We start from the raw sequence: 144,179 nt of genomic DNA, 5'->3' as shown, positions 1-144,179 counted from the left end.
CAGCATAAAGAATCGAAGGGGCCATTTTATTGGTTTCATCATGATATAAGTACGTAATTTAAATTTAGAAGCTATTGTTTCCGATATCTCAGGCTTTACGTTTACAAACAATGTGCTTAATCGATTTTGAAGATTTTTGAAACTAGTAGAAACAATAGCTTATTGTGAAATAATACGACTAACTCCACAAATTCGGACAGAGAATGTTTCTCGCATTTACATTGTATTCTAATCTCATTTCTAAACTTAACTAAAGTAAAGTAAAGTTAAGTAAATCTTTATTTCAGTACATATATGATGTTGATCAAACATACTAAATAATTACCGTCAAGTTTAAAGGCACAATACTTAAACATAACCCGCACCCCAAGTACCTTAGAGTTACTCTTACTTACAAGTGTCACCTACAAAAAGGTATCGGCTAAACTGCAGACCAGGAAAAGTCTAGTGCAAAAATTAACAGGAACAACTTGGGGACAGGAGGCAGGCTCCTGTCCTCGAACCACAGCGCTGGCCCTTGTTTACTCGACGGCCGAGTACTGCGCTCCAGAGTACTATTAGTTATTCTGTGGCCCCAGTCTGGATGAACAGTGTTCATACTTCATACCTCAACCGTCGACACGCAGCTAAACCAGGTTATTACCGATTTTTTTTTTTGGCAGATGTTCATATCCCAAATATATAAAAGCCAACTATTACTCGAAATTATTAGTTGCCAAAGAATATTAAAACCATAATAAAACATGACAAATAAAAATTGGCAAATTTTGCAAATTGATTCATAAGGCATAGATTACTTATTGTCATATGAAGCCTTTTAAACTTTTCATCACAGATTCGATTTATTTCTCGATTGCAATTCAACGCTTCGATAAACGCCCAAACAAAATTTCAATAAGAAATCGTATTACTTCAAAAGTCTCTTTATTTTGTTGCCTCAAGCGCTACTATAACCGAAACGTCATTCTTTTACACAAACATTTACTTTTAAATTAAATTTGCATTTTTAAAACGAGTTGCGTTGTGACTGCTCATATTATAATGGCTCCCACATAAAGAAGAATATTTAAAGTGCTACATTCTACTATTTCCTTTGAGTCGGCCGATAAGCTGTGTAATTCTCTCCGGACCGGAGCTTTGCCTTTCACCTGCAATCGTAATTAAAAATGCACTTTGTAACGGAATAAAAAATATATACCAATGTAATAAGGATTAGGAATGTTTTGTACGGTTTATTGAAATTTCACGTTCTGCTGTATTTGCAACACAATCTCTATGTCCATGAAGAGGATTGCGCAGCGAAAATTTTTCTTTGAGGATTTACACTTCCCCCAAAAATTGCAGAAAATGAAAAAGGTGTTAAAGGGGCCGGCTCGACCGAAAAACGATTGTAAGAATTGTATCCATTATTTGAGCTAATTATATCTCACACATTTTCACTCACGTTTCCGAATCTTCAGACAGTTGTATATTTGAAGAATATTTCAATCTAAATAATTTATGGTCTGTCAAACACTAAAACATATTTTGAAACCACTACAGAAAATACCAAGCTTGTAGTCAAATTCTCCAATCCCCCCGGTATACTAAAAAGATTGTATCGCCACGGCCCCTGTGTATCTTTTATAGTCCATAAATAAATTGCGAATCGCCTTCTTAATTAGGTTCAAGAAACCAGTTCCGAGTCCATTTTAAATTTGGCTCTCTTAAAAGGCGTTTAGTCGCATCAAGACAGTCGAGGCATTAGTGATTCCTTTTATATTGCATGAATTTTATCTTCTATTTCATTAACTTTAATGTGACGCAGATATTATTTATTTATTTATTATAAACTGAAACAGTTAACTTTGTACTGAAATATTATGTTTAACCTGTTCTACTTATTTATCGAATGATGATTTTGAATGCAGAACATTTTCCTCGCGTTAATCGTAATCAAGAGCATAATAATGGTATATATATGGTCTGTTGATTACATCAAATATCGCAACCAGGATCTTTAATACCTATTTATTATACTTATTTTCCTTGAGGTGATTAATACATACTAGAAATTAGTAGTATATGCCACAAAAAACATGGTCTGTGATAAGTACAGAGAGTCTCAAGATTAAGCACACAGTGTTTTCTTTCTTCTAATATTTCATTCTCACCTATCCACAGTATCAGTTGATAAATTAATTTTCAAACCAGATCCGAAATGATATGTTAGTTATTCAAAGTTCAAGACAATTTATTATTTTATCTCACTCAATCAATCATCACCTGTAGAATTCCTTCTAACATTTGAACTATTCCGTATCGCATCGCAACGTTACAACTTTCCGTACTCATAAATATTGGTGAACTAAAATGGTGGGTGTTAATAATTATACTAATCTAAATGCTCAAGAAGGCGGCCGTAAAAATACCTCTATGTTTGTTTATTAGCGGTTTCACGGTAGCTCATATTGCTATCGGTCGATGATATCTATTGATGAATATGGGCGTACGTAAGGACTTTTGCCTAGTCAGTTAGGATAACTCACTTAATTATAAACTTAAGAGTTGCAAGGCAAATTGAAGAAGACATTAATGAGTTTACAAGGTTACGTTAACTTGGAGTGATGGCTGTTTTGGAATAATGCTGTTTGTCAAAATTTGTGAATTCTACTTAATGTCGACGGGAAATTCAGTAATTCAATTACGTTTAATTATTGCCTTAATAATAAAAGTTATATACGTCTATGTAAATACCTACCTTAAAAGGTTTCCTTTCGCTGATTGGTCATAAGGATGGGGAATGTAGGTAAGTGTAAAAATAAAAAGACCGTGATCCCCTAAGTGCTCCGTGAAAAAAGTTTGGTACGGAGCACTAATAATCAAATAAAGACCAGGTATAGGTACCTAGATAATTTTCTTTATCGCAATGACAGCTTGACCGGTGCCTGTCGATCTTTGCCCAAAGACATCAATATCGGGTAATTACTTAATGACAAAAATGTACCTACAGGTGTTAAAATGGAGCATGGCACAATTGTTTACCGATTATAATTAATCGATTAGAGAAGATGCGATCTGTCTTAACTATGTTTGTTTGCCTCAAATGTGGTAAGCTCAACTACTTAAGTTGGACCAAATATCTATATTTTACTGTTATATCACGATGCACCTATATGAGAGTTCAACGAACAGAGCTTTCTATATCAACTTCGGCATCCTGTCGTCTCAGCTTTTTACCGTCTACTTTTTTGTTGACAGGCGACAATATGCGGCGCGTGACAGCTCGCGGGTGCCCTGCGCCTATCTCTACAAAACACCTACCATTCATGGCAAAAACTTCCATGACACAACCAAAAAACAACTTTATCATCTGAACTTAAGTCTTCATTTTGACCGTTGAATTCAAATGAATCATGAATGATAAGCAAGACTGTAATAGTTCGTGAGTTTTAGGATTTTAAACTTTAAGTTGAAATTGTAAGTTAGATTTTTGCTTGTAAGGTGTGTTAAAGGATTTGTTTTGGTGTAACGAAATAATCGGGCGCCCGCGTTCGTAATAAAACGACACAAAGAAACGGTCAATATGTCTCGTGCCACGATTTCTGTCCGACCCAGGAACGCTTGTTTTTTACCTTAGTACTTTAAGGTTTTTTCGTCGTCAATATCACGAAATAAAATTACAAAAACTTATAATGTACTTTCAGATAAGTAAAGTTGGTGTATAAAAGCTGGTGGACTATATGAAGTAAGATGAAATGATAAAAACACGTATTAAAATTACTTACTTTAATAAATATAAAAGCAAGAAAATATAAAGCCCAATATCGATCGGTGACAAGGGCAGACTGACAATAATCACATATCAGTAGGTACTTACCTATAAACGTTTGACATTTATGTACAAAAGAGGTCGCATATATACCTACCAGCCAGTTGCCAAAATATGTGTGTATTACTATCCAAAAAGTGTTTTGAAAGTAACATACTACATTAGCTACTGAAGATTCGTCTACGTAAAACAGGTACTCGTTCACGGTTTCCAAAGAGCAAGTTATTAGGTAGATATAACCTATACCTATAGTGCCATTACTAATTGAATTAGCTACCTTCGCAATCTTCATCATAAGGAGTACAAACAACATATTTTGCTTTCTACTTAGGTAAAGTTACGTGTTATTGTGCTATTTCTAAAGCTCCGAATAAACAAAATTATTGTATTTATTAAGTGGTGAACGGTGTTGGTCACACATACTGTAAATAGTGTTAAAACTACTATATTTAAGTTTCCCTTGTTGTATTGTTTGTTTACCTAAATATATTTTTAAAAAAAAACTACGCAGTTAAGTACCCAAGTAGGTCAAATACCTATATATTTCTAGTTAGGTTACTAAAACTAACAACAATATTGAATAAAGCTTCCAAACAGGGCCGAACTTAGGGGAGGGCAACCGGGGCTACTGCCCCGGGCCTCCTCAAAAGAGGGACCCCCACAATAGAGACTTCGGAAAAATAATATGGGCCAGGGGGCCTCCACTCCTTTGTTGCCCCGGGGCCTCCAGATCTCTAAATCCGGCCCTGCTTCCAAAATAAACTTCAGAATTGATGACAGCAAGTACTCTTTGGTTTCCCGGAAGCTGCCCGGAGCCATTGTAGTAACGTCGGCGGATCGCTAGATGACATATTTACCTATACGGTTAGAACTAGGGCGGTATCTAATCGCCTTCGAACCTCTAATTTTCGTTCTTGATTGATGAAAACACCTTTGGCAAATGCTTTCGCTGATGTTCGTCTTGCGACGATCCAAGAATTTCACCTCTAACGTCGCAATATACCTAGTACAGTATAGGTACTAAAAGCTCTTTTTAAAATAAATAGGGTAGCTACCTACTTAACTACTAAAAGGCGTATCATAAACTAACTCGATAAAATACTTAAAGAATGGCTCAAACATTTCATAAGCTAAATAAAATAACAGCATTTGCCTTATTGTTAGTTAAAGGGCGTCGAAAACCCTTCATTTGAAGGGCAATTCTCTTATCTTTTATTGTTACTGGCGCCGCTGTTCCTTTTATTCAAACAAACGAATTTAATCGAATCCGTATTTATTTCAGTAGCAAATGGAATAATGTAATTAAAAAAAGGATTGACCCGCCTCGCCTGTGTCCAGCTATTGTGTTGTTTAAGTTTTCCTTATATTAGTTGCCTACGAAGCAGGAGGTCCCGGGTTCGAATCCTCGTAAGGGCATTTATTTGTGTGTTTATCACAAATATTTGTTCCTGAGTTATGTATGTTAAGTATTTATATATACCTATGTATTATAAATCGTCATCTAGTGTCCACAACACAAGCCTTATTGAGCTTAATGTGGGACTAGGTCGATCTGAGTAAAATTGTCCCATAAAAAAAACTGCAGCTAAGCTTCATTTTATTGCGAAAGGGGATGACGTCACGTGACCGCTTCTCCTTACTGAGTTGCTGACATACCCATAGTCTGTTTTTTTATTCCGTAGACTAAAATGACATTTCATGTGTTGCTAGTTTTTACGTCTTATAAATAATATAGATATAAGACGTAAAAAACTAACAACACATGAAATGTCATTTTAGTCTACGGAATAAAAAACAGACTATAGTTCTCAGAATTATAAACCTGCTAAAATATATCTCTATCTTACTACTCTGTAGAACTATAAAATAAGGAATAATTTCGCGCAGTCTTCAGTAAAAATTACAAGAAATATTAATCTTATTGTTTCATAAGTTATATAATATTTAGGTACTTATATTTCAGGAGCGTTACACTTCTTACAATTCTCATTAAGGACTAAAATCAGCACAAAATGAATACTATTCGTATCAAATTCCCAATAACTTGTCGTTTCGTTACAAGATGTACCTACCTATAATGAAATCATTAAGCATTAAGATTGCTGAAGCGTTTGAATACTTTGAATCTTAAATCACATTGCGATTAGAGTTATTGATATGAGTAAGTGTACAAGTACATGGTTAATATTGAAACGAAACGCACCCGTTTGACCCATTCTAGTGACTCATCGCATTGGAACTAAACTTGTTTAGTTAATATACCATTTCCAATACTAAATAGAGTATTAAATTGTAGATACGAATGTTCTAATGAGTTTAAACTGCAGCCAATCGCATAAAACATCTAATCGTCAGTCAATAATTAAGGTTCTACGTGGGAACAGACACCGGTAGCGACTAATCAACATTTTTCCGTCAATAATTGACTAACTGTCAAAGAGTTAGCGCAACAAAAAACACTATAAGTACCTAGGTATGACAGGACCTATAAATACTGAGCGGCGTCCTATTTGGTGCTGAAAATTTAATACTTTGTTAGTTTTTGTTTTATGTGTAATGTTTAACGCCAAATAAATATTTATTTTCTATTTTTTATTTCCATTTTTTATATCTATTAGCCTAGCTTTACATACTCGTAGTTTATATGTTATTTAAAGCTACAAGGGAAAATTTCTTGAACAAGAGAGATGCAAATACTGCAGATCTTTCTATACACATCCATTTTAAGTCATCCTCACCTGCTCGTGGTAACACCCTCCTAAACAACGAACGAACGAGGCTCTGGCGAGGGCGACCCACCAACCCGCACTGAACCAACGTGGTGGGCTTACGGTCCACACCTCTCCCCCCCCCCCCGCCCGCCCCCAATAAATTAATCAAATCAATGATACGATTCAAGGAGTATTTTAAGTGCCATCGGATATTTTCTTTCTTTTCAAACAGTACAGGTATATACCTACTGGTACACTGATTGCGTTTGTCGCTAAATTAAACCTTCTGTAGGTACCTACCATTAAAAACAAAATGTTCTTAGTAAATAATCTTACAGTTTACTCACAATATTGCAATAAGCTCCATAAATATTGTCAAGTGGGTGGTACAGTTGAGCCGAATATTTCTAAAACGGTTTAAGACACCACTAACTCTATACAACTAAAGTTGTATTTCAAACGATCGATTCAATTCCTTGATTACCTTTACCGGCGGGAACTATTTTAATGATCCAGTTCAAATTTATATCTCGATTACGCTTGGTAAATTAGTACGGCTTGGGGCTACAAATTGTAGCAGTAGCGAACACGCGTATCGATACACTTCAATTTGTTTTATCTTTTTGACCAGTAACAATAAGTTATGGTTAGATTTATATATAATTGTTATGTTATATATGTATTATTATTTTAAACTTTATTGCACAATATAACAAATAAAGTACAAATGGCGGACTTAATGCCTAAAGGCATTCTCTACCAGTCAACCACCAGGCTAAACAGAAACAGTGATAGGTGCAGGCATTGAACAAAAAAAGCAGAATAGGTAACTTAAAACAAAAAATATAGCGATAAATAATACACACTACCGAAAATAAACTTACATATACATACTATACATACTATAATTAAATAAACTTACATATATATTACTTTATTTTATGTACCCAGTGCAAATAATACTATGCGTACTGTATGTATGTATGTATGTAAACACTTTATTGCACATAAGACAGGTTAAAATATAAATTAGAAATTGTTATGTTCTCGTAAATGTTAGCTGGAATATAAGACGAATAGCAGTGAGGACAGTCAAAATTATTAACTGACATATATTTATATTGACATAAGCACTAAATGTATTCCAAATAGTTATGCGGCCTGAGGTCTACACTACCTACAGAACTACACTTTCTCGTATTTCCGTTCCAAGGATATCACATTTTTATTTTTTATTAAACCCTGGTGAAATATAGAATTGCAAGGCACTTAACAAAATAGTTTAAATAGGTCGTATCAACTTTGAATTCGAGGTGATGATTCCTTTTATGTCTTCAATACATATGTATTAAACACCAGGCAAGTATTTCAAGTATTTATTAGCTACGAAAATGACACACTAGCACACTACATATTAGTAAACAAAGTTCCAACTAAGTTCAATGGAAAATGATATAATCATGTATTTACAATGGTAAACGATATAGAGCTGACTGTTAATAGGATCCCATCATCACCAACTTTTGAATCATGGTCATTTCAAGATCATTCGAACCACATCAATTTCAACATCTGTCATTTCAGCATGTATCTGTTCAACAACTGCTGGTTCCTTCTGGCAGGTAACAAGGCCTTCAAAATAATGTATTTCGTCTGTCAAAGATCAACACAAATCGCGTCCTTATTTGGATCATATTAATATAAGCCTACTGACAGTTGCCCGAATGTTTACTTACGTGAGTAGTTGTAAGTCAAACCAGAGTAACGTGACCTCGAGATCCGTCACGAAAATGCGGTTTCGGGGAGCGAACTAATACTAGCTCTTTAGCTTTCAACTCGCTAAGCAATCGGAATATCTTCCCAATTCTCATCGCGTTTCATGCTGACCAGACTGCAGCTAAACACTTGTTTGAGAAAACCAGTACAAGTGAACTCTGATTACGCCTAGTCCTAAAAGGTCTTAAAGTTACTGTTATACTAGCTCCTAAGCCTGTGCTTGCTAAGAATATAGGACCAGATATGGATATCGAACGGGTAGCCATTACCCGTAATAAACTGCTCTGGTTTTATAATACACTTTCTATCGGAGCTTAATTAGCTGGTCGGTTGGGTAATAAATAACGCAGTAATCGGACCGACTAACCGCTGGCTATCTGCCCTAACATGTAGTGTGTGTGTTGCATAGGAAGAACTGAAGATGCACATTGCGTAGACCAGTTAAGACGAAAGTGTAGGACCCGCGCGAAATCGCCTTTTCATACAAACGTAGTTATTATTATGTTAGGAGCATTTAAAAAAATTGTATTTTACAGTAATCAAAAAATCGAAAACAGTCAAACGTAGAGGAAAGTCAAACGTAGAGGCATAGTCAAATTATGTAAAAATATTTTCCATAATGTCAATATCCAGAGAGAAAAATGGGACTACATTTGTATGGAGAAACGGCCGTCCCCTTTCCTCTTAAATCAAGTTTATTATACATATACTTATGTATTATATTTTATACCAGTTTATTCTAAAAAACATGACAGAGCTATGGCACCTGTTATTTTAGTTCAGTTTACATTTTATGTAATGCCATTGTCTTTATGTAATTAGTTTAAATGTGTTTTTAATTTTAAAGACCTATATATGAGTAAAACATATTGCTAGATCATTTGAATCCTATAAAATTATAGCATTATTATTGACTTAAATATTTTGTCATTTCGTATGAACCCTTAGTTTGCAAGACATGATGCAAATAAGAACACAATTTACTACATTCTATATCAAATTACTATTTAATATGACTGGCAAGGAAATGCAGAATATTTTGATATTAAATTCACCGCTTTATTAATTCTTGCATATCAATATAATTCGTATGAAGCCAAATTGTGAAAGAACTTTCGAAACTTTCATATGCGAAAGAATATTTAGAAAACTATTCCACTCTTTACAAAAACATTGTAATTTTCAGTCACAACCCACGATAACTAATAGAAATAGTTTGACAATTAAATATAGAAGAGCGGTACGGACTGGAATCAACAAATAGAAGAGCTTGTTAATATAAAAATAATAAAAAAATACGAAAGATATATGTAATTGTATTTAAAGCATGGTAGATATTATTTTATTTCCATTTATTATGATCGATCGCCCTTTTTGGAAATTAACAGAATTTTAGTTTTTTATTAAAACCAACATGTATCAACATTCTTTTTTTATAAAAATACTTAAGGGGCTACCCGAGGTTTCATCGATTTTTGAAAAGTTTTGAATCGTATCTCCTACTTTTGCACTACATATAGAATTATATGTCAAACGGCTATCGGTTCTTCAATCTTTTATCTTCATTTTTGTCTACCGGATTTTGAAAGAAATTAATACTTTTTTTATGATTTTTTTAAACATTGTCCAAAAAAACACTTTTTTCGTATCTCGATTGCTGTGAAACATATAAGAAGTCAACGAAGTAAGAAGTATGGTTTGTCAAACAGTAGAACGAAGTAATAGGGGATATTACTGCAATGTTCTGCCACCAGAGTGCAGCACTAGCCTTCTTAGTAACCATAGTAGCCATAGAGTAACTTATACATACTGTACCTTTAACAGGTTTTTGACAAGTTTTCAAAGATAATAAAATTCGACATTGATGCATCAAGGCGGTTTGTTTACAGAGGACCTACTTACCGGGAAACGCGAGTCCGAAATTTCGCTTTTAGCCTCTTTATCGCGTGAATATGCAAGTGACAGAGATGTTAGATAGCGAAATTTCGATTTTCTTGTTTCGTGATAGACCCTCAGATTGTAGTAGTGGCGCCCCCTACGCAGAGTTTCGCGTAATATTCCCTATTGGCGGTAGGCCCTCTGCTGTACTCATCCTTATTATGTAGCGAAGACAACAGCATGCGTATCGTAGATAATACAGTAATTATACAGATGCATCTATCCTTGTCTTGGCCCGGTTTAATTAAAATAGCCATCAATTACGGGATCGGGTTAATTAACCCTATATTGGCTCGCGGGCTCGAGTGCCAAGAGAACGAGAAGGAAATTGTATGCACGTGACAAGAAAACTTTGTTATTTAAAGTACGTAAGAAAATTAAGTACCTTACTTAGGACCTAAAGAAAGAAAGCAAGCGGTTACTGCAAATTAACTATGTTTTGTGTTTCTTGGAAAATGATAATTAGATTGCCGAATTTACCACTGATTTTGTATCACTTCAGTATAAAAGAGAATTTACTTATTTAAAAAAATCATAAAACAAACAATGTGTCAAATACGGCAATAACGTACGTATACTAAGGATTTATGCCTCGATTTAAGATAGATACGCAATTCTTTAAAATCATAAATAAAACCTCAAAACATGCGGCAACTACACGTAATGGAATTTCAACAATATATCATGTGACTGCATTGCGTCAAACGGAACAAACGTATCAGGTTACCCAAGTTTAAAACTTTAAACCTTCCCCCTCAAGCTTAAGAGCTACCTATGCTATTGTTAGATTTTCTCAAATTCTCTTTTGTCATCACGTAGAAAACAGCTACAGAATATACAATGTGGACAACTTGGCACACAAAAAGCCAACAAAAAATAACATTTATTGCCTGACACCAAACCAATACCTCTGGAGATTGCCTGGCCACTGTCTACACCCTACACCACACACAACAAATTCAAGTAGACAAACAGTTCCAGTTTCGAAACAAAGTTCTGTTCTAGTCATTTATTTGAAAGCAAATCGACCAACTTGTTCAGCAGTTTTGAAGTTATCCGTTAATGTACTACGCGCATCTTCAGTTATTTCAGTAAACAAGTTACTACTGTCAGTTAACAGAGAGAACAAGAAATTTAATTAACTATTGGCTGACCTGTAAATCAAACACAATTTTTGTTCCACTTACGAGTTCAATTCTCTCAATAATAAATCAGATACGTCACTGAATTCGAGCGTTCGGAAACAAAAGAATGCTCGCAAACGGTGAAAAACGACTTATTGGTAATAAAGGCCACCTGCCGGGCGATCTCAGTGTTAAAATATATTACGAAGAGCTCGGCAGGAGCTTGTCTCATCGGCTTAACGTGAAGCTGCTTATGATGTATCTTTTACTGCCATGTCGTTTTGAAAAATGAGCTCTCCTTCATTAAAGCAGTGCAGTTTAACTTCGCCGGTTTGTATTATGTGCAGTTTAAACGAGTAATTGTTTAAGGGCGTAGTGTTTTATAATATGTTTTAATGCTTATTTGGGCACAAAAAGTACATGTTTTTTACAACTAGTGTCTTATACATAATTCATAAACCAGAACAGTTGCCACCACTTAATAGCTCATTAAAGAAAAACAAAATACGGGATAACTAAACTTAAAAATTAACAACAAGGGTCGAATTAGGACAGGAGCTTAATTAATGAAGATAAAATTATTTTTATACCTGTTATTTTTGCACAGCTGCGAGCGCGGGCGGGCGATTATCTTATTGTTCCTACATATTATTATGTATATGGTTAAGGTCCAGGCATTGAGAATCCTAGTCACCTTAAGGCACCGCAGCTGGCGGTTTAACATCTTCAATTAATTTTTGCGAGAATTGTTTTAAATGTGAAACGCACGGTTTAGTGGTCATAAAAGTACGCACCGATCACCAATGACGAGGCACGTAGAACATAATCCATGTTTTACGTGCCAGTGCGCATATGCTCTATGAGCGGGTAGTGTCTGATTGGGTGCGCGAGCGCGAGGTAGTTTAATTCTAAGGAAAACCAACGTAATGAGATGTGACTGTGCGTTGGAAGATCTTTCGCCTTCTGGCCTAAATCAGAATTTAGGTACTAACCATGGGTGTTTTACGCCAAAACGCCAGTGCTGGGCAACAGAAAGCGGTAAGCAATCTGATATCATTGGTGGGCTTCATGGAGCTGGGGTGGTTAAAATATCGCTATCCCGTTTTCACGCAAAATAAGCACAACGAATGTCGACTTGCAGAAAATGCCCAGAAAAGCTAACTAAGCAGGTGTAAGTGTAAGCTGCTCACTTGAGCGTTAGAAAATCCGCCATATTGTGGCTTAGATCGGTATTTATAACTTGACATGATAAAATTTTAAAATCCTTTACTACATATATTATTATAACCTCTATGGAACACCGTGATCCACATGGGTCTGCAACATAGTTACAGGGAGCGCTCTTGCACAGGTTCACTCGAACGATAAACTAACCTGCGATTGATTTGATGGTACCATGAAGGACATGAGATCAATTTACGACATGGTTTATTACATCTTTACATAGGTACTTCCAACTGATACCTGAATATCATTCACCTTTATTTAGCTATAATTCACATTCTTCTGTATTCAGTTTGGTGTTTTTAGGGTTCTGTACCCAAAGGGTAAAAACGGGACCCTATTACTAAGAGTAGACTCCGCTGTCCGTCTGTCTGTCACCAGGCTGTATCTCATGAACTGTGATAGCTAGATAGTTGAAGTTTTCAGAGATGATGTATTTCTGTTGCCGCTATAACACCAAATACTAAAAAAGTATGGAACTCTCGGTGGGCGAGTCCGACTCGCACTTGTCCGGTTTTTTTTATATTTAAATTATATTATCAGTCAAGTGGATATAAAGGCGCTAAAGTACCTACTAAAGGCTTAAGCATTTAGAAAATACTTGAGGCCTCGTTGCTGCAAAATAAAGGTGCATCTACATCTACACTGACAGTTAACTTTTGCGAACCAACGTTCAGCAACAGTGTGCAAAAGTAAGTTAGGTACTAGGTAAGTAACCTAATGTTGCAGAGTTGCTCAACGTTGCTCCACAACGGTTTAGGTGCACCTTGAGATTAAAAGTATCAAAACACATGGGATATATCTACATCTACGGGACCAGATAAAAATTAGGATCGGAGGCATCCCAGGCCGGTAAGGGATATCTTCACGCCACACCGACTAAATAGTTAATTAAAAATTAACTATTATTTTGGTGTGAATCTCATTTTAAATGTTATTCTAAATTTAGTTCCACCCATGCTCAAACTTTAAAGGAAAAGCAGGATTATAGAAAAAATATAGTAAATCTGTCTATATAAGTATCTAATAAATCTATATAAAATCTATTGGTTCGCCTTTTAGAAATGTATGTACTAAGTTAGATTAATAGGAGTTTAAGCACTGCTTCAATTTCAACAATTGCAAATCCTCGCAGCCCCGAGCTTGCAATTTCGAACAAGTTCACGCGACAGCGGTTAGTCCAATTGTCCAGTAGTTTAGTTCGTGCCAGAGACAAATAACTAATAAAAACTGTCAACTAATAAGTACTTACTGTGTGTGGCATTTATTTGTGAGGTAAGTATTGTATGCATTATCTCAGATGATTTTTTCGGCCTCCGGGATTTGTTTCTGAACTCTGGAAGTTTTCTTTGAATTGAAGTACCCACAAAACAAAGCTTAAAGAGTTTGTCGAGGGACTCGGTCGATTTGTACACAGATCTAGAATCTTACAATAGCGTTTAATGTTCATTACCAGTAATTTTTATTACTATTTATAGGTAAAAGCCTCGATTTTCATTGTTATAGGAAATGGCAAAATTTGGCAGTAAAAGTTTAGGTAGGTATATATATAACTCAATACTCAAAAATATATAATATTCAAATTTAAACTGTTGTGAGTCAGTTTAACTCACGTAATTTTAGTTTTCATGTATGGAAAATTACGTGAGTTTGCGTTGTTTTGGCTTAAATATATACCTAATATTTTCAGTTGTATACTGTTACCCTGCATACCATAGCAGTATAATTTTATTACCAAATTACCAGTTCAATATAGTCGAGAAAATTGACGAGCTAAATTTTAAAAAGAAGTATACTTTCAGAGTAATTGAGAGGTAAAAACCATATCTTCCGTCGCAATTTACGCGCAGTTCTAATTTTCTGGCTTCACGCCCCATCTTCATTTACAAGAATGACGACAGCGACGTTGTATGTAGGTAGATATACAGTCTTTAAATTTTACTGGTCGCAGGTACATTGTACGGTAGTTTAGTCTATAAGTAATAACGTGCCTTGTTTGCTCGCGGGTGTTTTACGAGCTGAAGCCGCAGGGCTGCATTTTGAGGGTTGCGATGTATGTCGTTTTTTCGTTAACATATTATTGTTAAGTAAGTTATTTGGAAACAGCTCAACAACGGGAGTCATGGAAATCTAAGGGAGAGGCCTTTGCCCAGCAGTGGGATACTACAGGTTATAAAAAAAAAAAAAGTTATTTGAATAATATTTATAAATGAACCGGTCGAGGGGTTTAAGTGTGCGTGCTTTGGAGGTATTTACATATTACATTATGATAGGATGAAACAACGTCCCCAAAGTATCTGCCACCCCTGAAGTACTAAGTGACTAGAGACATATTTCTACAGTTCGTGTTCAACATTATTAATAAATGTATAAATGTAGAACAAAATAGGTATAAACCTAACATTCTCTAATCTCTAATGTGTAGATACTTTTAACAAGTTGTTTGATCCATTACTATTGATGTTGTTTGTACAATATCACTTTACACAATACATCCTTTTCTCTTATCGGCTTATAAAGTAAACCAGTATTGCAATAAAGTAAGGATGATGGTTTTATACCGGAAAATGCTCTTCCAGGCCAGCAATTTCACGCCCATAAATATTACGAGTTTAATAGAAAACGTCGCGGCCTCATAAAGTGTACCGACTCCACAAATAAGCGTATGCCATCATCTCTACACGCAGTTTATATTTCAATGAATAATTTTATAAATTATTAAGTTAAATGTTTGTTTTGCTTCTTCAAATTTTATAACATTTCATAATTCGTCTTCTTGCATTAAAGTCGAAAACGGATAGTGTATTTATTATAATTGTCTCCATAGGACGGTAATGTATAAGCAGTTCAATAACTTTTAAATTACTTTGGAGACTTTAATCCCGCAATTTGCCTTGAGTAGCATACATAAATGGTTAAATGAAATATCAAGTTAAATGCTTGCAGTAAAATCCAGCTGTTAATGTTGGTGATGTAAGCCGCTTTTATTTTAGAGTTTCGAGTTATTCGTTTGCTATGAAAAGGTCGAAACTGTAAAATATTTTGTGACAATCTAGAGGAACAGAATGTATAAATAACTATAGACTTTAGAAATACTTTAGGACGATTTATTTTAAATAGTTATATGAAACATGCCCATTTTATCTTCCCTTTAGTATACCTAATTCTAATTATAAAAAATCGATGATATTGTTAGGAAGAATCCACAGTAAACGATAGGCAAACACTTTGCTAAAACCTGACTTAACTAACACAAACACAAAAGATCAGATCAGGAAGATCAGCGCTGGAAGTCGCCAGCAGCATGCTGAGATGGGGCCATTTCGTGACACTTTATTTTCACTATTGTCTTTAAATGTATGTCTATTGTCTGTGTGTTTACGAATAAAAAATATTCTATTCTATTCTATTCTAAAAGCAAGTAGACAAATAAGAAATGAAACGATTAACAAATTATTAAGTCTATTACGTAACCTCCATAAAAATTATTAAGCGGACAGGCCAAATTGATGGTCGTTTAATTCATCATGCTACATACCGAGTGTCATAGGCGTTTTAAAGTTGTTAGGCCTAAGGCAGCAATTAAAACCAATGCTTACACATTTTAAAAGTGTAACGAAACATTATCGCCTAAGGCGCCGGTGCAGTCAAGTCCCGTGGTTTTATTGTTATTAATAAATATATATAGTTACATTTTTCGTCATACCTACAACGGAACGATTTTCCGGGTGATATCGATTATGACTCTTTGGACGCAAGATGATTGACGCTGGTGTGGAGTTTATAACAACTTTTAAGATGAGTTGATCTACCTCCGAAGATCGGGCAAGGACCTAAGATCACGACCACTTTGTCAAGAGGTAGGTACCGACTGAGAAATAGTTATTTATTTTACAAGGGGGCAAAGTTGTTGTTTAACCTTTCGTGCTAATATTGATACCCGAGCAAGCGAAAGATTCGAAAAATTTAATCTTGAGCGTTGCGACCGAGTGAAACACAAAATTTTGCACAACACCAACATAAGGAAAATACTAACTGTAAAATATCAAACAAAATCAAAGCAAATCGATTCAAAATTAATGTTATTAAATATTTATCATTCATAATCTTCATTTAAAAGTCAATTCTACCAGCAAACAACTCAAGCTTTGCCGATGATTACTTTGCCTCACATGTATGCAAAATGCAACTTTCTTATCAGTTATTGAACAATCAAGAGAGCCTTTATCAGCTGGTATGGTGAAATAGTTATTTACAGTACATTTGGTGCTACTTTACCGCACTAGTGCGATAATTAGCACATTACGAAACTATGTCGAAAATTTAAAGGGCCATATGTACTGTAAAACGTTGTACGATACATGTGCGAATAGGTAATTCGCAACTCATGTCGACTTAAAACACTCGCAACTCGTGTCGATTTAAAACACTCCCTGCGGTCGTGTTTTAATTTATCACCACTCGTTGCGAATTTCCTATTTATCGCACTTGTATCATAATGTACTATTACAACGTCGACACGAGTTGCGAATTACCTATTCGCACGTGTATCGTACAACGTTTTACAGTACATATGGCCCTTTAAACTTTCGACATATGCACGAAAAGTGCTCTTTACGCACTAGTGCGAGAAAGTAGCACCATATTAACTGTAAAATATGTTATAAAACGTAGGTGTAGGTATTTTAATTGCATTAGGTACATGATTTGTTACTGTTTATTTTTAGAAATAATTTTTTAAACATTTTGTTATGCCTCACGTACGGCTCTACGCTACATTTAGATTCTTTTTTTTTCTTTTTGAATTGATAAATCTCCAAACTGATACTATTATCCCTATCAATCTGAAAAAACCCATGGGAAAAGAAAACTTAGCGCTTGCTTACTCGTAGCATAAACATCTGCTAATGGATCTAATTGCTCCCTTATCTGATCTGATACGTCCACTACAAACGAGAAAGTGGAAGCAACAACATTTCAACTGTTATTACCTATCCGAAAGCTTTCACCGCTGGTACAGCCGACTGGTTCGCATTGCCGATCTGATACGACAAGCAATTTATACTTTGTTGTACTGACAGATTGACCGCTTATCGATCAATACATATATTGGCGGGGGGTGTGCACTACGACTTACGACACACTATTAGAAACCGCCTGGTATCATATGATATACGGTACGATATTTTATATTCTACGTGAACAAAGTCGCGGTTAAAAGCTAATATATTAGTAATGGTATATGTTTGGTAAGTAATCTCAGAAACCAGTCAATGTAACTTATCGTATCGTTATCTTACCCCAGTATATCCAACAACCTGCTAGGCTTAAACCTTATGTGTCATAAAACAGGGCTCAAATTTGTATATATTTAATGGTTTGTAAACTTGACCGTAGGTACCGCTAGTTGCAATAGCCCAGCTATCGAGATGCAAGTAGATCTAGGAGAGTTGTGGTTGTCATTAGTGCTCCACCGGGACCGCAGTTGTGGGCACGCGACGTCGATATCCTACTTTGAAAGCAATACGTTTCTGGAAGCACATTATCATTTTAGACCGTACAACCACGGTTGCGGAATATTTTGTTTACTTAAAAGTTTTGTTAACGAGGAGACAACTCTTCAAGTTTGTTTGGCATAATACCTATTACGGTGTATTTTACATAAGTGGTATCCAGAGTAAAATGACGATACCAAGCGCAAAACATTCGCTAGGTTTAGACATGACTTTACGAGTCTCGAGATATTTTTCTCGTTTACCAAGAATTCAGCTCACCAGCTCGACAGCGATTCACACCAAATGACTGAAGTCAGGGCGCATCTTTTAAGAGACACTGGGAATTTTAACTTTCTATATAGTAAATTTAAGGCTCATTGCGCCACGTGCCCGCAACTGTTCGCGATCATTGGTACTGCCATTTAAATATACAATGTATTTTTTTTATATAAGGTTCAAATTTGATTGACTTAAGTTAAATACATCCTGACTCCAGCCGGTTGATCTGCATCGTACATAATAGAAATACATGGCTTAGACAGAGAACACTGACATCGCGTGCGCAATGCAGTTCCCTGTGGAATCACTAATGATGGCCACAACTCTCGCGGATCTAGTTGCTCTACAATCTTGATAGTTGGACTCTTGCCTTTGCTTACGAAACGCGGTGCTTCAGTCAAACCAGGATACACATGCTACGCTGAATTTATTAGAATTGTAGGATTAGAATTTAGGTAAGTAAAGAAGCAGTAGTCGTTAACCTGTTATTAGATTAGTATTTATGTGAAAAGATTAACTATTTTGATGAAATTACCTTCACAAATGGCACCCGTTTAAGTATAGCAGATTAAACAGGATTTAACAACATGTAATCCTGCCACAAAGTTGCCTGTAATAACAATTATCATATATACAGCCCAGTAAAAAGCTACCTCTATAGCACAATAAAGGGGTTCATTCACATAAACACAACTAAATGCAGGTGTGGTTATAAAACTTTACCATGTCATCCTGAAAAGACCTGACTATCCTGAACCAGGACAGATTATACGCCGTTTTGAATCAGGATTGCGTGCGATGCGAGCATGCGGCGGTCGTCACATTCTGCGGTGGGTGCATTCGCGATACGGACCGCAAAGCAGTGGCTGAAGTTGTGTACTCTGCTGAACTCTGCCTTTGATCTTTGTACGCGAATGTATGTAGATATAATAGGTCAATGCAGTTGGAATCAATGATATGATAAATGTATGTAATGGCTGAATGGCGGCATTTATTTGCGGAACTAAATAGCTAAAATATTTCTATAAAACTTAAAAACTATATAAATCTAAAAATAAATTAAAACTTATCTTAGAAAATTATAACTCAAGATGCGTTGGGATCCTGGGATAAGATTAAAAGGGTTTTTCATGCGGGGTAAAATGAAAAGTCGCCCGTAATGCTTCGGCATATGGACGATTTGTCTAGTTACCTAAAAAAACTTTGAATTAAGTGATGGTTTTGAATGATAAAAATTTTATAGTGCTATATTCGGTACCTGTGATACCTACTTTTGCACATTGTTCCATACAAACCTTCTCGACTGCTGCGTTTTCGTTTTTTACCACATAGTAATTACTCATTCGTTTTTTGTGAACAAGATTAATATCAATACTATTTGTGACTTAATAAAACTAAATTTGCATAATGACTGTTTGAAACAAATAAATAGCTTGGGAAGTATTATTTTTTTCGTTATGGCATGTTATGTAAGATATTGTTGTATGTATGACTCGTCATACCTTTTTAGTATTTTCCAAATGTTGTGATGCAATTGCAGATTGAATTATTATCTATTATAATTTAAATTTGTAATGTAAATACAACAACAACACCAGGCTAACCACAAATTTAAATATTTAATCATTTAATTTTGAAATACGCGCAAAAATTTCATTTACAATTGAACGACGCACCGTTGCATATTGGTGGCGTACAACCGATCGCTAACTGTCAATACGTCAATAAATGTCGGGAATCACCGACCGATTGATTTCATTTGCCTCGCAATTGATGACTGGCTGCCATTCGTCATTGGAATCATTAAATTACAGTTTCAAGCCGTTCAGCTTTACACAAAATATGTGTTCACATATTCTGTAAAGGGCCAATATATAGCAGCTCGTTTCTGATTTTAATTTATTGTTCTGGAACTGGTATGGTTTTGATCTGTCAGCTGTCAACGGTGACAGAATCGGGCGCTAGAGATGCGTATTCACATCATGCACGCACGCGCTGTTTGTGACGTATAGATATTTCTATACGTTACAACCAACCGCAACCGCAATCATGTGTTAATGTTATGAAGTGCCTCTAATAGTACTACATTACGATACAAGTGCGAAAAATTTGATATTAGAAACGAGTGGCGATAAATTAAAACCCGACCAAAGGGAGTGTTTTATATCGACACGAGTTGCGAATAACCTATTCGCACATGTATCGTACAACGTTTTACATTACATATGGCCCTTTAAATTTTCGACATAGTTGCGTAATGTGCTAATTATCCAACTAGTGCCGTAAAGTAGATATGTACTGTAATAGTACATTTCGATGCTAGTGCGGAAAGTATGTCATTACTCCACGAGTACCGAGATATCTTGCCACGAGCCATAGGCGAGTGGCAACACTCGGGACGAGTAAAGAATGACATATCCGCACGTGTATCGAACGACGTTTTTTAATACAGTTGCGAAAAAATAAGAAAAGCAACAAGTATTAAGGAATGGAATTCGAAACTTTTTATATTATTAATTCTGTGACATCATTGACATTGACATTATGAAGAGGTGTTTTTCTAGCTTTTATTCGACTAGAATAGATTTTGTTAATATTATTAAACCCACTTCAATGAAAGTTTTTTTTTAAATGCACGTTCTATAAGACAGAAACAATTGTAAATATTAAAACATTGTACTATTATTACCTAAATATCGTTATTTACGGTTATTTGTGTATCGTATATTTATAAAAACAATATCGAATGTTGCCTTTGGAAACTTAAAACATTCTTGCAGTAAGAAAATACGCCTCTTCTTCTTTCCGTTTCATTCAGACAACTTATTAAGAACGGTTTTTCAACATTAAAATATAAACGTGTTATACTTATAATGATGAAGAGGTAAGTAATAAAATATCAAATATGCATATTTTTCGTTTTCTTACATTAACAGTAGGTTTTTATGTTGATTACGACGTTTAAAGGAAACTAATATAAACACTGATCAATAAGTAGTCATGAATTGGAACAAGTATAAATTTAAAAAAATTGGAAAAGTAAAAAGCACTAGTTCGCGAAAACCAACTTTCCGCACGCTAAACAGCCACGAAAAGTAGCACTTTTTGAGCAACTGTATTAAAAAGATGTTTTATGAATCAAAAGCACGGAACTTGACGACTTTATGCTAGTAATTTTTAACTGCCCCGTAAATTCTCCTTTCTAAAAATGATACTGGTTGACGACGCCTTGAACCTGTCATTTGGGAGAATTTCGTTTATTTAATACGTACAGTAGTAGTATAACTAATTTCGTAATTACTTTGCTTTATCCAAAATGTCATCAAGGGACAAATTCAGTAGCTATTTTCTGATCATTTGACATTATTAAGCATTAAATTTATAACTCTGATCTCATTGACTTAAACTTTACAAGGTAACTCCCATTCATTCATGAACATTTCCAGTAAATTCAACGTTTTACACAAATTAGCAAAATCGTGTAATTTAACCCTTCAATTTATCTAATACAGTGTACATACAGTGTAATACAGTAAGAACATAACAAATTGCACTCATCTTTCACCGAGGTCGTTAGTCTCACCGACCATTATAATGTAAACCTCTTCATTGCTTGCTTTAAATATGCGTGGTTGCATGTCAAAAGGTCATGTTAGGGTGGTCGGTCTGTCACAACGGAGTAAAAATACAAAATGTCCCGACTGACGCCTTGTAGCCTCGGATTACGGAGTAATGATGTGAAGTGTGTACAGGTCAAAGACAAAGCACGGTGTGCACTATATACATTTTGCGTGATACGAGTATAAAACGTAAACCAGCGATAAAATGGGGAGGGCCCAATAGTGCACCCAAGCCTAAATATGTCTAGCAATTTTTGGGGTTTCAGTTTTTATCCAAAATAGGCTTTCACCGGAATGCCAAGAAGTTATAGGTACTTTAAGAGTATAAATAAAATATAAGAGTATAAAGTACTATATCGGGAGTCGTGGAAGACAAGGGGAGAGGCCTTTGCCCAGCAGTGGGACACCATAATGGGCTAGTAAAAAAAAAATATATATATATATATATATCAACGTTATGTTACGGTTAATTCGTTATTCGTTATTTCGTGGTAAACTTTAACTCTTACCTATTTTATTTATGATTTTTTATCGTTTTAGTTATACTTTTGTATGTCATTTTAGTTTTAAGTTTATCACGAAAAAAACATTGGATTCTGATTCTGATAATAAAATTATAACATTTTTACTCAAATAACAATTTGATATTTAGCACACTCCAACAAGGAGATTTCTAAAGGGATGTTTATACAATCATATGTTTGCCGCATCGATTGCAATCATTGATGCTAGGTCCACCACTATGTACTTCGCACATAGCAATACAAAGACATCTTGAACGTGGCACAAACTCCCGAAGCATCATTTTTGCCACCGTTAAGCATTTAGCGTCAACATTTTTCAGAATAGAGAAATCTTTTTCGCTTAATCATTTTTATCGTGCACCGAGTTGCTAGGACTTTTGGAGTATTCTTTTGAATTTGAGAAAGGAAAATGTTGGATCTAGTTCGCGTTAATTATCTTTCGTGTGAAAGGTTTCATGGAGCTTAGAGCTGTCTAGACCTAAGCCCTTCTTCGCAAGATTACGACTGAGAGATTACAAAATAATGGATAAGTACAAATTGGTTTTCTAAATAAGATATTATAATATATTATATTTAAATATTTTCAAAGAAAATAAGAATATTACTCGTACCAACATTTTAACTTTTTACCTATAACTATTTGTTTAACATTTTTTCGAAAATAAAATATTCACTATCGTTAATCAGATGCCAACTGAAATACATAATAGGATAGGATAGCCTGAGGAAAATCCTGAAAAGTAAACGGTTTCAGAATTATGACTAATTATAATATGACAATCATTACATTATGGCTTTCAATAATTATGTTTGACATAATAAAAATTCATTGATATTTACTAACATTAACTTTTATTCTTCTAAATACGTAACTAGTTATTCGTTAATATACGATAAGTACGCAAATAACCTTTCATGTTTCTATTAAGTACTTACTAACTTATGCCTGCAACTTCGCTCGTATATTGAATTACCAATTTTGCCAGCTAACTATCCGTCGTTTACCGCGAATTTATCCATTGCAACTGTGACACTACGTCACTAGCGACATCTACTGCACTTCAGCTAGCCAGAGTTGATCATCGTTGATTTTTTCATTGTGATTGACATCTGCATATACATACAACTTATGTATAAGAATAAAAGTTACTTTTAAAAGACATTACTAGGTACCTAAATAGCTGCTCTATGCAGAACCGCTGCCTGCCTGTGCCTGCGAACAAATGGAGCAGTTATCTCGAGCCATTATAACGAGAAGTGGGCGACCGAGGGTAAACTACTTACCGGAATTTACCCCAGCTACGCCAGGGACAACTCGAATACAAGTTTTTGTCAAAATTATATTTAGAACTAAGCTCTTCTGTTTGGCCCTATGGTTGATTGGTAGAAAATGCCACTTGGCATTAAGTCCTATTAAGTTTAAAATTATTAAAAAATAAATAAATGAAAGACAGCTGTCACCGTTTTATTGCTAAAATTATAAATTAAGTGATGTTTCACATCCCTCTCCAATAATAAATAACTACTTATATTTTTGAAGGAAAGATTCCGCGAAACGCTGAAATAAATATTCTTGCCTTCAGATACGGTGTAACATGAGGAAACCGAAAGTCACACAGTCCACAAGTTTACAACTGTTGTTTAGTGAGTTTAAGTTTACATTTACTTTTTACATTTAAAAAAATCGAAAAAAAAAACAGCGAATTTGACCTAAACTCTTATTAAAATTTTCCTTCTTTTGGCCTCAGAAAAGTGTGTTAAAAATATTTCGGGTTGTTCGTGAACACCTTGTAGACTGTGAAGAAAGTGCAAATGTAGAAACGGTCAATTTTGTTTGCTAGAAATGTGACCTATAAAACTATAAGTACTAAAATTAAACTACTAAAGCTAAATCTACGGAACTTTTGGACCCGGGTATGTCCTTAAACTGCGTCCGGACCCGGATATGTCCTTAAACTACGTCCAAAAGAGAGGTATGGGCACTGTGAATGACATCTCGCTTTGTGTGGTAGAGCACAGGACAGCGGATGTCATTCCAGATCTAGAGCAGAGCCCAACTGGGGAAGTAACTCCACCTTACAGAAAACCGCAGCCAAATAACACTAGACCCTACTCATAGTGTTGTGTTCCTGCCGGTAAGTAAGATTGCCAGAGCTCAACGAGGGAGAGGAGTGTTAGGGTCGGCAACGCGCGTGTAATATCTCCGGTGTTGCAGGCGTCCATAGGCTACGGTAACTGCTTACCATCAGGCGGGCCGTATGCTTGATTTCCACCGACGTGGTATAAAAAAAAAAACTAGTTAATCCCATTTGAGACGTGCCTCGCCTGCCTCTTGTGGAGCATCAGTCTCTGCAAATCCCGACATCGTTTATTTGTGCACGGGGATTTGCGTGTGTCAATTTAAAGTTATATTTTTTTAATATTGTGTTTATAGTATCGATTCATAGGTAGATATAAAGGAATTCTACGCTATTGCTAAATTTCATATTTGCTTTTGTTTCACGACTGGCACTAAATAATTACTTACATATGTAATATAAAACAGATAATCAAATGAAAACGAGACAATATAATATGTATGTACATTAATATTAATATATGTATAAGAGATATCTATATACATTTATATATTGACATGCATGCTTTTAAAATTTGTATGCCGTAAGGCGCCACATAGTGAAACTGACTGATCTGCTGTAACATCCTAATTTTGTTCAATCACACACAAACACAGGTTGACCTTGTTCCATATAAAAGCAAAACTTATCTATGTTATTACAATGTTCCAATATCTGCGCGATATTTTAATTTATATGTCGCCTTTTAGTCTAAAATTATAGTTAGTTTTAGTTCTTTTGTTTGTTTCAGAAAAAGCGCCCGACTCTATCTACGGTGCTTCTATTTGGAACTCGTGCATATCAGACTAAGTAATGAAATTAACTGGATACTGGAAAAACTTTGTTAGAAGCCATGCAGTAATTATTTTTAGCCTAATGACTAAAATTTAGAAGTGAACTAGGTACATGAAGCAGAAGTGACCAAGGCCTTCAGTGCCCGAGACTGGACTGGAATCGAACCAATGTCCTCGTCACTCGGTCACCTGTGTCTATCCCACAAAACTTTACAAGCGTACAATTTGACAAAATATATGTGACATATATTTGAGTTTACAATTTGTATAGATAGAATTTACGATTTTTACTAATTCACAACGACGGGACTTAATCGCGTAAAATAAGTTTTAAATTTACCTCCAACGTTTCGAGGACGGCGTTGTCCCCGTGGCCTCGGAGTAGACTGGCTAAAGTTGACATCAACATCCTCTAAGCGCGCGAGTGTCTCGAAAAACTTATTTTACGCGATTAAGTCCCGTCGTTGTGAATAATAATATGAAGTGTTTCTACTATATAGTCCATCGACCAAATACCGCAATGTATTCACTATTGCATGCAATTTCTTGAACAGTCTATTTAAATGGGGCCTAATACATATTAAAATATTGTCATGCAATAATTTAATCTGTTTCATACTTAATAACATGAAGCAATATGCGCTAAACGCAATAAAAACTTTTCGATACACCGCTCAACCACAGGCTCAGTAAGTAGCTGGTTTAATAGATTCGATTTCTAACTTCATACTCGTACGAGTGCCGTAGAGTAGAGCTGAATTAACATGCAAACACTGTTGCTGGAAACAATGCATGTTTGATTTGTAGAGACTGTACAGAGCAGACGATAATGCAACCAAAGCTGTTCCTTTCGACTGTATTTGGCTTTGTTTGTTGTAGCGTTGTAGCCAGTCATTTCGAAAGCGAGACTCCTTAATTTTATTATACTTATTTATAGCCCTCATTAGAAACGAGCAGTTTTTTTCGGATGCCAATGAAATTGCTTCTAGAGAAAAAAATATTTGGAATTTAGTTATAATTTTAATAGAAATTTTGTGAATGGAACAATAATAAAGAGGTAACTAACAAGTTACCTCTTTATTATTGTTTCCCAAGAAGCGGCAGTCTAGCAGTGCTTTTTATGCTTTATATTTATATTTTCCAATGTGACTGCTATTACATTATTATTTGTTTTAGGTGTACCTACGAATGATCCCGATCTTCTTCTATATTTTGGCTGACGATATAAAAAATTCTCTTCTTGTCCATGTCCGTGAGCTACTAAGTGAGGACTTGAGGAGGGGACGAACAGATAATATTTTTATAGACTACGCTGGTGCCACATCACAGAGTAGAGATACAGCTGGTGTCCTTACACAAGTAACTTTTCTATTTCTATACAGCTAGTATAGCGACGTGGGCACTTTAGTTGGGGCACAGTCAGCTGCAGAGATAATTGACCCCCAAAAAATTTCTATGCATGGGTGTTCAGTTAAATCTGCAGCTGACTGTACATTTACAGCTCTTCTTAAAGTTACCCAAAAAATGAACACTAAAAGCTCTTGTACTATGAAAACCAACAAGTATTCCTTGCGGTTCCAAAAGCTGGCAATTTCTACTGCGAGGCTCTCAATTTAAAAAGTTTGCCGACCCCTGCCCTAATCCATGACACGTTGTCTTTCCCCACACAATTAGAGCAGTCGCGAACCACTTGAGTAAAATAACCCTGGCTCAACGTAGTTAGATGGTTTTGCGATTCCATATCTAACTGTGGCTTATGTGAGCACCACAGTTGAATTAACATGCTAACACTGGGAGAAACAATGCATGTCGGATTTGAGGAGGGCAGATGAAATACGATTACTTGAACCTCTAGTATGTAGAGTCAGCAGCATTAGCAGCTAAGCCAGAAAATTTGAAGGAAACAAAATATATAGCGCGCCGCGTGAAACTTGCGACGGAACAAATATGGCCATCCCACGGGTTTTACTTCCATAACTGAAAATATAAGTACCTACTTTTGTTTAAAATTTTGGTCGTCACGTCCCTCGGTTATGTTATCAGCTATTTTACACTAAAATTATACACAATTGAAATTAAATGAAAATGGGACGTTTTCATGTTTTTTTATCGAACCAACTTTAACCTATATTTTGGTTAGATTCAGCCCGTGCAAATGTATCCTAGCCGTTTAGTGTAATTGTTACATAGGCATTTGCCTATGTAACAATTGAATAAACTACAATTTTTCGTTAGCCTCCCTTTTAAATTCCTCTAATTCTTATTCCTTTTGCTTCCTCGTCCAAGCAGATTAAGCCCAAGTAAAAGAAACTCAAATAGTAACGAAAATAAAAAATAGCAGCTAGCTCAAAGCAGATGGTCTACAACATAAGTAGAGCGAGCGGGCAGCGACTGAGCCGCGTAGATAATACGTTTGCGCCTGTCTTCATATCACGAGATTGCAGGCTCGGCACCGCGGGCCCCGGGCAGCCTCGCACAGACTTTAGACATAGACTAGACACATCTAACACAATTAATTCAACATAATGTCTGCAATCGTGAATAGTATGGTTGTGCTTGTCTACATAATACAAGATTTCAGGCTCGTCATACCCCCAGCCTCGAACAACCCTCGTTTCTAAAAGATCTCCCTCTTACTAATAATTTTAAATTACCCATACTTATCTACCAAATTTTCTTGCCCTGAAGCTATATGGTTCGATGGTCCAGGATCTTGACAAGGGTTATTCTGTATAGATGGAATCATATCAATTTAACTAATGCACTTACCTGTTTACTCAAAGAGTCTCAAGAATACAATGCCATTGAGTGGTAAACCACAAATTAGGATAACTACCTCGTAGTAAAAGCAGATTATAACCGCCTTGAAATATTAGTATAGATTAACAACTCTATTTTTTAACAATAGGCTATAAAATACACTAACTAAATAATGGCTAACATAACTTTATTTGCATTTTACAACCGTCGACACCCAAAACGAATGCACTCTGTAGAAACCCATTTTTTACAACATGTTTTTATACCATTTTAACCCCACAAATTTAATTCAACAAGGAAAAAGGTTAAAAATTAAATATACATGCAATGCACTTCTAACTTATTTTGTAAGTAACTAGTTGGCGGCTACGAGAAAAAAAGCAGATAATAGTATTGTAATAATACAATGCCATTGTTAGTACAGGTAAGTGCATTAGCTCAGTTGTTATGATTCGATCTATATATACCTGCACCGACTGAGTTTAGCAAATGTAAAATTCATGCCTAAATCTCCTGCCTAAATCCACTCGGTGAAAACTGTATTTTTGTTTTACGATTGTAAACATTTGTTATTTTTAAGTGATCTACACACAGCCCATTCTCGATTCATCCATCAGCCTTAAAATGCCGGTATATCAAGCCGTTTGATTGAAGCCGTTATGTGGGCATTAATAAAACGCTTGACACTTTTATGTATGTGCAGTACGTCCACTCTGTGAGAGTTAGTACAATTAGAAACGATGATCACTTTACTTTTAACTTATTATTTACAATGGATACGCAACATAAATAACAGGTTTGTATATTTTGACACACCACCCAAAGTGTGAGCAGCTTTTGTATATAATGTACCTATGCATGGAATCAGCCCAGTAAAATGTTTTTTTTTTTCGTTTATCTATAAAACTATTTAGCAGAATACAATAAGTAGTCACCTGAGACACTTTCGCACTTAATTACGTACTTGTTAGGACGTGACAGGCTGACAGGCATGGTGACAGGCTATAAAAATGCGACCGTGCTACCGTCACCGACAACAACAAACGTCTACTTAATAGTTTTTGAAAAGAAGCCTGTGATATGCAACAATACAAACATTGGAAAACTATAAGGGTTCTGTTTTTACCACTTTGGTTATATGTAGAAACCTAAATCCTTGCCCCATTATGAGAAGTGTAACAATACCCTGTACATCTACAAACATATATCTATTTTGCAAATACATATAAATATGGTCGCGTCTCTTTCTCTAACACTGAAAATGCTCTCTGCAATCCACAACACGTAAACAAAGAAGGCCAATTTTACTTGTTTATTAGTACCTAACACTCCTATATCAAGTGCACCTTCTACATCAGTTTCCTTCATCATCTTACGCAGATGTTCTAATTCTACCCCGTCATTCACTCGAAGGCCTCGAAGCGTAATAATGGACGCCTTTGGGAGTCTAGTGTTGTGTAGTTAAATGCAGAATGAAATTAGTTTAATCTCGGCTGTTTCGCTATGCCGTACAGCAGCAGAACAGAATTACCAGTTTAGGGTGTAAGCTCACAGCTGTGTGTGCCTTAGATAGTTCTATGTTTACCTTCAAAATAGTTTCTGGTTGACGGATAACTTTATGTAAAATGTCTCAGTGTTTAAGTGGAATCGGGACGGAACAAGTAGTACACGTACAAGTAGAGGTAGCTACACGATAGACGATAAGAGTGTAACCATCATTGAGCGTCATCGGGGTTTTAATTCGGCGCGAAATTATAAAATCTCAAGTCTCAACCTATTTATCAAAACACATTTCCTTTTGCATATCTTTGAAAATGTATCCTAATAACCAAGGGTATAAAGTTGTATTTAAAAAATTCAAACGACTACCATATATGTAAAAATGTTACAGTAATTATGGAATGATAAGGTAGTCCTGTAGCACAAGCACTCCGCTGATGAAATCCGTCTGAAATCTAGTAAAATATAATACGTTATCTGCAGTGCGGTGCAGGAAATGCATTAAATTTTTTTAATTATAGCTCATGACATGGTGGCCAATTTTATCCATATATTGGAATGTTATTAGGGAGTTGCCAATAAACCAGATGTTTCATAAAGGGAAATAGTAAATTGTTGTTCTACCAATATTAATATTGGCCAGCAACTCAAATCGGATATTAAATAAATCATCCAGCTATTTCATTAATAAGCCGCTTTGACGTTATGTAGTGAAACATAAATTTTGCTACCGATAGGGTAAATTATTAGAGGTTTGCATATTTATATACGCTGTGTACGTACACAGCGTACAAAACGAAACATTCTGCTACCAATATTTGCATAGCAATAAAATTCAAAAATCCTAAATCCCAATAAGTACAGCATCTAACAGTCCACGCCCGTCTGACGTAACAAGGTAAACAAAATAACAGTCCCATTTACCCGAAGGGCAGTTTCCTGTGGGAGGGATCCCTCTACTCCTGCAGCACTAAACAATATCGTAAATAAAATTGAAAAAATATTCGGATGTGAACCTTGTTATATTAGAACAAGGTTCAAAATATAATGAGTTTTCAAATGTAGATACGACAGATGGGAGAGCTCCACTCGGCACGCGAGCATTATGACGTCACAATACTACATTTTGTTTTGCTCGCCCGCCTCGTGCCTTTCTATTGTACGGGGGGAAGTCAGGGGTGCAATTCTCACGGCTATTTATATCAATTGTTGTTGTCATTGAGAATAGTTTATTGCAATTGAAATGGGTTTTTGATGTAAAGCTGTTTTGATTTGAAAGCTTTTACAATTTGTGTTAAAGAGCCCCTTAGGTTATCTATCTAACAGACATACGTGCTATATTGTGCTTTGTGCTACTGTCTCGTCTTGCTTTAGATTAGCCCTGGCACTAGGTACCTAAGATTGTTTCTCTTTTCATTGTATTTAGTTTACGTAAATACATTGCATACCTATAAGCGGATATGACGAATATGATGATCATAAAATATCAGCCATGCACTCCTCAACCATCATCGTCGCCCTTCATCGGTTTTCTGAGATCTTAACCAGATTTGTCCATGTTGTATTGTAAGCCTATACAAGTACAACACTAAGTTTAAAATAATGTGCATACATGAACGTATAACGCATCACAGTAGTTACACCCGGTTTGATTAATCAAACATTTCATCACCGCCGTGCCAATTCCGACAGAACGAGATTCACAAAAATATTGATACCAACTCCATTACCAATAGCGAATGTACTGTCAGGAGCAAAAGCTTTATTTTTCTGAAAGCAGCGTTAGATGATCGTTGAAAGTAATATTGCAATGGGAACAAGAAATGTCAATTATCCAGGATATCGACATTGAAACTGCCATTTCCTACAGCAATATTGCGCGGCAATGCTGTCGCAATTATGTCAATTCATCATCTAGAACCGGAGACGGCATATTGTGTCAATTTAACTTAAGCTGTGTCCGCACCGATAAATTCTATGTTCACGTCTTTCATATTGCGCCAGCAAACCATTACAAGAACTGGATCCTGGCTCCTGAATCCAAATACTGCAAGAGTCTACAAACAAGAGCAGTTCATAGTCCACTGCGAGTCGTAGGGCGTTCTCGCTACACCTGCCCAAACACAGTGTTCTAGAAGTCCTTAATATTCTTCGTGGTCTTTTTAATAGGTAGGTTTAGGATAGGTAGGCTAACCTTTCGTGCATCGAACCCTGCTCGAAAAAAAAATATTTTTATCACACTCGCTCAGTAAATGTGGAATTGCACGCAGGCTTAGCGGGAACTATAGAAAAAGCGTTTTCCCTAGGGAGTTATGAAGTTTCAAATATTATAATTAAATTAACAGTTTTTTGGCTTTATAGGTACTTCATTTTTGTATCGGAAGTGTGATGAAAAACATTGTGTGTAACTCGGGGTGTAATAATATTGCAAACTCGACTGTATAAATCGCTCCGGCAAGCCATCGCGATTTAACTATACTCTCGTTTGCAATATTTAACTTACGCCCCATGTTGCACAATGTACTATTTTGTAACCCATGCCAATTTTGAAGTTATAAAATATAAGAATATTTACGGGTTGTGTTTGTTCGTAAAGCTTTCCACGTACGCCTCACTGCTGTAATTTAAGTTAGGTACACGTTGTAGCTGAGCATTCTTCTGCATATTTTCTCTGCAGCGGACTGTATCTGCATTGGTATCATTCCAGCCCGTCACAAACGCGATGTCTGTTCGATTAATTAAATTCGTAATAACGATCGGCTTTTTCGAATAACAGACGATCTTTTTGATATGAGTATACTCGTAATACGTATACGAATATTTAAACACGTCAGGTAGTTGATTTTGCATTAGGTACTTAAAAATAAACGTAATTATCATCATATAAGCCTCCCTTACAGATTTCTATAACGACCGGACGTCTGCTACCCTCATGCAAACGGTTCCCTTAGATTTTAATCGGACAAAATTCTTTACTGTTATAACGAGTGTTCCCAAATAGCTCTGTATGGTGGCAATTACTTTACAATATATCAATCGCTCAGATTACTGTATGATCTGTGAAATGATTCCCGTCACAAATATTGGTCGCGATTGGAACCTGTCCGTTTAATTAAATTCCGAATAACGATCGGAGTGTTCGCAAACTGCGGATATTAAAGCACCATCGGTTGCAATTTCGCTTTGGCGATTTTGAAGTGCGAGATTTTGATGCCGACGGCGGGCGATAGCGAGCCGTTATAACGCAATTTTGACGTGACTATGCATATACATATTATTTATTCATATAATGTCTCCACTGTCCACACATTTTTTTAAACTCTAACACAGATCATCGTCGTCGTCAGAGCACCATATTATGATACCGATAATAAAGGCTAGGTAATTTGAAGACAAACACTCACTTTATTTTTAATAAAGTAATTACATGCAATCGGTATATCCACGAATGTAGGCAATTTTACGTGCGATTTGGTATCCGGTAAATTTTCATAGGTCGAAGAGTTATTTTGGATTAATGTTATAAATGATACGTAGAAAATACTGCTGAAGTTACCTTATTTAAACTCATCAAATTTCATCACTTCTTCGTTCTTCAGCCAACTTGCGAAATCATTTTGCTGCGCATTCGTAAATCTGGAGTAAGGGCGGTGATAGATGATCGGGTGAGTGTTTGCTCCTTAATGGCTAAAGTCTTTATCGCTGCTAAGTATGTCATTCAAGTACGATAAGCCTTTAACTTAGCGATGATTTCATTACTTTGTTACCTATTTTTAATATCCTCGCAAATTTAGGTGCAGAAACCATAAGGTACATGATGATTAACGTGTCGTCCGAAAGACGACCAAAGCTCACCGCCTGCTATAAAGTTCATTACAATGTACTTCTAACTCGATTTCGAGAGCATCTTTTGATGGTACCTTGTATGTATTAACTTACAAATCGTTGTAGATAAGTTATTAATAGGTACGAATCAAGAACAGTGGCCCTTAAGTCTCTTGCTAACTATACAAGAAGTATCACGTAGAGAGTCAACGGTTCAATAAACAATTAAACATAGGTAATTACGATAACTTAGTTTCATCTCAAGAATTTCCTCTGTAATCGTAGATTATAAATGTGCCCTCTGTGAACATTTATTCCGATGCTAGATAGAAGCACTGTTTACCTGCTTGAGAAATGTACCAGCACCGATAGCCAGTTTACTTTGTTGTACCGTAATGTCGCCAATCCATTATACGTAACAGGCGGGAGCAAAGCGCAAATATCTCGACATCAGAATAATTCCATTTATAATACTCTATTGAATTAAACGGGGACTTAAGTCCGGGTATAAATTATCTTTCTAGAACAGAGGACTTGTTCAGATTGTAGAAGCGGGAAAAGGTTCGGAAATTATAATGAGAATTGACTTATGACTTATTCCTTTACTCCAATAAGTAAAGAGTGTAGAGTCTACACTGTAGACTATGAATCATAAATTTTATGTTCTTAAATACGCATTTATTGAAAAAATCTTTACAGGTATAAGGCTCCCTCGGTAAATAGGTACTCCAGTACTTAAATACTACTACCACTATTTTCTTTTACGGCCAACATCTCTCCGTGACAATGCACAGCCAATTACGAATATTTTTCACTGCTATTTTCAATCGCGTCCAACAAAAAGTTGCGGGCTTCTGGCGCAAACATTAATTTTGTTCACGTTCTTATAATTTTCTTTGACCGAGTCGTCGTGGAACTGACCTTTTATAAATAGAGTATAGCCTTCACCTACTTGAGTATCCTTGGGCGGTATCGGATAATTCTCTCTAGATTTTGCTAGGCTTTGGCCCTTGGAGCGATAGAGTTGAGCGGGATTTAATACGACTCGAATACGCCAAAGGAAATGTGGTTTCTTAATATTTTGGCTTCGGTATATAGATATTTTCGTATATGACTTTAAAGATTTCTATCTTCAATTCTATATAGTATAACAGCATGGCTTTACTATAATCAATTTGTGTTCTTTAATCTGCAATAAACGACCTTTTGACGGTCTGCAAATATTCAAACTGAATGTCTACCTTGACAAAGTATACACTACTAAGTATACTAGTACTTGACAGACTAATTTTAAAATATGCCCAATACTGGTCAAAACATTGATAAATGTAAATAATAAAGTCTAGATGTACTGTATTGAGTTTAATTTTAGCACCGCGTTACCTTGTTAACATGATGTCGTTTGCAATTTTCATTCCTCCTGAAAAGAAACATATTTACATAATTTTGATAAAAATATTGAGATTTATGAGTGAATAGTTATTCAAAAGGAACACAAGTCCGATAACGTCCACTGTAATTACGCTACTCATTAAATGTTTGCTTTAAACTGTCACCTTAAATGTCTTTGTGCCAGTATAAGTACAAGCAGCCTTATCCACAGTTTACCAATTGCAATCCTTAACAAGTAACTATGAATGCAGTCTTAGTGACAGCACAACTGCGACCTCTGTCGGTCGATAAGCCACAGGTTCGTGCTCCTGCAATATTAACTGGACACTCGATACAATCTGCCGGCCGCTTCGCACATTTGTATAAAACATGCAAACGCGTTGTCTGGTAGTGCATTTGTTTTTATTACTCTTGGTCTGCTGCGGCAAAGACGGGTCGAATAAAAATAAATGATAGTACCACGATAATACTTATACAAGATAAAGATTACCACCAGAGTAATAATGTGTTTATTGTAAATTATACGACGGTCCAAAAACAGACTGCTTTTCCAGGTATGGAAAAGCAGTCTGTTTTTGGATCATAAATTATATATGTGTCTCAACTTACGACAGTACCTACCTGTTCCAAGTTACTTCGATTAGGAGAGTTGAAAATGCAAAAAACAAATGTTTTTAAATAGTTCCAAGTACAATATGGTGCTACTGTTTTGAGTGGTAAATGGTTATGTGCTATCAGATGATACAGATTTCGTAAATCTAGCTTCTAACACAACAGTTATGACCGAAAAAGTAAATTTTGTGTGAATTCTCCTTGGTCTCCCCTATAACTTCATGTTAAAACAGTTATATCCCTCGATGATATTACCTACTTTAAATACAAAAGTTCATAGGTTATTTAATTTTTAATTAAAGCAATTTTCGCATAGTTGTTCTTTTCAGCCAGATTATAAGCCTATATATACTGTCTGGGAAGCTTCAAATAAAAATGGCAGCAATTTTACCAGCGGGCATTTCTTGCATTTTATCCGATGGAAAAATAAGTTTTAAGATAATAAATGTCCCAGATATGTCAGTAGAATTTGCGCTAAGGCGACGTGCATTTATTCAGTTTTCATATCAAATAATAAAATTAGTCTACCAAAAAGTTCACCGGCTCCTTTCTTATAATACACGTAGGAACGTTTTAAAAACGTTTCTATCACCATCCACCAATACTACCTGCAGCAAAGTTCATCGAAACATACATACCTACCTAATGTTTACATATTCATAATGTATAACAAGCTTTGAAACAAAACACAAAGAAATGCATTTTAACTCATACCTTCACATAAATCATTATAATTTGATCTGCATGGAATGAATTAACATATAAATGTATTTCTGAAGTTGCAGCAAGACAAAGAGCCAGTGTAACGGCCTCATTGGTAGACAATAAATTTGTTTTTATGGCTCACTGACTTGTGTTCATTAACTTTACAAAATCTAATAACCATTAAAAAGTAACTGTTTTGCACACCTACGCAACGTTCAGGCACAGCGTTTAACCTATCTCATACCATACACTCAGACGATCTTAAAAAACCGGCCAAGTGCGAGTCGGACTCACGCACGAAGGGTTCTGTACCGTTACGCAAAAAACGGATTTACTATAATGTTAATATAATTGTTGATGAGTTTTTTTTTTTGCTTGTATGTAAATTCCATGTTGACGTGTAAAAGTGCCCTTGTGGCCTATTTGCTAAATAAATGTTGGAGTTGGAAGAGAGGAAAATGGGGACTATGTTTGTATATGTATGGTATGTACTGTAGTACTGTGTAGTATGGACTGAGAAAGACACCAGTTTATGGATGCTTTATGGACTTATCCAAAGCCTTCGATATGGTTTCCTATCGGATACTGTGGGGAAAGTTGCGGGCCACCGGCATGCCTAAAGAGCTGGTTGACTTGTTTAGTCACTGGTACGAGAGGCAAGAGAACTGTGTAAGGTGGGCGGGAGCGGTATCCGACACATACAGGCTGGAATGCGGAGTGAGGCAGGGGGGGCTAACCTCGCCTAAGCTTTTCTGTCTGTATGTCGACGAGCTAATTGCCGGACTCAGCAACACGTATGCGGGATGTTCTATAGATGGCCAAATGGTCAATAACATTAGTTACGCGGATGATATGGTGTTGCTGAGTCCGTCAGTCAGTGCACTTAGGGACCTGCTGCGCATGTGCGAAACCTATGCTGATTCACATGGACTGAAGTACAATTGTCTCAAAACGCAAGTTATGGTTTTCGCGGTGCGGGGCATGTCGTCGGTGTACGTGCCGCCCATCAAGCTGTATGAAAAGGAGCTGGACAAGGTTGACCGGTTCAAATATTTAGGTCACATTATCACGAGTGACCTAAAGGACGATAGTGATATTGAGAGGGAACGTAGGACGCTGGCGGTTCGGGGGAATATGCTGGCTCGCAGGTTCGCGCATTGTACGGGGGAAGTAAAGAGAACCTTGTTCAAGTCCTTCTGTCAATCGTTCTACACCAGCGGCCTGTGGGTTAGTTATACTCAGAGAGCCCTCAGCGCCTTACGAGTCCTCTATAATAACATGTTTAGGGTGCTGATGGGGCTCCCTAGATTCTGCAGTGCATCGGGCATGTTCGCCGACGCACACGTAGAGGACTTCCACGCCATTATGCGTAAAAAGATCATGTCCATCAGAAGCAGAATACAGGGGAGTGCCAACAGCATACTAAATATGTTAGCGAACAGGCCAGACAGTCTTTTACAAAGACATTGGATGTCCTCACTTATAAACCCCCATTCAGGGGATATATATTTTTTAAATTAGTGTGTAATAAAAAATAGTTTTAATATAAATAACCTAGCTTTTAAGTAACAAACTAACAAATTTGGAACACCGTATCTGAATAAAGAAATTATTTATTATTATTATTTATTATTTGTGTGTAAAAGCGATTACGTGACACCATCCTCCTTCGTCTTTTTAGGGTTCCGTACCCAAAGGGTAAAAATGGAACCCTATTACTAAGACTCCGCTGTCTGTCTGTCCGTCTGTCACCAGGCTGATCTCATGAACCGTGATAGCTAGACAGTCGAAATTTTCACAGATGATGTATTTCTATTGCCGCTATAACAACAAATACTAAAAACAGAATAAAGTAAGTATTTAAGTGGGGCTCCCATACAACAAAAGTATTTTTTTTGGCGTTTTATTGCGTAATGGTACGGAACCCTTCGTGCGCGAGTCCGACTCGCACCTGGCCGGTTTTATTTTTACAATTTCTTGTCGGATTATAGATAAAATGTTTTTTTTAAAGAATGCATGTCGTATTAATACGATGCGGATTGCTGGTATCCTTAATTATATACTTAGACACCGCAATTAAATAGGTATAGCAATTACACACCTTAGCGATATACCAACTTCTTCAGTGTGTGTGTGTGTGTGTGTGTGTGTGTGATGATTTGATTTTTGTGAATGTTTAATTTTTTTTTATAATGTTCACATATGAATAATAAGTTTATCTAAACAAGTGCCTTAATTACATTCATAATTTCATACAATCAGGCTCAAAGGCGCTCACTCATCATAATGACCTCATGTTTACACGACCACTTGTTTCGAGCACCCAAAAGAGCGATTTTCACGAGTTTTTATCACAACTCTAATTAATGCAGTGGAAAATGGCTACCGGGCGTTGCGTGGGTGTGGGAATAGGCTATGTGATGAAATCACATCATGTAAGCAATCATTTCACTCATTTGTCTAATTTTAAACATGGGTGTGATTTAGCGATAATTTGTGTTTTGAGTAGATACTTAGGTAGGAACCTGAAGGTATTACGTTGCCGAGCTCGTTGTGGGTGTTATAATACCTATCTAATTTTGCGATAATTTGTAATTTGAATGTTTTGCGGTGCGGTGCGTATTTACGGTAATTTTCAACGGCTCTTTTTCATGTGTGTAGAACACTAACTTATATTTAAATATCGTGTTTTGCTTTATGACATTTATGCTAATGAAATACTGAGAATTAGCCTAAGGATAAAAAGTAATTCCGGCCACTAATTGCTAGCTAAAATTGCTATTAAGTATACTATACAACCTTTAAGCCGCAAAAGACATACAAGTTGGAGAAAAAGGCATCGGAATCAATGGTTAAAGATGGTGGATTGTTTAAGCCCTACCTGTATAAATAGCTGCGGTATAATTTGTTTTGTGAGTTAACGGTCAGGAAAACGGCCATCTTTTCTGTGTACAATACAGTGTGAAAAATATGCTTTAAAATCCATTTATTTTAAGATCTCCATGGGAAAGACCTCTAACCTTTAAGATATCCTTAGGAACCTCAACCATACCAAAAAAGTTTTAGATCCTTGTGTAATATGAATGTAAGTACTACACTACGCACATGTACATGTGCGAGTGTAGTACACATTTCTCATGTTTTAACTATTAAACACCAGCTAGGGAAGCAATTAAGCTCGCTTTGTGAATATTCGGATCGCCTTAAAAGCCGAATCTGGTTGGTCCCGAGATTCTGAACCATCGTTTTAGGTGAATGGATTATGGAATACCGAATGAATTGATTGGAGACAATGGAGACAATCGGAAACTATGTTAGAGGGTCTAATAAATATTTGTGATTATAGTCACTATTCTGGATATTATATAACGTCTTCATAAAGGTAATAACTAAAATAGTGTGTGTGTGTGTGTTGGTGAGGTGCATTAATAGGCGTGGCGTGGAAGAGTAGAGGATAGGTATTGTATTTTATCACATTTGGCAGTATTATTTGACTTATGTAGGTCGTTTTTCTATGTTCCCATTTAGGTAAGAAAACAATAGTATTTAGTTTTGTTTTTAACCAATTGCAAAAGCCTCAAAAAAAACCAAGTAAAACTTTTGATTGAATATTTTCAATCATTAAAACTTAAAATAATTAAAGATTAAAACAGCTTCCTGAGATAATGTACTGTTATTATCGCGAATATAATAATGACAGGCGAAAAAGTCAAGTTAAACTTTTGATTGAATATTTTCAATCATTAAACCTTAAAATAATTAAAGTTTTAAACAGCTTCCTGAGATAATGCACTGTAATTATCGCCAATAATGAGAGGCAGGTCGTAAACCCGCTAACATCTGTGTCGAGTAATCAATCGAGAAAGCGAATACATGGAACTACTGATCCATTTCGAGATAGTACAAAACTGATTGAATAGCATTCCTTGTTCAGTACGTGTAGAATTTCCAATTGATTTGCACAGCGAACAGTTTGTTCCACGCGCTGTCGAGTAGAGAAATATGGAAACAAACTAATCAAATATAAACATTCCAGTTTCATTTTCGAGCACGGAGAATAAATAAATTATTTTAATAGTTGACGAACGTTAAATTTTTTTTTTATAATTTTAGATTCTCGAAGAATTTTACTCGTTGTAAATTGTATATTCTTTCAGATTCATTTATATTTGTTTTTAACAAATGACATGGAACTTGCCACAGAAAGGCTATGATCCAGAGACCTTCTAAAAGACGTTGTCAAAATTGCGAACTTAAACAAATAAACAACTTACACACAGACTTATATAGACCGTTATTACCTTTTGTATTGTTTTTGAGCTCCCGAAACTCGCATGTGCATCATGCTCGTATTGCCTCGTATACGCATTGGCGCGAGCGAGATACGCTGCAAGTAAGAATTAATTTTGAAAATTTCGAATGCCTCTCCTGAGCTTATTAACCACGCAATTACGGAACCCGTTTGATAAGGATACCCTTTCGTATAATCGTCTTATTGGAGAAACCAATTAAGTAGAGTGACCGTGCAATAGATGCCTCAAACAGATAGACTTGTTTATTTGTACGCAGGTGCATGGTCAAAAGGCAGGTAGTTGGCCAAGGTTAACTTTTTAATTAACGCGTTGGCTTATTAATATTGGGTAGGCGTTTTTATGGACGTGTGTGGGGTGAGTTTAAGAAGTACTATAGTCATGATGCATTTAGGATAGCGTTTATAATTTTCAAGTAAAACGAAACTTATTGAACAAATTATAGCTATTATATTATTACTTTATCATGATTATGATTTATAAAACATGTGTGTTGCTGGAGCAACACGGAGAGTGAAGATAGTTACATTGCGACGCACTATATTGTGACTTGTGACCAATATTAAAACTATATTATAATTTAAAAAATAATGAATAACGAAGTTTTAAACCTTGATGTCAGCCCTATTATATTTCACGTTAATTCTGTATCATTTACGAACGCTAAAGTTTTAAATACTCTTTTAAACATAACGGATTATACCAAAACTGTATCGCGTAAAACATGAAAAGAAAACATTTAAGTGCAAAATAAGTGAGCTCGTAAAAGCTGTATGAACGCATTACGTCATGTGACAAAGTTATAATCTCTGTACACGAAACACGACGCCTGTAAATAGTTTAATCCCTGTTAAAACGATATTTCCATCATGCTAAACCAAACTTTCAGCACCGACCGTAAAAGAAATAATCAAATACGGTTCCCATGCTTGTCATTATAAACCGGAGACAAGATACAAATATAGACAATGTTGAGTTCGTTCTTATTTGGTTGTAGGTAGCGATGGCGCTACCTTCCACCATTTAACTCACTTCAGACTCACACTTTCAGACTTTTTGCACCGCTCAACCCATTAACGCATAAATAAAAACATTTGTCAAAAATACCTACGCATTTGACGCGAGCATAAATGACAAAAGGGTTGTTAGTGCGCCGATGAGAAGTTGAAAGCTTTATATTAACTAATAGTAAGTTATTTTAGAGTTAAAATAAATGGGTCAAATCACCTAAACTTATATATCACTAACTAATGGCCTCTATATACTATGGTGAGGAGCTTTCTATGGCAACTTGCAGTTTTTATTATTTACCGGTCTCTGTTACAAACAAAGCCATGTGTTGGGCTCTCGTTGAAATCAGGGAGCACACATGTGGCGATAAACTCCTTGACATTCGGAGAGGGGATTAAAAATAGACTAGTTAATACTACTAACTAATAATTCGGCGCTATTAAGTAAAATTTTCGCAATGGATCTTCAGTAAAGTTAAAACTGAAAATAAGTACCTTTAATTTGTAAATTACATATATTTGTTCCCCCTTAACATCGCTTATAACTGGCCTATTGACTTATTTTTATTGCCAATCCTTTATAGGGCAACGGTGTTAAAAAAGACCATTCAGTAACGTCACCTTTTTGTATTTTTTTCTTGTACAGAATCTTTAGGACTATAGATTGGCGAAGAGGCTTAAATTAAAGATTTTTTTTCAGTTTTGCCCATTATTAATTTATTAAAACCATAAACAACAAAATTAAATCTGAATTATTATTATTATAAATTAAATTAAAAATGTGTACAGAGGAAATACCTAGTTTTCATTGTGAAAAGCGACGCTAGCACCTTATAAGCCACAGGGCAGACTGGCAGAAATGCTTACAAAACGGTATATGACGCCCATCTTCTGTAATACTCTAGAGTAGTTACTCTAGCCCACCTATCTGAATGCTTGCGGCAAGTCTGACTGAGGTAACATTCCGAATCTCTGAAGCCTTCCATAATCAGATTTATGAATATCAAAGCTAAATCAACTAAACCACTCTGATTATTGGTGATTTATTAACACAATACCGTCCGTGGCAGCGCAATGTAATTTGTATCATTTCGAGCGTGTCGCTACCGTGGCTAGGCCATAATTTTGCGGTTAAGCATGTAACCAAATGTTCATCAGTCTACAGTAGTGAAATAACATTGGGTGGCTCAGTTAGGAGCAACCTTAACAGATGTTTTGAGAATGAAAAGGTTTAAAAAACTATCAGGCTTCATTTTACGCTTAATTATCCTGTTTAAAAGACGGTTAAAAATGTTGTTTGTCACCCGTATTATCGTATATTATCTTTATAACGAAGGAGTTCACACGTAATAAATTTACGTAAAAACAAAACACAAGATTTTAAAATAATATTAACACTATATTATTATATTACTCTAAATCACTAAATTTTACAATAACAACAGATATGCTATTACTAACGCATAAAAATAAATAAGAACATAATGTACCTACATGATAATCAAGTAGTTACGTTACACGAAAAAGCCTGCTATAAAGTTACTGATTAATTACGCCTAAAACAGAATATAAATTAATTTGTATACCTACATTAACTTCATTTAATTGTTTTCCTTTAAATTAATAATGTCAGTGTCTAGACTGAAAATTTATTGATACCTACCTACAATATTAATTAATAATGGTCAATAACTTTAATAAAATTTGCATTTTTAACGTTTCCTAATTAGCTAAAACTGATCGAATATGGTAATCGCGTGTATTAATTTACTTCCAGCTGGAAACTAAAGATTTCTATTGAGTAAAGCTACATAGTCAAAAAATAATAAGCTCCTACATAAATAGATGCCAATAACTGGTACTTAATTAGGAATTTTGTTAGCTTAAGAGGGAAGTATACCACGTACTCGTGCATAGAAGAAGAGAAAATGTTTTTCCACTTCTAAATACTTTACATTCTCCATGATATTTTAGTATGTTATTGACACAATGAAAAACTAGGTTTATAGGTTTTCTTTTTTTTTTCAAAATTTGCAATACCAAAAAATAAATAAACTGAAACCTAAACCTACAATATATTATGCTGAAGCGATCGACATCAAAATCAAAGTGATTTGTTAAGATTTAGTTAGTGGAAACCGTTTTCTCCCGAAATGGAAATTTCATAGAAAAAGTACCGTTATTTCGTATGGATCGCAAAGCTATTCTTCCCTCTTAAGCAAAATGTTAGGTACCTAACTTTTTTGCCTAGAAAATTCAGAATATTGATGTAATTATTTGGGCTTACCTTTAAGGATGACTCACGTTAGACCGGGCCGTGACCGGGCCGTGACCGGGCCGGAGCTTCCGGCGCTTACTTTTCTATGACATGACAGGTGATCACGTAATGCTTTCCATAGAAAACGAAGCTCCAAAAGTTCCGGTTCGGTCACGGCCCGGTCTAACGTGAGTCATCCTTTATGGAAATGAATGCATTAACACATTTATGGTATAAAATAGAACACAGTTATTTAAACTTAATGGCTTTCTTATTATTTTATATTAAGTATATGTCAATTGAAAATTCACCTCTTAGGAGAAAGCTAAGCCCACAAACCACGTTACCCAAATAGTACAGCTGAGTTCTTACAAAAATGCGATAATAAAGACGCAGATTTCAAATTCTTGGGATGACCAACGGCAGCCGAAAGTGCTTTGATGAGGCCGCCAATTAAAATACCAATCGAGCAACCCTCTGACGAATCTCGTATCAAAATAAACGATAACAGGCATTAGTACTCATTAGCGGACAAAAAGCTTGAGAACTGTCTCGGAACAGCTGGGTAAGAAGAAGTTTCAGAAATATGTACAATATACATACAATTTATTTATAAATTTTAAACTATATGTACAATTTACACAGCATTGCAGTTCACACTAAAGCGCTAATAAATTTAAGCATGCAAATATATAGTAAAAATAGTACAATAATTAACATTTAGTCATGCCGGAAGACTGCGGGTTACTTCTGGATGAGATTGGCTCAGGACCGGGATAAGTGGCGTACTCGAAGAGAGGCCTATGCTCAGCAGTGGGCGATAAAAGGCTGATATGATGATGATGATGATGATGATGAGTCATGCAAATAATACAATTAAAAAATACGTCAAGTGGTGGTAAACAATAATAATCATGTATCCGCCATCTCACAGTATTTCAAACATTCACGACACAAATTGTATATATAGGTACAGATGTCAATCACAATGAAAAAATCAACGATGATCAACTATGGCTAACGTGGGACTCGAATCCACATCTTTAGATTGCCGGTCCAACCAAACCTAGCCGAGTCCCACGTTAGCGAGAGTTGACCATCGTTTCATTGTGATTAACATTTGTATAAATACATATATACAATTTATAAATTGTAATGTGGTGCGTTCCACAATAAAAAAGGAAAAATTCAAAATGTTTGTTTAAAACGTATTGATATACATTAATATACATACATTCTCAATGGATAATAAATCAAAGAGTAATATTAAAATAGAACAATAATTTATGTAAATAGAAAAGTACTAAGTAGAGGTATAATTTTTGCTACAAATATTGAGTTTTATTTTTAATTATTAACTGACGAATTCGGTCTGAATATTTTAGTACTTATGTAGTTCATTGAATTGAAATGTATTGTAAATTTATTAATTTCGAAGCATCCTTCTCATACCAAGATGTAGGTATATACTACCTCTTATGTGTGAATAAAACACACTAAGATTAATAGAGATCTACCTGTAGATTTGCAGCTTACTACTGCATCATTCGCTAAACCTAAATAAAGTACAATTACCTATAAGTACGTAAAGACATGTTGGGCAAGTCAAATCGGTTTGGCAATATGTCAAGTGATTATGTTTTTAAAATTTATAATTTTAATGTAATTTAATTAAATGTATTTATATTTTTAATGTAATTAGATCTAATTTAATTGACTTATAAATTTTAAATGTAAATTAATGGAATTTATTGGATGTGTAATTTTTAATCAAATGTTATTGAGTTGAAGCTAATTTATTTATAATTTTAATTTTTAATTAATTTATTTTACAATTCATGTGTGTTTACTAATATATTTTTAACAACTGTAAACTAACAAAATATGGGCCGACAGGCCTGAAATAAAGATTTTCAATTTCAATTTCAAAGACACCCCTTTTACATAACATCACGGTCAGGAATACCTTTGTACAAAATAGACAACCGACAATAAATGACATGTAATTAATCAAGCCGTTTACCATTCCGATTAAGGAATATAAATTAATCTCACTGTTGGGAACATTTTTGCAAGATTGTAAGCGTAGGTAAAATTAAATTGTAGCCTTCAATATAACATAAATTAAGAGATAAATATCGAAAGTATACGTACTTATCATAATATAAATTAGTTTCTAATTTCTTTCCAACAACCTCAGTTAAACGATAGAGACGGTAGACCTGTGCTTACGTTTGACCGATATAAGGCACTATGAGAAGGGCAAATAAAGGTCTGGCTACACGCTACATTTTACTTGCACGAAATCAAATTCAATTAAATGGCAATACGACGGCAAGCTTAAAATGACTGTTCACCAAACAACTATCTTTTGAAGAACTACAAAAATTACAAAAAAGACATCTGAGGCGTTCCCCCAACTCGCATTCCATCCAGCGACGAATCGAGCGGTCTGGCCGAATTAATTGGCTCAGCATTTGACAACAGGAAAAGAAAACAAACTATTGTGACATTAATTAGGATTTATCGCCGCGAACCCAGGTAGATGGGCGGTAAATAGCTGAGACTGGGTAAATACCTGGGGCTGTATTTGATATTTCGCATAGCTATGGCTCTGAGTGCTCTGACTGACAGAGAAGGCAATTATGACTTGGCCTGAACTGGTGGTCTGTTACTCGGGCAATAATTAATAAATAAAGTCTGGTGTACATGTAGACATCGTTAGGTACTTCTTAATAACTTTGCCTCAAAGTTTAACAGAAAGAGATCCCATACATGGATAAGTTCGCCTCTGTTGTATTTAATTAACTTTGCAACTTTTTCTGTGTATGTATGTGTATGCTTTATAATAGAAGTTGCTGGCTGTACAACGTATAATCTACATTTTCATCGATTTAATAATCAAGTTTGAATTTGGAACGTAACTAACTTAAACGGGAGATAATCTGTTTATTCTGTTTACTTTGGTACCGTCAACTGGGGTGAATAGGGATGGCAGGGATGAATAGGGACAAAACTTGAAATGAGATTTACCTGAAAATTTCTTAAAAAACCTCACAAATTGTATTATACAAAATCTACTAATATTTTCAATCGCATGACATAATTAGTGTAGGTAGTTTTTAATATATTATCAGGGGAACCTCATTTCAAGTTTTGTCCCTATTCACCCCTGCCGTCCCTATTCACCCCGATTTACGGTACTATTTAAGTTTACACTCGAACAAATAACGTAAATTCAGTCGTATAAATGTGTCACAGGTGTATCCCTCCCTGCAACTGCAACTTGTGTTGTTACACGTAAATAAGTGCACGGACGCTCCGAGCGTTCAAAAAGTTAAATTACACACGTGTTCTGTTTAATTTACCGCGAACGCAAATAGTTAACAGCCGTAACATCAAACTTGGCGTTAAAAGTTCTGTGTTTAAATTGGATAGGCGCTTAATGGTTACGGCTTTCAGGTTGCAAATCCCCGAGCATCAAGCTGTGGATTTGCAACCAACCTGAAGCGGCATCCGAATTTTAATAACCGGAACTAGACTTCACATGTGGGTTTCCATCAGATAAGGGTCCTTTTGCACATGAAGCATAAGGACCCTTCTCTGTTGGAAAGCCACATATAGCCAATTTGAATAAAGACAGGTCGATTAAAATTTAAGAATTTGTTATGGTTTTGAACTGGTTTTAATACGACTTGCTTGAGTGAATTAAAGACTCGAGTTTGCAATATTCTTACCCCCGGAGTTACATACCTATAATGTTTTTAATCACACTAGCGAAGAAAAAACTAAATTTTAAACGAAATAATTCTTATACGGTTACATTTCAAACATTCGTTCTCCATATTATCAATCTATCATATATTGACAGGTTAGGCATCGAAGGCACAGAGCTATCCGGCATTCGGCCACAATTGAAAATTGTGTAAAAAAAATATTTTAAACGGCTATTAAATTAATCAATTAAATATTTTTTTACTTAAACAAAAATACTAAATTATAAACGTTAGTATTTTAAAAGTAAACCTCATTTACACCTAGTTAATTTGTATGAATTAGTAACATAATTTTAAAAGAATCTATAACTCCATAGTGAAGTTATAGCTTTTTTTTCACAATCTATAACTCCCGCGGGAACAATATAGGCCTTTGTCCTTCAGTACACCAGCATGAAATTTTCGAGCAAGTGTGATGAAAAATAAAATGACAACCGTAAATTGTTAAATCTGAATCTAGCTCCTGCTATTTTACATAATCACTGCCAACGTGCCAACGCCCCGCACGCTAGGCAGGTTCTCCGTTTGTATGCGCGTTTCGCTACAAAGCGGAAAAACGCGTTATCAGCTACAAACGCTAACGCGTACCTCTCGCTACCAGTAAGAGCTTTAAATATTCTTACATTAATCTTACTTAACTTCCTCTTCAATCAGAGAGAACCCAAAAGGACAAACGCAACTAGCAATCCGCTTTAGCTCCATAACACAGCGTTTATTATTCCCTAATTTCCTAGTTCAACAATATTTGTTTACTTCTTTCAAAACGATTTAAAAAAACATCGGCTACGTCTCTTTGTTTTCCTTTCGAAAATAAGAATTACTTAGATTTCCTGCTCGTTCGACTTTGACATTTTAATTTGACAAATTTTGCTGGTTTTAACGCTACTATTCCTTGAGAAACTTATATAAAATCTTACAGCTAGACTGAAAATTGTCCCACAAAAAACTCTCTCTCTATTGTTTCCCATATAGTTTTAAGTCATAATGTATTGTTTGTCCACATTTTCGTTAGTCATAATTTGGTTTTTCTCAGAAACGCGTAACTTTTCAGGATTGCCATAAAACAAACCTAACCAAACCTATCTATAGGATAACCTGAGGAAAATCCTGAAAACGGTTTCAGAATGATGACTAATGATAATATGACAATCATTACATTATGACTTTCAATAATTACGTCAAACAAAGGGACCCCCTTTTATTCGTTTTAAACGTAATATTAAAAAAGTTCCTACTTAATTATAACAAGCAATGTTTTATCTTGAGAAAACAGAATGAATGTTTAAAAAGGGCGAATCCTTTTAACCCTGCTGACCATGTATTCCTGCCGGGTACACGAGAGCGGGGAAATTGAGTTCCCGTCGCCGGTGTTACGCGGCCTCTAGATCCGCTAGAAACTCCTCCTCGCGTAGGGTTGCCATATCGTAGGGGATAGGCACATACTGCGCAACTAACAAAGTTGAAAGAGGTCGAAATTCAAACAACGTACAAGGTAACCTTACTGCATTTGTTAGTTACACATTACGCGGTATTGCACTATACATTCGGGGAGGGATAGCCCCGACGATATGTCAGGATTTTTGGCACTTTGTTAGAGTTGCGGAGTTAATGAATTTAATGGGCGCTTTTTAAACTTTATCAGGGTAATGGTAACGGATTTTCGAATAAATTACCGTCCAGGAAATGTTTGAATTATTTGTGAGGATATTCCATTTTTAGGGTTTCGTAGTTCACCTAGAAACCCTTGTAGTTTCGCCATGCCTGTAGTCTGTCTGTCTGTCTGTCCGAGGCTTTGCTCCGTGATCGTTATTTATTTATTTAAACCTTTGGGAAACAAACAGCCAAAAACAACACACATAGAAAATCAGATAACACATTCACAAGCCACACAGTTTCCACTAATGAATGATAACAGTTTTGTTGCTTAGAAACTAACATTAATAATACAATTTAAACTTAATTTAACATTAATACAATTTAAATCATGCAAAACTCAAATACCTAACTCGAATTGTTGAAGACAGCATTTAAACGTTGGCAATAATGGAACTAATGGATATTATTTTTATTATTAGCTGTATTTATTATCCTGTATTATCCTGCAAATATATTCCCAGTCCACTATAACTTGGATCTTTTTAAATCGAGAGTGAATAGACATCTTTTAGGTAAGCATGATCCATCCTAGACTGCATCGGCACTTACCATCAGGTGAGATTGTGGTCAAATGCTTGCCTTTTTGTAATAAAAAAAAATATTGCAGAAACAAACTGTTGTAATGATAAATTGAATATATCTATATCAGAAAATTTTTCATTATAAGTTCTACACGCTCTAGCTAAGAACCTATTTCTTGCATATGTAGTACGACCAAAGTGAATTGCAAAAAGGTTTGTGGAGCGAGTTCGCCGATCGGGACATCGAATCGAAATTTTAGATAAAAGATCTGGTGAATCAATAAGGCCGTGTAAGATTTTGAACAAAAAAATCTGATCTCGAATTTCTCTACGTGTTTGAAGATACTCTAAATTGTCAGTGCTAAAAGATTTAAATTTATATTTCATTGTTCTAATAAATTTGTTTTGAATTTTTTCAATTGTGAATGTGAACATTGAAATGAGGATTCCAAACTGTAGTGGCGTATTCTAAGTTTGACCTAACAAATGCGTTAAATAGAAGTTGCAGTCTTAGGGTTTGTAAAATCCTTGCTTTGTCGAAAAATGAATCCCATCATTCTGTACGCTTTCGCTGAAATTTTGTCAATATGTGAAATAAATTGTAGTTCACTATCAAGATTTAAACCGAGATCCTTCACTTCAGATACAACCCTTATAATTTTGTTGTTTAAAGAATAATTATACTCTATCTTATTGCGTTTTCTTGTAAATGTAATGGCACAGCACTTTTCGACATTCAAGTACAGTTCATTCATAGAACAATATAAACTCAGTCTATCAAGATCAGCTTGAATATTTATGCAATTATCTCTAGATTTAATAATAGTATATATTTTAGTATCGTCGGCATATAATAATAAATCAGAAAATTTGAAACATTCAACAACGTCATTAATGTAAATATTGAATAATAATGGACCCAAATGGGAACCCTGAGGTACGCCTGAATATACGGGAACAAAACTAGAAGTGTATCCCTTTATAGCAACTGCTTGCTTTCTTTCGCGCAGGTAGGAGGTAAGCCATCTCAAAAGATTACCGTGGATACCAAAAGTTTGTAATTTTTTAATAAGCAGAGAATGTGAAATTTTATCGAATGCTTTGGAGTAGTCGGTATAAATAACATCGACCTGATAGCCCTTATCCATTGCATTCGTCGCATAATCAATCAACTGACATAAATTAGACTCAGTGGAACGTCTATTAATAAACCCATGTTGCTGATTTACCAATTTCGGTCGAACTGCGTAAAAAAGTGAGTCGTAGATAATTCTTTCGAAGAGTTTGGGGATAACCGACAACTTAGAGATACCCCGATAGTTTTTTATATCATGTTTATTGCCACTTTTATAGATTGGAACTACGATCGATCTCTTCCAACAACATGGCAATGTCAGTGTTAGTGCTACAAAGCATGAAAGATTTAGCATGGATACATAAATCATGCATTGCGACAAAATGGTAGAATACGAACTATAAAAAAAAATGTTTTAGGGTACCTCCCATACAAAATGTTTTTCTTTTTTTTTTGCTTTGTCCCAATAGTGTGGGTTATCGTTGGATAGGTCTTTCAAAAAATTAAATAGCCTCTACTCTCAGTAGCTTTGCAGCACGACAATGCTACTTACAATTGGTTGGAATGTAACCTATATTCTTTTTCATCTGGAAGCCTACCCCATATGACATTGACCATCGTTCAAAAAAATATCGGAAATGCTACGAAAAATCACGTGACTATATCCATACATTATAATAAGTTTCGATTGGCGTTTTCTATTGTTAAAGGAGAAAACACCATACATCATTAAATAAACGATTTAATACATAAAAACACGGAAAACAGGCATATCTTAGGTAAATCACACTCCAACGACGTAATGGCGGGCGATGCTCGTCTGACAGTTCGGGACGCGCCAATCGTAGTGTGATCGTAGGGCTGCACTCGATCAAACCACATAATCGGTTATCACTATTGACGATTGGCACATGGCTAGGTTAGGTGTCCTGAGCGGCTAACTCGCGCGTGTCCAGTTACCGATTGGAATTACACTAAACTTTATTGCACCGACAGCTCTTTGCTTTTATAAATAAACAGGCGCTGAACGAAAAGGCTTCGATTTAACCAAAATAAAATAAATTTTGGAGAATTTATGCTAATCATTCTTATTTAAATAGGTATGGTTATTATTTATGGCTAATTATTTTAGATTGAGAATATAAATATTATCCTATAACTTTATCAGTAGGTATCTCACCCTAGTTTTCGATAGCAGTATATGTCTATATTCATTAAATTGTATTGAAATTTAGTAGTTTATCTATTTTGTGTAAATAAATTATTAATTTTCTTTGTGGTTGGTTACTTTTCTGAAAAAAATGCATTTTTGTTTCACCGCATGGTTAGATAGTACTTGAAACTGCAATAAGTAATATAACTACGCACTATACAATTTACTATATCTGAATATTAAAACCACATGCATATCAAATATACCAAAACCGCATAAGCATATGAGGGAGAAATTTAGAATGCTTTTAGATTCATATTTAAACTTCCCCGTTAGCAAGACCGAGTGTAGTGTTTTTATTTGACTGTTCGAGTAGAATTCTACTGTTTTTCTGTTAATGCACTAATTTAAGGCGGGATTTCACCAGTGTGTTGCACTGCGCGGCACAAGCATATTCAGTACAAAAAATGCTTGTGCGCACAGTACCGCACACTAGTGGAATCCCGCCTTTATACGCTTAAGTTGTTATACCGGATGTAATTGACCACGGGGCATTTAATGCCCATGTTTATGTACAGACAGTATGTCAGAAACCCTCTTTGATGCGTTCAAGAATCGCAAATTACGGCCAGCATGTAGATGAACTGTTTTGTTACAACCAATTTCTGATTATTGGTTTAATAATGACATTCATATTTCAAAATCGAAATGAAATATAGATTGCAAACAGTGTGATCAAATTTAATGCCGTAATGTCGGTCGTAACATATATGCGGTTCTATAATATGTAGGTAGGTTACCTACCTTAACCTACCAAAATACTTAGGTACATAAGTTTTGCTATACATATTGAAATACAATGTACTATATAATGTAATATACTATGTAGAAATTTCTATTACCTATTTTGTGTTCTAAACTACTATGGACGTGAAATTATTGAAATATACTGGTTTGTTTTAATGAGCAAGCCCATTATTTACATGATTTAGCTTATTTTGCCCAAATAGACATAGCTCTTTGTTTTCATAACCATATTGTAGCGCAACTTAAACTGCAGTAGGACAAGGTACTTCATCATCATCATTATCATCATGTCAGCCGATAGACGTCCACTGCTGGACATAGGCCTCCCCCAAGGCTCGCCACTCCAACCGATCCTGTGCCGCTCGCATCCACCGAATTCCCGCGACCTTTACCAGGACGTCGCTCCACCTCGTTGGAGGCCTACCGGCAGTTCCTCTTTCGGTACGCGGACGCCACTCCAGAACCTTCCGGCCCCACCGGCCATCAGTTCTGCGAGCAATGTGCCCCGCCCACTGCCACTTAAGATTTGCAATTCTGCGAGATTTGTCGGTGACCCTAGTTCTACTGCGGATATCGTCACACTGCGGACAAGGTACTTACCTATATCTAAATAGGTAGATACACTATAACCCTATAAAGTTTTACCATTTAGTTACTACCAACTAGAATAAACCCGGCTTTTATCTTGCCAGAAAATCTTTAAAAAGTAACGCTACGTACTCGTTCGAATCATTTTATTGCATTGTTAATAAATTACCACCAACAGCATCAAAAATCGAAATAAGATTCGTAAATTGTCTTGAAATACTTTTTTGTCTTCTTATGCCATTACGAAGTCTGGTTATTCCACTAGACCAGCTATGTCTCTGTCACTTCGAGGCTCTAGTGACAAGCATCGAGAAAGCGTCGCTTCCGAAGGTTTAAATCAATCTTGGTGCTTGCTGCTTGCAGTTTAAAATGCAGTGCATCTCATTAGGCGAGACACTGATTTATGTGGTACCCTGCGTAGGTATATTGTTCTTTTGAAGGAATTTAGTGAAACTAAAAACTAGGTACCTACTGTAGTTTATTTATTACCCTCTGGCTGAATATTTAAAAATATTTTTTTCTAAAGGTTGTCACTTGGCTCTAATTACACTGTAAAGTACCTTAAGTATTATATTTATAGTGAGAAAGGAAGTATGTGAATCAATCTATTAGTATTTAGGTAGCAAATGACTTCAATGTACTGTAATCATAATTATCATTAATCAAAGAAAATCCAAACGAAGTACAGGATAGAAAATCTTGATAATAATTATCTAACTACTCGATATTTCCAGCGAAAGCGCGGTGAATATACGAAATTTAAAAATCTAATCGTAAAAAAAAAGCATTTATTCATGAACAGAGCATACATTTTTCAAATTGGTACGACCGTGATTGGTGTGATTTGATATGAGTTGCTCGCAGTGTATCTCACTCGTACTTTTTAAGTATTAAAATACTTATCTAAATTACGGTGTCTAAATGTGTGATGTATTTAAAAAACCTACGTGGTTAAACTACTGGTAACAAATAGATATGGCTTAACGTGACATTACGAAGTATCCCAAAATCGCCGATGATATCGCAGACACGAAGAAATACTTTAACATCTGAAACAAAACGACACGCAATTAGTAAACAATATGCTGATGATGAGGAATTGAGGATAGGAAAGTCAACATTCAATTTGAAACAACCGCAACAATTTTAACCGTATACTTACTCTTCAGAATTCAACGAAACTATTACCCAAACTCCTATACAAAAGTTTGACTTGCAAACTTGCAAAGATACCTAATGAGTAATGTCGGCTAAGAACGCGCTGTCTTATTGCCCCAACCGAAGGTCGGCCTTCGGTTTGCAAAATTTTGACTCTCCTCAAAATCCAGAGGTCGACTTTCGGCTTCCAAAATGTTGACTCTCTCCTCAAAGTTTGGGTCTTTGGTTCTTAGGTTCACTTCTTAAGACTAATCTCCGTCCTCCATCAGCTTTAACCCCTCTTTCTTTTACTAAATTAGCGCCGCTTTATCCCAAAAACTATAAAACCAGCGGTTGTCAGTTCTGCAAGTGAGCTTGTCTTCTAAAACTAAAAGCCAAAAATTGTACAATATGTCGTACCTTATCCTGCCACTCGCTTACGTACTGGCTGTAAGGCATGGTGGTGAAGGTGACGAAGTTGTAGAGCGGCGCCCTCTAGCCTTGTGGAAGCGTTACGATCGCCAAATCACGCATCTAGAAAGCATCTGTCAACGGCATTCCGCTGCTGGAAGTTGGATCCGCGTAGAAAGCACACCGCGCTTGACACTGATGTCGTTTTAGGTCTTCAAACCTATCCCGAGCTCTTTGCGAGAGATGTGGTATCACTACTACACAAATAAAATAAATATAATACAATATACACCTTGTCCTGCCACTCGCGGTTCTTGACGCACTGGCTGTAAGGCATGGTGGTGAAGGTGACGGAGTTGTAGAGCGGCACCCAGAAGTTAGGCCCCAGCCAAAAGAGGAAGTCGTCCATGGCCTTGCGGATGCGGTATGATGGTCGCGTCACCAGGTCACGCATCTGAAATATGTACATTAAAACATTCAATTAGGTAAAAACTTGGAGTTCGAAAACCCTCGATAACTTCGTCATTTAGTAAGGTTCCTATCTACCTAACAACCATCTCGACAAACACCGCTTTCGATTAAAAGAAAACGCGCCTAAATCGGACATGCTCATGAATTGGGGCTCTAGTATGCCACAGATATATAGGTACATATCAGACAGGGTTTAAAAAATAAACTAAATAGCGACATCCAGGAGCTATGTAGGATGTGGTGTACGGACAATATCAATATCACGTTATTCACATTAAGTATTTATTCAACGATTTACAGGTTGTTTTTATGAATTACTAAACCCATTAGAAAAGCTAGAGGTAATTAGAAGTTCCCATTTTGATATATTGCTAGTCAAGCCGGGTAAATACAGTATTTGAAATAAAAACATTTTCTCATCAAACTACTACTACTTCGTAAGAACTATTATAATAATATAAACTGTGGTATTTTATTGCACAATTGAGCTTATTTTTATCGTAGGTACCTACTTAATTAACATTTCAAATACAATCCCATAATATTTCAGAACTGCTCCACCTTTGATAAATGGGTCCATATCTCGTTTAAAACGCATTAAAGCGTTATTAAATTAAACCCGTATTTCCTGATTTAGGCTGAAAACAAAGTAAACAATACAGACATGTAATTCCAAACGTTAACGAGGCTGGACGGTTTGATCGCTCAGTTCAGGTGAACCGTATAAAAGAGTTTTTCAGTAAAAGAACCTACTTTATACAGGAATAGGATATACCTTTCCTACAAAGATTCCCGGTCAACACACGTTTAGGCCGCGGACGGTTCATACTACATTTGGTCGAGCACAGATAGCGCAACACACACAGATGGCCTTGATTTGCCGCTCGCTACCGGTCGCGTACGTTCAGTTTGCAGCCTTAGTGTGTGCACTGTAAGTCGGGTGACAATGCAATATTATGGTACTATCGAACTGATCTGATGATGGAGACAGGAGGTGGCCAAAGGAACTTTGTGATAAAACAACGCAACCTAATTGTGTTTGGGGTTTCTAAAATTGTCTTGATAAGCATTAGTTGCTGTGGACAGCAAAATACAGTCAGCGATAAAAGCTTGTACGTTTTTTTTTGCCAAAAACTTATTTTTACTCTTACCTCAACATAGTTGTACATCGCCAGATCGCTGATAGCGTGCGTATCCTCCCACCTAGTCTGCGAGAACTCCTCCAGAATCTCCGCAAGGCTGTCGTGGTGTCTTTCGAACAGTTCGTCAAGGAGTGTGCAGTCCTCGAAGCCGGCGTTCATGCCCTGGCCGTAGAACGGAACGACGGCGTGAGCTGCGTCGCCGATTATGAGGGCTTTGTCTTCTACATGGTAGGGGCGGCACTGGAATAAAGAGTTTGCAGTTGGAAGAAAAACATTGTTTTTAAGATACACGTGCAAATACCTCAAAACCTTTAGTTTGCTCATTTTAGTCATTTTGCTTAAAGGAAACATTATCTTATTTTTGAAAATAAACAAAACTGCATTCAAAGATTTTTCATTTTTTTTTAAATTTTGCTTGTCTAATAATATTGTTGAATACTAAATATTCGATTTTATGGATATTTTGTACGACAGACGAGTGTAAGGCCTAATGTTTCTTGGAGAAATGTTATCATTAACTGTATCGAATAGTAGAATAAAATAGCGAGTGTTTATTTTTTAAATTTTTAGTCGGTTCGATTCCCGGGTGAAACAGGCGAATTTCAATAAATCTTTGAATGCATTTTTGTTTCTTTTTCAAAATAAAAGAATGTTTCCTTTAAGCAAAATAAGCTAACTTAAGGGTTTTATAGTCTTGAAAAAGGATATTCCTATCCCGGAATTTACCCTCTAACGAAGACGCATTTTAGTACTTTACTACTTCCACGCGAAAGATATCTCTTGACATCAAAGTTGTAGTCCAAAGCTTGTATATGTAGACGTACATATTTCAGTGCGGAGCTGGCTGTTTCCGAGCGAGGTCGTGTGTTATCGCAGCGCGAGGGGTCATTGAACCCACGAGTCGAGTTGGCCGTTATGGGTTCAAATACGAATACGTGTCTTGTAAAATGTACTCAGTGCAATATTGTGATAAATGAGGTGTTGACATTTATAAGAAATAAAATTGACGTAATGAATGATGAAAGTTTAATACAAATTTGCACTTCGGCGTTTAATGAGGGTGAAATTAAAAGTGCAAAAACCTTGCTTTTTCAAGCGGTGCCAAACAGCGACCGTCTGATCATAAGGAAAAGCAAAGGTAAGTCAACAAGAGATTTGGAGGATATTGTAAATCTTTTAAGAAAAGCTAATCTGGAGAGTTTGCCCATTTTTGTTGCAAAGGACCTGCATCGTCTTCCCCCTGTGTATTTCGACCACATAGACTGCACTCGCCTGCTCAAAGATATTCTCGTTTTGCAGCAAGATATTGCTTACATTAAGGAAAACTACGCAACACGCGAACAAGTACAAAGTGCAGTAAATGGGATTGAGAAAGTGAAGAAAGATTGCAGTCTTTGTGAACCAAGTACTGAGCATGAAGGTTTTGATTGCAATGTAAATAAGAGAAGAGGAGCCTATTGTTATCAAGACAGTTTCGCAAATAACAGCGGGCCGATGGGCCTACCTCACATCATTTCACCGTTACGCGGGTCTACGGACGTGGACACCGATAAGCCGGGTAGCGATATTCCGTCTCCCGTCTCGCTCCAGCATATAACACCACCGCATAAAGCTATCCCACCGGTAACGTCAACGCTGCAGAGGTCAATAAACTGCGAACGGCCGAGCCCGCATAACAACCAGTTGCAGTCTGCCATCTCGCTCACACGTGCGCCGGAAGGTACTAACATTGTCACATCTGCCTCCACGACGCACGAAGCGCACCGAACGATTGCACACGTGGAGGACTCCACCGCGGTTTCGAACAGTGCGAAACCTGCTCAAGCGCAGATCGAGGCCCGGTTACACGTGCCGACGGCGGGCTGTCCGCGTGATAATGCCAGTGCAGAATGCGAGCGGGAGCGCAATTCTCCTTTGAAATCGATGGCGGAAATAGTAAAGAGCGGCGTTTGGAAACAATCTCAAAAAAGTGAGGAGTATATTAATTCTCAAAGGTATCGCCTGAGAAACCAGTTTATTGGAAATCGCGGAAGGGCTAATACAAGGTCGAATTGTAGATTTAAGGCGGCTGAATTAAAAATCCCGTTTTATATTTACAATGTGGATGAAGGTGCTACTGACAATGACATCGCTGATTTCGTATTAAGTCAGACGGGAGTTAGAATAATGCCGCAAAAGATACGTATGAGGCAAAACAAAGGGTATGAGGCGTATAAATTTTATATTCCAGAAAATAAGTTATCCGTTTTTATGAACGAAAATCTGTGGCCAAGTGGAGTTGCTTTTCGACAGTACGTCAGGATCGACAAGAAATTTGAAAACCACGGGACAGGGGCTTCTTCGAGTTCAAAAAAATAGGTATAATAATAACAATCGTAATATTTAATAATAATAATAATCGTATTTACATGACAATGGCACATAACGATATTAGTATAAAGTTAGTTAGTTTTAACTGCAAGGGTATTATGAGGTCGATTGAGTGTGTGAGAAATATTTGTCGCTCAGCAGATGTTATTGCCATTCAGGAATCGTGGATTATGCCACACGACGTGGGCTTTTTTGATTCCATAAGCAATGATTTTTCGTACACTGGAAAGTCTGCAGTTGATACGACGAATGGAATTTTGAGGGGCAGGCCACATGGAGGGGTGGCTATTTTGTGGCGGAAAGCTGTGTTTCCGTGTGTGTCCGTGATAGATTGCCGTAGTGTGCGGTTGTGCGCGATCAAGATTGTAAACAACGACCGTTCGATCTTGGTGTTCTCCGTATATATGCCTACGAACTCGGCTGATAACTTAATTGAATTTACGGAGTGCTTAAGCGAAGTGGCGGCGATCGTAGAGAATAGTAATGTTGAATCGGTTTTTATACTTGGCGACTTCAACGCGCACCCGGGCGAGCTGTTTGCGAACGAACTTTTAGACTTTTGTGTAGAACAGGACTGGTCGTGTGTTGACATGGATTTGTTGCCAATGAACTCATTTACCTTTATTAGTGATGCGCATGGTTGCAAACGCTGGTTAGACCATTGTTTAGTTACACATGCCGCTAGGCAAACAGTAGTAAACGTATCTGTCTTGCATAACACATACTGGTCGGACCATCTCCCGTTAATGATAGAATGTAATTTCAAGATTATCATTCCTGTGGTGCCAGCGCATGTACCAGTGACTAGTAAAGTAAAATGGGGTGAAAGAGATGACACGCAAATAGAAAAATATCGCAATTTTTGCGATAGGGAACTAAGCAAAATAGACTTTCCGTCAGATTGTAGTACTTGTGCCCATAGGTTGTGCTGTGATGTAGGTCACAAGTCGATTTTGAATAGCATGTACCTGTCGATTGTTAAAATACTTAGTGTAGGTGCTGAATATAGCTATGTTGAACCGAGACGTAGGAAGCCCAAATATGTGACGGGCTGGAACAAACATGTGAGCGACGCACATAGGGCGGCCAGAGTTTATTTTTTGAATTGGCTCGCATTTGGGAAACCCACTGCTGGGCCCATTTATAACAAAATGTGCGAAACCCGCCGGCTTTTCAAATCTAAATTAAAATATTGTCAAAAAAATCAAAAACAAATCAAGTTAGATATTATTGCGAAACACCACTCAAAAAAAGATTTTGGAAAATTTTGGAAAGAGACAAATAAATTAAATTTAGGCTCGGGTCGACCTGTGAGCGTCGGAGGTCTGCATGACCCCACGAGCATAGCCAATGCTTTCAGACAGCATTTTAAGGTTGAGTCGCCACTCGGACCATGCTCGAGGGCGAATGAGGAGGGTTGTCATAGTCAGGAGGTCTCGGTAAATTTCTCTGCCAAGAAGGTGTCCTCTATAATTAAGAGTATGGTCAGAGGTAAATCTCCCGGGTATGACAATCTTAGCATAGAGCACCTCAAATATGCGGGCAACCACCTGTCGAGAGTATTGGCAATGTTCTACAGCCTCTGTCTTAGTCATAGTTATTTACCGGATGAGCTGATGTACACTATAGTAGTCCCAATAGTTAAGAGTAAGACTGGAGATGCATCAGACACGAATAATTACAGGCCCATCTCATTGGCAACCGTGATTGCCAAGGTATTGGACACTCTGCTTGACAGGCAGCTGGACAGGCATGTTCGTCTACACGATGCGCAGTTTGGCTTTAGGTCGGGCCTATCCACGGAAAGTGCTGTTCTCTGCCTCAAGCGGACTGTCCAGTACTATACCTCCAGGAAAACACCGGTATTCGCATGCTTTCTGGATCTATCTAAGGCCTTTGATCTAGTGTGCTATAAAGTTCTATGGCGGAAAATGCAGCAAGTTGCCGGTCTTCCTGGTGAGGTAACCTCCCTTATTAAATATTGGTACCATACTCAGAAGAACAGTGTGAGATGGGCCGGTGTGTATTCGGAGGAGTACAGGTTGGAGTGCGGAGTGAGACAGGGGGGGATTTCGTCTCCTCGTCTTTTCAACCTGTACGTCAACGGATTGATTGAGGAGCTGAGTAGCGCCAATGTCGGATGTTCAGTTGACGGTGTTTTTATGAACAACTTCAGCTATGCAGACGACATGGTGTTGCTAGCGCCATCTCTAGGTGCTTTGCAAACCCTAATCGGTATCTGTGAGGGATACGCGGGGGCCCATGGACTCAGATATAACGCCAAGAAAAGCGAATTTCTAATTTTCAAGGCTGGAGCTAAAACATATGAGTCCCTGCCACCAATTACCTTATGTGGCACAAACCTGAGCAGAGTCAAGCATTTCAAATATCTGGGTCACTGGGTAACTGATGATCTCTGTGACAACATGGACATCGAGAGGGAGAGAAGGGCGCTGTCCGTCCGCTGCAATATGTTGGCACGTAGGTTTTCGGGGTGCACTAAGGAAGTTAAAGTAACTCTCTTTAGGGCATACTGTCAGTGCTTTTACACCTGTAACCTATGGGTCAATTATACGCAGAGGACGTACAGCGCTCTTCGTGTTCAATATAATGATGCCTTCAGGATGTTGCTCGGCCTTCGACGGAGGTGCAGTGCCTCGGGCATGTTTGCGGAGGCAAGCGTTGATGGCTTCCATGCGATTATAAGGAAACGCTGTGCCTCTCTGCTCGATAGGATGATACGGAGTCCGAACAGCATCCTGAGTGTGTTTGCTGGGAGGTGGGACTCACCGATGACGCGTAGATGGATCGGTCTGCACTCCAGCTTCGTTAATTATGATAGTTAGTGATAAAGGCATTGGACAATTTAATTTACAAATTATTAAATATATAACACTTATTCAATTCTGTTTAATTTCTAATTTATTTATATTCTATACATGACCAAATCTGATTAAATAATATAATAATTGTAATTTTATTAATTTTATATGTATAATTTTGCTGCTATTTTATGAATTATTCTAATTATTGACATGTCTATGATTATCATACTAGTAAAATTTTAAATGTTAATGGAATAGTAAATGTTTTATGTGTTGTAAATAAGTATGGCTCACCCGGTATTTAGTCCTAGCTCTAAGTTATTGATGTGCATGGTAGGTTTTAATTAATTGTACTTTTTAACATTAGTATTTAAGTTTTTCTTTTGTTACTAACACCTCTATGGGCCATGCCTGAAAATAAATAATTATTTAATTTAATTTTAATTTAATTTAATTTATTTTCTTTCTGTTAAAATTAATTACCTTCACGGCAACTAAAGGCGACGGAGAACCACCAAAGAAGTCCTGTATCAACTTCTTCTTCCCAATCAAGGGAATGGAATCAGGAAAGTACTTCTCGAAGAACACAAGCAGTTTTTCCTCACTGTCGATAGTCGTGAAGTTGGTAAACGGCATGAAGAGAGTCACAGTCCAGGAGCAGTCTTGGTTAGGGAGGGCGATCATCATGAAATTGCCTCTGGGCCAGATGTGTAGGTAGTTTGGAGGCATCTGGAACTAAGTATAAGACGATTTTTATTGCTTGTTTTTTAAGTTATTCTGCTAAAGAAGACTATTAGCTATCTTAAGTTTTAGGTGTAAGTGTAGCCATCATCTATACATCTCCAGGTGCCAAGCGTATGTGTGCTAATCAAAAAAATGTCAAGATACTGAGGCTAAAAGCTATCTAAGTCAAGTTTCGCCATATTGTGGGTTTAAGAGCTGGCCAGCAATGTCAAGTGATTTTAAACTTTAATGGAGTCAACAAAGGCTTCTCTCGAAACACGGCATCCAGTAATAACGTTGCTCTTAACATTGTACCTCTTATTCCATGGCCAACTCTCCGTTTATATCTTAGTTCTTGTTCATTAACATCTAATGGTCTGGCAATTACTAAATAAGGCGTTATTATTGAATTACAGCTATCAAATTTAAAAAAATTACGACTTCATGACGCAATAATGCGATCATAACAGGAAACCTTGAAAGTGTTACCTATCAAGAGTACAATATTGTGACAATGTATCTCAAACTCAACAATCTCCATCTAGGTACATAATTCTATGTCAATAGTATCTATTTGTTTAAAAGCTACAAATACACATTATTCTACTTTATCTAATATCATCACTGTCAAGGTTAATAACGCTCATTAACAAACCAATCCAAGTTAAACTTATTACCATACTTACTTTACTCTTTGTTATTTATAACCCATCCAATCTTTTATCCATATTTGTTTTTATAGATGTGTTTTTATTCCATACATGAATACTTTGACCATGAAACGAAATACTAGAAATTTAAAATTGTAATTAATAAATTGCTGCATGACTTTTCCAATGTTAATAATTTATCTAACATATTATTTTTATCTTATTTTATGTTATAGTGTGACTGTAACCTGCCTGTAGGTAGGTATATATGTTTAAACTTATGTCTAAAAACAAAAAAGCTATCTAAAATGGACGCCCTCTATTTGAAACTATCTGCGAGCAAAAAACTGTTATAATCTAATACAACTTACTCCACCACTCTCATCGGCCGGTATACACAGCTCCAAATATCCGTGTTCAATGTACTTCTGGCTGTAATCGAAGAGAGGCTGCTTCATCATAGATTTGCGAACGGCTGAAAACGCTCCGTCTGCGCCTATGATCAGGTCAGCTGTGACGTGGACATTTTCTTTGCCTGGGCTGGAAAAGGCAGGGCAGCAATTCAGAAGATTTTTGTTGTCATAAGTTTGCAGCAAAAAATATACAATTCATTAAAATTTTGTTTGCAATCGCGTTTTTAGCAAGTTGCAGAAAAAGCAAGAAAACTCATCAAAAAATTATGTCAGGGCCTTTTAGCAAAGTAGAAAATGGGGATAAGTACGTTTTTTTTCCATGCGAGAAATTAAACCTTTTGTCCAAATGGGGAATGTCTATTATATTGTTGTAGGGAATCCTGGGAATGGAGAGTGCCATTATGCCAACAACAAATTCGATGTACAGGCTTTCAGGGGACTAAAATCATCGTCATGGTCAATGACTTCAATCAATATATTATCAGTATATTTAGGTACGTACGTAATGAAATGTTATTTGGCCTTACCGTGAAACCATTAAACTATAGTCCAGTACCTACTGCCTACTGCAACTGTGATCCAAAAGTGCAAAGTATTAGTTAAGTATCAATACGAGTCTCTTTTTCGTGAAGTATAAGTTTTTTCTATTATTTTAATTTTATTTATTAGCCTTAGAAATAGAACATTCAAATAATAGTCAATTAGTCACGGACGTCACGGTAGAAGATATTCGAGTTAGTTTTGGGCCATAATTGGGTGGCTTTGGTTTTACGGTAAATAGTACCGAACGGTAACGGTAGTAAGGAACTGCCCAAGCCTGAATGTTCACCTGATATTAGGCACTGATATAATAATAAGTAGATACCTACTTCATTAACCGCTTCAAAAAGGAGAGTCTCAATTGACATCAAAAATATAGTCGTCATGATACTCACGTCTCGAATTTCAAGGATCCTTTTCGTAAATTGGCTTCGACTAATTTGTGGTTAAAATGCCTCTCGACATTTTCGTATTTCTCTGATTCTGAAATGTTTATTGTGAAACATGGGTATTTGTTACTACGATTATCCTGTGGTGAAGCGTTAAGAAAAATGTGATTTCGTGTAACGTGTACCGTAGACAAAAATGGTGTTTATATTTTTAGGATTTAAACTAATAAGTCTAATGACTGTATTCAATTATAGGTTTGATACTTAATGATTTAATGAAACTTGCATGTACAGTTCGTAGTTTTCAAACAGTCCCCTTTCGGCTTATCCTTTGTCTATTGTTAAATGAAACCGCACGTGCTACTTACTAGCATAAAAAAATGGTATGGCCGTTTTAACCGGTTATTCAATTACCACTCTATGGAGATTGCAATAAGGTTTAAAATGAACTAATGGGAAAACATATTCCTTAGCTGTGTGGTCTTTGCGGTTACTGAGTGCCGGCAAGTCGAACGCTAAAGAACCAGTCTAAAATGTGTCATCGATATGCGTAACAAAGGCGCGTTATCGGAGAGCGCACTTACACTGGTTTTTTTAGCGTTGGACTAGCCCGCGCTCGCCACGATGCACGAACCAGGTAAGAGACAGGGTCGGATTGCGATTAAAACATTTTGATGGATTCATGACAAGTATGTATTTACATATTTAAAACAAACAATAATAACATTTTTTTACTAATCAGTTAAATAATAACATTAGATAATAATCCGTTTTACAAATAATCAACTATTAAAATATTCCTCTCTAATGTTACAGGCTAAAAACTAAAACTATATTTAACAAAATGAATACATATATGCCCTTTTTAAACAATATCGGCTTTTTTACAATATATAGGTATTACAGACAAATTTTTAATAAACTAAAATAACGTTTTTTTATACAATGTAAATAATAAACAACCAGCCAAACAGTAATGAGTTATACATACATACAATATAAATTACTAACTAAAAATATAAATAAACATGCATTGGTACAATATAAATAAAGATGTAGATATATTCAATTAATAAATAACAAAAATCACGACTACTTTTTTTAACTAGTTTCTTCATCTTCGGAATCTTCTGTCACATTCATTATGACAGAGGGGTGCCCATAATCTCGTTTCATTTTCTTTTCAATCTCTACAACATGCCTGCAGCAATTTTTCCATTGGCCACTAGTGCTGTTGACGATGTCTCTGATGTGTTTTAGCACCGCCTCGCTAAATTTGGGATCAGTGTTTCTTTTCCTGACACTTGTTTTCAGATTACCCCACATTAATTCTATGGGGTTAAGTGTGCAGTAATATGGGGGTAATCTTAGCACTTTACAATTATTTTCTTTCGCCATTTCGTCTACATAATAAACTTTTTCGAAATTATGTTTCTTCAAAATAGTTAATAATTCTTTTTTAGTGGCTTTAGCAGGGTAACTAGCATCAAATTCAAACCACAAAAATAATAATTGGGATCTTGAAATGATAGTAGACGAAATGGCGAAAGAAAATAATTGTAAAGTGCTAAGATTACCCCCATCGCAATCCGACCCTGTCTCTTACCTGGTTCGTGCATCGTGGCGAGCGCGGGCTAGTCCAACGCTAAAAAAAACCAGTGTAAGTGCGCTCTCCGATAACGCGCCTTTGTTACGCATATCGATGACACATTTTAGACTGGTTCTGTAGCGTTCGACTTGCCGGCACTCAGTAACCGCAAAGACCACACAGCTAAGGAATATGTTTTCCCATTAGTTCATTTTAAACCTTATTGCAATCTCCATAGAGTGGTAATTGAATAACCGGTTAAAACGGCCATACCATTTTTTTATGCTAGTAAGTAGCACGTGCGGTTTCATTTAACAATAGACAAAGGATAAGCCGAAAGGGGACTGTTTGAAAACTACGAACCATACCTACCTATATTATTTTCATTATTTAACATTAAATATAGAGATATCAATTTACCTTGCAACAGGAGTCCATTCAGGTAATTTCGGCCAACTGAGTATATGCACTGAAAACAGATGACAAACGTTTATGGTATGTAAGGACTACAATAATAGTAAAGGATGACTCACGTTAGACCGGGCCGTGACCGGGCCGGAGCTTCCGGCGCTTACTTTTCTATGACATGACAGGTGATCACGTGATGCTTTCCATAGAAAACGAAGCGCCGGAAGCTCCGGCCCGGTCACGGCCCGGTCTAACGTGAGTCATCCTTTAATCGTATATATGCCGTTTACAATAAGTAATTGATTTAGATATGAAGTACAGTATATGTATGTAAAATTGAGAAATCCCTTCAATATGCACTGTTTTAATCCATGCAAACCTGATTAGTTTCGTACAGTATGGCGTACGTAGATCCGTCTAGCTAGGCCATGGATCATACGAGCCCGCATCAGGATCCCGTGATATTGGATCATTCATTTCTCTAACCTCAAATCTATAACAGGCGGTAAACCTAATAGTCCAACATCGTACGTTACCTATCGCGTACGTAGAGACCGCATGGTGATATTGAATCATCTGCTCTTCTAGCCCTACATCCTTGAGGGCGGTGTACTCACACAGCGACAACGTGTTTGAGTCAACTTTTGTAAAATTAACTAATATAAGCAAACCTGATTAGTTCTAGCATCGTACGGTATCGCGTACGTAGAGCCATCCAGACGATGGATCATACGGGCCCGCATGGGGATACCGTGATGCTGGATCATCTGCTCCTCGAGACCAACATCCTTAAGGGCCGTGCGCCCGCGTACCGATAGCGCTAGGTTGATTGATCTGCCCCGAGCCAGCGGGGTTTTTCGTACGTCTGAGATAGAGTGTTTACAATTTAATAGGTACCAGCAACATATTTGACTAAGATCATGATTATTTTTTCTGTTATCATGTTACAAAAAAACCGGCCAAGTGTGAGTCGGACTCGCGCACCGAGGGTTCCGTGTTTTTAGTATTTGTTGTTATAGCGGCAACAGAAATACATCATCTGTGAAAATTTTAACTGTCTATCACGGTTCATGAGATACTTGTAGCCTGGTGACAGACAGACGGACAGCGGAGTTTTATTAATAGGGTCCCGTTTTTACCCTTTGGGTACGGAACCATAAAATTGAGCGCATCGGTAGGTACCAGACGTGTAGAGGGATAATTTTATTTGCTCGCTAAAGTAACCTAGCAATCAAAAGCATATCTGAGATTACTTAGGTACTGAGTAAATGAGTTGGTAATGAAATCAAAATTTTCAGTTCAGCAGTAATATCGCCACTCTTATTTCAAAATTAGCCATAGGATAGGTATATAGCCACAATTACAGTATCTCGATTCAAATATGGAGAATAAATAAAAAACCGGCCAAGTGCAAGTCGGACTCGCGCACGAAGGGTTCCGTACCATTACGGAAAAAAACAGCAAAAAAATCACGTTTGTTGTATGGGAGCCCCATTTAAATATTTATATTATTCTGTTTTTAGTATTTGTTGTTATAGCGGCAACAGAAATACATCATCTGTGAAAATTCAAACTGTCTAGCTATCACGGTTCATGAGATACAGCCTGGTGACAGACGGACAGACGGACAGCGGAGTCTTAGATTTTTATTTTAAATATAGGTATGAATGGTACTTAACAGTCCTTCCTAACTTTCGGACATTGAAAAATATTCTAACTATAGGTACTAGGTACACTATAGAAAAAAAATACTCCTACAGTCTCACCTTCGCGGTATTCAAAAATATGGACTCGGTGTCCTCTTTTTGCCATGTACAGAGCTTCCAAGGATCCAACCTATAAAAAAGCATTTTGTTTAACAAATGTGAATTAGACTTTAACATGCATCAAGGGAAAAATTGCGACGAAAAATAAGGATTGAAAAAAAAAATTATTGACAAAAGTAAGTGCAAAATAGGTTTTGAAGTCCCTGACTTCTGAGCTAGGTAAAAACCTGTGTTACAGAAGTCAGTGTCCTCTCCCAGACAATGGAAACTGTATAGAAAACAGGAAATAAAATCCTTCTTTTCTGTTGTTAGAATAGAATTAGGAACAGTGTGATAAGGGAAAAGTGTGGACTGAGCGAAGATGTAGTGACAAAAATTGAGAAAGGTATGTTGAGATGGTTTGGACACGTGGAAAGAATGAGTGAAAGAAGGCTAACAAAGAGAGTGTATAAGGGAGAGGTAGAAACGGGAGTTGGAAGGGGCAGACCTCGGCGGACTTTCTCTGATCAGATCGGGGAAATCCTGAAGAAAGGCCAGGTCAAGAGCACCCTAAACCGGCGAGCGTGTATGAGGAATGTTATGAAAGTGAAGGAAGCGAAAGAGGTATGTCAGGATCGTAGCAAGTGGAAATCCGTGGTCTCTGCCTACCACTCCGGGAAATAGGCGTGATTATATGTATGTATGTATGTATTTTCTGTTGTTTTAGTTAGACTGTTAGATATAACCCCACAACTCGAAGTGAAATTCTACATCAGCTCTATGGTATTGTACCATACCGAAGGTGTGGTATTATCCATTGTCACCAAAGTTAAGTACTTATAATAGTCAATTCTCATAGGGTGGCTTAGTCTTGGCTTTAGATTGTATGTCGCTCGTCTACCTATATAAGTACCTTATACACAGGAAATTGATTTTGAACTAAACATACTTAGGTACAACTTAAATTAGCATTACCTGTGATATATACGCGCACAAATGTAAAATTTATAAATTAAAGTTTTTGTATGGCCGCAGAGCCTCGTCATTATGCTCAAAATTAATATATTATTATTTTGTAATGCTAAAATAAAAATATACACAGCAAAGGGATACGGTGATCTATTCTAATCAAAATAATAACCTTCAAATGAAAATAATGTTTACTGTAAATTCTAAATACTTACCTCACTCGTACTCATACAAGATAAATAAGTTTATTCATTATATATATAGCGATCTATATAAAAGTATACCTATACAAACCGGGGTACTCGTAACATTGGACCTGGCCTACTGTAATCATTGTAAAACCACATAAATATCTACAAATTACAACTACCCCAAAAACGAGTTAACAAAAATATTATATAAAAAAGTGCGAATCGGACTCGCGCACGAAGGGTTCCATACCATTATCTATTGTTTTTAGTATTTGTTGTTGTAGCGACAACAAAAATACATCATCTGTGAAAATTTCAACTGTCTAGCTATCGCGGTTCATGAGATACAGCCTGGTGACAGACAGACGAACAGTGGAGTCTTAGTAATAGGGTCCCGTTTTAACCCTCTGGGTACGGAACCCTAATAAAAATTTGTAAGGTACTTACTAAACCGCCGCCGACAATTGCAACATCCAACCGTTTTTTCGAATGTCCATTTTGCAGCTGAGCCATCACTACCTACTGTATTAATTTAACAGCTTTAAGGTATCACACAAAAGACACAAATCTGTCGCAAAAATCAGAACTCCAATAAGATATGATCGATTTGATAAATTATCAACTCAAACTATGAATTTCTAACCAGTAGATCAATATTCACTATTGATAATTACTCGCACCGGTGTCATCAAAGCTAGAAGGTTCGAACTCAACTAAAACTAATACCACAGACACTACGTATATTTCATTACGGAGAGTGAATCTTTCAAAATTAGACTTAAACGGCATAACAATAAGATTCAATTGCAATTGCAAACTGACATTAACAAACAATTTATCATTCGATACTTTTGCGTTAAGCTATCCATTGAACAATTTACTTGCGAACTGTTTCTGCGAGTACCTACCATTTATGGCGGAAATGTACTAAGTTACTCTATAAATTTGCCTATAGATAACGTGATAAAACAAATATGTAGGCATACGAGGATGGGTTGATAAGTTTCCGAAATGAAGACGAAAAAACAAAGATATTTGATTCTAATTTATTTTTCTACATACGCTCCTTCTAGTTCGATACAACTAAACCACAGATTTATTTCTGTGAACTAAACCGAGGCTTTTCCCTCGTAATAGGCATGTTTGGCGTCAATTTTTTTGTGTTGGTGGTTTTTTTGACTTTGTCGTATTAGCCACTTTATGGAATTTGAACACATACGTAAGTCACAGGGGTCCAAATCCCGCAAATGTTGCAAATGGAGAATTAATTCGAAGTAAAACTTAAATTTTTGCCATCGCAACGGTAACCGAATCGGTTTCAATGTGAGTTCCTGTTTTTCCTTTTTAAACTTAAAACTGTATGACAACTCAATCCTTAGTATTCTCCAAAATCTTATTCTTATTCTTCATTTTCATGAAAATGGAAAACTGACTCACTTCAAACCTCAATAATTTTTTGAAAAACAAATAAACGAACTATTTTTTTAAATACATACTTAATTGCAAATTATGATACAGAAGTAATCTATATCAATATTTTGAAACTTAATTGTCGTTTCGGTTTTTAGGGTTCCGTACTCAAAGGGTAGAAACGGGACCCTATTACTGAGACTTCGCTGTCCGTCTGTCCGTCTGTCACCAGGCTGTATCTCATGAACCGTGATAGATAGACAGTTGAAATTTTCACAGATGATGTACGAGTATTTCTGTTGCCGCTATAACAACAAATACTAAAAAGAACGGAACCCTCGGTGCGCGAGTCCGACTCGCACTTGGCCGGTTTTTTATCAACCCACCCTACTCGGGGTTTCATTTTATTAGTATTTATCTAAAAAAATCTTGTCGCATTGCGCAATGATAAATATGCTTGAGAATGTAATATAGATAATTAGTTACTAATAATAGCATATATTATATTATCTATATATATAAATGCACGTGTCCCGACTGACTCATCAACGCAGAGGCGAAACTACAAAAGCTATAAAGTTGAAATTTGCACACCAAGTTACATTTATAATATGTACAAGAGATAAGAAGCGATTTTGAGAAATTCAACCCCTAAGGGGGTTAAAAAGGGGATGAAAGTTTGTATGGGGTTCAAGTTTTATTTTAAGCTATGAATTCGAACCTTGGGTAAAAGATATATTATTAAAAAACAAGAAAACTAATTTCAGCGTTTTTGAAAATTCATCCCCTAAGGTGGTGAATAAGGGGTTGAAAGTTTGTATGGAGATCAAAAATTTTATCAAGTGCGGGCCTTGAAACTTTGTACATGGGCATATTATTAGAATACAAGAAGTAATTTCAGCGTTTTTCAAAATTCATCCCCTAAAAGGGTTAAAAAGGGGTTGAAAGTTTGAATCCATTACAAATGGTTTGAAACTTCTTAGAAAGACATAATAGCCGCTAACAAAAAAAATTCGACGTTTTTGGAAATTCAACCCCTAAGTAGGTTAAAAAGGCGATGAAAGTTTGTCTTGGGGTTCAAATTTTATTATAAGCTAGGAACTTAAAACTTTGCAAAAAGGTATTATATTAAAAAACAAGAAAACTAATTTCAGCGTTTTTAAAAATTCATCCCCCAAGGTGGTGAAAAGAGGGTTGAAAGTTTGTATGGAGATCAAACATTTTTTTGAGTGCGGGACTTGAATCTTTGTGTAAAGGCATATTATTAGAATACGAGAAAAGTAATTTCAGCGTTTTTAAAAATTCATCCCCTAACAGGGTTAATAAGGGGTTGAAAGTTTGAATCCATTAAAAATGCTTTGAAACTTCTTAGAAAGGCATAATAGCCGATTACAAAAAAAGTGATTTGGACGTTTTTGGAAATTCAACCCCTAAGGGGGTTAAAAATGGGATGAAATTTGTTTTGAGTTTCAGTTTTTATTCTAAGCTAGGAACATGCAACGAAACTTTACAAAAAGATATTATATTAAAAAACAAAAAAACTAATTTCAGCGTTTTGTAAAATTCGTCCCCCAGGGTGGTGAAAACGGGGTTGAAAATTTGTATGGAGATCAAACATTTATTTGCGTGCGGGACTTGAATCTTTGTATAAAGGCATATTATTAGAATACAAGAAAAGTAATTTCAGCGTTTTTAAAAATTCATCCCGTAAAATTCGTAGAAAAATATTTAATTAAAAGGGAAGAAAGCTTATTTCAGCATTTTTCAAAATTCATCCCCCAAGGTGGTAAAAAAGAGGTTGAAACTTTGTATGGAGATCAAACCTTTTTTTGAGTACAGGACTTCAGTCTTTGTATAAAGGCATATTATTAAAATACAAGAAAAGTAATTTAAGCGTTTTTAAATATTCATCCCCTGAAGGGGTTAAAAAGGGGTTGAAAGTTTGAATCCATTAAAAATGCTTTGAAACTTCTTAGAAAGGCAGTGTATAATATTACAAAAAAAGTTATTTCAACGTTCTTAATAATTCAACCCAAATTTAAAGAGGTTTAAGAAGGGGATGTAAGTTTATATGTGATTCAAGTTTTCGTTTAAGCTAGGAACATAAAACTCGGTAAAAGGGCATTATATTAAAATAGACGAAAACTAATTGATAAAGTTTGCATCGGGACTTGGGAGCGAACATTTTTTTTTAAATAGTGGACTTGAAAATCTAAGTGTTGAGAGGGATTTTATCGAGAACAATTCTTTTCAGTTAGGGGCTTGAGACTTCGTAGTTTGTTAAAGACAAATATCATGCGTTGTATAATTATTAACAAATGATTAACCGTCCCTACTGATATCTTTTGCTGCATAATGTTATAATGTTCTATGCTCATGTAAAATATATAACCACCAACATACAAATCCACGCGTACGAAGTCGCGGGCAACAGATAAACATCTATTAAATTCAAAAAACACGTAAACTAATTCCACACTCGCGACTATAATATTGCCTACTGTACGCGCGAATATTCCGTGCATTCGGACGTCGAGGAAGTGGGGGGGTGTTCCATTCCTTACATTCCTCAGCCGTGCACGGAATTCGCGCGCGGACAGTAGGTAAACAAGAGAGGCTGGACCGAGTGAGTTTGCTAGTGGAAAACTAGTCGCGAGACTCAGTCGACCTTGCCAAAAGTATAGTAAACGTCAAAGACATGTTTACACTTTTGCACCTTATTCCTTTGTAATAAGGCGAAAAATTTAAACATCATTGACGACGATAAGAAGCCCAGTGAACCCAGTGAACTTTTGACTTAAGGACCTTGAGTATTATCGGGTTCGTAGTGAAGATACTTTATATATTATATCTAGTATGAAACCACTTAAGTCTGTAGCTAACCAAAAGGGGCAATTTTGGTCCTAGCGTAAATGCGCCTATGAGAGACATACTTTTTAGGGTTCCGTACCTACCCAAAGGGTAAAAACGGAACCTTATTACTAAGACTCCGCTGTCTGCCGGTCCGTCTGTCACCAGGCTGTATCTCATGAACCGTGATAGCTAAACAGTTGTAATTTTCACAGATGGTCTATTTCTGTTGCCGCTATAACAACAAATAAAAACAGAATAAAATAAATATTTAAGTGGGGCTCGCATACAACGTAATTTTTTTTGCCGTTTTTTGCGTAATGGTACGGAACTCTTCGTGCGCGAGTCCGACTCGCACTTGGCCGGTTTTTCTTTCATCCGTAAGCGCACAGAATAACTAATAGTATAAGCGTAGCCGGTGGTGCATGTGTAAATTCACAAATGCTGGTGCGTAGGAATGAATTAAAAGAATTCGTACCTAATGCGATTATCATTTATCTTACTTATTTGATTGACATTTTTCACACATGGATAATTAGTATAATTACACTTATCCGGTAAAAAACTTGAGGTTTGTCACCTCAGTTTTTCCTTAGTCACCTTTCAGAAGTTACTATAACTTCTCAGTTTCTACTGTTTTTAATACTATAGTAGGAACATATATTAACCTCCAATGTAAATCATTACTAAAATAAATGAAACATAAACAAGTTTGGGAACAAATCAAATTATTTTATTAAATATTAGGCCACCCCGCGACGATGGCGGGGTGGCCTAGGGGTTCATGGCGTTAGCCGCGATAGCTAAAGACGCCGGTTCGAATCCGGCCTTCACCACTGGAGGGCTTCGACACTTTTTCTTTAATATATGACATCTATTACAGTTTTTAAATGAAACATAGTTGCTTTTGTTTTGTTTCGTTCGATTTTAAAACGAAACAATTTCAACTAGACTATCTTCCACTACCATTGGTCCAAATTGGACTGCCAATTTTTCTTGTATGGTGGACCGCTAGAGTATACACTCTTTGATAGAGAAAGATAGTCTTATTGCGATTCCTATAAGAAGAGAAAATAATGCCATGCTTTGTCCTTATCACCGACCGGGTGGAATCATAGGTAGGAAGTGATGGCGAAATACCGAAATTTATAAGAGTGAAAGAGAAAAAATCCTATGCTGCCCAAATTTTACATAAATATTCTTTCTCTTACCCGGTCGCTCGATGGCGCGTCTATAACTACTTGTATATACTATGTCTATGACTAGTATGTACCTATACCAGGTACCTGTACCAGGTGCACTGTCGCGGAAACGTGATAAATTTCAATCGATATGACATTTAATGCCGATCATTTAGGACACAATAGTAATTTGAGCCGTGATACTCGATACTTAACCACTATCTTACATTACTTGGGGCGACATATTTTAAATTATAATACACTTTATTTTCCTGATAATAAAATCGTAATTAGCATACCTTTATTTTGCTTTCTCTTGATATGGTTTCGCTAGGTATAAGCAAAGAGAATATATAGGATAGTGTTACTGTCATAATAAATTTTGTAGCCACAGTAAATTTACTGCCATCTATCGACACCTACCTACGTACTACGACACCTACTAGATAATTGGGTTAGGTTAGATTTGAACTGCGGTCCTCACAGAACCGAACTGCTATCAGAGAAGTGGTTTAGGTTAGGTTAGAACTGCGATCCTTATAGAAACGAAATGTTACTATGAAAACGTGACGAAATGGATTTATTATACTGTATCTAGTGATCAATTAAATACCAGACAATAATTTATATGGCATTTGAAACTGTTTTGAGAAGTCGTTTTTTTTTCTATTAAAGATTATTTCTTTTCGTTTGGTGTTTGTTGATGTACGATTGTCACGATTGTGTTGTGGGGCAAAGATTCATGTTGGGTTTAAAGGGCTAAGATAAAAAAATCTTCAAAAATCACATAAAAAATATATATTTAAAATCAAAAATCTTACAACTCATTTACCGCTTACTTCTAGTTAACATCAATTTTACTTAATTTACGAATAATCTTTGCATACTCCATTCCATACTTCAATATTGCGAAACACAACCTTGATGTCTTGATATAAGGTTGAGTTTTCAATGGTTTTATTAGAAGCTCATATTACTGGGCATAGACGATATATCCTCGGAAGGGCTTTGACTCGAGCTGAATGAACTAAGTGTTTCCCGCGTCTCCTCTTTGATTTTAAGATGGTCAGTGCTGGAAGGGGGGCGGGGAGGGAAGCGGTCTCTGTCTCTATGGTCCTTGTCTTTGCCGGATTTGTCTTTGCTGCTGTGTTTATGCTTGTGTTTGTGTTTGTGCTTTTTCTTTTCTTTCTTCTTTTTCTTTGCCTGTAACAAAATACAAAATAGTGTTAATAAAAAAGCCAATTACAACATGGGTCGACAACTTGCGAGTTTCCTGGATTTGCGATGGGATTGTTGGCGAGATGTGTGCACTTTTTTACCTTGTGTAAAACTTTATAACACCTTATGTAACCATGTCTGGCAAAATAAATCATTTCATTTCATTTCAACTATGATTAACCAAGTAGGTATGTCTATATTTTGTGCGGCACAGTAAGAGCCGGACCGTAATCGTGAATTTTATTGCATGGGAAGATTTCTAAGCGCTACTTGCACCATTTCATTTCATTTTTTCATTTCATTTATTTCTTGCAACCATGACAGGATGTTCATTTAACTATAACTAGGGTGTAGCAATGTTACATCTAGGAATATACATTATACACAACAACTTAAAACATAGCATGCAATTTTCAAGACATTTCTAATAAAATGAAATAAAAATAGACATCACGGGCATTTTCCACACGTTCAGTTTCTAAGAACTCCTGCAGTGTATGGGCTAATTCCACTAACTCGGGGTGAACCGGTTAAATCTGGAGTTACCATGGTTACCAGTACAATTTGACACTGGGTTAACGGTTTAATGGTGGTGGTGGGATGGTGCAAGGGGCCCTAAGTAATTTTAACCAATCCGTGGATTTACCATACTTACCGTACCTAAACTTACCATAAAATAGGGCAATTTTCAGAAGAATCAGCCTGTTTACTTGTCGTCCTTTTTTTATACCTGCCACGCTCGCTAGGAAATTCAGCGGAGAATCTTTCGGCCTATGATGGTGACGTTTATCGCATGACAAAGATAACGCATTTTTGTCTGGCATTTTATTATAAAATTACCTTAGGAGCGGCCATGTCTTCCTTGTCGCGGCGGAACATGCCGGGCTCGAAGCCGATGGGGCCCGACGAGCCCGGGATGCCGGGCAGCGGGGCTGCGTTGTCCGATATGAACTCCCGTTTTGAATCGTCCTGTCAAACAAAAACAAACTCAATAAATCCTTCTTAATGTTGGCCAAAGGAACAGGCAAGTCTCTTTTGATGTCCAACTCCATTGGAGTTGGAATTATGACGCTGGAGTTTAAGCTTGGGACCACGGTGGATGGTTATGATTGGTGTACCTACAATTTCGACCTTACGACTGTATAAATAAGTAGTATTTTTTAAACATACTCCACTGTACACCCTGATCGGCATGTCGTGAACCGAAATGGAGTCAATTTTGATGTCCTCCTAGATGTTGGCCAGAGGAACGGGCAAGTCGCTCTTGATGTCCAACTCCATTGGGGTTGGGATTATGATACCGGAGTCCAGACGTTAGCCCAATAGTGGATGATTCTTATTGGTGTACTTACAATTTCGGCCTTACAACATTATAAATAAGTATTATTATTGAATAACTTACGCCACTGTACACCCTGATCGGCATGTCATGCACCGAAGTGACGTCAATCTTGATGTCCTCCTCCTTAATGTTGGCCAAAGGAACGGGCAAGTCGCTCTTGATGTCCAACTCCATAGGGGTTGGCATTATGATACCAGAGTCGAGGCTTGGAACCACGTTGGATGGTTCTTCAGCTTCAAACTTAATCTGGAAGGAAAAATTAAAGACATCCTTGATTTTTCATACATTCTGTGAGAAATCGCGTTTGCGATATTGTGTCCATGGGAATCCCCGCCCCAACTTTGTTCATGCACATTTAAACCTACTGCCATCATTCGCTTGCCTTATCCCATTCACTTGGGGTCGGCACAGCATGTCTTTTTCTAAACCTACTGTATAATGGATAAATTACCTCAGGAATTTCTTGCTTAATAACAGGTTTGTTCAACTCCATCTCTCGCAGCCTGTCTCTATCTTTCTCCCTATCCCTTTCTCGCTCCAGCCTCTCTCGCTCTTTGTGCTGCATTTGTTTCATCATGGCCTGAATCTCAGGCAGAGGTACGCATATGGGCCGCTTGAGCCCATACAAGGTGTAGTAGAGATCAACTAAATCGCATCTGAGTCTTGCATCGTTTGACAGGTGGCTGTTCATGTTGTTCCATAGTCTGAAAAAAAAAACAGTATATCGATAACGTTAAAGAAAAAAATTAGGCGTCTTTGTATTTCTTTGTCTATAATGATACTTAGCAGCGTGACAGACGAGATTGCAGTCTAATGCAATAACGATAAGGTTCAGATACCTGTGCACGACCGCCTCCGTGTCCAACCTATGCCGCTGAGCCTTCTCGAAAGGTGGGTTGTTGACCAACAATCGAGCTAGGCCGTGACGAACATGTGGGTCGGGATCGCTTTCCACTGTGGTTAGGAGGGAGCTAAGGTCTTCAGGTTTGCCGTCGACGCGGACGAAATCGACTAGGCACTCGAAGGCGGCTAAGCGCACGTCTAGAAAACGTTAATAAATGGTTATTGGCTTGTAGTAGGCTTGAGTCGGTCATGAACTAAGAACTGAAATCCCGTAAAGGACCGAAAGGAACTAATTCTTTTTGCACGCTCTTAATCGGTCTTTATGTCCTTTAGTTCAGTGGGATTGGAGAGCGCTTGACTGAGCGAAACAGAAAACGGACGGAACGAAATAGTTCACAATGTCGCTGGCACAAGTGCGAACGAGATGAAAGAACGACGTGACACGCCGAAGCCCCTAAATTATGAAGGAAAATCAAATATTTTTCTATATATTGATATTATTTTAATTGTATTAAAGTGTTTTAATGTTTAATATCGACATATCATATCGTACAACTTGAATTATAAAGATTGGAAAAAGTCGAATGTAAAACCGATTTCTATTCATTACCGGCTCTCGATAACCGAACTGAACTAAAGGAACTAAAAGACTGAACTAGTTCGTTTGACCGAGAACGGAGCGCTCTCTGTAGTGACCGAGCAGGCACAAGCCTTTGGAAGTGATTAAATTTACGTTGTTTCGTGCCATTGAAAAATGATTCTTTAGTAGTGAAGAAACGGAAAAAAATATCTCTTAATACATAAGTGATTGAGATAAGAGCATATTGAATAAAAACTAAATATTAAAATAAAACTGAAAATATACCAACTTATTAAATATATTACCGTCAACGCAAGCTCCTGGTGATACTCCTCGGTACGGAGTGAAACATGTCGAGCGTTTTTCAACTTAAAATACGTGAGTGACCCGTTATTAATATATTTAATATGTCTGTGTCTCACGGAAGTTTTGTTATTAAAATTGAAAATATACCACTGTATTCAAGATAGAAACAGACAACAGATGGTTGTAGGGGTGGAGGAAAGACTTACCAACATATTGCCCATACTGGGCATAAGCCCTAAACACAGTGGATATGCTCGGCAGATGTCCGCACTGCTGCAACCGCCGTATGGACCTTAGACAACTGACGGTCACTGTATTCTTGTAGCATGGCAACACTTTCTCTAAATTTAGGACACGGGTTATCTCTTCTAGAACTAGTTTTGTGTCCGCTGCGAGGGAGTCTGCTGTTATTGGGGCACCCTGTAAAAAATTGATTGATTTTTTTTTTTAATTTGAATCCAGTTTGATAATCGAAGTCTGTAAATAAATGACGATGTTCACAACATGATTCCAAAATTCAGGAAATAACACCCCGCCATCCAAGTAAGAACAGTCAGATTATAAAGGACACTCCCTTTTACTTGCCTACGATGCTAAAAACTTAGAAAGTAATTAAAGTCTCAGCAAGCGCTAGCAATAGCCTAACCTTCTAAACTAAAGGTCAGGGGTGCGTAACCAGCTCGTACCAATAAGTTTCTCAGAACTGACTCGTGAAATATCATTTGACATCTAACACTAGCTTGTCAGTGAAGGGAAATATCATAACGAAACCGGACTTATCTCAATAAGGTTGAAAAGTCAAATGGCAATCGTTTTTTTTTAAATTTAGTTGCCGCGCAAACCCGGAGCTGTGGTATAACGTCTGTACGTAAGAAGCACGCTAAGAATATGATGGCTCACCGGTTGCAGCACAGATATAACAGGTGTGATGGTCGCCGTCAACGCATCGACCAACGCCGCTTTATAATAGTTGTCCGAGTAGTGGTTTTTCGAGTTGTCGTTGTACTTGAAGAGGTCGAGGAGGAATCTCACCACTTCGGGCGGACAGATGCCGTGGATGTTGCGAAGGCCTGGTAAAAGGAATTAATATTTTACGAAAAAAACTATGAAGTAAGGTAACTTCTAGAGTCCGACCATGCTAAGTTTTCATGCCAATGAGTATTACGTCAAGTATGGAGCTTATAGGGATATGTATGCATTCTTATCTTACGGCCAAGTTTGTGCAAAGTTAGGGTGGCTAGAGTTTAATTTAACAGATTTAAGACCATCCGCACACTTGCGATTAATGCCGATAGCACGACGGACGATCCATTGAATGACAACCGCAATAACGATGTATCATGAAATTTTGATCAAATTTAGGTATAGCTAAGTGGGCTAGATGTTTAGTGATCTCAAGACAACATAGTTGTGAAGTGAATAAATCATGAATCATTTATTCATTTGCAAGATTAGAAGAAACTTGAATAATAATTCTAGTAACAAAATGAGATATCATACTTTCTTACAAACTGGCTGACTGGTGTAAAACGATGATATGGAACTTATTATTAATAAATGCTCGCAAATTTAAAAAAAAATTGCTAGAATGTAGTACACAAAATAAGTTCTTACAATATAAAAATGTCCAATACATTTTGCAATGAGCGTATGCAGGTCAATACAATTCGACAGCTTAACCACTTTTATTACTGACTGTCCATAACGCAAGGCTAATAGCGTGTTGTGAAGAAGTAACTCTAAACATGCATGATTAAACAATGCACGAAAAATATAATTATCTGTCAAAAAAATAAGTGTGCAACCAAGTTTGATTAAAGCATACTAAAAAAACGACCTGATTAGTTAATGAGAATGTACATATGAACTTTGTCAATGTTACCTGCCATAGCGACCGGTATAGTCCTCTGCAAGAAGTAATGCTGTAAGTTGTCAAAGTTGTTCTGCTTTATAATGTGCGGCGCCGAGAACGAACCGAACATCTTGCGGAATATCGTTAGCATGGCCGGAGGACCCGCCCATGAGCTGATCATTGCGTTTGCCACCTGGAAACAAATTAGAAATATGTTGTCATCTCGTGTGTTGTTGTGTTGTATGTTGACATGATCTTGAATACAGCTTGATATTATTTTTGTTATAACTAAAGACATCTGCTCTGCTCTTTAAATAGTTTGCTCACTTTCTACATCTGTAAGAAGGCTAATCTAACGTCGTTGATCTGAGGTATTTTTCAAAACATACTTTATTTCTAAACAAATAAGACTCACCTTCGTAAAACAATTAGCAGCCCGACACCTTATTTTATTAATACGTTTATTCAGTCAGACAACGGTTTTCTCGTCGGTAGTCTTATGAATCTCGACTTTATTTCTATACTAATAAGACTCACCTTCGTCAAACAATGCGCCGCCCTACACCTGATCCTATGATAAGTTTGTTCATTCTCTATAGTATGTGTCAACGCTTTTCTCATCGCCAGTTCAGGGTAATTTGACGATTTTAAAGTTTGAAGCTTCACTTTGAGCTATCACTTGTGAAATTCAACTTTACTTCTATAGCAATAAGACTCACCTTCGTTAAACAATGCGCCGCCCGACACCTTATTTCATAATACGTCTGCTCATTTTCTTTATCAGTCAACGCCTTTCTCGTCAACGATTCAGGGTAATTATGTAAAGCGTCGATCGCTTCACTTGTGAAATTCAACTTTATATCAATAGTGCTAAAGCACACTTACCTTTGTCAAACAATGCGCTGCTCTACACCTGATCTTATAATAAATTTGTTCATTCTCTATAGTATCTGTAAGAGCTTTTCTCGTCGCCGGTTCAGGGTAATTATGTAAGGCGTCGATGGCTTCGCTTTGGGCTGTGACGTCACGCTCGTGTCTGAGTTGGTACTGCCATTGATAGTCAGGTTGAGATATGACGGTGCTCCGTAAAAGGGACATCTCGGGGTCGAGACGGATCCAGAGAACTGGAGAATCGCTGTATAAGAAAATATTTTGTTAAAAATCTTTAAGGATTGAGAAAACTGGGCAGTTACGAACTAATCACATCTAAAATTTAAGACGCCTCCTTACTTATAGACGCCTCTACATTTTACAATAAAGAAGATTCTCAAACTTTGCACTTGCAGGAGTTATCAAATCATGTGAAACTTATTTATTACCTATGTACCTCTACCTTGTACTGACCATGTTTTTAAGCAAATAAAATTTCTGATTTCTGATAAGGGCAAAAGTTTGTAGAGAAGGTCGCGAAATATGATGTGTCCTGGTAACGTGGTCGCCGTAAAATTAGCAGTCAAGCTATAATATATTCCCCCTGGAAAGAGCTATCAAGCAACTTTGAAAAGGCACCCTGAGAGAAGCGGTCATAAATACTAGATCTTGTTCTGCCTGCTTTAATGAGCTTATTGACCGAAGCGTTAGCGAAAGTCTCCGTTGTGCTTTTTGCTTCTCTTTGCTGTTCTCGGGCATTTTGCTTTCGTATGTCCGGATGTTCTCCTCTACAGGTCACAATTCTTAACCGATTCTCTTGAAATTTTGTGACCAGATTATATGATTAAATAGTTTTTTTGTCAATCCAGTTTTTGGAAATTTTTCAAAATGCGGAAATTGGCATAAAGGACAAGCCAATAGCGTCTATGGCGCTTAAGACCATTGTGAGTTCACTGCGATAACGACTCAACGAACTAAGTATTTTTAACTTTTACATTTTATAAGCTTAACGTGAGGTCTACAGCTCACATAGCCACTAGTAGTATTAGTTTAGTTTCATGAACAACTTACTCCATAGCCGAAAGATCCATATCAACCTCTTCCCCCGTACACAGCGGAATCTTCTTCTTCTTATTCCTCCTGCTCTTACTGTGGCATGTTATATCAGCCTTCACAACCGTGTTCTCAATCTGAAGCGTGTGTTTGAATGTGCCGTCTAACTCTTGAAGTTGGACGAGGAGCGGCCCGACGTATTTGCGTATGCCGCGTTCGTGGACGCAGTCTTGACGGATTTCGAGTTCTACTGTGTTTCTGTAGACCAAAAATTAAAAAAAATTACTTATATTATTTTAACAGGTACATTAAAGCGCAAATTGTGTTTAAGTCACGTCTAACTGTCACTTTCCTGACAAAAAGTCAAATAAAGTGAAAAAAGCCCAAAAGTAAGAATAATGTAACAACACACACCGTTTCCTATTAAACACTGAGGTCAACTGAAACTTGGCATGCCCGCCTGTCCGGACCCACTGATCCACAAACACAGCCATATCCTTCCCAGTCACCGTAAATATCGCCCTCACGAACAAATTCGTTGACAGCAGGAGATGCCCCCATAGCCCTCCTCCTATTTTAGTGTTGGCGGCGTTGGTAGCAAGGGATAGTTGCTTGTTGAATACTTGGAGTAGTAATTCTTGGCCGATACGTTGTTCTAACATTCGGAGGACTAGGTGGGATTTTTTACGCATCACCTGCAAATTAGAAGAATATTTTAAGTTTTTTATTGTGACCAGTTATTGTGTAAAACTTATATTCACATCATTTAATTTAATGCACAAAGGCAAAAACCTTACATTAAAAGTCTTATCTAACTAATCCAATTTAATTCCGGGATCTTGCGCAAATTATTGTTATTTCGCTTTTCAATCCAACACTGAATGAAATATATAATAGAACAATACCTTTTTAACCCTTTATAAGGCATAAGGGATTATGTAAAATGTAACCCTATCACTTTGAAATAAAGTTCAAAATCAGGTGGGAAATATATCGTCAGGTGACAACCAGAACTCACTTATAGTAACTACTACAAGTTCATAGCCATAGTGAACCTTAATAGTACCGATTTAAGTTTGATTTTTGTTTAATATTTTTTTAGTAATTAGTGAGTTGGTTGTTGGTTGTCACCTGACGATATTCCCTCTGCCTTATCAAGGCTTAACAAGGTATACTTTTCCTTTGGTTGGTAGGGAAATAGATACCCACGAGACAACTACGAGGACTTTTCTAAGATAAAATAAATGTCGTTCGAAAGTCCTAATTACTGTCTTCATACTTTTTATTGACTTACCTCTATATATCTTGGTGACATCGTGTGCACATTTCTGACTGGGAAGTAAAAGACGTCTTTGGGATCAACGCGAGCTCCACTCGCCGGCGGTTGCCATGGATCAAGAACGATACCACCATATTGCTCTTCGTATGTCACAACCTGATTTATGACAAAAAAAAATGTGAAAGCCAAGTAGTTCAGCTAAATGAAAGTAAAATATAGGTAGTTTGGCAAACCATTGCGCCAATCTAGTAGAAAATATATGAGGGTTAACTTTCCGCAACTACAATTTTTAGGGTTCCGTACCCAAAGGGTAAAAACGGGACCCTATTATTAAGACTCCGCTGTCCGTCTGTCTGTCACCAGGCTGTATCTCATGAACCGTGATAGCTAGACAGTTGAAATTTTCACAGATGATGTATTTCTGTTGCCGCTATAACAACAGATACTAAAAAGTACGGAACCCTCGGTGCGCGAGTCCGACTCGCATTTGGGCGGTTTTTTATCTATTAAATTTCGCGCCGTTTTCAGTTGGCCTAAATTTAATTTTTAGGTTCTGGGATTTGAGGTATATAGTATTCACCAAGTAGCTTGGGTACGGTGAGAAGAATAAAGATGTCATCTCAATACAACATTAATGTTGTATGATGTTTGTCACAGTACCCAAATTGTTTAAAAAATACTATACATAACCGTTTCCTAACCGGTCCATCCATTTACAAACTACATCATAATGCGGCCATATGTTCATAAGAGCATCCACTCTTATTACTCCACAAAGGACCAAAAACATCATCCAACAGTAACTTTCACCTAAATCACCTACCATCATACTGGACACCTAAATGAAAGTACCAACCTCTTGCAACTCCTGATGTGTCCAATACTTATACTCATTATTGCCAAAGCACTTCTTCGAATACAATCCACACAGATAATCAGGAATACCCTTGGCCAACCACAGATCTGACCAGTTCTGCATAGTGATGAAACAGCCGAAGAATTGCTCTGCTACGGCTTGAGCCATGGCCTTGCGGCTGATGTAGGTTTGGTCTATGATGGCTATTGAGTGGAGGAGGTGGACACTTAGGATGGACATTGTGGTGTAGGCTGTTGCGTCGTCTTCAGTCTAGAAATATGAGGAATTGATCAGAAACATGTAATAGTATGAAATGATAAATACTTTTGGCTGATAGTAGCTTAAATTTGAAGCTTTTTGCTGAAGTTTGCAAAACAACATTGTATCGTTTTTAGGGTTCCGTACACAAAGGGTAAAAACGGGACCCTATTACTAAGACTCCGCTGTCCGTCTGTCTGTCACCAGGCTGTATCTCATGAACCGTGATAGCTAGACAGTTGAAATTTTCACAGATAATGTATTTCTGTTGCCGCTATAACAACAAATTACAAAAAAGTACGGAACCCTCGGTGGGCGAGTCCGACTCGCACTTGGCCGGTTTTAATTAGATCAAAAAGTTACATACAAAACTTCTACTTAAGTACTTTCTTTGTATTACAAATTTATGCAACGAAAACTACTTAGTAGCAGACAGATATATGTTACGTAAATGTTCATGCCATGTTTCATGTAATTAAAGCATAACGTTTTAATATGAGAGTGATTCGATTGTATGGGAGCGGGACTTTGGCAGCGGGTTCGTGTCACTTATCCTCGTAAGGCCCAATGTGCATTACAATGTACACTCTGTTTCAATCTAATTTGAACCTTACACTAACTTAATTAAGTAGCATTTCTTTTGTTTCATTGTTTTCTAAAACAAACGAAAGTCACCCTAATCTTCTATACAACAAGGTTCAAATTAAAAATAGGGAAACTTTGTATGGTGGGCCTTACGAGCTTAATAAAACTTACCTCATCAACAAAAACTTGTTTGTAGCACGGATATGGATACCTAGTGGATAACGTCTCTTCATAGAATTCAAACGCCTCATGTAGGTATCGCACAGTGTTCTTAAGTATTTGCATCAGGTTCGGTAAACAGTAGTGGGTCACTTCGTTCATGAATGGATCTACGTATGTCTCAAATGGTCTGAAAAATAAAGTGATACGGTCTATTAAAACAAATTTGTGTAACTTTTTTTTACAAAAGTAAAGATTTATCCACATTGTTCCAATGAGGGCTAGCGTTTTTCTGCTCACCAGTTGGCGCCACTGTTAATGGTGGTCCAGAAAAACAGATCTCAAAATTCTTCTATGCTTATTTTTATAAAATCTATACATTGTAATATACACAAAGCTATTTTAACGTCTAAATTTGCCGTTTTTTCAACCTGTTTAATTTTGTATATAGTTTATACTCTGATTTGTAATTAGATTCCAAAAAACTAACCTCACTCAGATCCTTTTTCTTTCGTAATAATGGAAAATATGTAAAGAAGTAAACTCAAATTTCCCTTTTGCATACTCTAGCATTTAAAATAAATATAGATGTATCATTTTAGCTTTGTTTAGTTTCTTAAAACATACGGAAAAGAGAAAAAGTGAGGTTAGTTTTATGGAATCTAATTACAAATCAGAGTTTTTATAGTTGGCACTTTTAGACCTCCATCTACACTAGCGGCGCGGCGAAATTGAGCGCGATAGCCCTCATTGCTACACAAATGCAAGGCTAATTAGCGAAATTCTTGCAAGGCTGGACCGGGAGTTCCGGAGGTATAAATTTGCCGGATAAAATACGACTAACATTTTTAATTGAATTTATTTTGTCATTTTAGACGTGGAACTAAAGGGGATAAGCGAGCAATCTAAAGCGCAGTGTATTCGGGCAATCTGGACGTAGCTTTAAAAATGTCTACTAAACTAAGCACCTGTCACACATAAGTATGGTCAACCTACACACAGATCAGTAAGATAACAAGTCTTTCAAACACGGAGCCAGGTAGCTAAATTTACTGGGTATTTTGGTTGCGATATGATTCCTGTGTTTTAACCAAGGATCTTATAGATAGATAGGAAAGGTTTTACTATTAAATTTCTCTCTCACCCAATAGCCAAAGCAATATTTGGCGCACATGCCGGTGTGTTCACAACATAATGGAATGTCTTCCGTCTATGATCAGGCGTATACACAACATCTAGCAGTTCTCCACAGGAGACTGCAGTCAGGCACTCGTCAACAGTGAACTCTAGCTTCCATGTGCAGGGCTCAGCGAAACTGTCGACGCAGGGGAACCAGAGGCGAGCTGAGTGGCCGTAGGTGAACATGTGAGCTGATTTCTGCAAAGAAAAATGTGTGTGAAAGTTCACTTCTGTTATCCTAAGGTTAATTGAGCAGAGGGCAGAATAGTCAAACTGCAAACCAGAGGTAGCCATGAAGTAATACATTGACATGCTAATAGTTACAATGTTATTCTGAAAGAAACCATACTCCCTATATAATTAGCATATGCATATTTAACGATTACCTAAGCATGGCCGCTTTATCATTTAAATCTTCTACCTTTTATAAATGAAAGTCACTCATATCTTCATTTTTCACGCTTCTACACTATCTCATTCATATTTTCAAATCAATATGTCTGAATTTCAGATTTATAGATAGGTACCATTGTAATTGTTTTCGATATTTATGAAAAAAAAAGATGCAATATAAACCCATAGTTTAAAAATCATTACTTACCTCAACCAGAGATCCCTCTCCTTCTGGCACCACAAAATGCATCCCACCCTGTGGAGACTCCAAAGAGAACTCAATACCAATGCGGAGGCCTCTGCCCTCGCCCACCAGGTGAGCTGCATCATCAGGGACTTGGATGTGGAGCTCTCCCGAGTTGTGATCTGGGTCAATCTTCTGAGCTGCTGCTAGGTGGCATTGTGAGAATGATTCGAGGGATCTCCTGTTGAGGAAATTAAATAAATACATAAATATTATGGGTCAATCTTAAACAAATCAACCTGGCTTATGTTGTGGGTAATAGATAGATATCAATAATTACTACATAGAAAACATCCATAACTCACACAAATAAATGTCGGGACCTCCAGCTTTGGAGACCGGGTCACTACCAATATGTTACAATGTTGTGCAATTGGCAGCTATATTAATTTATTATTACTATTAAAACACTAATTGTGACAATTAGTGTTACTCATAGTTAAGCATAATATTTGGCATCAGATCTTTCATGCCTGTTAGTTTAGTTAGTTAGTTTTACTGGGCATTTTCCGCAAGTCCATGTGCCTATTTTGCGTGTTCTACACTGTATTAATGTCTTGTCATAGGCAATATGTTTATCATTATTCATTCATTCATTTATTAGTTGCAACCATGGTATTACAGATGTTCTTAAAATAAAGTGAGTACAATCATGGACCCTACTAGGGCGTAGTAACATTTTATGTCTACTTATTTCTAAGGCACACTTATAAAATAGATCTATAAACAATAATAACAAATAGAATAGGTAATTAAAATCAAATATTTAGAGTATTACAATAATTAAAATCAAGTATTGTCTATGTAAGTAGTTATATTATTATATCGCTTTAACATTTAATGTGTGACGATGTTTTAGTTTAGTTTGTTTAGTTCGTAGTTTAATTTATTTTTGTTAGTTTTAATTTGTTTTTAGGTTAATTTAAATAATAGTTTATAAGTTTTGTTATTGTATTTAAATTGTAACATTAACTTTAACATGCTCCATTTTTATTAAGTACATAATTATTATTTTTTATTCAAATTATCCATAAATTCTTGTAGGGTGTATGGGCATTTACAAAATTATTATATTTGGTTTAATTTCTTATAAACTGAGGGATGTGGTTATAAATTCGAATGGACATTGAGTAAGGGCCTTTGCTGAACATTTGGCTCGGAACAATTACAGAGGCTCATTATTCAAACCATAGGTATTACTATAAAACTTCCGTGAGACTCAATCAAATTAAAATTATGCTGTTGTTGTGGGCTTTGGCCTGCAGTACACGGCGCGCCCTCGACCAGTGAAGATGTGTCATTCATCCCTGAACAGGGATCCTCATAAATTGAATTGAATCAGGTCAAGCTATTACACTTAATAATATGTGTTACCCGTTTTAAAATAATTTCAATACATAGCTACACTAACATTATTTGTGTGCTCTGAAATCACGTGCCATGCACTTGAAGAGGGACAGAACCATATGGAAAATGATGTCTGATTCCCTCAGAACTGGGGGAAAGACTGAAAATGTTGATTATTCATCCACAAACCAGTGTGACCTAAGGGTCAGCACATGATAATATTTGTTTAATATTATGGTTTGAATAATGGGCCTCTAATTGCTTATTACTCACTGAGATCGCAGGTTCCTATAAAGGATGTAAAGGATTAAATTGAGTGTCAACATAATTCAACCCGATTTATGATTTTAAATACATAGTCCAACTAATTTATTTGTTTATAATATGTACGTGTTAGGGTCAGCTTGGCAGATATCCAAGAATGGGTCACAATATTGAAAGTTAGCTTCATATCTCAGACGCGATGATTTTAAATACTTAGCCTATGAATAATACAATGAAGTGTGTGTTGCATGTTTTGAATGTCCAACTAATTTATTTGTTTATAATACGTACGTGTTAGGGTCAGCTTGGCAGATATCCAAGAATGGGTCACAATATTGAAAGTTAGCTTCATATCTCAGACGCGATGATTTTAAATACTTAGCCTATGAATAATACAATGAAGTGTGTGTTGCATGTTTTGAATGTCCAACTAATTCATTTGTTTATAATACGTACGTGTTAGGGTCAGCTTGGCAGATATCCAAGAATGGGTCACAATATTGAAAGTTAGCTTCATATCTCAGACGCGATGATTTTAAATACTTAGCCTATGAATAATACAATGAAGTGTGTGTTGCATGTTTTGAATGTCCAACTAATTTATTTGTTTATAATACGTACGTGTTAGGGTCAGCTTGGCAGATATCCAAGAATGGGTCACAATATTGAAAGTTAGCTTCATATCTCAGACGCGATGATTTTAAATACTTAGCCTATGAATAATACAATGAAGTGTGTGTTGCATGTTTTGAATGTCCAACTAATTTATTTGTTTATAATATGTACGTGTTAGGGTCAGCTTGGCAGATATCCAAGAATGGGTCACAATATTGAAAGTTAGCTTCATATCTCAGACGCGATGATTTTAAATACTTAGCCTATGAATAATACAATGAAGTGTGTGTTGCATGTTTTGAATGTCCAACTAATTTATTTGTTTATAATACGTACGTGTTAGGGTCAGCTTGGCAGATATCCAAGAATGGGTCACAATATTGAAAGTTAGCTTCATATCGGTCATTCAGGCAGACGCGATAGATGCGACATTGCTTTGCATTGAGCCTTATGTATCGCAAGTTATCTTTCAATGGGACTACGGTCAGTTCGACAAAGCCCTGTAAACAAAGTTATGCAAAGGAATAAAGTAACCTAAAAAAGGTTGATTTATTAACTCAAATATAAGTTATAATCCGTTATAACTCACAATAATACTTCTCCTCTCAAAGCTTATCCCAGTCAAACTGAGAATTTGATGAGCTGTAAAGAAAATAAATAGTTATAAGCAAAAACCCACTCAAACTTAAAACAACAAACAAGACCATCGAGATACTTATAATTTAAATGGGCGACAATTGTCGCCAGTGCGCTCTTTCTTCATGGTATGAAGTAATCATTCATATTTCTATTGAGATTAAAGAAAACGGGGAAATTTTGATGCTTTAAACCACTAAAACTTAACTAAAACACAAAAACAATCATCACTTTTTAATGTTGACAGCTTGGTATACTAGTCATAAACAATAGAACATAAAGTGGAAGACACGTATAGTTGGTCAAACCAAATTGTCAGTAAAAGAGAACAAAAAAACTATACTCATCCTTTTCTTTTGGGTACTAGTAGTAGTGTAAGACAAAGATAGTATGATTCTCTCTGTCTATGTTTGAAATGAGACTAGAGAATAAAAAAATGTTGAATTAAATATATAATATACTCTGGAGAACCCATTTTGCCAATAGAAAAAGCGCTCCTTTTCAAATCAAATTTTCTCTGGGAAGTCAACCCTACGCACCAAAGGATCTAGTTTGGCAAAAAAGAGTAGAAATTAAAAAGTGGCAGCACTGTAGTGTCGTCCCGTTTTTCTTAGATTGATTTGAAAGGGACACTACAGTGTTGCCACTTTTTAATTCCTACTCTTTTTTTTCCAGACTGTATGCACCTACATTTTCAACTGACGGAAATGGCTTGCCAGAATATATTTTACTTTTCTACAATAAAAAATGCAGAATTGTTTTTATTATAGTATTAGACAAAATATCACGGAGGTTCATAAATATATAAAAGGCTCAGTAAGAGTTGAGTAAAGCCACTTAGTCAGTAGGAAAAGCTGATTTAAAATTTTCTATAAGAGCACAACGGTAGTACTATTACTTATTCTGTGGCACAACCCTCTACGCCATTTTTTTTTAATTTGCCGCCTTTTCCTACTGACGGAAATGGCTTGCCAAAGTATACTTACTGGTTCTTCTGGTGTTGTGTATAATATGCCTTATTGTCTATGTTTTATCCGAAGAAACGTTCATAAACCATGCCTTTACAAAATTTTAATGATGGTTTATATAAGTTTCCTCCCACCAATAATTAAATATGCCACAATCAAATTCAAATCCATGAATAACATCGTGGATACATGATTTTTGAAATGCACGATATACTTATAAATGTAAACTTTTCTGCAAGTTTAAAATCACTTTCCTTATGCTTTCCTTTCTAGATTCCGAACGTTACAAATCGCTATTTATGCTTGTCAAAATAACGAGAAGGAAGGGAGATCTATTTCATTCGTAGTGATAAAATTACCAACTTCTCAATATTGTGACCCCAATATCTATTATTTCAGCCGAAAGTTCAATTCAAAACTAAATGAGAAAACAGTTTTCATGTTTTATCCCAGATTGAATGGTCGAAATGAGAGACCTACCATACTTTACTTGTTTGGTTCTGTACATATTTTCTTTCCAAATTATTGCTACGAATTCTCGTACATCTAACATTTGGAAACTTAATCCTGAAGAAGGTACAATAGTTGACGGCAATACGTTGACCCAGGTCAGTTAATTCTATTCTTAAATACGAGTTTTATATAATCAATGCACACAACATTGCTTAGCACCACGATATATGCTACAACCCTCGTAACGTGCTCAACGTATTCATTTGACTATAAGTCACGTGAATATGAATTTCTTCACCTACAACTTAGAGGAACATCCATTCAGTTGCATATCAAGTTGTTGAAATAGAACCTTATTAATATTTCTAGATCTCTAAGTTAAATTTAAATTATATGTGGGGCTCGATGGTCTGTTACCATTATTACCAGCTTCTTACGCACTGAAATGTTATATACAACATGTGCAATAAAACAATAATAGTGCACTCATAAATAAGTTATTGTTTACTATAAACGACTATACTACTATATTCTGTTTTGTAACAGGATGACGCTGATAAGCAAAAAATGACTGAAGAAGACCCCATATTCAACATAATAACCTCCACTGTGTACTATGGGAACACTTGGACCAAGCATGGCTTTGACATGTTTTGTACTGACTGCCAAGCTTATGAACAGCAAAGGTAGATGTTATCCATTTATTTTAATGCTAAATCTTAAAAGGGTACCTTCATGTTTAGTGTTTATAAAAATGTTCAAGATTATGGAATGCATTCAAGTAGGCCAAGAAGCATTGTGTTATTCACCCTAGAGTTCAATTGTTTAATATTAATATATTTAGTTTTGCTTTTACTATTAGTTTATCTCTGTAGCCATATATTTCTTTTGGCTCCTGTTTTAATAATTAAGGTTTTATATTTGTAATAAACAGACAGACAAAGTATTAAATTGATTACTCTAAACTACTGCAATAGTTAAGTCAGAATATCTTAATATGAGTCAGCAAATGTTTTCTATTCAGAAAACACAAAAGAAACCTGGTGAACATATTTATTACAAAAATCCACTAACATTTATTTTCCTGTCACAGATCCGGTGTTGAAAACGGAGATGAGTCAACACTGACTGAGACTAATGGCGATGTTGACGACGAATACTTGGACTGCGGGAAAGCTGTCAACTTTACATACTATGACAACCTTGTGGGGGTGGCCAGGCGCCATAGACATCCAAATGTTCCGGAGCCGCAGGTCATTTAAATATATGTTCACAGCTTTTGCTGGCAATGCTGCTTGCATAAGACTCATGAACCTCACTCCTATATGAAATTTCTCCTCCTAATTTAACTTAAACCCCTTTAAGAGTTTTGAATGATTCATGGTTAGTTCACTAGACTTATATTGACCGGGATATAGACCCTTGAGGGAGAATTTTTGTTTTAGTCCCGGTTATAAACTTTCTGCTAAAATTAGTCCCCTTTCTCTTTTATGCTTCATGACTAGCAATGCTAATATTATTTGGGAGGGGATTTGATCTTTACATGATATGATATATTTAATAGTTGGCTTTAAATGTTCTACTTCCTAGCAATTTATACCATGGTTGGGCAGTTAGTGTTCATTTAGATTTTTACGTACTAGATAGCCTTCAATATTAGGCAGTGACCTTTAGTTTTTGCATAAATGGTTTACAAAGTAGAATATACAAGTTATCTATTCATGAGTTTCATGACCTAATGATTAAAATTAGCTTAAGGCCGTTCCATCGGTTTGCCGCTGTCACTGTCACATTTCAAAAGAAGGGGAAAGATCATGCGCGCCATGTGTCAATTTTGATCGAATTTTGCGGATTTTTATTTATTTTAAAAATGTTACCTTACAATATCGAAATTCGAAAGCTATGAAATTACTATTTAAGTTAAGATTGCTTTTTCTTCTTTTTTTGTTTATAGTATCACATAATAAATAGCAGAGTAAAGTTTGATTAAAAGTCCGAGTTAGAGGTTACTTTGGGAATTAATTGTATCGAGCGAAGTGTCATAATTCGTGTATCGGAAGCTATGTCATTAAACTTATTATAGTCAAGAACTACATATATTTTTTCCAATATCAACACCTACGAATATCAACACCTCTTAGAAAAACATGATCATATAAGGTCATTTTTCGCCTTCTGGTCTTAAATACTGTCTTGTGGTGCACATTAGGAATAAATTGGAATAAAACACCTGGGCTAAGTAGGTATTGTAATGTTAGAAAATGTTATAGGTAGTATTTGATTAATAATATATCTGTCAAACTGTTGAATTTCCTACAATTTAATTTTTCGCTTGACAGGTGGCTCTTATATTCACAAAAAAGAAGTCCTTTAAAAATGGTGTGACAGAGCTGGATATAAATGCTCTGGAGAAGCGTCTGAAGAAAGCTAAGAGAGAGAAACCAAAGTCAGTACAGCTGTACAACCAAATCGGCAACTTTTGGAGAATCAAGGGTGACACTAGACAGAGCATTGAGTGCTTCCGGCGGGCGTTGGCCGTGTCTCCTTATAATGCAGAAGTAAGTATTTATCTTTTTATGGACACACATATCATAAACCCTCTATAATGCGTTCAATAACCGCAACCTACGGCCAGCATTAAGATATACTTTTGTCACAACAAATTTCTTACAATGCAAAATTATGGTACCATCAAGCTATTGAAAAGTGATTTTACAACAGAAACGTCTTGGTGACTAGTGATGTCTGTCAGATGACTGTCTGAAGAAAAAAAGTGCAGTCCGCCATAAAAGCTTGTATCGAAAATGAACCGCTGTCCATACCGCTGTCCGTCCGTCTATCACCAGGCTGTATCTCATAGACAGTTAAAATTTTCACAGATGATGTATTTCTGTTGCCGCTATAACTCTCTCTCTCTCTCTCACTAGCCTTTTTCTACCCTTTGGGTGTAGGCCTCCTTCATTTTGCGCCATTCGTCCCGGTTCTGTGCGACTTGGAGCCACTGCTTCCCCGCAGTCTTCTTGATGTCGTCGTCCCAACGCATCTGGGGTCTACTTTGAGGGCGCTCTTCACCCCATGGTCGCCACTCGAGTAGCCGTTTGCTCCACGAATCGGTCTTTTGTGCTATGTGACCAGCCCATTCCCACTTCAAATTGCATACGCGTTTTATAACATCATTGACCTTGCTCTGTTGTCTCAGCCATTCATTTGTTTTTCGGTCTCTCAATGTGATCCCCACCAGTTTTCTCTCTAATCTCTAACGCCCGCTATAACAACAAATACTAAAAGACAGAATAAAATAAATATTTAAGGGGGCTCCTACACAACAAACGTAATTGGCTGGTTTTTTATTTATAGCTAAGTACGTAAATGTTATGTCAGGTTGAGTTATAGTGGTAGGGTAGGGAAACTAACTTGACTGTTAAGCATAAACCTTCTTAATTTTAAGTCGGGCAGGCTTTTATCATGGGTGTGTCATTTAAAAAGTGTGGATATTAAATACTAAATTATTTCATTCTCTGAGAACTAAATGAGACTTAATATAGTATCCTTATCTGTGTCACATATTGGAATCGCAGGTAATGCATTTATTTTCTTCGTTTATTCAGCTGGTACTTAATTAAGATTTAGTTTATCTCGCAATAAATCAATATTCGCAGTAGGTATAGCGCGTGCTTATGTTTAAACGGCTAGCTTTTACCCGCGACGTCGTCTGTGCAGAATTAGTAGGTACTTCAATTGTAAATTGCACCCCCTTCTCCCCCCTTAAGGGATGATTTCAATGATAAAAAATAACCTTTTTCCTTAACTAGGACACAAACTACCTCCATGTCAAATTTCATCTAAATTGGTTCAGAGGTTTAAGCGTGAAAACAAGAATTACTTTCACTTTTTTTTTATTATAAATAGGGATACCTAATAAAAACTTTAATCCGTAATGAGCCAGTTCAAAAGTTCAAACAAGAACATGGGAATGGGGAAACAAAAGTCCACAATTTTATAGTGCCTTTGGCAAGAGTTTTTTACAATTACAAATTATAATACAATTTTTACCCACACCACCATTCTATGACCCATCACTATCATGTGCCATCAAAACCTTAGCATCTTTACATGGTGTTAGGTGTTCCTGAGCCTAGCGCGCGTGCTATCAACACTCCAGTAGGTATACTTAAACGATGCTATCTTTTTCTACCACACTACCATCCCAATCACTACGATGTGCTATCAAAATTCTATACCTTAACCTTTTTACAATAAAGTCTTAAACCCTCAGGTGCTCCTGAACCTGGCACGCGTGTTATTCACACTGCAGTACTTAGACGACGCCATCTATCTGACGCGCCGCTCGCTCGAGGTGCAACCGCCGGACCGCAGCGCGTGGCAGCAGTACTTCACTCTTGGGGAGATATTCAAAGCTTATGGCCATTATCAGGTAATAACTGAGAATTAGACCTTATTGCGAAGTCATAAGGTATACTTATGGTTAGTTGAGACTTCGGTAAGTAAAGCGCCGATCGTTCGAGGTTCAGCCGCCGGACCGCAGCGCGTGGCAGCAGTACTTCACGCTTGGGGAGATATTCAAAGCTTATGGCCATTATCAGGTATGTTATACCCTTTAACTGAGAATTAGACCTTATTGCGAAGCCATAAGGTATACTTATGGTTAGTTGAGACTTCTGTAAGTAAAGCGCCGATCGTTCGAGGTTCAGTTCACCTGCCGGACCGCAGCGCGTGGCAGCAGTACTTCACACTCGGGGAGATATTCAAAGCTTATGGCCATTATCAGGTATGTTATACCCTTTAACTGAGAATTAGACCTTATTGCGAAATCATAAGGTATACTTATGGTTAGTTGAGACTTGCTGTAAGTAAAGCGCCGTTCGTTCGAGGTTCAGTTCACCCGCCGGACCGCAGCGCGTGGCAGCAGTACTTCACACTCGGGGAGATATTCAATGCTTATGGCCATTATAGGAATGTTAAATCCTCGCAGCTTCTTGTGTACCTGACGCGCCGATTGCACTTATTTCTTATAGTTTTGACCAGAGCCGGTCGGTTGACTATGTCACAGTATTACAATTATTCTTCACTATGTTACGAGACGCGTAAGGAACGCTGCAAAAGAAGTCTGTCCCTCGGTTCACGGTCGCTTCTCAAGCCATTAAACTGGTCCAAACAAAAAGCCATCGCGCGATGACCTTGCCGCACGCAGCAACCCGTACTGTGTAGACGTGTCAGACAAACTCATGCGAGGCCGCAATGCCTCGTCGGGCGAGGCACGTCTACATAAACCGAGCTGCTTCTGTTTCACGCGGCAATTTCCTCATGAGGCTTCTGTGGTGACCCTCCTATTATATTAGTTTCAATGTGTCCACCCACTATCTGTTAAACGTAGTTTGTTACTTGTGTAATAAATTAATTTTATTTCGCAGGAAGCAGCGATACATCTCAAGCACGCGTTAGATTTGAGACCGGACTTCGAACCGGCGCTGACGGCGCTAAAGGACATTGAGAACATACCGGAGGCCAACGTGCATGTGTACACGCTCCTTATTATTGTGTGTTTGGTGAGTTTATCTTTCTCTATCCTGGTTGCTGCATCCTTGCATCTTCGGCTTATGTTTTGGAGCCCAGTCGGTTTTTCGACTCATCGTCCTCTGTGAAGTGACAGTAACAGTCTCTAACATAGGTACTCTTTAGTCTTTTGTAAGACCATTGACACGCAGGTTTTTTTCTCGTGACGTCTAGCAAGCACATGCACCGAGCTGTTAGACATTAACGCCTTGAAGCCCATCACAGACGCAGCGATAAATATATCGGCCGATATCGGCAGATACCGATAGATATCTGCGAGTATCGCTAAGTACCACCAAAGAGGATATAATATTATAGAGCGGTACTGTCATAGTAAATTTTGTAACCACAGTAAATTCACTGCCATCTATCGACACACTTTAAAACTAAAAATGAAGATTTATAAAAATACGATAAAATGTATATAAATATGGATAAATGTTTTTTTTAATTTGCATTAATTATTTTTATTATTTTGACCCATGTTATTTCACTGATATGCGTTAGAATTGTTAAACAACAAACGAAACCGTCAACGCCCTCTAAACGAGAGTAGGCCAAAGGTAGTGGCGCCATCTGATCGAGAATCAAATTTTCGTGATTTTCGAGGCACGTTTTTTCCTTAGACTGTATCCATCTATTACGGAGTTATATCTATCTTTGGTACCACACACGCAACGATACCAAAATAAATATCGCTCTCTGTCTAGCACCTACATTGTGAGAGAGACAAAATATACCTACCGACCGATGCACTTGCAGATGCCTTGCGATAAGATATCGGCAGATGTTGCCGATTTAGACATAAAATTGTATTTCAATATACGCGATATAATCCGTTTTCATCGTTTTATTTCATGAGTAACTATCGCGGTAACCGAAGACAATATTACATAAAATTGTAGTTTAAAGTCGCGGTTTACACTTTACACTATGTTTTCTGTTACTTTGATGATTCACGCCTTATTTTAAATTTAGAGTAAAGTTGTACTTTGAACGTGCTCTTATAATAATAAAATATGCCCCGAAATACTTAAAATAGGACCCATATCTGGATATTTAATAATAAAAAAAAGTCTCATTATCTTATAGCTTTATAAAGATTCTATAAATACAACTATTTTATGCTAAATCCTCTTCCCAGGTGATGGGCGTCCTTCTCGTAATCCTCTCGTCCGTGGACAACAACGGTGAAGCGGAGGAGCACAAAACGCAACGCCACTTCAACCGCGCCATGGCGATGCGCTCCCTGCGAGGCGTGGCCTTACCCGGCTCGCGCGGCCGCAAGAAAGGCGGCTCCTAAGCGGGATAGCGGAAACCCGGTCTAATGTCGATGGTTTTGTGTAGTTCGTTTCGACGATATACTTTGGATTTAAATTATTTGGACTTTGTTTATAATTTCTAGATGGCGGTGTACAATGACGTTTCGAAATGTTTTACACTAGGTATTATTATTATATCTAATAGGTATTGCCTGCTTAAGGAAATAAAGTAAATTAAATAAGTCATAAATCTGTCCAGTTTTTGGTACACACTTTTATTGCCGACTGTACTTTTCTTTGTACAATCATCAACTATTAGATAGTTTAAAGTAGATAGGGTTGTTTCGATTTATTATAATAGGGAATATAACGCGAAACTCTGCGTAGGGGGCGCCACTACCACAATCTGAGGGTCTACCGCGAAACAAGAAAATCAGAATTTCGTTATCTAACATCTATCACTCTTCTTGCATATTCGAGCGATAAAGAGGCAGATAGTGAAATTTCGGATTCGCGTTTCCCGGTAGGTCCTCTGTAAACAAACCGCCTTGATGCGTCAATGTCATATTTTATTATCTCTGAAAACTTGTCATAAAGGCACAGTATTTATAAGTTACTCTATGGTCTACTATAGACGCTAGTGCTGCACTGGTGGCAGAACATTGCAGTAATACCCACTATTGTTACAGTTCCTATGAATACCTTCTGTGTCTTATTATCATCACAAAGGTATAGAAATTAAGTACTTAGCTATGCTCAACTTCAGCTTAATTGGATTACTAGGAAGTGTAATTGATCGTGCATGATTACTTATCACTTGCATATCAGCCTTTACCTATTTGAGAGTTGCAATAAGTCACAAGCAATGTGTTTTTAGTGTCTAGAAATTATAAACAGTAGCTATATTTTTTTTAAGTGAAGGAAATTAGAAATCTGATTTGGTTAATGCTCAGTTAGGAATTCTTAATTATTAGTTTATGGAGGTTGTGATTAAATTACTTAATTTTTATATCACAGACATTAGACCGGCGATCTTTACATTTTATCGCTTGATAATGACAAAACTGACAGCTAAAATGTTCCAGTATCGCTATTGATATCTATGAGTAAGAAACCGATGTTGTGGTACTGTTTCGTGAAATATATAAAATATAGTAACTTGCATTTAAAGTTGAGTTGTGATTGAAAGTAGATTTTTGCAGCGACGGGAAAATTTTGCCATATTTATAATTCAATGTGTACTTCTGTAATTCAATGTTCAATTGTCAGATATAAAATTTGACGAAACAGTGCGACAAAGAGAGGCTAATGTACAAAAGTGACCTAACCGGTCTTGCCATGTCTAATTTGATCTCTGCTTAGTAGTCTTCGTCACCTATTAATAGTTCCCTAATGTGACGTGTTTCCTTTTAGCGGTTTCGGTATTTCGAACGGCTTTTCAAATTTACAAATGTTAATCTACAAGAAAAACCTGGTTCTTGTCATAATGTATTTTATTCTAAGTCTTATTTAACTGCTAATGCTTGATAAGCAATAATATTAATACATAACTACATGGAAGGCAATGGAATAAATAAACCTCGAATTTCGTCAAGTCATAATCAATAAGTTATATTTTTGCAAATTGTTACTCCTTCAAAATGCAGTATTATAAGGTATCTACATAAAAAGCGCGATTTTGGTTTGAAGACTCGGGTCGGTTGTGGCGTGCAAGCCTAAGGAGCGTCAACTTTTGCAACCTAGTCATTCACTTAGACAAGTGGGCCTACAGGCCGTGTGTGTTTCGTTAGTAGTGCATGAAAATAACTTGTTAAGTGTTCGTAGTGTCTAAGGATTTAAAGGGAGGAGCGTCTTAAATTCTGAGATTGGTGAAATGTACCTGTTTTCAGTGGTTCTTTTGTTAATTTTTGACTATTTATTACTTAATACATGATTGTCTTAGCATCAACTTTCGTTTCCTTTATGGGCGGTTTCAGACTAGCGTTTTATACGCGCCTAATAAGCTCTTTTGGAAGCGCGTGTAGGTACCAAATGTAGCGAGATATAGCAGGCGTGTAAGCGTATAAACGACCGTACACGCGCAGAAAAAAACGCTAATGTGAAACCGCTATATCTACTCATTTTCAGGTGATGTGCAAAAGAAAGGATGAGAAAAATTAAACCTATTAAACGAAACAAAATGTTACAAAATTATAATGTATTTATTACAAAATGTATACACGTAACTGAAAATTACGCCCTTTCGAAGCTTTATTTTACATCTAAGCTGAAAACGACAATTTACTTAGAAGTTCATAAATTTTGAAATTCACATTTGGGCAATTCATTTACTAGTTACTTATACCTAGATAACCAAAACAAGATGCACTTGCAGCGTGATGACGAATATTTTAAAATGTTGATCGACATTAAAATTGCAACGCGAGTCAAGCGAAAGGGACATTAGGCGTAATTCATAAAAACGGGGTCCCTTCGTTTGACATAATTATTGAGTCACAATACTCATAATGTTAAGCGAGGTTTAGACTAGCAAGAACTTGCATGCAATTTTCGTTACATTGCGGTATCTGATCAACCTTTTGAATACAGTTTACTTTAGTAGTCGGCAATGTAACTTAAATTGCATGCAAGTTCTTGCTAGTCTAAACCTCGCTTAATGATTGTCATATTATCATTAGTCATAATTCTGAAACCATTAACTTCAGGATTTTCCTCAGGTTATCCTACAGATAGGTTAGGTTAGGTTAGGTTTGTTTTATGGCAATCCTGAAAAGTTACGCGTTTCTTAGAAAAACCAAATTATGACTTACGAAAATGTGGACAAACAATACATTATGACTTAAAACTATATGGGAAACAATAGAGACCCCATAAAAACACCTTTAATATTCACGAGACATACTCATTAAATTGGAGCGAACAGTGTCATGAAACTGTTTTTGATTTAAATATTATATCATTCGCTTCAATTGAACCAGTTGTCAACACATTCACAATTTAGTTTGCCATAAAATGTACAGAACAATATATCTAGGGCTCATTGGAATCTCTATGGAAGTTTATACATTGGACACTCAGGATTGAAACAGGTTATGCTAAAAGTGAATGTGGTAGTCTCTTCACATTGCTTCGCGATAGACAGTCTAAGGTTTTAGGCGACATCGTGAATGCAGAGACGGAAGATGTCATGCTGAACGAAGAAGGAGTCCCCAAGTGTTTTTAGTACAAACGTCTGCATGTACGAGTGTGGTGGGTCGTCGTCACACTGGAAACAAATGAGAAAATCTTTAGAATATAAATACAATATTTTGAATAGCAATAAACCTTAAAGATACCATGATTTGTACGTGTGGCACCAAGAACTCCTAGAAATGTCAAGGCTTAAGCTATCAAAGTAACCTTCCGGCTTTCAAGTAAGGTTTATATTTGACAGCATGTGCCAGAAGTGGGCTTGTGTGTGACATTTTAGAAGAGACCTACACAAAAATAATCATGTTCTCTCCTCATCTAACTCATCTTAATATTACCCTGTTTGCATTTGATTGAAGCATGGAATCCGTTTTAATCACTTTCTGTCTTCTTTTGTCATGTATATTATATAAATCTATTAATTTAGTCAACCCTATTTTAAATATAATGTACAATACTATTAGATACTCACTTTTGTAATTTCCATTTAAGAATCCAATTGAATGTGTTATCTCTCCTGCTGTTCAATAATTATAAACAAGCTAATTATAAGGTTAATGTCATAAGCTAAATGTCGATCACCTCAGCGAAAAGATAACAATATGATTAATCTGAACTAAACCTACTTTCAGTCTTCAGTCACAATAGTAAGACATAAATATCCAATATAAGTCTCCATAGTTGAAGTCAAACTTGAATAAGCATTCTATAGTGCGTCAAACCAAATTGTCAGTAAATAAGAACGAAAGAGTGTAGTGTAAGACAAAGATACTATTCTCTATCTATATTCTCTCTGTCTATGTTTGAAATGAGACATTCCTTTGACAAACTATATCTATCATCTATTATGATGTATGGAGTTGCTGTGATGTGATGTAACAGTTAGATGGTTTTACGATACTCAAATAATGAGAAATAATTAGAGTACTTTCTACTTAGGTAAATATAACAAGAAATTTAATACTTACTTGCAACCTGCCAAGAACATTAATTAGAACACCACCATCAAACATAGGCTGTGAGTCAATTGATGTGATAAACCTGCCGATTTTTTGGAATCCCAAGCCCTGAAAATAAAAAGTAAAATTTACTTCACACAATGTCCCCTACAAATGCTAGACCATAGCCAGCTCAAACAAACATTTTCAAACTTTTAGTCAAAAGACGAAAAAATACATAACACAACACCTCACCACCACACCTCTGTAACAGGGTTGTACAATAAAGAACTTTCTTATCTTATAAACTCTCTCTCTCTCTCTCTTTAGCCTTTTTCTACCCTTTGGGTGTAGGCCTCCTTCATTTTGCGCCATTCGTTGCGGTTCTGAGCGACTTAAAGCCACTGTTTCCCCACAGTCTTCTTAATGTCGTCGTCCCAGCGCATCTGGGGTCTACTTTGAGGACGCTCTTCCCCCCATGGTCGCCACTCGAGTAGTCGTTTGCTCCACGAATCGGTCTTCCGTGCTATATGACCAGCCCATTCCCACTTCAAATTGGCTACGCGTTTTATAACATCATTGACTTTGCTCTGTTGTTTCAGCCATTCATTTGTTTTACGGTCTCTCAATGTGATCCCCACCAATTTTCTCTCTAACGCCCGCTGGGCAACGCTCAATTTACGTAGTATGTCTTTGGTGAAAACCCAGGTTTCAGCTCCATAAGTGAGAACAGGCAGGATACATTGGACAAATATGCGTGCTTTTTGTTCGGCCTTAAGGTTCATTTTGAAGGCAAACTCGAGATTGGAATAGGCTGCCCAGGCTAGCCGTACGCGTCTGTTGATCTCATTGGTTTGGTTCATTTTTCCAGTGACTATCTCTTGTCCCAAATGCACGTATTTATCGACAGTATCTTATAAACTACATGGGTTAAAACTGAACGAAACAAAAGCAACTCTGTTCCATTTAATAATGTTTTAAATTTCATTGGAGGTAATTAGTACCAGAAAATGTCAAGAATGTGCATTTTTTTTGCAAAAACAAAGTAGCAATTGAAATACTGACACGAATCGAGATCCTTTTAATATTCATATTCATATCATTTATTGCATACATGTGTTTTTTTTTTTAATGTAATAGGAAGCAAACGAGCAGACAAGACAAGCCGCCTGAATTGATGGGAAGCAGTCATCGCCGCCCATGGACATAACATCAAACATTTATTCAGCAAATAGCACAGGGGCACTTTTACATGTCAATTTTTACAAACAATAAAATTAATCCAAAATTACAAAAAACAATTACATAAATATAAATGTTAAATTACACAAGAAAAAAAAACCTAATAAAAACTATACAAATAACAGAAGTACTAAAATTGTTTAGAGATGTAAAAGTCTCTAGAGATAAAATGTATATAATAATAAAAAAGATCATCAAATTATCCAGAGATGTAAAGGGTCTCCAAGACTTGAATTGTTATATAATTAATAAAAAGACAAGATATTAAGCAACACCAGAGGAGCCACTTATGCGTTGCCCACCTTTGAGAACCCTAAATACTAATATATGTTTACAGTAGGTCTTTTTTAAATCTTAGGTTACAAAATGCACCCATTAGGGCATAGCAACAAAGGGCATAGTAATAAATACATAAATGTGACGTTCTCAACCAAAAGGTACCACATTGTCGCTTGTCGATAAGGTTAATTTCAAATTGAAGCTGCTTATATGGAAATACCGCCTTATTGACAACCGACAATAAGTATCCTTTTGATTGAGAATGGCACAAATGGTTGCTATGCAGAGTGCAGCAATATTGTCTAAAGGTTGCAAAATCATTATGTTTGGCACCTTTCCCAAATATCTTTGACCTAGCTAGAGCTATACATAAATAATCATGACTTTTATTAACACTTACATTTAATTTTTCCATAATTTTAACAGCACCTTGTAGTTGCACTCCTTCAAATGTCATAAAAGATGTTTCTACCTGAAATAAGCAATGATTCAAAATTAGCGAGGATGGAAATTGGTTCATCCATGGCCTAATTATGACCCTGGGCATAAAAAGTATTAAATTCTAATTAACAGTAAATTCTTTAGTCTAAGTCACAATTTTTTTGTTACATGACTTTGTTTACTCTATCATATCCATAGCCATTCTATTTGAAGACATGGTCAAACACTGCTACTTAGATGGGAAACTGGCCAAATCCGGACTTTACAAATATCACTACTACCTACTACTACTATAGTGTATGTATCCTACGGGTCAAATCTTGCAAGTTAAATTTGACCCACTTTCCAGTTTCCGATGAAGCTGAAAATTTGCACATGTATGTGAGTCAGGTGACAATGTAATATTATAGTACCATCGAGCTGATCTGATGATGGAGACAGGTGGCCATGGGAACTCTGTGATAAAACAATGCAACCAAATTGTGTTTGTGGTGGGGTTTAGAATTGTCTCAATGAGTATTAGTTGCCTGTGGAAAGAAAAGTACAGTCAGCAATATAAGCTTGTACCTAAAATGAAACAGAAGATGAATGTCAGGACAAGGGTAAGATGAATAGGGGGGAGAGAGAGAGAGAGGATACTTTATGAAAGTATAGAGGGTGGATAGTTAGTAAATTCAATAATTGATCAAAAACTTGGTGCTTTCAACTCTGCTAGTTAATTTTCTGATACAATTTGTTAATGTTAACTGACAGAGGCAATAATTTAACACATACATTTTTACCAGGTAATGTATAATTGTAATTGCCAACTGTACATTTTAAACATAAATACATATATGTGTCCATATAACCTAGTTAGTGTAGTAGCACCATAACAAATAAGTTTGCGTTTGGGTACACTAGTGTAGTTAACTTTCTAAAGTTAACTACTTTAACTGCAGTTATAGGACATTGCACTGAAAGTCGAAATATTGCGTAGATGATTCATCTGTCTTATAAACAAACTATCGATGACATCAGAACATCCCATAGAGAGGTTATTTGAAAAGTTATGTGTGACAGAATGAGGCATTCGTCTTAATGAAATATAATAGCTGCAGCTCACAATGCAAAGAAGCACTCACGTTGTACAAATTCGCCAGATTTGGTCGCTGTGCCGGGTCGTCGAATAGCGCATAATATTGTTGAACAAATCCTTTTCCGATTGCATCGTATTGTGGATTTAGCGCCATTTAGACAATTTTTGGTTCCAAACTCACTGTAATGTCTATAAAATTGCCGAAAATGTAAATTTCAGGCTTTCGGCATGCCCCTTCCACAGAGAGCGAAAAATGGCAACCACCACTGCACTGATCAACCGTTTTCAGTGTTACCAGTACTTTTCGTTCAGAAATTAGAATGACATTGTGGTAAACGGAATAATCGGATAGCGATTGATATCGATGAAATATACACCAGTGCAGTACAGTGTAGTACAACACTATACCACCAAATACAAATCTGTTGTAAAAACTAAAAAAAAAACTTGACATTATATGATATGACACTGACACATAAGTTTGTACCGATTTGTGCGTGGTTTTGGTGATTTTTTGTAGCAATTTGATAAGAGTACAGAGCTACAATTTTCATTCAGAAATAATTATTAATTTCGTGGTGGCAAGTACTTAACCCGCTTCCTTAGCCACAACTATCTTTTACCATGTCTTTAGCGGATGAATTGCTCGCTGATTTGGAAGAAAACGACGATGGGGAACTGGAAGCTGCTATTGAAAACAAAACATCTCAAGATGCCGAACACGAATTCGCCGTGCCTCATCCTGTGATTCCCATGGAGGAAGACATTAAAAGTGTAACAATAAGAGAATTAGCGAAATTGAGGCACTCAGACCGCCTACAGAGGGTATGTTGCAATATGTTTTACGACAAATTTTATTCCTTCCTTCTTGGCTCTCCTTACTCTGACTCAAGATATTCATTTAATGAGACGGCAGGCACGGCTAAAGACTATTCAAGTTTAATGGTGCTCTTGTTTTTAGTAGTTTTATAGAGAAATAAAACTATGTAAACGGATTATATCGCGTATATTGAATTTATAATACATCCCGACGTTTCGAACTCTTTACGCTATAGTTTTATTTCATGAGTAACTATCGCGGTAACCGAAGACAATATTAGTTTTATAGAGGCTTACACCATATCCATGTTATTATAATCTGCATGGGGTACCTTCGAAAGCAGGATAATTTTGAAAACTGCTTATTACTACTAAACCAAAAGCACTTAATACTTTGGCAACCTACACTATTGCAACGTTTACCAAGATTTCTGTTGGTACAGTACAGGATGCTTCTAGTTTAGTAGATATTCGCAATATACAAAATTATCCTGCTTTCGACATTACTGCAATGCACCTTGCTCCTTAGAAAAGGGCTTTAGCTGTTCAGTGGCTGCATTTTATACTTTTTAGGGTTCCATACCCAAAGGGTAAAAACGGAACCATATTATTAAGACTCCGCTGTCCATCTGTCTGTCTGTGCGTCTGTATGTCTGTCACCAGGCTGTATCTCATGAACAGTGACAGCTAGACAGTTGAAATTCTCACAGATGATGTATTTCTGTTGCCACTATAACAACAAATACTAAAAACAGAATAAAATAAATATTTAAGTGGGGCTCCCATACAACGTGATTTTTTTTCAGTTTTTTGCGTAATGGTACGGAACCCTTGGTGCGCGTGTCATATTCGCACTTGGCCGGTTTTCTTTAATATTTTATTAAAACACAATGGTGAATATTGTTTATATTAGATTTTATATTGTTTTTTTTTGTTTTTGTAATATTATTTCTTAAAGTGTATTTAATTTAACGTTTTGTATGTTGTTATAATTATTTTATAAGTTTTTTGTTTGTATATAAAATGATTAATATGTAAATTAATTTCAATGCAGTGAAAACTGTGTATGATATGAATAAACTATGACTATGACTATTTATTTTTGTCACAGGTGATAACAGAAATTCAGCAGAATGTTGGCAATGATCGCAAAAAGATTGAGGTGACCGGACTCATGGAATCTGACCCTGAATATCAATTGATAGTGGAAGCTAACAACATAGCTGTGGAAATTGATGGTGAAATCGGTAGGTTTATAATGTTTTGTTTTTTCTATTATTTTATTTAGGGACACAGTTATGCATAATACAACTGACTAGAGCAAGTAGTGTAAATATATTCTTATATTACCTATATAGTCTACATTTGCATCTTATACTGAAAGTTACAATTTGCCTTTCTAAACACTGGTAAGTCCAGGTAATATCCCTAAATTGAAGAATTACCTTCATGTGGCAAACTCCCGCAGTAGCGGTAATGTGTAATTTAAATTAAATTAATTGGCATATTTATAATTCCCACAAAAAATGAGGTATGCCACCTGAAGGGATAAAAATCTTTGTCAAAGGCATTCATTTGTAGTTTCTTTATTAGATTGAATAAAACTTCAAAATGTTTTTATCACCAAACATTGCATAGCCATAAACTTGTCGTATTAATGCAAAAGTGTCCAACTTGTAAATAGGCAATCTTATTTTCCAGCTATTATCCACAGATTTGTCCGAGACAAGTACCAGAAACGTTTCCCGGAGCTCGAGTCCTTGATTGTGACACCGCTGGAGTATATCCGGACTGTGAAAGAACTTGGCAATGACCTGGACAAAGCTAAGAATAATGAAATTCTGCAGAGTTTTTTGACACAAGCTACCATTATGATTGTGTCTGTGACAGCTTCTACTACACAAGGGTATTTATTTTATAGATAATAATATGGAATTGCGAACCTTGTCAATGCGCGAAAGGATATTGGGCTGTAACAGAACGCGTCAGTTGATGTCTTTAGTGCTGATGAGGAAGATGTAGATGTAAAAATGTACTAAGACCAGATGAAAGAATAAAAACTGTAAAAATAAAATATGAGAACTTTTTACTACAAAATAAATGTTTGTACTATAATTTTTACTAATTATTTTTTTATTTGTAGGAAAATCTTGACAGAAAATGAACTAGCTGAAATTTACGAAGCTTGTGACATGGCTAGTGATTTAAATAATTTCAAATCTAGCATCTATGAGTATGTGGAAAGTAGAATGACGTTTATTGCACCCAACATAACAGCTATTCTGGGTAAGTAATTTTTTTGACTAAACTTGTTATGCTCGATCATATGACCACTGCCGCATATCATAACTTGATATTGTTGATGGCAGTGAGTGTGTATACTATGCTCAACTAAGAACTTCTACTGAGAGCAAACAGCTTTGGGTCAAGTACAAACACTCAGTTTTTCTTTAGCCTGTGCTGCCATTTTACCACCAGTATACAGAATCTGAATCTGATTTATTTATATTTTTCAGGAGCATCAACAGCTGCAAAGATCCTTGGTGTAGCGGGTGGTCTGTCCAAGTTATCCAAAATGCCAGCCTGCAATGTACTGCCCCTAGGCCAGCAGAAAAGGACGTTATCTGGATTCTCACAGGCTGCGTCTCTGCCTCATACTGGTTTCATCTACTTTTCTCAGATTGTTCAGGACACTACCCCTGTAAGTTTACTTTAATTTCAAGTTGTCTAGGTCTTATTGTATTAAAATAGCTTATTGGAACTTGAACTTGAGCCAGTCTTTTCCGAGACCACGGGGACAACGCCGTCCTCGAAACGTCGGAGGTGAATTTAAAACTTATTTTACGCGATTAAGTCCCGTCGTTGTGAATAATTATTGGAACTTATTCTTTACTAAAGAGCAACTGGTAAATAACCTCGATATCCAGTTTGAAAGCCGTTACTGCTCGGCTACAATTAATGTTAGATTAGTATTCTACACGATTTACGTTGTTTTAGGAGCTGCGTTACAAGGCCGCTAAGCTAGTGTCCACGAAGCTAATTTTGGCGGCGCGTGTCGACGCCTGCCACGAGAGTACAGACGGACACATCGGTCGGCAGCTTAGGGAGGGCATTGAGAAGAAACTGGACAAATTACAGGTATGAACTAACTTTTTAGTTTTAACTCTTCGTATTATTATAATTTTGTTTAAGAGTTCCCGGCAAGCTCGGCCGAATTGCACCTTCCCATACAAAAGTAGTTCCACTCTCATTTTAAAACTACGTGTTGGATTGTAATGAAACTTTGCACATACAATGACATGAGGTATATCTAGGTCTGAAATGAGTTTATATAGATCCAGTTTATAAAACAAACGAAATAGAGCAAAAACAAGTTTTTTATGACAAACTTAAGTTCGCTGTATAATTTTAACTACGGTATCTGAAGCTACATAAACTAATTACAGACATAGATATACCTTATTTTATTGTAAGTACAAAGTTTCAGAGCAATCTACCTAGTCGTTTTAAAATGAGAGCGAAACTACGTTTGTTGAACCGAGCTTGCCGGAGACCCTTAATTCATCCTACTTGAACACATTTTTTTTACATACACCAAGGAATACTTGTACTGGTTAATGGTTTATTGCATTAACGTTTCGGCGAACACTGGTAGCAACAAATTTAACAGCTAAGGTAGATGGCATTCTTCGGCTCCATACATTATAGATAAGAAATTTGTCGAGTGCTAATGTTTGTCAATCCAGTTATCGTAAAATGTATGGCGCCGTACAGCGCCATCTGATTCAGATGCTAAATTTTGCTGCTGTACCATTTTGCACTACTTCACGCGACCTCGTAATCGTTTATTTATGCTTAAACTAATAAACAAGTAGCTTTGCAATCTTTCCATAACTTAAGATTTAAATTTAAACTATCATACTGAGATATATTGATACATAAAATTATTCGGCGCGCGCTGATGGAACACTGAAAAAAAAAACCGGCCAGGTGCGAGTCGGACTCGCGTTCCAAGGTTTCATTTTTTATGAGAAACGTGAGAGAAATGTCTCTAAAAAACCTGTAGGGGTCGGATCAAAAACTAAGTAATTAAGTCCGACTCACGCTTGACTGCACATTTCTAATAAATAAATAATAAATAAATAAATATTATAGGACATTCTTACACAGATTGACTAAGTCCCACAGTAAGCTCAAGAAGGCTTGTGTTATGGGTACTCAGACAACGATATATATAATATACAATTACATAAATACATAGAAAACACCCAAGACTCAGTTACAATAAATATCTGTGTTAATCACACAAATAAATGCCCTTACCGGGATTCGAACCCAGGACCATCGGCTTCACAGGCAGGGTCACTACCCACTAGGCCAGACCGGTCGTCAACTAGGTTTTCCTGTGATCTATAGGTAAAGATCTATTTTGTGTTTGTGTATTTTTTTTTAATTTTAGACCCAGTAGTTTCGGAGATAAAGGGGGGAATGGTCATTTTTTGCCTATTTTCTTGAATAACTTCTAAACTGTTTATCCTAAAATTATTAAAAAAAAAATATTTGAGATTCTTACAATGAGCTCTTTCATTTGATATGTAACACGATATAGTTTGAGAAACATTTTTTTTTTTAATTTTCTCATTTAACCCCTAAAAGTGGCCCCCATGTTTAAAATTAATTTGTTTACTTTACATGTCCGTCTTTGGATCACAAACTTACATATGTTTACCAAATTTCAACTTAATTGGTCCAGTAGTTTCGGAGAAAATAGGCTGTGACAGACGGACCGACAGACAGACGCACGAGTGATCCTATAAGGGTTCCGTTTTTTTCCTTTTGAGGTACGGAACCCTAAAAACCCTGAAGTTAAATGGCCGATGCAACTTTTCATCATCTTCTATTGAAATTAAACCACAACTCTTTCTCACAGGAACCACCTCCAGTAAAGTTCTTGAAGCCTCTACCCAAGCCGATCGAGCAAAGCAGAAAGAAACGTGGCGGCAAACGAGTACGGAAAATGAAGGAGCGCTACGCCATGACAGAGTTCCGCAAGAACGCCAACCGGCTCAACTTCGCTGACGTGAGTGTAATGTATACAATGGAGTTAACAAGGGAAATTTCTTCTACGCGCTTTATTTGGGTTCCAACTTCTGTAGTATGGGTTATATTTTCCGCTCCGTGAAGTTTAAGTTATTTATCCTTAATAGTTTATTTTTTGTTGAAAAATTCCGGGATAACGCGAGGAAGAAGAAGAAGCTTATTTTTTGTTTGGATTCTTGGAATTTGAATTATCAGACTAAACTTCAGTCTGCTGTATAGAATTAGGGAGTTTAATTTTTTCTTTAAATTGAGTGAAATTTTTAAAACCTGCGGCTCCGAACACAACATCGCATCGCTCCTGAGTCTTAGCCGACTGTGGTGATGGTGAATATTTCTATCTTACAATTATCATAGCCACGCGATATCTACATCTACCGTAAGAGGGACTACACTATTCTAAGGCCAGGATTACACTTGTAAGTTTTACTTACGTAAGTAGGGACACAGCTATACTACAGAATGCGATATGAATATCGTTATCTCATTCTAGCAAATCTCAAGTTGAGAATCATAGTAACAATGTAATTTTTTTTTCCATTTTCCCTCTAATTAAAAAATATAATTACGGTATTAGACTCTGCTTCTTTGGCAGTTCAGAAGCTTGAAATTATGTATTTTTTGTCAAACCCTGTCAGCACTAACCTGTTTTGGTTTACGACTGAAAGTTTCTAATTCTAACAATGTTTACAATCGGAAATTACTTTTTAATTCGTTACGCACTAATCATACAGTTTAAGAGCTATCCAGGATGGAAAGCAACAATAAACCAACAGGAAACAACCTCATAATTTAAACTAAATAGGAACAGTGCATTTTAATTATTTTGCCTGACGTCTCGAAAGCCTGTCTGCTTGCGACCAAAGAACGTAATGTTACGTTACAAATTTCAGGCCAAATAATAAAAATAAGTGCACGCGATTAAATCTCAAATCAGTTTACATTATGACTGAAAATCGAGTATGTTTAAATCAATAGGAAAGTACCCAACTGTTACCAGCAGTTAAATAAATTCACTCATAAATGTATCACACTTAATTGTGATTACTGAGCGAGATCAATTATAAACCAAAGTCCGTATAATGAAAATTCCATCATTGCTGGAGAAAGCTAATTGAAAATTTAAACCAATTACAATGGCTCTCTTGTTATGTTCTGAGAAAATAGAGGTTTCTTAGCAAAAAAGCGGATTAGCTGTTCGTTAATTGTTTTGGTAAATGTGGTTTCATCTACTTACATTAAAAGATGCTCGGTACTCGGTTCACTCTGTGAATTATATGTTACCATAATCTGCACCAAAGATAGATATAACTCCGTAATAGATGGATACAGTCTAAGGAAAAAACGTGCCTCGAAAATTACGAAAATTTGATTCTCGATCAGATGGCGCCACTAGTTTTGGCCTACTCTCGTATAGAGGGCGTTGACTGTTTCGTTTGTTATTTATAATTTTAACGCATACCAGTGAAAGAACATGGGTCAAAATCATATAAAAATAATTAATGCAAATAAAAAAATCATTTATCCATATTTAAATACATTTTAACGTATTTTTATAAATCTACATTTTTAGTTTTAAAGTATGTCGATAGATGGCAGTGAATTTACAGTGGTTACAAAATTTACTATGACAGTACCGCTCTATCTTATTATATCCTTATTGTCTGCACGTACTTTAATAGTTAAATTGAACCACAACTCAGGCAAACATGCCAAATATCTACACCAGAGCTCTACAAAATTCGACTCGAGAAAAATTCCAATTTGCATACAATCCGATCGGCGACAAGCAAGCGGAGGACTAACTGTGGCCCTTGGGTCATAAAGTTAGGAGACTCCTGATTTACACTATGTTGATGGTACCTTGATTTTGCTGGAGAGTGAAAAAATAAGGCAATAAATATAGATTCATGAGATGGAGTCAATGTTTTTTTTTAATCGGTGAAAATTTTCTTTGATTACCGCGATTGTTATTCAATAATTACTAAAATAATCTACTACTCAATCTTAGACCAAAAATAAAATTGGTATGACTATACTATACCTTTCCCCGCTATCCCCCTCCAAACGATGTTTTAAATCGATTAAGCTCTTTAACGAACGAACTATCATATACATAATATACCTAATCTTATTCTTCAATTGCCTTTTAGTAACTCGTTTCTAGTAGTCTGCGTTACGACGAAAAATACTTAACTGTTTTATAAGCTCAAAGTTATGAAAAGGACTGAATTTGTCTTCACATTCACACTATCGATGTTCCGTAAATTATTGACTCGTCTTGTCAATACTACTAACATAATAATAAATAAGGTTGACTGCTAGAGAATGCCTTATGGCATTAAGTCCGCCTTTTGTACTGTAAGGTTTTTTCTTTTGTGCAATAAAGATTAAATAAATAAATTAGGTATGTAAATGAAACTTCTTAGGTATTATTTACTTTTCCACCCATATACCTACAAACTCACAAAACATCCGCGTTGAACGTCAAACTAACCAAACACCGCTTTCCTCGCGATCTTCTCACAACTAATTCCTAATTACCCTTAATTAGTAACCGATAAGCCAAACGATTAATCAGATTAGCATCTAACGTATTCGCAGAATCCTAAATGTGACGGCACGCTCGGCGAGCCGTGGGTGAATTTCAAGTAGACTAGACTGTATGTGGATCGTTTTTTCGCGAGTCAAATAGACCGGAACGCGACCCGCGGACGTCCGTGCCTGTGCTATGGATACACACGGTTGTTGCCATTGTCAAACCACTTACTCTCTTGACCATAATAATTTCTGGTGGATGGTGGGATGGCGGATCTTTGTTTCACGTAAACTTGTTAAATCGTCAGGTGACAACCAAAACTCGCTAATTGCAAAATAGTATACGGTTTATTATGGCTCTAAAGTCGTAGTAGTAATTAGTGAGTTTTCGTTGTCATCTGACTAAATTAAAAATTCAAAAAAAAAAAACTGAAATAAAAAAGTCGAACTTACAGGATTCAACATTCATAGGCAAATTATAAAGTATAAGTATATATAATTTATTTACTTCCCTATTTTAACTTGTAACTTAAAATTTGTAAAATTGTATTTGCGATTTTAACAATAGATAAGATATGGTCGGCCAGGGTAAATTATCGAATTACTCACACGAAATCTAATAACGTATTTGATTAGCAGCAAGCTGCATAACTAAAAACTTCCTGTGCTCATCCTGTGCTACGTGTTTTAAATTTGGAAACTTATGGATAAGCTAGAGTAAAAAGTCGTACCTAATCTTAAAATTCTTGTAAATTATTTGCTACATAGCTTTATCGACAGTGTGTTCCATTCGCAATAAGTCTACCAGGCACAATCCTCTAGTATAATTGCACATTGTTACTCATTACAAATATCAAACACTAACGATGGCTCATTTCATTTGAATCGAATGCTTTACAGGCATGGTATGATATGATATATGTACTAACTATACGATGAACAGTTAACGAGAGAACATTTCTACCAATTTGTTACACGCAATGGTCATGGTGTAGAACCATTTCTAGAATGCATTTTTTGTGTGCTACTCTGCAGCGGCGCCACCATAATGAATATCAATGGGTTATATGGTGAAATGATGTACCTAAAAGGTACATCATGTACCTTTAATGTTTATGGATGTACCTGTGATAGACGCCTGTGATAGTTCCCATACAAAAACGACTTTCAGTGCTTGAATAGAAAGGGTTCCTGACTACCTCAAGTAGAAAAGTTTCAATTCGTAATTTTTTGGTAATATGACATCCATAAAACAACTTGTAAAAATATAAACACAATTTCGGCTTTGTAGCAGGAAGCGAGTGAAGATTATCAAAAAAACCCTCGACAAAAAATTTAAGATATGATGGAATAAATTCGGCGAAAACTCACACACGCCCATACATTGTTATATGATTGTATTTTTATTATATAGTACTATATAAAACAGATTATAATAATAAAACATGGGCTTGAATATGTCCATTCGGTAAAAATAAATACCAGATCATGCATGGCCGGATTATATCGTGTACAGTCTTTATCTTATGTTGTTAGCGTTTTTTTTTTCGAAACCAGATTTGGAAACTTACCTAAAAAATAAATACCAGGTCATGCATGGCCGGATTATATCGTGTACAGTCTTTATCTTATGTTGTTAGCGTTTTTTTTTCGAAACCAGATTTGGAAACTTACCTAAAAAATAAATACCAGGTCATGCATGGCCGGATTATATCGTGTACAGTCTTTATCTTATGTTATTAACGTTTTTTTTTTCGAAACCAGATTTGGAAACTTACCTAAAAAATAAATACCAGGTCATGCATGGCCGGATTATATCGTGTACAGTCTTTATCTTATGTTGTTAGCGTTTTTTTTTTCGAAACCAGATTTTTCGAAACTTCTTAATTCGCATAGCCAAACATTACTAATACAAGTCAAAACAAAGTTACGTAGATTGAGTCTACTTATATGGCGATAATTATTGCAATCCCTTTATCTATTACGGTATTACTTACTTACTTAACCATGTTGTTATGCATGACGGAACGTGCAATCTCTTTATTTGGACACACGAGAACATGGTTTTGATTTAAACGATACTAGTCGTTATGTAAGCGTCATCCCATATATAGTTATTCCTTTGTTTATACGGTTGTTGATCGTACGCGCTAAGTTTTTTATAACTCTTTCATCGCGCGAAATTGATTGATAACTTCTCTTTTCTATTATGTTCTTTAGGTTCAAAATCGGATGAGTTATTGTTCCAGAAGCACTAGACGTTTACTGTCGTAGCGTAACGATGTATAGCAGTTAATTGAGGGGAGAAATAGCTTAATAGATGTTCGTAGTTATCGATTAGTTTCTTTAACACAGATGTTGTGATGAGATTGAGTACGTAGAAAACTAGGTCGATTGAGAGAAAAGAAGCGGATAATATCGCGTGGGCCTCGAAATAAATACTTAGATGAGAATGTGATCGAAAGTGCTTTTTATATGTTGCTTGAAATTTTTTAAGAATTACAATAAATATATTAACACACTACTAAATTATTTAACCTTTTGGACGCCAATGACCGATATATACGCACCGTAGGTTCAACGCTAAAGACCGATTAATCGGTCATAGACCACAGAGCAACATAGACCTACGTGCATTGCATGTGCATAAAGTTCAATTTCAGTCTTGACACTTCGGTGACGTGGCGTCTGGATGACAGCTTTTGTGTTTGACACGGCGTCGAACAGGTTAATGATAACTATTGAATATCGACTTCATTAAATCGTTGTTAATCTGATTGACCTTACTACATTTGGTATTCGAAAACCATTCATGATCACGACGATATACAACTAAAAGGTCAACTATAATTAAAATAATGCATATTATTTCATTCATTGACTGATTATGCATGAAATATTCTAATAAGCATTTTTCAATTTACAAAAGTAACTTTGTTCAAACCTTTCATATATTTATTGTACGTTAAATCGTATTATTTAAAGAAGTACGGTAATTGCCTCTACCTGTAACTGAATGGTTTAAGGTCTAACCATGACCCATTTTCTGTCACAGACGCACACAGTTACGATATACTGTACCTGATATAAATCTTCATGCATTCCATTAAGGTTTATGATGGCGCGTTATATATAAGGCATGGCGTTAAAAGGGTTATTAAAAAAGTATTCACTTGTTTTCACAACTAAACCATCTGTTTCTTTCATAGATCGAAGACGACGCCTATCAAGAAGACCTAGGCTACACGCGCGGCACCATCGGCAAGTCCAGCACCGGCCGAGTCCGTCTGCCACAAGTTGACGAGAAGACCAAAGTGCGGATCAGCAAGACGTTGCAAAGGAATCTGCAGAAACAGAACCAGTACGGGGGAGCGACGAGTATTAGAAGACAGGTGTCGGGTACTGCCTCGTCGGTCGCCTTCACACCTTTGCAGGTTAGTTGTAACTGCTGAATTAGGGTTAGCGTATGTAGATCGTCGCCAGAGGCCAAAAGGAGGTATATAAACGGACTGCCATAAAGCAAGTCCCCGCAAGTCGCCGAGAACTACTTCGTCAGTGGCCATAACACCTTTTCAAGTTAGTTGTAACTGCTGAATTAGGATTAGCGTAGGTAGATCGTCTTCAGAGGCCAAAGGAGGTCTCTAGAGACCATTGGCAAGTCCTCATCTTCAACAAGTTGACGAGAAGACAAAAGTGCTAATCAGCAAGACGCTGCAAAGGAATCTGCATAAATAAAACCAGCAGCACGGAGGAGCGACGAGTATTAGAAGACAGGTGTCGGGTACTGCGTCGTCGGTCACCTTCACACCTTTACCGGTTAGTGTTCTCATGTAGATATAGGTTTGCGTGAGCAAGCCCATACAAGTATCTGGTGTCGTCAAAATCAGAAGAAAAGTTACGGAGACGTTAAAATCAAAAAGAAAGTTATTAGGTGTAGAGTTTGTCAGTACTGCTCTTAAATCAAAGATGACAGAAGACAGCCATAACCGTGAACCAAGTCATTCATTAAAATTAGTCTCTTCGCCTCTCATTCGCTCTTGCATATTCGAGAGAAATTGAGGCAAATATACGTAATTTCAATTTTCGATGTTCGCGGTAAGCCCCCGGGTATCATTAGTATCATATCATAAGTCATATCTAGTACGGCCACTATTAGTTTATAATCACTATTCGATAGACCTAGTAAAGATTCCGTACGTTCCCAGCCTTTCCCAATTGCAAAAACGACTATAAAATTTAACGATGCCATATATCGCCATGTCGGCCATTATCTTAGTGGATCGGAAAGTGACATCGGAGTGATAGCTGTTTAATGGGACTGATGGATGCATTACCATCAATAAAGTTTAATTGGCGAGAGAGAAAGAGTACCCTTTTCTTACATATAATATATTATTCTTGGCTATTTGTGTTAAGAGTCACGCGAACCTAGCCGCTGCCATACAATCGAACTTAAGCGCTCATTTTAAAACGGCATGCTGTAATATAATGACATGAATTCTGGCATGAACATTAAAGCAACATAATTATATCAGTTTAGATCATTGTTTTTCAAACTTTTGACGTGAACATGACGCAACCCCCTTAGTGCGAACAAAATGTTACGCTTATGTATTATTTTAAGGCTGGCAGAGGCTTCGCGACACTGGTTTAGATTAATTATCTATATTTTTTTGCATTCTACGTACGATCACATGGACTATTTTTTATCAGTCAGTATGCGAATGCACTAAAATACGTCACAAAACAGTTAAAAAATTATGGGGCAAAACTTTTTCTCTTTTTTAATGAATAAATAGTACTTCTATAGTCGGCGCAACCTAAGAACCGGCGGCGCAATCGCATTTTTCCTACCTACCTAACCCATTTTTTTTTCCTGAAACTGCTATTTCATACGTAGAACATTGCTAAGACGGCGTTTAAAGTACAGTCACGTTAAAAATATGTTTACATATTTCGCCTTATTACAAAGAAGTAAGGTGCAAGTGTAAATACCTATATCGTTGACGTCGATTGTACATGAATTTGAAACCCCTGAAAACCGATCATAGATCACTAATTATTGATTCAATTTGCCTTGTTGAAATAGTTCTTGATTCTTTTCTACGTTGGTTATCACACTGTGTGAAGATCTCAGAACAAGACCTTAAATTAAAACCATATTGTCTATGCACTCTTGATTAACGATCCTATCATTTATGTTTTCATTAAAGCTTATTGTAATGTTTTTTTGATCAAATCTTAATTAATGCGATCGCTTCAGAGATAATTGTAACCGATTGTGCTCTGAACGCGTGTGAAGACCTTGGAAATGGAAAACGTCTAACGTAAGTTTATGCAAATTTCATAACAGATGCATTGCGGAACAAATGCTCCAGATACCAAGGTTCGTATGTAAAATGTGACAAATGGAATCCTATACTCGCTCGTACGGACAATCTAAAATTCGAACTCGCTCGGTAATTACATAAATGTGGGTTAGGTATCCTCATGGACTATCTTATGTAGATTCTGCACTATCTTTATTATGAAGCATACACGAACACTTGACAGCATTATTGTCCTATGTTTCATTGGACAAATGAAATTACGGGAAACGACATATCGAGAAAAACATGCCGGATAATTTATACGTTAAAAAAATTGACACATATTTAAATGTTCAATCTCATCATCTTCCTCGCGTTGTCCCGGCATTTTTGCCACGGCTAATGGGAGCCTGGGGTCCGCTTGGCAACTAATCCCAAGAATTGGCGTAGGCACTAGTTTTTACGAAAGCGACTGCCATCTGACCTTCCAACCCAGAGGGGAAACTAGGCCTTGTTGGGATTAATCCGGTTTCCTCACGATGTTTTCCTTCACCGAAAAGCGACTGGTAAATATCAAATGATATCTCGTACATAAGTTCCGAAAAACTCATTGGTACGAGCCGGGGTTTGAACCCGCGACCTCCGGATTGCAAGTCGCACGCTCTTACCGCTAGGCCACCAGTTCAATCTATTTATGACAAATATTTCATTCATAAACATAAACACAGAAGAAAAAATAAAATTTAGGAAGGAGAAAGTGCCACGAAATGGTCGTCTCGTCTCACCATGATGCTGGCGACTTCCAGCGCTGATCTTCATATGAGACCGTCAGGTCTCACTACTTAGCCACTACCTAGTATTGTAGCTCATGTTCATCTCTGGAGCTAATTCGAGTACATATTTTTTACGTAACATGCCGTAAACGTAGATTCAAAACGCAACTAGAAAAGCGGGCACACTAGCTTGCTTTACTTTTATGGAACGAATACTGAGCCCGAGTCTTATATGCTGCATCTAGCGATAGCGATCTGTCGGTGTCCTCAAGAAAAAAACCATGCCGATGTACTGAGTTAACAATTCACATTGTCGTCGTGCCGTAATCGTTGCTGTTATCTCACGTATTCGCTCATGCGACCTTACATAGACATTATATTAATATGCTACCATCTTCCCATTGCAATTTGTAAGTTTTTCATTCTTATCTAAACGTAATTACGTTCAAACGCACAATAGACTCAAACTGTTAAAAAAACAACAATACCGTAGTTCGACTATTAAAATTAATTGGAACTTGTCCAATTCGAAGGATTTATTTAATAACATGAGGTTTTAAATTGAACATTAAAATAATATGTATTATAAAATGACTTACTTCTATTAATCGAACTTGTCTCACCTCACTGTAAGTTTAATAAAGTAGTACATACGTTTTCAAAGTTTCTTACACTACTTGGGATGGGAACAGGAACGCTAGCTTCGCGGAGGCAGGGTGTTGCCACTAAGTATGGCGACTAAATTGGTGCTCCTGAACTAATTTAGTATGTGTCAACAAAAATTTTGCGCTTTTATAATATGAAAAGGCGTGTGTGTCTTGGCGTAGCTTTTGGGTATAAGAACGTACGAACGAACATACCCAGTATGAGCAAGCGAGAGTATGCACGCCGCGCTCTGCACTACAAGTCTTCATTAACGCTTCATGTATAATGCAGAGTCTATAGAAGGAAATCTATTTAAGCAATGCATCAAGTATGCCATCGCATTCTTGGCGTTCGCGGCGCATCGCGCACCGGCATTATATTTTATGGTGGAGTAAAGACATTAGCGCTATCTAAGATCGTGCCCTTAAGGAACCGGCTTGATCTATCGCTGCTCGGACGATTTAGCACTTAGGCTGGAATTCCCAATCTGTAAGGGTAGAGAGATAGCAAGAAGGGCAAAATGTCTAGCGACATTAACATTACCTTAAGAAATAAAAAAGCTTAAGGCACAAATTCAGGTCTCTCGCCGTTAACACATCCTCGGGGGCTTTTGCAATCTTACACTGAACCAGAAATATAATAACTACATCTAGACACGCTACAGATTATAGCTAGTCTTCTGTGCGATAAAGGAACAGGCAAAAAATTACATTCGTATCTTGTCATAGTGACAATCAATATGGCAAACGATCAATCAATAGGGATGTCGATGAGGTCGCTTAGCGCGAAGAATTTAATACATTGACCCGCCATTTTCTACCTCTGCCTTCGCTGATGCTAGAGGTCAATGCTACTGTGCGAGCGCACCAGTAGTATAATTATGCGCGTGCGATAGAGGTAGGAAATGGCGGATCAACGGAGCTTTTTCGACTATCTCCGTCCTGATTCGAGTCTTTCCGCTGTGACCTTACATATGTGCAATACCTTCAGTTTTTCTTTAATATTTACCACAAAAGTAATTAATCACGCACTCGACGCAAAAACTTTGAAAACCGCTGATTTAGACAGGGCTTGCTTCGGCTATTAGACTTAGCCTTGACTATAGTCCTTCAACCAAACGTCGCCTAGTAAACCCCATTGAGCGCACGGTAAGTTATGATAGTCATTTCTCACTGGATTGTGACTATTTGTGACACCGCTAGGACTATAAACAAGTGACGCATAAGTTATGGTCATAAATAAATCGTTGGAAAGTTTAATAGGAGTGACAGTCCTTTTTGATGGCAGTCCTTTGCCGCGGGCAGTTACTAAGCAGTTGGTTACTTAACTAAATCATTACTTACAGGCCAATTCGAACGTACACTGATATTAGAATGACATCTAACTGATTTCATTCAGTTATCGTGTATTTCGCTCGTACGTGTTCGTGCATGTATTGGCGCGGGCGAGACGCACGATATCTAAATAACATGATTCAAATATCATTCTGATGTCAGTGCATGGCCTGTTAGTTGAGTAAAGACGCACAGATGGCCGTTGATCAGTTGTGTCATGTTTTTAAATTAGGCTTAAAGAGAATTTTGTTCAATATTGGGTTTACGTTGACGACATCGCTTTAATTTGATGTTGCGTATTTTTATTACGTTTAAAGTACTTTTTTGTTAAGGAACGCAACTTAAACCAAAATGATAGGTGACCTAATGTTAAATTTGCTAATGGGTTACTTCTACTTTTTCTACAAAGGTATTTAACTTCTTGGCAGAGCTTTAAAACGTTAAGTATGTAATTCTACTTTATTACGAAAATAAAAGTTGCTCAGTATAATCCTAAAACCTCCCTGGCAACGAGAATGCACTTATGTTTAGCCACCCTGTATAATTTTTTCACCACCTTCAATAATTCTCATTTTTTTGTTATCACTCGTTAGTACGACGGTCCGACCGGTGGTCGTACTCTACGACCACGATAGTGTAATGTTAGGAATTGCTGACCCGGGAAATATATCAAGTAATTTCATGAGCTCTTTTTCCCTTAACTATACCAAACAACATCAAAACGTTTATAGAAACTAAATTGACTTATGTAATTACTTTCCCTTCGACGCGGAGTAATGTTTCATTGTCTGTCAAGAACATTAACAAGTAGGTACACCAAATCTGATTTAACTGCCCGCCGTCTGCCCGCTAACTTACAAGGCATAGACTACCACAGTAGAGTCCGCTTATAGAGCGTTAGGAACGCGTAGGTACACTAAATCTGATTTAACTGGCCGCCGTCTGCCCGCTAACTTACAAGGTTTAGACTACCACAATAAACTCCGTTTATAGAGCGTTTACGATGAGCGCGTAATTTACACATGATTCAAGATTCAAGCATTTATTCATAAAACATAGTGCTGAAACATGCTGCTGAAATAACATGAAACTTGGCGTATGTTACTTGAATGATCATGCCAAATTTCATGTTATTTCAGCAGGTTTAGGTACTAGCATTAGGTTTTAATGGAAAATTATCTACTCGAAATTATAGAGTAATCTCGATTGTATGGCGGCTGTTATATAACATTCGCTAGAATATTCTTGTGACTCTTTTAACGACGTGAGATCGTGATAATGTCATTGTCAGTCTTTTCCATTAGCGGTGTAAAAAAAAAAGCGTTTACACTATAACTTTAATAACAACGTCCATCGGTTTCCCAAAGGTCTTCTCACATAGACTGCTTTTTACTTGTATTATACCTCTGTAAATAGGTAACACCACTTCACCAGCTACCTCATTTAGTTGAAAGCAACTCCGTTTTATACTACTTACAACTAATCCATGTTAATAACCCTATAACAATTTTTTCATTTTTGTAATTTTTACATTAGTACAGATTGTAAACGCAGCGGTAAAATTAGTACTGGAACACCAATGCCGTGAGTCAGACCGTGAGTTATATATGTATTCCATCTAGTACGTAAGTAATCTGTGTCACAAGTATAATTGCGCCTGAATACATTTCAGTCGGCCCTCAATTAACAGTATATAGCAAACAGTCGTGAATTGAAAGTACTAGGGGAAAGTGGAGACACTAGAAACTCTGCCCATGGCCCTAACACAGTATAGGGACAGTGACAACAGCAACCTATTTCTGGTTAAGGAATGATCGTGATGTCACGGTCACGTTCGACGTTTAACTCTCGAATCGTTGCATCTAATCGTTGTCTTTTTAGATTGAATCTTAATTAAGTAGGTATTTATTTAAACTTTATTGCATAATATAAGAATAAAGTACAAATGGCGAACTTGATGCCTAAAGGTATTGTTTTGGTACTTATTCTTTACCCGTCATCTTTACCATCATCGCAAACAGATACAGTAATGTAATAGGTCCTCTTCACTGATTTTTGCGCACAAACCGATATTTTAGCCGTAAAAAGGTGATAAAGAAACAGTGACATTCGCATTTTTGATACTAGTACGATCAGGATTCGAGTTCTAAAGAAAATGGATGTTGACTGTATATTTAAAATAAATTGCATCATGCACGAAATAAAGCAGGACAACATGATTGGAGTGGAGATACCTATATTCAATCGGAAACAACTATAAAGAATAGATCACATATCTGTGTCTCCTGTAAACTCCATAAATCATCGTTTTGACAGTTAGAAAAACTACCTGATTTGACTTTTCAGTTAAACACCATATTATTGTGCACTCTCTCTCTCTCTCTCGGAAATGCGTGGTGCTCGTTCGAAGACAGAATACCTTGAATAAGTCTACTTTGTTTGTTCCTGGTAGTTAGTGTTTATTTATTTTTAGCCTAACATTTATTACAGCCGCATTATGTGTACTTTGCATGTGGGCGGGGAAAATTACCCATTGGAATTTCAGGCGATCTGGTTAGGACTTTCACCGTTTAGTTTGCATGGTATTCATGCTATCGGCATCGCCCCTTATGTTAGTGTACAGCTTCCATTGCAATTTACATAGTGTACGGACAAGTTTATCGCAAATGGTGGTGTACCTACTTATTTATTAAAATGTTGTAGTTACGAGTATATTAACGATGGCTTGCTCATATGACACTTATAAACTTATGAGTTATTATACAGGGCAATGATTAGCCGTAGGGCTTTTTCTAACTTGTTAAAAATATATATTACACATTTGGCTATACAAATTAAATCACATTTAAAATCGGGCCTATCGCGAATTTATTTTGTTACCTTTATTAACCGACGTTTCGACACAGGTTTCACTGGTCGTCTATACAGTCTTTAAAAGTCGGAAATTAGAACTCTTTGCTAAAGTAATTAAGGTCAGATGGGGTAAGAGAAACATAAATTATCTTTCTCGGGGCAAGAGAAACAGGGGCCAATCCAAACCTACACTGTGACATCAGAATTTCGCTCGTACTTGTACGGACATGTATTGGCGTGAGCGAGACGCACGGGCGACTGACATAATTTAGATATGATTTTGTTTTTTTAGTTTGAATTGGCACCAGGTATTATAGGATTCCCTACAAGTGTTTCTCTTACCCCATCTAACCTTATATGAATACATCCCGGTTCCAGCCATTAGATTATGATCATGCAAGAATGACTGTTTTACTAAAACGCATATCCTTTATCATTACGTGGACTAGCCTTATATGTAATTTTATCAATACGGTCGGAAACATACTTACGAAATATACACGATGCTCATTAGGCATTCGCAAGGCAAGAGTCTAAGATAAACAAGAGAAGACTTATCTTACTCAAAATTATTTACGTAAACAAAGGCTTTGGTAAGAAAATACATTTTCGAAACTTTCGAAGAGCGATATTGCGATATTCGGAATATGTATGCCGCAAGGCGCCACATAGTGAAACTGAATGATCTGTAACATCCTATGTACACCTATGATGGACAAATAAATAAATTTGTATTTGATACTGGTAATCGTCCCTGGCTCGTTGGGGTAGCAAAGTTAAAAAGATTGATTTGCTACATAGTCCACTAGTTTCAATGCGTATATAAGGCCATATGGCCTTCATTCCTGTCCATCATCCAATATTTATCAAACTAAAACGTCTAACAATTTGAACAATCATCGTCTATCAACATTTATCAGTTAAAGCACTTGCCACGTCGGGACAGAATGACTGCTTACTGAAAGCTTACGGTTAACCATAAGCACTATGGCTAATGAGCTCTCCCGTTTAATGATAATGTTTTGTTCTTTCAACTAACAGTTCTCTACTGCTACTAGTTACGGAACTTGCTTACCGCAGTTTGATAAAGTTCCGTTAAATCCAGGATAGATTAATTCCCTTGTGTACCTAATAAATTAAATTAAAATAGATTTTAAACCCCGTCTAATTTACGCCTACAAAAAGCGCCAAAGAAATATGTACAGCGTGCTGCAAAAGGGCAAGGTCAGATGGTCACTTCATGAATAAATTCCATTCGTAAGGTGTCTATGTAAATATGCAGCTCACTGTACATAAAAATACACCACTGACTGTGCATTCTTGAAAAATACTACACTTCATTAATCTAAAGCACTGAAACTCATCCATATTTACATTAAGTACCTATGCAAGAGTTTCTTCAGTTTCAGATATTTTGTATTATATTATATCATACATAATCCGCTCCCAGGGTGTAAATAGACACGTGAGAGATTCATAACCGGTTCGAGCACTTATGTCAACCTTCATATTCCACGTCAAGATAATTATCCTCTTCCCGCATTTAACACAACCACATCCCAACAATCCGACGTAAAACCCACGCCTTTAACATATACCAATTCCGCCTTAATCGACCACAACCACACCTGTGGTGCAAACGACCAGTCTATTCACAAAACATTATGTCTGGAGTGTAAACGCGTTACTTGTATTACCGTAGGTAAAATCAGGTAACTTTAGTCCACAACTTATAACTATGGTCCAAATTCAAGTTCCAGTAAAATATGTATAAGTATTTTTCATATTATGTTGAGTATATAATATAGGAAGAGCATTAGTGTATCTAAGCTCCGAAATAAATGTAACGAGCATAGATCATAAAGGCTCGTTAAAAACTAAACCATAATTGTACTTAAGGACTAGTTACCTGAGTTTACGGTACTTAAAACTTAGACAATTAAGTATCTGGTTTTTCATAAATATTCTCTTCTTTTTATCCTAAAGTCTGAGGCACGCAGTCGAGACCATTTTCCCAAGAATAGGGCGCTCTCTCTCTCTCTTGATGAACAGTGAACACTTGTCGGTCTCTTTTATAATGCGCTTAGTTTGGACGTTTTAGCGCGATCCGTGCTTTGCGGCCTCTGTAGGCCTAGCACGCACGCAGATTGGCGCGACAGTATCTCGCCCGAGAGATAGACTACCCGTCTTTTTCTAATTGTATTCAATTAATAGGGGCGAGTAGTCTATCTCGCGGTCGAGATACTGTCGCGCCAATCATGTTCTAGCCCGGCTGGACCTGAAACGATCTATTCTTATACACATACACATGCACAAAACCAACTACACAGAATTAGATATTTAGCACGATCTATACTTTATGAATACTGTCCCTAGCTGCAAACTGGGGGCTATTACTGCCCTCCGCCCAGCGACCGGCCACATCCAGCGACCGTTACGGCGATGGCAATGAGCGAAATAGCGGCCGCCGGCGCCCGCTGATGTTCCGTATGCGTCGGAGATACCTCCTGTGTACCTCCTATAAAGATGTGCAGGATTTCCAGCCTTAACGTCCCGCTGTTCCTATGGGTCACGCACACATGTCTTATAGATTTTGTATAGAGTTAACTGAGGTTAGGTCCGGATACCTTAACCAAACCAACTTAAGATGCCTAGATATTATGCGCTATCTGTACCTTGTGAATAACGTCCCTAGCTGCAAACGGGGGGCTATTATTGCCCGCCCAGCGACCGGCCGCTTCCAGCAACCGTTAACCGATGGCAATCTGGGAGATTGCGGCCGCCGGCGTCCGTTGATGTACCGTGTGCGTTGGAGATACCTTCTATCCCTCAGTGTACCTATTATAAAAAAAATGCAAGATTATATACCTCAATTACGACACAGATTCCCTCGGTCACATTTAATTATATTCTTATTATAGATTTTGAACGACAAAGGTTTACCCAGATGTAGGTCCACCTTACCCTACCTCTCCAGGAAATATGTTCCAAGAAACTGTTGCCACGGTGTTCTGAGTCAGAACTTCTATCTGAATGCCTTGGTTAAAATGTATTTCCTGATTTGTATTAATAATAGCATACCTTTTATGTACTTCTATGTACCTAACTTTTGTAAAAGCTTATCCGCCTGAGCTATCTTGAAAAAAAAATAAGAAATAGTCACCGGCTGTTCTGACGTCAGACTAGTTTTACAAAATATAATAGAAACATCTTATTCTCTCTGACGTCAGATATTTAACAGTGCGAAACAGTATATCAATTTATATATGGATAAATATCTAGTTAGTTAAAATTAATAGTCGCGTGTTCATAATATTATTAACAGAAAAATGCTCCACTTATTAAGACGTAACAAAAATTAAAAATCTTAATTGTCAAATTTTCAGCTCGAACGTTTATATGGTCCGTTGCTAATGAGAGCAAATCGTCTTAATCATCTCAAGCGCTCATATAAAGTAACACATTTCGCGCTGATGTCACGCTTTCTTCGTCGATTTCACACTATTTTCGCAAAATGTTCCATCTGTTTACAAAAGGTTAACATTTTGAAACATTTTAGAATACACTGCGGTAATAACGAGAGACCGACCTGTATTTTTCCCGACTCGCACTTGGCCGGTTTTTTTCTCTTCGTTTGGCGTTTGTCGATGTAAGTACGTCATCTTGGCTTGGCACCCGTAATCGGCTAGATACAACTCTTACGGCACCTAGGTTATATCGCGTGTCAAGATAATTACTTAAGAGCCAACAGGAGCCGAGACCAAACTCAATTTTGAGATTTGAAAGAGAATATCGTCGTCGCGCTGACGGGGGCGGTACCGCGTACCGAGGGACTATCCCAGTGTGTGTGGTGCACGCACACCGACGCGCACGTTATTTGCGCTCCTCGCCGGCCTCACGCCGCTCGCGTTTTTAGTAACTAAATTCAATATCCTTCTCCAACCTGCAATCTAATTAACATTTCGAGTTACAGAATACTAAAAAAACATAACATAACATGGACATACAAGAAAACATTGTTGTATAAAAACATACAAGATAACGGCTGTTAAATTAATCCAATTAAAAATTTTTAAATATGATAAACAAAATTATTAAATTATAGTCGTGAGTATTTTAAAAGTAAAACTCCCTTATACCTTGATTTTAAACAAAGTATTTTACTTATAACTTACTTGGTTCGTATGAATTAGTGACATACCTAATTAAAAAAGAAAGCTATAACTCCCGCGGGAACAATATAGGCCTTTTCCCTTCAGTACACCTGCATGAAATAAGATCTTTTCGAGCAAGCGTCTTAAAAAACAAATTTGCCGCTCTCCGGCTCCGTTGAATAGAAAAAAAGAAAGCCTCAGGTTAGATAAAATTATCATAATAAAGAAACATGTGACATGTGATATTTCTTACTTTGATGTAATTATACAGTTTTATTGATGGTCCGTTTTTTTATTTATGTGTCAGATTTTGATAAAAATAGGTATAAATTGAAGAGCTCCTAATTCTGATCGGAATAAATATGAAACCCAATAAATAAATAAATAATAATAAATATTAAATCAATATTATAGGACATTCTTACACAGATTGACTAAGTCCCACGGTAAGCCCAAGGAGGCTTGTGTTATGGGTACTCAGACAACGATATACATAATATATAAATACTTAAATACAAATAGAAAACACCCATGACTCAGGAACAAATATCTGTGCTCATCATATCATATCATCGAACCTAGGACCATCGGCTTCACAGGCACGGTCACTACCTCCTAGGCCAGACGACCGGTCGTCGCCCAATATTTTGGGACAATAGTCTAGTCTACAAAAGGTTCAAGGTGGTGAAAAAAATAGTGTAAGCTGTTCGCATAAAAAAACCGCAAATCGATGTACAGGTTAGCCGTTTGGTACACGTATATACTAGTCAAAACAAAAATTTTGACCCGCAGTTCCTAAAAAAAAATCCCTTACGAGGGGGAGTGCTGAAACCTTTTTTTGTATAAAAAAAAACTTTTTTTTTAAACCTATCGTATACTTCTCATCTATCATACGAAAGGGCTTTTTGAAGCGATTCTGAAAATATACCACATCATTGCATTTTAGCCATTTTTAGGGTTCCGTAGCCAAATGGCAAAAAACGGAACCCTTATGGATTCGTCATGTCTGTCTGTCTGTCGTCCGTCCGTATGTCACAGCCACTTCTTTCCGAAACTATAAGAACTGTTGAAACTTGGTAAGTAGATGTATTCTGTGAACCGCATTAAGATTTTCACTCAAAAATAGGAAAAAAAAAATTTTAGGGGTTCCCCATACTTAGAACTGAAACCCAAAAACTTTTTTTTTCATCAAACCCATACGTGTGTGGTATCTATGGATAGGTCTTCAAAAATGATATTGAGGTTTCTCATATATTTTTTTTCTAAACTGAATAGTTTGCGCGAGACCGAGAGACACTTCCAAAGTGGTAAAATGTGTAACCCCCCCCTCTAACTTCTAAAATAAGAGAATGATAAAACTGAAAAAATATATGATGTACATTACCTTGCCAACTTTTACCGAGAACTGGTTTGAACGAGATCTAGTAGTTTTTTTTTTAATACGTTATAAATCGTAAACCGCAATTTACCTTTCACTCACGTTTCACATAAAAATACATTGTTTAAATTGTGTAATGTACGGAACCCTCGGCGCCCGATTCCGATTCGCACTTGGCCGGTTTTTTCTTAAATTGAAAGAAAAAGAATTTTCAAAACATACCAAGTTTGGGCTCCTCCAGATACGATATGGCTGATTTTGTTTTGTACAAATGATACGTGATATCCTCATATGTAACCCCAAAAAAGCAATAAAAAATTTATTTAGTTTTTTTTTTAATACAAAGTGACACAGTTCTACTTAACCCTTTAACTTGACCCCAAACTTGGTGTGTTTTGAAAATTCTATTTGTTTTAATTTACAAAAAAATGGCTAAAATGTAATGATGTGGTATAATTTTAGAATCGCCTCAAAAAGCCCTTTCGTATGATACCACACACGATATGTTTTTTGAAAAAAAATATGTTTTTTTTTTTTCATACAAGAAAAATGTTTCAGCATACCCCTCCTAAGGGATTTTTTTTAGAAACTGCGGGTCAAAAATTTTGTTTTGACCTCTTAGTATGCGTGTGCCAAACGGCTAACCTGTACATCGATTTGCGGTTTTTCTTTGAAATTGGGCTTGTACGGCTGCCACTAATAGAGATACTAACTCCTAAAAATACGTATGATACCTCATTGGATTCAGAATGATGTCTAGAAAAATGTATTCGAAGCGTTTATTCCCACATAAAAAAAGTTCAAAGCTATTAACAAAAAACGGCCAAGTGCGAGTCGGTTCCGTACCATTACGCAAAAAACGGCAAAAAATCCCGTTTGTTGTTTGGGAGCCCCACTTAAAAAAATATTTTATTCTGTTTTTAGTATTTGTTGTTATAGCGGCAACAGAAATACATCATCCGTAAATATTGCAACTTTTTAGCTATCACGGTTTACGAGATACGGCCTGGTGACAGACGGACAGGCAAATTGACAGACAGACAGACAGATATTATTTTAAAGGTATTAAATATTCTTTTAAAAATTAGGAACTAATATGGTGTATTTAAAACATATCATGGAATATACTACGGTTATAAATTGATATTATGTAAAGTAATTTTTTCAACAAGTTAGGCAATTATTAAGTAACCACATTTTTTTCGAACTTTCGTCTTTGTTGTAAATTAAAAAAAAAAAAGAAAATAATTGGCGTAAAAGTATTTCACCTCGTGGAGCCCCTTTCATGAGATCACGTCACAAAAGTTTTAATAAAATTAATACTTTGTTTAAAATAAATTTTTGAATAATAGTGAAAATTGTAAAATATAAAGCAATATAATAATACGTACTTAGAACTGATACTTTTCTAAATAAAGAATGAATAAACTAAATTGTGTAATTAATTTTTAGTGCAAATCACCACAATTTGCTTCTAAACAGCAAATCTGTGACCAAAAATTATATATAGTTTTAATTTTTCGTTCGTATATTCAGATTTGTGTATGAAAATGTGAAACTATTATTTCTAAAATAAATTATTCGTCCCTAATTTACACAAAATTTATACCAAATTTGATCTCATATCAAGAGATAGGTAGAAATAGAGGCAAACTGGACCGCAGAAGCCGACTTTTCCCCTCCCTTTTTGGGGGGTAGCCAGGACTTAATCTCGTAGCTAGTGCGTCAGCTCAGCTTTGTATGAACCAAGGAATAATAAATAGTGTTAAACGATATCCCCTGAGGCCAAAGTGCATACTCACTTTACTTACTTCGCCTACTAAGAGGCAAATCGCGACTTTGTTATGGTTTATCGATAACTTATCACATCACTAGATTATCGACTTTCAATGTCGACTATTGCCCATCACTTTTCTGTCCGTGTACGTATTTAGAAACTTGACCCCGCCCCTAAAATTAGTGCGATAAGGACAACTGCAGCTTAGGCGAAAAATCCTGCGTAAAAATCTCAAAAATCGAGGTTTCGTACTCGACTGTTTCCTCCTCCAAAACTTAAGCAATCGTAACCAAATTTGGAAATCTAAATAATTATGAAATTGTCTGTGTCGGACTGTTTTGATTTTTTGGCTAATTGATACCAGTTTTGAATACCACGCCTCTCATTGCGGCATAGTCAGTGAGGCCATTTTTGGCCATGTTTGAAGGGCTCTAGCGCCTTAAAAAACAAAAATATCAAAAAAAGCAAAACACACCGACACAGATATTGACAATATTAATCTGTGTTGAAAAAATCATTCCTCTAGCTTCAAAAACCAGGGAGGAAACAGTCGAGTACGTTTGTATGGAGAAATGACCACTCCTGTTGGCTCTTAATACAAAATAACTAATGAGCAAAAAAACTGTCGTGCTGAGTGCGAATGAAGCGAGAAATTCACTAACCATTGTATTGAACCGGCTTACTTACTTAATTAGATGTGACGATGGCAAACGCACTGCCTTGTTTTGTGGTCTGCTAATATACAATCAGGCCCCTATTTCACCACGGTGAGAGGTGCTACAATTGTCGACATCGCTGTTACTAACGTCACAGGCCTCCATAGGCTACGGTAACCACTTACCATCGGGCGGGCGGTGTGCTTGTTTGCCACCAATATTTTAATAATAATAAAAAAACTCCATTGTCACAAGAAACACGACAATTGTCACGAAAGTCCGGCACAGAACTCATTTCCTGTCAAGAATTACCGAAAATTCTTTTAAATCTTGTGAAAATTGTCATCATCATCATCATCATCATCATCATAAACTTACCTGTTTTCTGCCGATATAATAAAGTTTTTTTTTTAAATAATACAATGATGGTTGCAAACAGGAATACGGACCGCCCGATGGTAAGCGGTAACCGTAGCCCATGGATGCCTGTGACGTCAGCAACAGTGATGTTTTATAATTATCGCACCTGTCACCGTGGTGGAATAAGGGGCCAGGCCGTGTATTCTCAATGGAGCGCGGGCACGGATGAATCGAGTTATGGAGCATTGGAGAGTGGTTGTCATTCGCTCTTGTTCTGAGGGATCTGAATCTATTTGGTTTCATAAATATTTCAAATAAAATTGTCTATGGCCAAAGTAATTTGCCATTACCAATAGACAATCACCGTAAACACTCATCTAAATCTAATTTTTAGGCTACTCAAAGGGTAAAACGGGTCCCTATTACTAAGACTCCTCTATCTGTCTGTCTGTCTGTCACCAGGCTATTATGTATCTCATTAACCGTGATAGCTAGACAGTTGAAATTTTCCCAGATGATGTATTTCTGTTGCCGCTATAACAACAAATACTAAAAAGTGCGGAACTCTCGGTGGGCGAGTCCGAATCGCACTTGTCCAGTTTTTTCACACACTTCTGGTTAGCTTCGGTACGAGCGATAGGACCGGCGTTCCAAAAGGTTGCAAGTACGAGTCTTGCCCGAAGTGATGTTTTTTTTCCTTTAACTTAAAAAATGTAGCATCGCTTGCAGACGTATGCTTGATAAGAAATAGTTTGGCTCTTTTGACACGAGGAACGCGGTATGTGAGAGCAATAAACACCAAGCAGGCTTCCTACACTTGAAACAGGCGTTCCCTCAAGGCAATAAATTATATTTCCCATTTGGCGTGGCTCGCCGATGCATGGGAGATGATGGTTTCTAATATGACCTGAAAACTTGAACGACTAGCGCCTGAGTCGCCTTGCCTGACCCTAAAGGTTAACGCGCTTTGCGGAGGCATTTTCCTTAACCCAGAAACCTAGAGGTATTTAGTCGTCAAATATTATTAGTATTATTACCCTATGCAGGTCCGGTTTGGAGTAACATTATTTAAGTGTTTTACGCAAATAAGAAAAGCTGTCAGGGATTTTTGCCTGTCCATAAAAATCACTTCTTTTGGGGATAAACCTTTTATCTCAAAGATTTCGTAAATAATGAAAACATGTTTGTCAATCATCTCCGCGTTTCTTTACCATTATTAGTAGCTTTAAGCTTCTATAAATACAGGGTGGGACGACAACTCGACAGATTTTAAAGTTGAGCTCATTTAGAGACAAAAATGTAAATAAAATTAAGAAAGATTCCCAACCTGTAGATTATTTCCCGTCTTCCCTTGGGCTTAATTATTTCGAAAAAATATCGTTTAATGGATAAATAATCTTTTCTTTGTTTCAGGGTTTGGAAATCGTTAATCCTCAAGCAGCAGAGACGCGTGTAAACGAAGCCAACGCCAAATACTTTTCGAACACATCGGGATTCTTATCGGTAGGAAAGAGGACAACGTGAGTTATAAATGTCAATTTGCTTGCAAATGTGCTGTGCGATAAGGGTGAAAATGGAATGCACTACTGGTCGATGTACACACTTGTCGTGAATAAAAGTATTTGGTAAGTTTTAATCTTTTTTATTTATTTATTTCCCTTAATTTATTAATTAAACTAGCTTCTGCCCGCGACTTCGTGTGCATGGAATGATGATGGTGATTTATAAAACTATCGTATGTCCCAGGGCCTCAATCTCTCTTCATGCCAAATTTCATCTACATAAATCAATTCAGCGGTTTAAGAGTGAAGAGGTAATAGATAGAAAGAGTGACTGATAATTACGAGTATGATATTTGTAGGGATATTAAGAACCCATGGCAAAAAGTGGTGAGTAATCATCCAGCTGCTAAATAGTTTAAAAGAGTTTCTTAAACTAGAAACTCAATCTTTCATTCATCCTCCGTCAAGTCTACGTCTCGCAATCTTTCGTGCCAGTGCCAGATACAGGCACTGAATACCTGAACACACAGACTTAATAAGTAGTATAAGTACATGTAGCTCAAATACTAAAGAATAATCTTCGTTCTAATATGAAGAAGAAACGTCTGTAACTCTGTAGGTATGTTACATAAGCTGACGTTCCATATTTGTGCCATTTTCAACCAAAAGGGTACTTATTGTCGCTTGTCAGTAAGGCGTTATTTCTATATAGCTTCAATTAGAAATCAACCTTATCAACAAGCGACAATGTGGTACCTTTTAGTTGAAAACGTCACATTTGTGACTTGAATTCCATTATCCAATTTTGTTCGAAAATATTAAGTCGAAGGGCACTTCTTTTTTGTTACCTATAACGCTTTACCGCTTTTTTGTTACCTATATGGTTGAAGATGTGGTTAATAATAGAAGATTTCATAAACATGTTACTGAAATGTATCAGGGTCAGCAGGAAAACTTGGCATACTTTATGTAAGCAGTTAATGGACACAAAGTAATACAAACCTAGGTTTCCATTCGGCGACGAACGTTTTCATTCATATTCAATACATTTTTGATTATAAATCCCAGACGGAGAGATCGCATATTAATCTTCTCATTGGTCACTCGGTAATGCTGGGAGAAGACAAATATAGTTGGTCAAGCAAATCTTGTCTGTAGAAAAAGGCGGCAAATTTAAAAAATGTAGGCGCGAAGGGTTATCGTCCCAAAAAAAATTTTTGAATTTCGTGCCTTTTTCTACTGAAAAGATTTGCTTGACCAACTATAAATAGAAATACGTTCCTTGATACGATAGCGGCCTAGCTTTGTCTACAAACGTGCATCAGGGAAGCTCGATCCCCATACAAACGTAGTTACGCTCTCATTTTAAAACGACTAGCTAGATTACTCTGAAACTTGGCTCTTACAATAGGATAAGGTACATCTAGTCCTATAATTAGTTTATGTTGCTTCAGAAACCATAGTGAAAAAAATACAGCGAATTTAAGTTTTTCATACAAAACTTGTTTTTTGCTCTATTTCTTTTATTTTATAAACTGGGCCTATATAAACTAATTGCAGGACTAGATATACCTCATGTCATTGTATGTGCAAAGTTTCATTACAATATTTACAATCCAACACGTAGTTTTAAAAGGAGAAGGAAACTCCGTTTGTATGGGAAGGTGTAATTCGGCCGAGCTTGCCCCGACTCTAAGTCGAAGTAACGCTCTCATTTTAAAACGACATTCTGAAATAACCTGAAATTTGACATGAACATTAAAGTACCATAATTCTAATATAATTGTAATATATCTATGTCTAGTACATAGTAGTTTTCGTTGCTAAAATGAGAGCGTAACTTCGACTGTTTGGGAGCGGCTATGTGCGGCGGTTATGTGATGTGAGCAGGAGTGACATACAGTCAGCAGCAGAAGTTGCTAAGCGGCTGAGGTGTTCGAAATGAATTTAACTCAACACTAGCTACCAATACAATCCTTATGAAATTTTAGCCGTACGAGAACTGAGTCTCAGTCTCAGAGCTTTGTATGCAATGTAGTAAAAATAAATAGAATCTAACAATATCCACACTACGTGGCGCATAGTAAACAATCGCGCTATCTCTTATTACTTAGTACTGTCTAAATATACAGTATAAATATTTAATTTTAGAGAGGATTCGTCCAAATTAGAATTAAATGACACAATAATAAAAGGACGCCAATTTTGCTTCATTACTTAAATAAATAATAGATTGTCACTGTAATAGGGTAGTTAAAAATAGTTATTTGCTTAAAAAGGGAGTCGTTCAATGTTTAACCCCTCGTGCTAATAAGGAAGCGAAACATTCCGAAATTGAACCACGAGTGTAGCAAGTAATTTTAAATATGTGTCCATGCTGTGTCCTAGATAACCAAAGCCTAAGGTTGGCAAAGCAGTAACTGTGTGTGTCGCAATGAGCATATATAAACTTAGAGGTACATTTATCAAGTTGTGTTTGAAACATATGCCCATTTATGGTAAAGCCAATAAATGTACCGTGAGAATGGTTACCGTTACACTCTAATGTGCTGAACCTAGCTCCAATAATTGGACTACATTGGACTCCAATGTAGCCCCATCAACGGGAAGTTTTGTAACAGTAATATTCCTTCCGTTCGCAAATTCCCGTGAGACAGCACGTATTTTTCAGTCGAAGATTGCTCGACGTGTTTCGCTCCATAGCGAGGAGCTTCAATGGACTACAATCTTCGTCTCACGTTTTAATATATTTAAACGTAATAAGGCTTTACTCAGAATATAAATAATGTAAATGCGCCTTTAATGTCTTTAAAACTGTTTAAAGCAATTTTTAACAGTGCCGAATGTTAAACTTCAAGTTTTTTTTTACCCTCGACGAAAAAAAGGGGTGTTATAAGTTTGACCGCTAGTGTGTGTGCGTGTCTGTCTGCGGCACTGTACCTCATCCGTTTCATTGCGTTAGGGGTTTTCAAATTTTGAATGTACAGTCGACTTGCTTTTTATCCCAGTGACGGGGAGCCGAACCAGTGTGTTCAACTGGTTTAAAATAGGCAAGCCGATAAAAAAATTAAGTTCAACGAACGCTCCGCAATTGTTTCATGGCCTATCCATTTTCTTGTAATTCTAGCAAATAGGCATGGTGAGAGAAAGGTGTCCTCTTTGATCAGGGTTATATGTACCTCGGTCGCCAGTCTATTTGCTATAAAATTTACTCTGGTGTTCTTATCATCTCGAAACGCCTTTTGTTGTGGTCGGCGTAAATTGAATAGCCGCGTTAACATCGTTAAATCTGATCCAGGCTGTAATTCCAATCGAACGGATTCAAACGAACGAGACGAGAACGAGAGTTTTAAAGCTTCTGACAGTTCAGTCCTGCTTGCAGTACGGGAAGAGCAGGAGGCAGCCAAGTGCTAGACTAGAGAGAGAAAGACATACCTATTGTACATATGTGGATATTACCACGGCCGTGTACAAAGCGTTAAATGTTGATTACGCGTAGTGTAGTGTTCAATTCAGCTTTGCTGTTTATTATGTCAAATACACGGTGTGTTATGTGACCATTATTTTTATATCTTTGAAATGCTTCTTTTCAATGGACATGCAAGTCACTTATCAATCCTTTACGCAACTATCCCGTTTGACCTTATTTCCTTTTATCCGATGTGACTTTGATTAAAGGTTAAAAAGCTAGCTAATTACTAAATAATACATTCAATTTAAAACGTTTCCAACCAAAATATTGAATGAACTGCGTCCTAGTTCTGGTATTTCCTCGTATTTCGATGTATCTAAATTACGCAATGAGATGCACTGGCCGCTTAGATCTATTACTAAACACACTTGCACACACTATGGCACATTCCGAGCGTTTAGCTATTCGTTACGGCGCGGCGTTATATAGAAAGGGCTATGGAAGTTTAAATCTAATAGTTATTGTGTAACATGTTTTATCCAGGCAATAAGGCACGGTGTGATAGTCTTGAGAATAATGTTTAAGAACGACGCTACAAGACAGTATAAAGTGCTATTAAAATTAATCATGACTGTAGTAATTACGAACGCGCAATCACGAAGAAGAAGAGTTTAACACTTACTGTCCGTGCATTACATCATTACATGTAATGCACCGTCCAATTAACTCTGTCACGTCTACGTGACGTCAGAAATGGATAGCTCTGTAAGCTTATGCATCACATATAAAATGCACGGACGTATCGACCCATGTCATTGTTGAAAGCGAGGGACAGTAAAAGTGTTAACCCAAAATCTGCGCGTCTGCTTCAGTGTGTGTTTCTTTGTGCGCTAAACGTATATTTTTACAACTGGCCATCTTTAACCAGCCCCAGTTCATCTCTTTGTTAACCGATACCTTCTACTATTACCGATTCTTGGTGTCTACTGGTCTGTGACTATAGAATATGAGAGAGCCTTGCAAAGATACACTGATGGACCAGCAGATCTAAACCTGAAATGAGTTTAAAAACCCACAGAATAAACTGGTTCCAACTGTTTTGCAGCCAAACAAAAGTCTGTATTTAGTACCTACTCGTATCTGTATGCGAACTTGGTATATCATTCGCGTTTTTCAATTTTCAATCACTTTATACTCCCACAAGAAATTGGTACCTATATTTAAAACATAATATCTAAACCTGTAACTGGAACACCAACGCCACCTGCTGCGCTTAGCTTTGTGAGTTCATCCTTATAGTAAGTCGATTAGACACACGCTCCAACTACATTAAAATTAAATAAAGAAAACGTAACTATGCTATCCGTACATCATATACCATATGATGATATCGTTCATCGATATTTTACCAAGCACTATGCGAGAATCGTGATCGTGAATAAAACTAACCATAGCCTTTGATGTCTTCTATAGGCTTTTCTAAATCCGCAGGGTAAAGATACAACGTACTTATTTTAGTTATACTGATACCATTGAGCTGATAGGCGCCTACCATAGTTTTAAGTCAATAAACAAGTTGATTGGTTTGTGGTACGTATTTATATGTAAGAAACAAACTAGCAAGCTATGTATTAAATGATTTAAAGGCTTGATATCCAACCTTGATTGCAAATAATACACAGAGCCGTGTTTTTCGAAGTGTTGATTGGTGTTTGTTATCAGATTACTATCTAGGTTCTAATTACTAGTTCTTGTTCGGCCGGCCGTTTATTTATACCGTGTACCGTGTCCGACTGATACTGTTTGTGAGTGTAAATTGACTGTAGAACTTTGATTGATAATCGAGGTAGCTTTATCAAGGCTGCAACCTGTTTGTTATTGTCCATTGCGTTACAGTTAAAACAAATAACGATCGCCAAAAAATTATGATTTATGAATGACGTAGGGTGACTGCTATAGTTATTAGCCACTACATAGTAACTGGCCACTCCTAACAAATAAAGAAAGAAACAAACCAATTGAAGCCTTATTGTTAAGAGTGGCCAATAACTATAGCAGTCACCCTATATGAAGCACTTATTGACAGAATATAGACTTAAAGTATAATAGTCAGATAAAAGTCCATCGTTTTCTAAAAGCTTATTTTGTGCATGCTCCTAAAACGTTTTCTAGGTATTATCAGTGTTCGTTTTTGATTTTGTGTATATCAGTGGCGGTCCTTATAATTCGATTTCCATCGGCTTGCCTAATTTTACGGAACTGAATTTTATCGTAAGCCCAGCCGCAAAATTACATGGCTACTATATGTATAATTTTGTTCATAATTAATAAAATAAAATCCATACTAATATTATAAATGAGAAAGTGTGTGTCTGTCTGTTAACTAATTCCTATATCTATGCGCTGAACCGATTTAATTAAAATTTGATATAGAGATAGTTTGAGTCCCGGGGAAGGACATAGGGTAGTTTTTATCCCAGAAATCATCCTTTATGGGGTGAAAAGTTTGTATGGGGAATCGATAAAAAGCAGATTGGCTAAAAAATAAGGTACCCAAATTACTCACGCAGACGAAGTCGCAGGCAAAAGCTACTATCATATATTGTGAGGCAACTAAGGCCCTTATACATATGTATATTACAAGCTAACATACATACAAAAAAAAACCTAAAAGCTAAATAAAAATCGTTTTGGCGACACTGTTTTCTATAGCGTCGCCTGTTTCGGTGTAGGACAATAATGTCCATGCATATTTGCAGCTCGCTATACAATCGCCATGAAAAATATATCGATGTGGCCAAGGTGCTCATATTAGAACATGCGCTTTATAATAGTGGCTTTTTACCACTATACTACCACTACCCACCCACCTACCTACCTTACTAGGTATTTGTGAATACCTTTGCGGCTCCGATATATCTTATGGTGACTGGACAGGTATTGAAGAAAATGCAAGCCATATTAGTTCCGAATAACCCGACTTGTATATCGTCTTTGGTGTATACAGAGGCGCTGCTATATCGAAACCCAAAATTACCCCAATTATTTGAAATTACCCCTTCTAAAGATCGTTAGTGAAATGCGTTGAGTTTCGCCAACGACAGGTCCGGGCGGCGCTCGCGCACGTTTCATAATAACGTCCGCGTAACTTCAGTTCAAGGACGTCGACCGTGTTACGCTGCTTTTATCATGTCTCGTGTCTCGTGTGTCCACGAGTCGTTTATTGGGGTGTCTTAAAAAACGGAGAAAGTTTAATTAAAACATTATGTAATAGGCAAATTAAATATACAATATTATACACTAATATAACTAATTAGTGTAAAATATTGTAAACAAATACAAAATAAACATAACTAGTTAGCTAAATATAAAAAGCTTTGGAAACTTAGCAAACGGCAACTCCAAATAATAACGGGGGTGTTTACTGGCCATTACGGGGTCAAGGGAATCCTGGCCAAGATGGGGCACGCTGACAACACCGATTGTCGTATGTGTGGCGAAGAGGAAGAGACAATAGAACACCTTATGTGTGAATGTCACGCCCTCGCTAGACAAAGAATGAAGGACTTTGGAACAGGCTACCTGGTACCAAAGGAATTCAAAAAGCTACCCATAAGGTCCATCATCCGGCATATGGAGATGGTGGGGAAGGCTCTTGAGTAGCGGACGGATCTTTCCTAGGGGGTAACTGCACAAAAGATCCCTATGGGTCGAAGTGTATCCGTAAGGGCCCCCGAAACTATAAGATAAGATAAGATAAGATAGCTAAATATAAAGGATAATTGTTATACCAGTATTGTAAATCATGGTTATGTTATTAGTAGATAAATAATAACAAATAATCCATAATATTAACATTAACTACTATTTTTAGAGAACCTAGATATCTAGGTTATATTTGAAAGAAAATGTTGCTTTTCTAGTTAAAACTGCTCATTTTAGTTAAAAAAAGATAATCCACCAAATTATAGTTATACATATAATATAGGCGCTATCTTCTTACTCCTTCACGTATTTTTTTTTAAATAAAATAAAATAAAAATAGTTTATTTACCAAAAAATTATACATTGTTTTATTAACCTATGATCTCCACACTAGGCTAGGCCTGTCCTGTGGAGTCAGTTGAGACAATTCCAATTTTTAATTAACATCTTCCTACGCTGAAGTTTTGACATTGTGCTAATACTAGGTGATACATATAGCTTAAAGTATTATATAAAAATAAGTAAGTAAATTATTTATTCTACTCTTATATACCCAGTAATAGGGCTTATCCTATAGTGGTGCGTTTCCTATGGCGAGACAAATCGTCAGATCTGTAGGTGTGAGATCACTACGCATACAGATTACGTCTACGTTTATCTTATTGTATGGTGTATCACTTCAAATGTATCAAGGGTCGAAAGTCGCGACCTTTCAAATAAAAGTAGGTATCTAAAATTCATTAATCAAAGCGTGCGTGACCGCTTCCAGCGTTTACCTGCAATTGTGCTAAAATTACATGAGCTTGGGTGTTGTTACAATCTCTTACCGAGAACGGGTCAGGCGGACCGGTATAAGCAGTGTTTAGTGTTACAAATTCAGCAATATTGCTAGGGTAATTGATATACGAGACGCGATACTTAAATACCTATGACGGTGACAGTCCTGTTTATACGGGACGTATAGCAACCCTAAATATTGCTAACTTTAGCAACTTTTGAAGCCATTTACCAACCCCAAATTTACGTCTAGCGTCTTTTTCCATTACTTTTAAGCAAATTTTGGATATTTGCGTTGGAAGATAAAATTCGCCACTTTCAAACTTATGGGTCTGTCACATACACACACATTGATTAGTGGAGAGTTCATAGATTTTGCCACTAATCGCCAGTAGTAAATTTAATGCGTAAACAGGCCCTATAACAAGTCTGTAAGTACTTCTGACAATCAGTAAATATTACAAAACAATATCTTGGAACCGTTTCTCTTAGCCGTAGGTACTATTTTTAGGGTTCCGTACCCAAAGGGTAAAAACGGGACGGGGGACCCTATTACTAAGACTCCACTGTCCGTCTGTCTGTCGTCTGTCACCAGGCTATATCTCATGAACCGTGAAAGCTACAGTTGAACTTTTCACAGATGATGTCAGATATTTCTGTTGCAGCGATAACAACAAATACTTACTAAAAAGTACGGAACCCTCGGTGGGCGAGTCCGACTCGCACTATTTAATCCGATATTCAACGTGAAAAGGTATCCATCACTTTACAGCAAAAATGAACGGTTTCATGGCATGAAGTATAGTTTCACGGCACGGCATAGTTGTTACAGATCTCGAGTCCACGCTACACTGGTTATCCAGACAACTCGATACACCTGCGCCCGCGCATCCAATAGAAGTAATTACTTACAGAGCCTTGCCGGATGAAACTTTCTTAATAATTAAATTGTGCATTACTTTCGAGTGTAATGACGGATTGCTGTTATCCAAGCCGGAATAATACAATTAAGTG

General features: G+C 36.7%; 5 protein-coding genes across 7 annotated transcripts; 2 read left to right on the top strand and 3 right to left on the bottom strand.

Moving 5' to 3' along the window:
- Nucleotides 1–54,128: 54,128 nt before the first annotated feature.
- LOC134742477 (kynurenine 3-monooxygenase) lies at nucleotides 54,129–70,050 on the bottom strand. The gene is made up of 10 exons (XM_063675674.1): nucleotides 69,780–70,050; nucleotides 68,194–68,263; nucleotides 67,099–67,292; nucleotides 66,440–66,488; nucleotides 64,438–64,525; nucleotides 63,461–63,629; nucleotides 62,200–62,451; nucleotides 56,531–56,761; nucleotides 55,201–55,362; nucleotides 54,129–54,409 (listed from the first exon to the last, which is right to left on the bottom strand). Exons 1-10 carry the CDS (start codon nucleotides 69,843–69,845, stop codon nucleotides 54,341–54,343), a joined length of 1,350 nt encoding a protein of 449 aa, XP_063531744.1. The 5' UTR covers nucleotides 69,846–70,050; the 3' UTR covers nucleotides 54,129–54,340.
- Nucleotides 70,051–75,556: 5,506 nt separating this feature from the next.
- On the bottom strand, nucleotides 75,557–90,884 carry LOC134742443 (transcription initiation factor TFIID subunit 2). Of its 2 annotated transcripts, XM_063675600.1 has the most exons (19): nucleotides 90,736–90,884; nucleotides 90,606–90,660; nucleotides 90,353–90,516; nucleotides 87,755–87,971; nucleotides 87,119–87,351; nucleotides 85,987–86,164; nucleotides 84,973–85,242; nucleotides 84,132–84,272; nucleotides 83,252–83,532; nucleotides 82,856–83,095; nucleotides 81,800–82,049; nucleotides 80,945–81,107; nucleotides 79,963–80,132; nucleotides 79,269–79,482; nucleotides 78,173–78,374; nucleotides 77,785–78,037; nucleotides 77,394–77,579; nucleotides 76,832–76,960; nucleotides 75,557–75,976 (listed from the first exon to the last, which is right to left on the bottom strand). In XM_063675600.1, exons 1-19 carry the CDS (start codon nucleotides 90,777–90,779, stop codon nucleotides 75,734–75,736), a joined length of 3,633 nt encoding a protein of 1,210 aa, XP_063531670.1. In that variant the 5' UTR covers nucleotides 90,780–90,884; the 3' UTR covers nucleotides 75,557–75,733. The 2 variants fall into 2 exon arrangements, with proteins under 2 accessions (XP_063531670.1, XP_063531671.1); XM_063675601.1 differs by lacking the exons at nucleotides 90,353–90,516; nucleotides 90,606–90,660; nucleotides 90,736–90,884 and adding an exon at nucleotides 89,528–89,593.
- Nucleotides 90,885–91,910: 1,026 nt separating this feature from the next.
- On the top strand, nucleotides 91,911–100,857 carry LOC134742512 (uncharacterized). Its single transcript, XM_063675732.1, has 7 exons — nucleotides 91,911–92,228; nucleotides 92,620–92,759; nucleotides 93,167–93,326; nucleotides 94,413–94,631; nucleotides 96,350–96,508; nucleotides 97,506–97,640; nucleotides 98,792–100,857. The coding sequence occupies exons 1-7, from the start codon at nucleotides 92,079–92,081 to the stop codon at nucleotides 98,948–98,950; spliced, it is 1,122 nt and encodes a 373-aa protein (XP_063531802.1). The 5' UTR covers nucleotides 91,911–92,078; the 3' UTR covers nucleotides 98,951–100,857.
- A 234-nt stretch (nucleotides 100,858–101,091) lies between these two features.
- Nucleotides 101,092–106,352, bottom strand: LOC134742509 (probable nuclear transport factor 2). 2 transcript variants are annotated; one of them, XM_063675729.1, is made up of 4 exons: nucleotides 106,123–106,352; nucleotides 104,958–105,029; nucleotides 103,067–103,165; nucleotides 101,092–102,174 (listed from the first exon to the last, which is right to left on the bottom strand). In XM_063675729.1, exons 1-4 carry the CDS (start codon nucleotides 106,228–106,230, stop codon nucleotides 102,061–102,063), a joined length of 393 nt encoding a protein of 130 aa, XP_063531799.1. In that variant the 5' UTR covers nucleotides 106,231–106,352; the 3' UTR covers nucleotides 101,092–102,060. The 2 variants fall into 2 exon arrangements, with proteins under 2 accessions (XP_063531799.1, XP_063531800.1); XM_063675730.1 differs by having other exon boundaries at nucleotides 106,104–106,236.
- A 205-nt stretch (nucleotides 106,353–106,557) lies between these two features.
- Nucleotides 106,558–135,405, top strand: LOC134742168 (U4/U6 small nuclear ribonucleoprotein Prp31). Its single transcript, XM_063675146.1, has 9 exons — nucleotides 106,558–106,901; nucleotides 108,007–108,142; nucleotides 108,597–108,801; nucleotides 109,039–109,181; nucleotides 109,412–109,596; nucleotides 109,893–110,033; nucleotides 111,826–111,975; nucleotides 117,740–117,964; nucleotides 135,183–135,405. Exons 1-9 carry the CDS (start codon nucleotides 106,701–106,703, stop codon nucleotides 135,291–135,293), a joined length of 1,497 nt encoding a protein of 498 aa, XP_063531216.1. The 5' UTR covers nucleotides 106,558–106,700; the 3' UTR covers nucleotides 135,294–135,405.
- Nucleotides 135,406–144,179: the final 8,774 nt, after the last annotated feature.

The sequence above is a fragment of the Cydia strobilella genome, chromosome 6 (genome assembly GCF_947568885.1).
Source record: "Cydia strobilella chromosome 6, ilCydStro3.1, whole genome shotgun sequence".
Classification (NCBI taxonomy): Eukaryota; Metazoa; Arthropoda; class Insecta; order Lepidoptera; family Tortricidae; genus Cydia; species Cydia strobilella.
Note: the sequence above shows the minus strand (reverse complement) of the source record. Positions and strands in the feature narration are given on the sequence as shown.

Bases quoted from the DNA above. Each gene is read 5' to 3' on its own strand.
- LOC134742477 (XM_063675674.1), bottom strand. From the start codon at position 69,845: ATGGCTCAGCTGCAAAATGGACATTCGAAAAAACGGTTGGATGTTGCA. The intron at 56,762-62,199 runs GTAATTAATTTT...TCTTTATTCCAG, and splicing joins CGCCTTTAGTTGCCGTGAAG to TGCCGCCCCTACCATGTAGA. The intron at 55,363-56,530 runs GTAAGAGTAAAA...TACATATTTCAG, and splicing joins CGATGTACAACTATGTTGAG to ATGCGTGACCTGGTGACGCG.
- LOC134742512 (XM_063675732.1), top strand. From the start codon at position 92,079: ATGGTCGAAATGAGAGACCTACCATACTTTACTTGTTTGGTTCTGTAC. The intron at 92,229-92,619 runs GTCAGTTAATTC...GTTTTGTAACAG, and splicing joins ACGGCAATACGTTGACCCAG to GATGACGCTGATAAGCAAAA. The intron at 92,760-93,166 runs GTAGATGTTATC...TTCCTGTCACAG, and splicing joins CAAGCTTATGAACAGCAAAG to ATCCGGTGTTGAAAACGGAG.
- LOC134742168 (XM_063675146.1), top strand. From the start codon at position 106,701: ATGTCTTTAGCGGATGAATTGCTCGCTGATTTGGAAGAAAACGACGAT. The intron at 109,597-109,892 runs GTAAGTTTACTT...ACGTTGTTTTAG, and splicing joins TTGTTCAGGACACTACCCCT to GAGCTGCGTTACAAGGCCGC. The intron at 111,976-117,739 runs GTGAGTGTAATG...TTTCTTTCATAG, and splicing joins ACCGGCTCAACTTCGCTGAC to ATCGAAGACGACGCCTATCA.
- LOC134742443 (XM_063675600.1), bottom strand. From the start codon at position 90,779: ATGAAGAAAGAGCGCACTGGCGACAATTGTCGCCCATTTAAATT. The intron at 84,273-84,972 runs GTTGGTACTTTC...GTCATAAATCAG, and splicing joins CACATCAGGAGTTGCAAGAG to GTTGTGACATACGAAGAGCA. The intron at 78,375-79,268 runs GTAAGTCTTTCC...AACGTTTTCTAG, and splicing joins CCAGTATGGGCAATATGTTG to ACGTGCGCTTAGCCGCCTTC.
- LOC134742509 (XM_063675729.1), bottom strand. From the start codon at position 106,230: ATGGCGCTAAATCCACAATACGATGCAATCGGAAAAGGATTTGTTCAA. The intron at 105,030-106,122 runs GTGAGTGCTTCT...TGCTTATTTCAG, and splicing joins ATCTGGCGAATTTGTACAAC to GTAGAAACATCTTTTATGAC. The intron at 103,166-104,957 runs GTAAGTGTTAAT...TTTTATTTTCAG, and splicing joins AAATTATGGAAAAATTAAAT to GGCTTGGGATTCCAAAAAAT.